Source organism: Mya arenaria, chromosome 3 (genome assembly GCF_026914265.1).
Source record: "Mya arenaria isolate MELC-2E11 chromosome 3, ASM2691426v1".
Classification (NCBI taxonomy): domain Eukaryota; kingdom Metazoa; phylum Mollusca; class Bivalvia; order Myida; family Myidae; genus Mya; species Mya arenaria.
Genome location: NC_069124.1, coordinates 3,453,652 through 3,597,830, shown reverse-complemented (window position 1 = coordinate 3,597,830; position 144,179 = coordinate 3,453,652). Strand labels below are relative to the sequence as shown.

General features: G+C 35.4%; 7 protein-coding genes across 11 annotated transcripts; 3 read left to right on the top strand and 4 right to left on the bottom strand.

Moving 5' to 3' along the window:
- The first annotated feature begins 8,747 nt into the window (after positions 1-8,747).
- On the top strand, positions 8,748-10,469 carry LOC128229061 (putative nuclease HARBI1). The gene is made up of 5 exons (XM_052940709.1): positions 8,748-9,125; positions 9,370-9,482; positions 9,646-9,757; positions 9,921-10,014; positions 10,172-10,469. Exons 1-5 carry the CDS (start codon positions 8,849-8,851, stop codon positions 10,452-10,454), a joined length of 879 nt encoding a protein of 292 aa, XP_052796669.1. The 5' UTR covers positions 8,748-8,848; the 3' UTR covers positions 10,455-10,469.
- Positions 10,470-37,095: 26,626 nt separating this feature from the next.
- Positions 37,096-39,010, bottom strand: LOC128228909 (uncharacterized). Its single transcript, XM_052940453.1, has 2 exons — positions 38,957-39,010; positions 37,096-38,253 (listed from the first exon to the last, which is right to left on the bottom strand). The coding sequence occupies exons 1-2, from the start codon at positions 38,957-38,959 to the stop codon at positions 37,249-37,251; spliced, it is 1,008 nt and encodes a 335-aa protein (XP_052796413.1). The 5' UTR covers positions 38,960-39,010; the 3' UTR covers positions 37,096-37,248.
- Positions 39,011-60,015: 21,005 nt separating this feature from the next.
- LOC128226897 (cell division cycle-associated 7-like protein) lies at positions 60,016-68,414 on the bottom strand. Of its 2 annotated transcripts, none has more exons than XM_052937008.1 (10): positions 68,360-68,414; positions 67,941-68,000; positions 67,024-67,080; positions 66,095-66,256; positions 65,795-65,863; positions 63,545-63,667; positions 63,119-63,205; positions 62,450-62,512; positions 61,778-61,914; positions 60,016-60,366 (listed from the first exon to the last, which is right to left on the bottom strand). In XM_052937008.1, the coding sequence occupies exons 1-10, from the start codon at positions 68,369-68,371 to the stop codon at positions 60,345-60,347; spliced, it is 792 nt and encodes a 263-aa protein (XP_052792968.1). In that variant the 5' UTR covers positions 68,372-68,414; the 3' UTR covers positions 60,016-60,344. The 2 variants fall into 2 exon arrangements, with proteins under 2 accessions (XP_052792968.1, XP_052792969.1); XM_052937009.1 differs by having other exon boundaries at positions 63,545-63,664.
- An 8,881-nt stretch (positions 68,415-77,295) lies between these two features.
- LOC128226705 (methyl-CpG-binding domain protein 2-like) lies at positions 77,296-85,998 on the top strand. Its single transcript, XM_052936689.1, has 6 exons — positions 77,296-77,434; positions 81,018-81,175; positions 81,810-81,952; positions 82,956-83,046; positions 83,895-84,049; positions 84,725-85,998. Exons 1-6 carry the CDS (start codon positions 77,328-77,330, stop codon positions 84,809-84,811), a joined length of 741 nt encoding a protein of 246 aa, XP_052792649.1. The 5' UTR covers positions 77,296-77,327; the 3' UTR covers positions 84,812-85,998.
- A 1,226-nt stretch (positions 85,999-87,224) lies between these two features.
- On the bottom strand, positions 87,225-90,233 carry LOC128228369 (uncharacterized). The gene is made up of 4 exons (XM_052939656.1): positions 90,111-90,233; positions 89,472-89,943; positions 88,889-89,035; positions 87,225-88,069 (listed from the first exon to the last, which is right to left on the bottom strand). The coding sequence occupies exons 2-4, from the start codon at positions 89,680-89,682 to the stop codon at positions 87,870-87,872; spliced, it is 558 nt and encodes a 185-aa protein (XP_052795616.1). The 5' UTR covers positions 89,683-89,943; positions 90,111-90,233; the 3' UTR covers positions 87,225-87,869.
- A 2,057-nt stretch (positions 90,234-92,290) lies between these two features.
- LOC128227608 (uncharacterized) lies at positions 92,291-120,186 on the bottom strand. 4 transcript variants are annotated; one of them, XM_052938306.1, is made up of 9 exons: positions 120,011-120,186; positions 118,306-118,427; positions 115,044-115,092; positions 106,599-106,707; positions 104,340-104,444; positions 100,295-101,107; positions 98,697-98,790; positions 97,834-97,953; positions 92,291-95,268 (listed from the first exon to the last, which is right to left on the bottom strand). In XM_052938306.1, the coding sequence occupies exons 1-9, from the start codon at positions 120,083-120,085 to the stop codon at positions 95,088-95,090; spliced, it is 1,668 nt and encodes a 555-aa protein (XP_052794266.1). In that variant the 5' UTR covers positions 120,086-120,186; the 3' UTR covers positions 92,291-95,087. The 4 variants fall into 4 exon arrangements, with proteins under 4 accessions (XP_052794266.1, XP_052794269.1, XP_052794270.1 ...); XM_052938309.1 differs by lacking the exons at positions 115,044-115,092; positions 118,306-118,427; positions 120,011-120,186 and adding an exon at positions 111,499-111,541; XM_052938310.1 differs by lacking the exons at positions 115,044-115,092; positions 118,306-118,427; positions 120,011-120,186 and adding an exon at positions 111,293-111,476.
- A 3,416-nt stretch (positions 120,187-123,602) lies between these two features.
- Positions 123,603-134,601, top strand: LOC128226615 (39S ribosomal protein L22, mitochondrial-like). Its single transcript, XM_052936577.1, has 8 exons — positions 123,603-123,622; positions 127,299-127,338; positions 128,384-128,491; positions 129,518-129,620; positions 130,078-130,143; positions 130,683-130,760; positions 132,481-132,550; positions 134,264-134,601. Exons 1-8 carry the CDS (start codon positions 123,610-123,612, stop codon positions 134,479-134,481), a joined length of 696 nt encoding a protein of 231 aa, XP_052792537.1. The 5' UTR covers positions 123,603-123,609; the 3' UTR covers positions 134,482-134,601.
- Positions 134,602-144,179: the final 9,578 nt, after the last annotated feature.

The window sequence follows — 144,179 nt, the reverse complement described above, 5'->3', positions numbered from 1 at the left end:
CACGGCGTGCCCTGGAACACCGGTAATTGAAGATCCGCTCGTCCCGTGCCAGGTGACGATGAGGGTAGGGCTTTAAGGGGGAAGGCGTCGTCTCCGACCATTTAGTAGTCCCGGTGTGTCCCGGTCGTCATTAGGCAGGGAATCCGGTTGGGGGAGTCCGATCGTTCCCTCACGAAGACCTGGCTCTAGCCGCGACCGGTTAAAGATGCCGGCATCGGAACACGACCCTGGTGACCCCACATCCACCCAGATGAACTTGTAGTTCGAGTCTACCACCGCAAGCATGACGATAGAAAAGAAGCCTTTATAGTTGTAGTAGAGTGAGCCACTCTTGGGGGGCTTCTTGATTGCGACGTGTTTCCCATCGATCACGCCACAACAGTGGGGGAAGTTCCACCTGTCTCCGAATCCCTCGGCCACCGGGCGCCATTCATCTTCTGTCTGGGGAGTGGCCCACATCTCATCCTCGTATACGTCGTAGATGGCCTGACACACCTCGAGGATGAAAAGGGCGATGGTGTTGTGTGGGACACAAAACGCAAACGCAAGATCGTGGTACCTGCTTCCGGTCGCCAAAAACCTCAAGGTGATTGCCAGCTTCAGCCCACGGTCCAAGGGGGTTTGATGCCTGCAACAGAAGAGGATGAAATATGATTAAACCTTAGCAAGAATATAATGTTTGGAGGGAATTTTGTTTGCAAAATACGGATTAACTTACGTTGTACTCTTGGTAATGCGGGGGCCAACTCGGTTAAGCAACTCATAGTACATCTGTGGCTCCATGCGAAGGAAGGCTTTGAAGTCGGCAGCGTGCTCGGCCTCGAGTTCCTTCATGAGAGTCTCGTACTGGCCGAAAAGGGGTCTGCGTAGGATCCACGCTCGCACCCACCAGCGTCTTTCTCTTCTGCGGGCCCTCTGTCGCTCCCTCTCGGCGGCTTCTAGTATTGCCGCCAGGACCAGGTTGTACTGGAACCTTGCTTGAGCCAGTTCGTGTTCGAGCAGTGCCATTCGAAGTCTCCTCGGTGCAGCCATAGTGATGAACTGACAATGTCAGGTAGGAAGAACGGAATAGCTCGGCACGCAAGTCCGTGTTACATCGGATGAGCATCGGCCGGTCATTGTTTAAAGCCCGTTAACAACCTGGCCGGCGATCGCACGGTGTCCTGTTACCTGCTCGGGTACCGGCCGTATTCCTTCCGATGTCCGGCCGACCTCCGGCCGGTATTTGCTGCCACATCGGCAGAAAAAACTCCCATTTTGAGACAGACTCTGTACGGTCACCGGCCGGTGTTCGGTCGGTCGCCTGAAGATGTCCGGACGGAGTCCGTTCACGTCACCGAGCTCTGCTTCCGATGAGGAGAGCTCGGTGGCACCAAAAAAATCCGCCGAGCTCTACCGATGCCGGACATCGGCCGGGCTATGTGACTGGGCCATAAGGACAAGAAAAGAACAGAAATTCCATTTAAATGTTTCTCTGTGATAACGGTAAAACAACCTCAGCATGGTCCGTGATTTCTTTCTAATGCATTCTGTAAGACCAGTCTTCCGATGTAGCATATTACAAGCAATATATGTGAAAAACATGAGCTTTTCAACAAGAATACGTCCGTGTATCTTATTAGAGGTGCATCATCACGTCATACCGGTCCGTAATTATCAACGTGCTAGCTCAATTATGCTCAAAATTAAGACGGTGAAATAAGAGTTGCACTGCTTGCAAGATACAGTCAAGTGTATTTTAACGAAAAAAAATATTTTCTACCAAAGACAAGAAGTCTTTATATCGTTAATCGATTTTCTTTGACAAACATAAACTCTTATCAAAATGTATGGACTGATAACACGGAATAAAAGTCTTTTACAGCTAATATCTCAAATGTCGCCTTCGTCGCGATAACTTAACACGTGCATCGTTTTCCTCTTCCTGTCATGGAAAAACTACTTTTGAAGCATAGTGGAGGGTGTGATCTTTGATTTGCCTATCAGAACAGTAACTAAGTAGGTGATTAAGCCATGCAATTGGTAACATGCGGATAAAATACAACATAATTCACTTAAACGCATGCTTCTTCTTAAAAGCTGCTCTTATATAATAATCCAATAAATTTGATAGTTGGTGCAGTTAATACCATCTGATCACTGTGTACTTCCGTTTGCTTTGAAGTATTTTCTTTAGCATTTGAATATCAAGCGCTATCTATACTACAAACATTACGAAACCACAAAGTTTTCTTTTTTAAAACCACTAGCAAAAACTGTCCGATATGAAATAGGCTAGAATATGTGACAATGTCACAGTTAAGGTTCGATTCTTTTTATTCTCGTGTTCATTAAGTGTCCATACACGAGCTTGTTTTTCCATCAAACAGTTGCAGCTAGCTTATGGTGCCATAGACTTTCGCAATGGACAACAACATGTATTCATGGAAATATCAATAATTTATTATCAAACTTTGCTAAGATTTGCTAAACAAAGTATTCATTTATAAATGAATGTAACACATAGAAGTGGTCAGTCTGTATTAGAAGTATGTCCAGTCTGCCTACCTGAATGAACGAAATGTATCAGCATTCTTTTATATTTATTTTTCGGTTCTTTCGCTGTTTTTACACAAATAGCACTTTTTGCAAAGTGGTTATTATTCCGTGTAACATTGTTTTCCTTTTAAATTCAGAGAAACTTATTTGGCGGGGCTTATCTCTTACTATAAACGACCGTCTTTTTAAAATACTTGTCCTATCCACTTTTGTCTCAAATCAGAATAAAAACGCAATAAAATTGGCCAATATGCATTAAGGAAAGCTTTATTGCACAGAGATAAATGAATGCAGAAATAAAAGGACTGATATCACCTGTCAAAATTGTTTCACGTTAGTTATAAAAAAAGGTAATAAAATGATCAGAAGAATATCCGGATAATCCAGATATTATCTCAAAGAAAGTCTATGGACTCCGGCTGCGACGCTGTTGCGTCGAAGTCTATGAACATAACTGGATTATTTTTCTTCGGGAAACAGTTGGCTTAATATGCAGTACAATTATATCATAAAATATTCACCTAGAAGAAAAGTGTTAGATTTAGACCTGTGTTTCAACAATACTTTGCACATTGCCAATTTTCCCTCACTTAGTTGCTAAATAACAGTTTCAGTTATTCGACGTGCTTTGACTCATGCTATATTATAGAAAATTTTGAATAGTATGGTACCTCCACTGTATCGAAATGGATGTACATTATGTATATTGTATACATACTTTAAACAAGTTGTTGTTTGCTTGTTTTTTGACCATAGTGTTCATCTTTTTTTTTATTATTACATACATGTAATATGCCTTAACTATAATACATTTTGACTTGGTAGAGTATACATTGAATGAATGAAAGCTATTTAAAACTCATTCATTCATGATCGGTTGAGCGGTTACAAAGAAGTCCAGCCTGAATGTACTATTTTAGAAGTATTTTTGTTTATTATGAAATGTATCTTGTAGCAATAGAACCAATCTAAACCTACCATTGATATGTTCCGTAGATTTATTCTGTAGAAATTGCACGCATTTCTTTGAAATAACCATTCAGATGAAAGTATCATAGCGTGTCAATGTGATGACCTAGATATTGTCATTCAATATTTAGCAAGACTAGTTCGCAGTTGAATCACAATCTTATAGAAGAGTTTGTTTTATCACCTTTTTAAATAATTTTATTAACGGATTAACGCCCAATTATTTAGAAAACTCGATAAAAGAAATACTGAAACCGTCTAGTCATCGGCCGACCACTAAATTGTTATCTGCTCGTTTGTATTGTATTGCTTTTTAAAACGTATTCGCGGCTTCCATGAATTATAAGGAAATGAAATTGAGTCTTAATTTTAAATTACCATTTTCTGTAAAGCTTTTTTTAAGTCGAATTGTTGACCACAATTATTGCCTCATTATCAGGTGGGGAAAATAGGATCAGTTTATGCGTTTACAAATGAAGAAATCCCATCGGAGCCTGGCAGGAGATATTCGATTACGGACACATAGGTTAGAGTACATTTATGTATCTACATCAACACAGTTACCATTGACTAATAGTACTATGCGAAATCTTGCCATGTCTAACCCCTTTTTACATAAATTCCCAATCACGGTATAAGACATAGCCTAATTGGATGCCGCACACCTGTGATAAGTATAGTAATTTAATTAGTTTCAACTATAATCGTGTCAACGTATTTCCATAGCAACAACGCTTATCAGAACTTCATTACCACTTTCAACTTCAAGATCTTAATTTTCTTCAGCACGCAACATTTTTAATCGTAAAGGGCTTAACATTACGCCGTTTTTAGGTTTTTAACAGCATCCAACACAAAAAAAATGTTCGTTAGCTAATACCTAATCTTTCACAGTAATTAATGTCATTAAACAACGCACTTATATTTATGGATCTGGGGCAGTATTCATAAAACTTCTTAAGTTATTTCCAAACTTAAGTCACTTTCCTTATTTAGGTATCTCTTTAGTCATATGATATAAAAAATAAAGAATTTCCAAAATACATTATTCTCAATGACATTATTAACAAAACATACATAAATGTTAAAAAACACTTACACATTTCTTTTGATTTGGCTATGAAAATGTTAAGAAATCGACTTAAGTTAGGAAATGACTTAAGAAGTTTTATGAATACCGCCCCTGTTTTTTAATTATCCCTTTTCCTTTGTAGAGGCAGTAAATATATTCATTTTATAATGCTTTAAAGGTCTACTGAAATGAAATTAGAAACATTCCGTTCTTTGTCATTAACAATTAAAATACCTGCAGTTTTGTGGAAATTACCAACCTATCAATACGAATGAAAGTCTGTCTTTCCTATCCTTTTTGTGATTACTGAATGTGGGTTTAAGAATATATCGGTCGGAACATAATGATTTCCACAACATATTATGTATTTTAAAAGAGTATTCAATAATAGTGCACATGTTTGGTTACCAAGACATTTGAACAACATTCATGAATTATGATATTTGAAGAAATGAGTTAAAAATTATAAAGAATGGCAGAACATATACAAATAAAATCAACTCTAAACGGAAAACATCCTTGTGCATCTGAACAAGTATAGAAATAATCACATATTGTGACACCATTGACATAGTGGATGATGTTTCAATTATAAATGCACGGAGCATTTTGAGTTCATTTGCAGCCTTTTCAAATCGTTGATTTCTCTTAAGAAAGAGTACAAATCTAGACTTTGCTTATTTAAAGGTGATGCTTGAATTCGGCATTTATGGGCATTAAACTTTCTGGTTTGATCTTCGGCTAGTTACATTTGCTAATTCTGATACTAAGCTTTGATTTGATAACAAAAGGTATGATGTAGATTAAAGCTGGAAGCAGCCGGTTGTATCAAGTGTTTTGGCCACAATAGATGTTTCATTTGAATTTGTATTGGACCTTCCACTGTAGTTGTACTTGAATTTGATTCTATTATTCAGGGCCTTTCGCCAAAAAGGACACACGCATTAGTTGATTGTTTTTTAAATAGACACCAGATTCCCAGAAGCAAAAATAATGTTATATGCAAATGTATACGCCTGGTGAGAAGATATCATGCTATTATTATTAATTGTTTTCCTTTGAACATTCAGTACATATAGGTTTAAAATATGATGCACATTTTAGCTTAGGATAATTCATCACATTATTTGGTCAAAGATATTATATTTTTATTTTCATCCGCATTTAGTCATGATAACACTAATGTTTAAGTACAACGCCAATAAACACGCCGACGACAGCAGTTAGTTTATTTATAATTTGCCTAAGTTGTGAGGTTTTGTAAAAGGTCGACAAGCATTTAATGGCGTGTTTTGACAACGTGACTGTGCATTAAGCCCAACCTTTTTAAGTCGATCCGTTGCTGTGCAATTTCGTCACGTCTTTACAATTGCACCATCCGCATTCCCCTTCTTATACTACAGTGCCAGTATATTTTTATTGTGTTAACACTATATCTGCAGAAACTATATATATTTGTCGCAGTTTGCTGCTTTTATAAGTAAGAATGTAAGACTCTAAATAAAGCATATTCTTATTTGGCGTCAGCAGCCTGAAATATGTTTACAATGCCAATAGGGATTTAAAGGGATACTCGTTTAGTGTATGAGGGGCCATAACTATGTGCCTTTAATCGGGTAAATCGATTCAATATCTGACTTCTTGGCTTGTCCCTGCATTTTCAATTATATAATTAAAAAGCCGCAGAATAAAACATACATTTCTCGATAGATAATGCTGTTATTAAAGAACTATAAAATAAAAGCACGACAGAACAGAGAAGATAACGCACATATTTCTTACCAAGAAGAACGAGTACAGATACTAATATTTGCAAGTAAATATGACATTCGGTGCTCCTTGACCATTTTTATTGAAAACAACCTCGGATGTTTGCCGGTACATAAGTAGAAGTAGTTCGAAAAATACATTATTAAATAAATGTAGTGTTTTAGCTTGTATTTGTAGATATAAGCTTCAATTGATTGCCAGAGAAGTGTATTATTGCAAACACAATGAAGATTTCAAAGAGTTAAGTCATTAAGTGTAACTGCTAAATTGAAATTACTACGCGATCTTCTTGCAGCGTAGTTAAAGTATACCCATTTAGGACCGTCCATATATATCCGATGTTTTCGAATGGCCGAAGAGTTCCGAACGATACATGTGGTTGTAATGCACGATGGCAATTCCATTTTGCACCGAAGAGAAGGTCAATTTGTTATTTTGAACAGTCAGTTTCAACTCATCCTCAGCAAAAAATTATTCGTTATCCACATTTGGTGAAGATTGGACAGCGAGTACTTGAAATGAGTGAAAGGATGTGAAGAACTGCACCATTTGATTCTTAAAACATAATTTGAGTCCATGTTCAGTTGGAAACCGTGGAATAATGGCATTTTTGGCCATGGCTGAATCGAGACAGTCTGATTAAATGAATGGTATCAGATTTCCAGAATATTTGACTTCATTTAAATACAAACTTGGAAGAAAATGGATATTCTTTATTGATGCAAACATAGTACTTATTCAATTTATATTCAATTGTCGTTTTCTCTTTTCTTTAGAATGATTAAATTCAATCCCAGTAGTAGACCACTTACATTATTGTAGTTTAATGGCTTCTTTTTCCAGAACAATGACAAAATAATCAAGAATTATATAAGAAAACGCACGCTCGCTTAAGCAATCAATCAATGCATTTGTTCGTTTTGAAAACACTGATTTCTGCTAGATATTTGCGGTGTTTGACAAGCACCAGGTATACACCAGTTGTGAATCAAAAATGTTTGTAGGGTCAACGTAAATGTCTCAAACGTTTTAAACCATTTTTCCTTTGTTTTTGTCTGTACACTCCCAGTATTGACCGAAAACCAAGTAGGTGGAGACTAATCGTGCAATAAGTCGCATTCAAATAAATAGCTTCGATTTTTACTTGTATGCTCGCTTCTTATTGAACGCTGTCCTTGACAACATGGTACAAAACTGCTACTACACCCACATACCCGCTGATTGAAATTATGCAAGTCACGCTCCGCGTTCGAGTTCAATTTGAATATCTCGAGTAATGGGTGCTGTTTCAATAATGAATTTTTCTTTAGTGACAGATGCTAATTATATCGTGTCCAGTATGTAAACTCTAAAGTGCCGATCCAAAGTTTATACCACATCCTACCACTTCGATGCAAATAAGGCATATATATAAAAGTTAAGTAATGTGTCTTGGGAAATTTATCTAAAAAGGCGTAGGAATTCGCCTTCGGTTTATCGGCCGAGTCAAATAAATTTTACATATCCATGCCACCAGCTCTATTCTGTTTATCCTGTCACATATTTGTTATTTTTCAAGAACGTCATTTCAACAAAACATATGACATTGTTTAAAAAAAAGTTTCTATTGTAAAACAAATTATCAAATTCATCATGTACAACGAAATAACAAACTAAATGTTAGATACAGCAGATATTCATAGATTCATGTCAATATACTGTTTTCCAGTACTGTCATAATAGCAAAAGTTTACGTTGAACTTAAAAAAAATAGAGAACATAACCTTATTAGAGTTCAACATTTTGCCAAATGAGAATTTAGTACTTATCAACTTTTCCAGTACTTTTATTTGAGTTAATCAACAGCCTTTATTGATTTAAAATCAGGTGAAGCGGTATATATATTATAGTGGCTGGACCATTGAGTAGGTAGTTTACACAATGAAATTTAAAGCACTAAAACGGTTAACGCTTGTTAGTATGTACTTATACAAAATGAATGGTTATGCTATTGTAGTACCATGTTTGTTTTTGTTTCCATAAACCATAAAATACGAGTGCTGGTTTTACATACAATGCTACATTTCAACAGACGCTCTGCAACAATGATAACGTCATTATGTAAATTATTGCCGACTTTGTCGTATCGTTATCGGGCCCCAGTATCACGAAAGAACTTAAGACAAATATCTGACTCAATCTCAAAGAATGAACTCAAAACAGGACTCATTTTAAGTCGAAACTCATTTCAGTGTTCACAAAAAAACTCAATCTCAAACTCAATCTCAAACTCAAAAAATCAAGCTTAACATTTGAGACAGCATTGTAGCACTCTCATTTTTTGTCTCAAACTCAAAAATGGCCGACAACTATGTAGATAGATTCCAGCGTCTGCAGAGAATCGCTTTGTATGGTCAACAGCGGGTTCCAAGAGTGTTTAAAGACAGGGCCAACCCGTTGGAGAGATTATCAAGAGTGGAAGTTCGGGAGAGATACCGATTTTATCCTGAAACAATCGTAATGATAGTGGGTGTTGTTTTTAATGAACTTGATGCTGTAACAAGACGAAGCTTGCCACTACCACCTCTGCTCTCTGTGCTTGTAACTCTTCAATTTTTCGCCACGGGAGCTCACCATTTATTAATTGCCGAGATTCATGGAATTTCCCGTCCATCTGTGGGGCGTGCCATAGACAGGGTTACCAACGCATTATGCAGGCACATTAACAGGTTTATAAGCATGCCTGTTGATGATGCAGAGATAAGAATAAAGAAGAAGGAATTTTACAGCATTGCGGGTATTAAACTTTTATATTAATTACCGTTTTGATTGGTTGCTAATGTAATTAATGTAAACTTCCGGAAATGCCGTTACCTAGTGAAGGTTAAGTTCAACTCTCTGCTGCATGCTAGTTTCGACAGTTACGCCCCTTGCCTTAAATAACTTGATGAATCATAACATTGCATTAATGTTCATTTAAAACCACATACATGCAATACTTGTTTACTGATAATTGCATTTTGTGCTATCTTACTTTTCAGGATTCCCGAACGTGTTGGGGTGCATAGACTGCACACATGTCCGCATCAGAGCACCAACACATAACGAAGCAGATTTCGTAAATCGAAAAGGGTTCCATTCAGTGAACGTTCAGGTTTAATAATTTTTCATTACCATATGATAAAAAAACGAATGAAATAAATGAATCATCAAATTAAAATGTTTTCATCCCCATCATATAGGTTGTCCAAACAGGTATGTTGGTGGTGTTGATTTTAAAAGTTACTTTATAATTTTCATATTTGTTCATGTGACAGATGGTATGCGATGCTCGTTTCATCATCATGGATGTCGTAGCCAAGTGGCCCGGGAGCGTACACGACAGCCGTATATTTAGGGAAAGCAGATTATGTGCACAGTTGGAGAATGGTATTTATGCCAAGTTATATATGAAAATCGTTTTGTTATTTCAATTATAAATGACGTACAACATGACCATTGTACTTCAAGCAAAGCACCGGCCCGTACTTATTTTGCATAACAATTAATGTACTGCACTACATACTCTTTGAAAGGGAACTGACTTTTGCAGGAATGGATGGAGTGTTGCTAGGAGATAGTGGCTATGCATGTAAGAAGTACTTGATGACGCCATACCTGAACCCCCAGACTCAGACACAGGAGAGGTATTGCCGGTCATGTTCAGTCGTGTTAGTTTTAATGATGTAATTTCGACATGACATAATTATGGAGCTTTCTAGTCAAAGATATTATAATTGTTATTTTATATAAAGATTTATGTTAAAAATACGTTCTTACCAACCAAATTCTGAATGATTTCAGATTTAACAGATCACTCTGTAAAACTAGAGTCATCATCGAGCAAACGTTTGGTGTTTTAAAGAGGAGGTTTGCAGTTATGTCGTACGGGATAAGGACATCCGAGATGAAGGCTTGCAGGACGACAATGGCGTGTGCCATCCTGCACAACATCGGGATTAAGCGGGGAGACTCATTTGGACGCTTTGTGGTCGAGTCCGACAATCACCCAGATGCACCGAACCAACCGGTTGATGTTGCAGGGAATGCCTTTAGGGACTTCGTCAGCACGACATATTTTTCGTAAAGTGTACTGAATCAGTAGAAGAGTAGTATATCTGCGTTAATTGATTGTAATTTCAAGCTGGCTGTATAAGTAATACGATACTAAGTGGTAAATATACAATGAACCAGTTTCATTTCGAACTGTACTTGCGTTTGTATTTATTTTTCAAAGTTTAAAGACGGAAAATACAGTCTAACAACATTATTTACAAATTTACTTTAATTTAGCAGGAGAAAAACCACCACTAAAACATCGATGATACAATAATATAACTACGTTTAACTCAATTATTTTGAACAAATATAAGCATATCATATTTTTACATCAAACTAATTCGAATCAGAATCGGTATTTTTTGGAGTGTATTGTTTAATGGTGTATATGCTTATACTTGACAATGACAGTTCGGTATGGCTATTGAACATGCACTAATTAATATGGAAATAGGGTTTACAATTGTCACAAACATCAATTTCTTCAAGTTTCTCAAAATGTACATGACATAAGTGCACAATATACATGAATAGTTTGAGCCCATAACCATTAAAATATCAGTTTTGAGGTACTAATAATAAACAATAAAATCTAATTGATTTACTCCAATGCCATTGATTTCCAAATATATGAACACAACTACATACAAAGAACTAATGACATATTGCAAATAATTTTGTTTAAATAATTGATATTCACAAATTCAGTAGACTTTTCAATTTTAGTTGTAAAAATAAGTGTATTGATACTATAATTAGATAAATTAGAACATAACCTACATTTACAGCCAATAAAACTGATGACAGGTAATCATTAATTCTATGCCTAATTATTAAAAAATTAATCTTTTGCAGTTGCTAAAAGCTGACAACACTGCCACCGACTCATCCACTACACAATTCCTGCGTCATTTTACTTTTAAAATGTCTCTAATAACGTGGTTATATTCTTAGTCAGTAATATGACTGGAATAAAAATCTTAATGATTAAGAGCGATCAGTCGGTCCACTACATCCATTCTTAAAACTTAAGATTTTAATTTATTTTATATGACTATAACATAGCTATAACAGTTTCAATGACTTACAATTGTTTTTACAGAAAATTGAATAAATAAAGGGTTTACAATTCATTAAATGGTATGATAGAACTATTGCTAAACACTTGTTCAAGGTTTTTTTCAAGTATTGCTTTTTTCAGTTCAAATAACTCATTCTCATGGGCTACTCGGTTCTCGGCCAACTGCAGTTCTACTCTAGCTCTCTTCTTTTCCAGCTCATACAGTTCGTCCACATCAGTTGATCGTTTTCGAGCTGTAAAAGATCCAAAGTAATGACCTTCAAAAGCCTGATAAACATAATAAATGAAAAGAACCATGGAAAAAGGATAGATAGAGTCAGTTATATAGTTTCAGCACATTATGAAGTGAAGGAGACTCATGAAAATAACTAGACTGTGGTTTTCTTCCTATAATTAAATACAAACTATGCCCAAAATGACATACATTTCCTCTGCATTTTTTTCTGCAAATACACATGGAACTTCATCTGAAAAATAAATAAACAACCTAATAAACGTAATAAACTGAGGAATAGACATGAACATTTAAATTTGTGTTCATATTGTTATCCTATTCTCAATACTAGTAATTTCCATATATTGCTTTAATAGATAAAATTGTCTTTAAAATATCAGATTATTAGATTATGCATGTTTAAACACTTAACTCATTCTGAAAAAATAGGGTTTTTAATATAAGCAATTATAGCCTATTAACTTTATGTATCAGTTAGGTAAATGCAGAGGACTAAAGTAATTGGGCAGACGCTTTTCAGTTTTCTATATTTTACAGTTACAGTGATCTTGAACTTGAACCAAACACAATCAAAAGCAATATCAAGATAGTTTCACTTATAAGCTACTAACATACCAATTTTCATTACTTTCCATCAATGCTACTTGACATTGTCGTGCCAAAACCAATCCCTAGCAATGACATCACATACCTGTTGACGAAGACATCAAAGCACTGCCACTTGCACAGGTACTTGTATTCTTTATACATTCCGCAGCTGAAAAAATTACAAAAGTTATGGATAATATACTTTTTTTCAAATATGTATTCAAGCAAAATAATGAAACAACATTGGACCACACCTCTATATTTTGCTTGTACTGATAAAACCGGAACAAGAACTTTCCTTGTATCATTTCATAACTTTTGCCAACCTGAATTTACACATGTTTAAATTGAATAACACTTACATGTAATGTTTTCATTGATCCTGCCACATGCACCAGTTCCAGGTTGAGAGCTGTCATGATCTACAACAAAGTAGACACAAGAAATCATAACAAGTATCATGCATGAGTGAAATATTGTGCCCAAAACAATGGACAGAACACAAAAGTTAATTTTTGTCAATTTCCAGAACAATATTTCACTAGTAAAATACCAAATTGCTGAAAATTGTCAATTATTAACAAGACATTAAAGCTGCACTCTCACAGATTGAATGTTTTGAAATCTCTGCACTCTCACAGATTGAATGTTTTGAAATCTCTGCACTCTCACAGATTGAATGTTTTGAAATCTCTGCACTCTCACAGATTGAATGTTTTGAAATCTTTTTTTTATTTTTTGTCTTGGAACTACCGAATTTTATCCAAAATACATGGAAAATAGTTATAAAGGACTGGTGACAAAAAATTAGATTGCAGATTTTCATATTAAAGTTCAAAATTTGATGTTTTAAGCATTTTTCTTAAACCGTTAAGAACTATTAAGCCTTAAAACATATATTTTCGAACGGAAATATGAAAATCTACAATCTGATTTTTTTTGTCAGCAATTTTATATTATCGGCTTGCAGATATTTATGCAAGAAGTTTGCTCCTTCCAAGATAAAAACATAAAAAGTTGTAAAAATGATATAACTATGAGAGTGCAGCTTTAAACAGAAAAGCAAATATTTAACTGTTTTTTTTTCCAATTTGCAAGATAAACATACTTCACATGAACATTGGTTTGGATACATCACTTATTCCTCAATATTGTGATAATTACCTTATATATAAAATGATTTAGTGTAATAGTGTTCCTTTATTAACATTTGTGTGAATACATGTTCTGATATTGTTTAAGTATACAAACTTAACATAACATGTTATAATCAAAGTAATATAGTCATGTAAATGTTAAATTAATTAATCCTATAAGTCAAACTTTTAATTTATACAAAAACAGTTATATACCGTTCTCAATGATGAATGAGTAGGACCCACTCTCAACCCCGCCAGCAATGCCAGTCAGAACATTTGTGTCCTTTAGTTTGTCTAAAAGCAAATTATCGCATGCTGAAAACTGCTCTCCAGGTCCACCCCCAGTCTTTTGGCTGCAAAAGAATTTCTCCTATGCTGAAAAAGTCAGTGGTCGAAATTAGCACAAGCCTGCAAGCCCTGCACTGGTAAAATGTCTTTCGGGCTTACTCAAATTCTGAATTTTATAAAGCAGGGCTTGTTCAAAAATTTGATGCCAAGAAATAGTATAATAATTCGGGCTTGTTGATCCCAAAGTCTGATTTCGATGACTGTAAAAAGTATGAAAATTTTCAATCAATTAAATTTAAATATCCCCGGCAAATTATGCACAATTCAAAGCAAATAAATTATTAATTTCACCTTGCAGTGATAAAATGGGAATCCAAGCCCCACAAAGAAACTAAAATCAACAAAATATTTCTAGAAGGAGATTCCAAAACCCATTTTCAATTACAAATGCTTGGGTTTAAACTGTGGGATAACATGTCCCACATAGATGCCAATTTATATGGCTTCACATGCAGGACCAACAGTATAGAACAAGCTAATTTCTGCATAACTGGTTATTTATTCCTTCACCGATTGCACCTATAAAACTGGAAAGTTTTACAGTTGAGAAAAGTTCATTATCATGGAAAACAAATAGAACTGATATAGTTTTTTTTTTAAACTTTATTTTTCAACTTTATTATTATATCCATAAACTTTACTGCATTATAGAGGATCTTAGGTATACAGATTTTACTGTTTTCAAGAACTAAATTCATATAACATTTTATCATAGAAAATGGCCTAAAGCTACATTGTTCTGTTAATTTTTTTATTTACCCCGTTGCTTTGAGTTCTGGTACATCTTCCGGACCTCTTCCACAGTTCTGCGTGTACCACCACAGCTGAAGTAGGAGTACAACATCATATACAAAAAATGAAACACATACTGAAAATCACATTATACAAATGTAGACCATTTAACACAATAATGTCAGGCATGCACTTTAGTTGTAACAAAATAGAGTGTAGTGAAATTAGACACAAATTTATATATCGTCCTGGGATACTGCTCTTGAATCTTAAAATTTACTGTGAACATAAAATATTTTAAAAGCATCAGAAAATATTAAAGCTGCACTCTCAAGTTCAAAAATTGATGTTTTATGCATTTTTCTTAAACTGTTAGTAACGGTTTAACCCATAAATCATTAATTTTCGAACGGAAATATAAAAATCTACGATTTGAATTTTTGTCAGCAATCTTATATCATTGGTTTGCAGATATTTACACATAAATATGCTCTTTCCCAGACAAAAAAATAAAAAGTTGTAAAAATGGTCAATCTGTGAGAGTGCAACTTTAAGCAATGGTACCACAAAATGGCTTTATATATTAAACGTATCAATACTAGGGAAAGTTTAACTTAGAAACAAAGTGAAAATAAACACCATGAATCATATGACACTTCTGACTTACGAATTTATTTCCATTACGATCTCATCCCATTTGGCCTCCTTGGCCTTATTTCCGAGAGTGGCCCCTTTGAACTTTCCAAAAAGTGAATCATGTTGATTCAGTATTGTTGACAGAGCGGAGTGCCGCTCTGAATCGGTCCAATTGTTCGAGCGCTTCTTCAACTCGTTCATTTTGCGTTGTTTTGGCCACAGACGACCGTAAAAATTAAATACAGTATGGATTTTGATAAACGACAGTGTGGATTTAGGCAGGTGCGTGTTTACACAATTACGTCATTGATATCTGTGTAAAACACATGAGTACACCACAGCGAACAAAATTGCTGGTTTGTAAAACCTTGGAAGAGGCTTTAAGGAAAATCCAGGAGCTGGAAATGCAAGATAATTTGTGCCTGACTCTAGTACGAAGAATTTTGGGAAGACGGTATTAAATATTTCCATAATTTTATGCATTATTTAACTATTGATGCTTGCAAATCATTTTTTTCAGCAAAGCACACAGTGATTTGGTGGGAATGAGCTGAATTTTGACCTTTACAAAATTTATTGACATTTAACCTAAACTAACCTAAACAAGTTAAACAAATGACAATTGGCTTTATAATGGTAGTCCTAGTTGGGCCTCATGTTCTACAGCACTGTAGTTTATCAAATGACCATATATCTTTATACAGGTGGTAATAGCTTTGGGACACGTTCTAAAGCACTGTAGTTTATCAAATGACCATAAATCTTTTAACAGGTAGTCATAGCTCGGGGACACGTTCTAAAGCACTGTAGTTTATCAAATGACCATATATCTTTATACAGGTAGTCATAGCTCGGGGACACGTTCTAAAGCACTGTAGTTTATCAAATGACCATATATCTTTATACTGGTAGTAATAGTATTGGGACACATTCTTTCGTGATACTGGGGCCGGATCTTTTGTATTCTATATCCTTTCTAAATTCAAACATATGTGTTGGCGTAAGAAGCAAATGTATAAAATACTACTTTTGTAGTTCGTTTCTATTCCCGTGTAAATGTTATCTTCGATAGGATGTTTTCGAGTTAGATATGAATGCATATTTAATGTAACTTTACGTTTCATTATGGTTCGAAAATGTACTTACAATTCGTGTGCATTCTTGGTAAGCACATGAGATAAACTTGTACATATGTATACCTGTTTCAATATGTTGCGAAATATGTTTATGTTTCAATTTGCCGGAGCTTTATTAAAGTGCTCTGTTTTGTCAACAACTTCGGATTCCATCAACATTTTTTGCACGTGCACTAAGTAACTATAATACACAGTTAAGGGTCCGTTGGCTGGAGGCAGTAAAAGCTTACACCATGAACCCGAATTTAAAATAGATGTGTAATCAGCTATTGAACGATTTTATTTGATATTTTGAAATATCCTCAAAGCCTCGACAATTTATCCTTGGCACGACACTCATTTACTAATTTAATTAAGCTCAAACGCATGGGCGATTTAAATTTCGCGCCAAAATAACACGTGACTACATCGAGGGCGGAGCTAGTGAGTCCACTAAGTGCAAACATCAAATTTATTAGTGTTCAATTTGGTGTTATTATTTTATTTTGTTTAATTACTATTTTCAATTTGATCTCATTTGACAAACGCATCATTTTGCCTGTGTTCTGTATAATGTTATTACTGATCAATGTTTACTTCTGTTTTGTCTAAATTGTTTCAAACGTGTTTCTTTGTCACCATCTCACACATATTATATGCAAGATGGTTTACAGTTCTCAGCCTCACACTTGTTCCAACATTTGTTAAACAGTGAGTTAGCCTGAACGCAGCCACCATCATCTTTAAGACAACTGAGATTGCCACATAGTTCGTATAAAAACGACATTGTTAAACCATTATTAGGCTTTATAACAACTAAAACATATGCATGTTAAAGTTATGATCACATTTGAAGTAACACATACTCTTTCTGGCTATGTGTGTCACGTCTCGGGTTGTTGAGAACAACTGACGAAGGAAATATTGAGACATAAACATCACCACCATCATATCATTAGAGTTTCATATTATTCTAAGTTAGTGGAACCAATTAGTCGTCCCTGATAATAAAATCCCACGTGTAGGGTCTTTGTCTGTGTTCATCACAAGTTCAAAATAAATAATGTGTTCGATTAAAATGCCCAATATACATACAAGTAATATATAATATTTAGGCAAAAATGGTTAGGCATTTTTATAACAATAAGCTAAATGGACTTGCCTTGAACGCTATACAGGATGGTGAAATGATATGGTAATCAGGAACTCACACAAAAGTTAAAATGATATGACAATAAGTATATTCAATTTAATGACTTTTCATGCCATTGCCCAATATTTGTTATAAAATGGGGTGTTAACAGTAATTTGTAGGTGTTCAGCGTCACACTTTTTCAAGACAATAAATGATTTATATACAAAAACAATAAAATAACATGTCTGAATAAGGAGACAATATACAAAATGTAACAATAGTAACAAAAAGTGTCATGTAGTCATGTATATGTGACAGTTAAACCTACTTGAAGTACGTGCAATTTCAAAGTCGATTCGGTTTACCCAGTATTTATTGCAGAATACATTAAACAATGTAAATAAGCATTTACGCAACAGAAATGCATAACATACATACAGAATACGGGGTGATGAAATGCATAAACAGCGAGTAAATCACATAATTGAGAATTAACCATAGTTGGTTTTACAAAGTCTCTCTTCTAAATTTGACCTCACTATTCCTTCTTATATTATCACATTACGCCCAGTACACAATCCAGTAATTGAAGCTTTATTATAGGACTGCATTATCTGACGAACTGTCTCTTGCTTTAGCCTTTAACGATTAATTGATGGGATAAACTCAAGAAGTTGCGATGGAAACGTTCATTCAATCGTGTTAGACTTGTCTTCGATGCCGTTTTTCCCTAATCAGTTCTTTTGGCGAGTGATATATGCATGTGTGTATGTCTAGTATTCCTTCAATTTGAGTGTTCATAAAGGCAGAAGTTGAAGGACGTATTCATGTTTGTACAAACAAATGTAATCAAAGCACTGAAAGTGCTGATGGACGGTGACATTGTTCGGTCTGCTGCAAGTATAGAACTAAGTCCTTTCTCTTATAAACACAGAAAATCATCGGAACCTAATCTTGAATATAGAAGCATAATTTGAACACTCTTAGGTGAGGACAATTAGACAATGCTTCAAACCAAATATCTAAGCTTGATATTTATTTTCCAAACATAATTATTCATCTTAATGCTGTAGCTTTGAAAAGTTGATGAAAAGGTCACCTGGCAATATCATCGTTAATGTTTGTTTGCAGAACTACTTCATAGTCAAAATTTCATTCCAGTTGCATAACAAATACGCCAAAAGGACACAATCAAGATAACTGAAGCATAACATTAACAGATGTTTTTTAAAACAGTATACATGGTCCAAAGTTCAATGTTGTACTCAAAATTAAAAACGTAGGCCTTAGCTGAAGCAACTGTGCACAAGATGATCAATCTGCAAGAAAAACAATTGTCGAAAAGCTGACATAAACTTGGTATTAATGTGTACAATTGAATCTTAGTAACTGAAGTACCACATAGTTTACAATTTATTTTAGCTAAGCAGTGATTTTGTATTTTTCCATTAAAAATATTACTGGGTATGTCTACGAAGGTATATAGCTTAAAAATACCACCCGTTTGGAGTAAGCCTTTGTAGCACAGCGGCTACAACACTGGACTGCTATTTTTTTACATTTTGGTCCTTTCTCTATAATTATGATTCAAAGCTTAACACATTCTATTAAATAATTGTCCTGAGTTGCGTTACAGGAAAAAAAAATGGTGCCAATCTGGTGTACAGTCCCTTTAAAGTAACCCGAGAACAACAATGATGAATTGTTTTCGAAACATAGCAACATTTTATTGCAGAGGCCACAAAAATAAAAAAAGTAAGTGAAAATGTCACAATCATGGTTAGCCAAACACAACATTCATAATTATTCTTAAAGCAGTACATTTTATGAAAGAGGGTCAAAAGGTCACAGTAAAGAAGATCTGAGGACAACATTGATAATTGTTTTGCAAAACTTACTGAACTTTCGTTGCAGTACCTTAGAATAGAAAAGATGGTCAAACGGTAATTATCAAGGTTATCCAAGTACAAAATTGATATTTGTTTTAAAAGTTATACACATGGTCTAAAAAAAATTGCTGTTGCTTCAAAAATAGAATGTATGTCAAAAATCATATTCTATGTCATCAAAGCACAACATTGCTTTTTGTTTTGAAAACTGTACTAAACACTTTCATTGAAGTAGCTTAAAAATAGGAAAGTATGTCGAAAGGACAACGTTATCAAAGCACAATTTTGATTTTTGAGTTCGAATCAATGGTCTTAATTTCATGGCTGAAGCTTCAAATTTTAATATGTGTCAAAAGGCCACAATCGAGGTCATCAAAAGACAACATTATGTTTTCAAAACTGTCTAAAATGCTATAGCTCTAAAAAATAATTAGGTCAAAAAGGTCCCAGTCAGGGTCATCCGAGAACGACATATATAAATATATGTTTGTTTTCAAAACAGTACTGATGTCAAGTTTTCATTGATGAAGCTTTAAAAAACATATTCAACAACTTCAGGAAATGTGTAAATAATTTGGCCTTTGTCGAACTTACTAACATATTTCCTTGACGAGTTGTATAATACAGTCTATTATATGATGACGAGTTTTAGTATCTTTTTATCAAAATATTCTTTAAGTAAAGACAACAAAAACAACTTACCTGTTTTACTTCTCTAGTAAACAAGAGCTGTCACAGAGACTGCGCGCTCGACTATTACGCCGCTGTTCAGTGTAAGGGTTAAAAAGTTTTGGCGAAACATGGATCATTGTAAAATTAGATTAGATTTCAATGCAATACATTATGTATTTGTTGAGATATTAACATGAATGTGGTTACATGGAAAATTTTAAGTCCAATACTTGAAACTTAAACAGTATTTCTAAGTTGCATAATAAAGGGGCAAAAAAGATAAAATATAAAAGATAGAGTTATCTTTCCTGATTATTTAAGAAGGTTGAATAGTTGGGAGCCTGTGTATAAAGTTTCAATGCAATACATGATGTATTTGAATTTATATGTCAAATAATAAAGCAAAACCTTAACCAGAATTTTTAAGTCGAATAATAAAGGGTCATCATTTGCATTAAATGCAAACTAGAGTTATCTTATTTGGTTAATTAGGAAGTTTGGATGGTTGAGTACTATTGTATAAAATCTTAATGCAATACATCAAGTAGTTGCTGAGATATCAACCTATGTGTGCTTACATGCAAAACCTTAACCAGAATTTCAAAGTCAAATAATAAAGGCCCATTTTTTGCATTAAATTCAAATAAATGCTATCTAACTTCATTAATTTAGTAGGTTAGATAGTTGGGAATACATATCTAAAGTTTCAATGCAATACATGATGTATTTGCTGAGATAATGACTTAAAGGTGCTTACATGCAAAACCTTAACCAAGGTGTGACGCCGACGCTTGGGTGAGTAGTATCGCTCTCCATATTCTTCGAATAGTCGAGATAAAAACAGGATACATGTACCATTAAAGCGATGCTATTCTCTGGACTACAAGCATGCATTGCAAAAATTTGTATTAGGAAAAATTTCAAACCAAAGAATCATACGATCATTCTCACACTGTTTGTAAGATGAATACATATAAAGGCGATATCAAGTACAGCAGAAAGGAATAACAACAAAAAACTAAACCCTTTTTAATTGTGACATCATAATGGTCACCGGTAAGATGAAGTCATAGATTACTATGTGTTCATGACGTCATTTCCTATTTAAACCAATATATAGTATCCCATTCAGTACCCAACCTGATTGAAAGTTTTTATCAGGAGATAAGATAAATATCACATTTTCCTCTTAAGAATTGGTTGGAAATTTAATTTTACATTTTTTTCATCGCAATGAATACAAAATGACAAATTGTCATTTGAAAAAAAAAACATTCTTGTCTATGAATTTGTTTAAAAACATGTGGAAGGATACTATAAGTTCCATGGTCAGTAGGTAATCCGCGATATGGGATATTCAATGTAAAGGAAACCATATTGCGGTGGAGTGAAGCTCGAACCTAAATATGGATTATTGCCCCCCATATTTTCAATACTATGTCACCTACTAACCCCGTAATGTAAGTATAACGTTGACAACCTGTTCTCCTGTTTAAATGTTTTATTTATTCATTGAAATATTCATCAAATCCGAATAAAGACGCCATTTTGTTGTAATTTAAATTTGGAAAATGGAAAAATGTGGTGTCACCGCGTGACCTGTCCTTGACCAACAGCGGTGTTTCATAAATATTGGGAGTCGGGACATTTTTTTGACCAATAGAAATAGACCAATGTTATATTGATATCCCCATGTGTATTTAGGAGAGAAAAAATGTGTGATGGCTGTATTTAACTGGATATAAAGTATACAAGTAAATAAAAAACACGAAAAAAAAATAATCTTTATGAATAAACATTTTTCAGAATGGGTGGAGTGATTGATGATAATGAGCTTAATCATTAAGCTAGTTACTTTAGGTCATTTAATTGACTTCGAAAACAACCTCATTGTCTAATTCATTGTCGACGTAAAATCTTATGCAGGGATTGTGCATCAGGTGAGTGACAGTAGGCTGAGGAAAAACCCAACTTGAAGAATGAAATTGTTAATGATTAAGGATAGCACTTCATTTATACCTTTCTGAAATTTCATTTGCTTAATTGTAGGTTTGTTCTATTTTTGTTGTTAAAGCTGCACTCACACAGATTGAAAGTATTGACAACTTCTTTATTTTTTGTTTCCTAACGAGCCATTTTTTTGCGAAAATCCATGGAAACCAGTAATATAAGACTGCTGACAAAAAATCAGATCATAGATTCTTATACTTAAGTTCAAAAATTGATGTTTTATGCATTTTTTCTTTAACCGTTAGTATCAGTTTAAGCCATTAAGCATCAATTTTTGAACATAAATATGAAAATCTAAGATCTGATATTTTATCAGATATCTTATTATTGGTTTGCACATATATATTTACGCAATAATTTGCTCTTTCCAAAACAAAAAATAAAAGAAGCTGTTAAAATAGTCAATCTGTGGGAGTGCAGCTTTAAGGGCTCATTATTTCTTAGTCTAAACAAGTTGATGTTCAAATTAAGAGTCTTCTTATCCATAAACATCTATTAAAACAAGTTTTTAAAAAAGAGGGTGTTTTGAAAATATCAAAATTGAATTAAGGAAAAGAATTTCATATTTATCAGGTTTGAACCGACATTTCCAAATGCTTTACCTTTTGGAACAAGCCATGTGGTAAATAAGAAATATGTCAAGTCCATGATATACGCATTAGAACAAAATTAATCAAGCACAATTTTGATCACAATTCACACACTGTGCAAGCATGTCAAAACATGGCCATGTTAAAATTGCAAAATTTCCTTCTGATTGAAAAAAAAATCACAGACTGTCAGACTAAATTACTGACACTCCTTTTCTATAAAAGTTCATGCTGTCTTCAGAAATAAATTGAAATAACGAATAAGGGTAATGTAACATTCTGCCAAAGGGGGAAGTGCATTCATAGTATGTGGATGTCCTGGATTAAATATGCAAATTAACATACCAGGTCTCTGTTTGGAGGGAGAATATATATATGTAGATAAAAGGGTTATGCATGATTTTCTCTGAAGGGATCTGTTGGCCTTGAACATTTCAGTAATATGGCTTGTTTTTATTGATCTTTTTTAGACATACATGTTTGATGCTTGATAGGCATACCAATGAAAATGATTTGCCCAAAATTGCAACAGAACAATTTCAGGGGCGTAGCCAGCGTTACACACTTACGCACATGCGTAACATCAATTTGAAAAATGAAAAAAAAATGGTCAAACATGGCATCAAAGTCGAGGGGTATGTTTTGACATCAGAATAAAACCTTAAAGGGTAGATCAGCTATAGAAAGCATTGTTTCTCTGTGCTAGATAGCTAACACAGCCTTAAAAATCACTTAAAAAAATTCCGTGGGGAGCAGCCCCCCCCCCCCCCTAACCTCCTACGGTTACAGGGATTCCCCATCCCATAGCCTCTCACACTTAGTACAGCCTGGCTACACCCTTGAATTTAATTAATTGCCAATAAATGTCAAAATCCTGTCTACATTCTAGTATTTTGATTTTTTTTTCATTGAGTAAGACCCTTTTGAGTTATTTAAACACTGTAAATATCCGTAAAGCTATATGCATGTATACAATATCGATATCCCCAGCATGCACAATTAAGTTATGCATTATCTTTTACCATTGTTAATTTTAACATACAAAAGATACTGTATTTTACACTTACCTAAAAAATGTGTAGACAATGATAGAGAATAATAAGTGGCAGATTTCAAATCAAGGCATTTAAGGCTCACCAGGGGCTTAGCACCATCCAGATAATACAGACAGGCTAGCTCCATGTCCTAATGCCAGGATCATTTATAGTAACTTTATCTTGTTGAAAAGTTTAATACTTGACTAGTCCAAATAAACAGCAACTTCAGAGTCTTGGACAAGTTTTGTTTTGGCGAGTCTTCATGTCCACATCCAACTTTTTCTCCTAGCTAAGAATGACATTTCAAGCACTAAGTTTATTTAGTTCAAATAATTGTACATTGAATGATTTTTTACCATTTTTGATATGGCACGTCACATAGTGAGCACATCTATAATTTTCGACTTGATGTATATTGAGCTTCAAGATGACGCGCATCAGCTAGATAGGTCCAAAATGGCAATGCTGTGTGATTAAACAATGATATTGGCTCAAGATAAATTATGTGAAACTTTCGTGTTCCTATTTTGCAATGCAATGTTTAATATAGAAGTGTTGTTACAGTTGAAGAAAATATTTTACTATGGTAGGACTCAGATCAACATGGCATAAAGGGAACCAAATTATGCACTGGTCAGTCAATTGTAACCACGCCCCCCCCCCCCCCAGATCTTGGGAATAGCGGTGACTTGGACTTTCAGTACAGCCAACACCGGCTAGATTCCATGCCATGCGGAGACGAACAGTTGGTAAAATCCCCACCAAAGTCCCTGCACCCCGGGGACTCTCGGCAAGGCCAATTACCCGCTGTATTTAAAACAGACAAAACCACCGCATTCACCCGGCAATGTGTAGTTGGACTAGGCAATGTGGGGCCACCTGACAAGCATAAACACGACCCATTTCATCCGCTATTCCCCGTATATCTCCGGACCTGGGTTGGCCGTGGTTACAATTGACTGGTGCATTAATATCACAATTTTAAAGAAAATCTGAAGTACCTACTGTACTGTAATGTATGTTTTATGCAGAAAGATGACAACTGTGACGCAGATGCAAGTTGTTTCGAGTTATTTATATTATCATTATTTTTCACATCAATATTTGCAACAATTATTGGCACGAAGCAAAACGACGTCATTGTTTTTTGGATTTTCACTAAGTTTGTATTTCCGTGTTTTACTGCAACATACTTTTTAGTCGTGGGTGACCTTTCACCAGATGTATTTCAGTCATTAATTGTATTGCGTTAAATTCAGCCAATTTGACCACAAGGTGATGATGTTATTCAATTAATTATTTTTAATTCTCCTTTTTAGCACTAACAATCCATTGTAAAACTCGAGTGTGATGCCTTAAATCCGATTTGACATCGGAAATATCACGGACATGTGTTGATTCATCCGCCATCTTGGATAAACCGGGTCATTTTGGGTCATGCCATTAACACATCATATTTTGATGATTCTACTTAAAGAGTCTACAGTATGATATATATTTCAAAATATTTCGATAGTTCAAAGTATTGAATTAATTATGTTTAGCAACAATGTACTTCAGTATTCAGTTCGAAACATTTACGGATTTATTTTTATCGATACAGTAAAATGGCCGAGGAGTTCCGAATGCATTTTTGTAGTAATGTAGTGGAACTATTTCCATGTAGTAGACAATATTGGCGAAATGATTTATCAATATAAAAAATTGATTTCAGTACCAATTGTCAATAAATTATACATGACCCACTTCTCTAACTATTCGCCCAGACATTTTAGAAAAAAACTATATAACAGCCACTTTAAATCAGCTGTGTATTCAAAACAATGATGAGAACTATTTACTGAGCGCACTGGCGTTCTTTAGCTTGTAGTTTGCTCGGCTGATGTGCCTACTTAGGACGGGCCCTGAGGGGCACCGTCCAAAAACGATGCCATTTAAAACAATAGATCAACAAAACTACCGTCTAAATTTATTCTTACTGAGAACATTATTAGAGGTATTGTCATAGAAGCTACACTTTCACGCACACTGAAAACAAAGAAATTAGAAAAGGAAAATTTGCATTGAAGTATTATATGACAAATGCTATTTATAACAGCTAAATTAAATGCCGAAAGGCAAGTAAAAGATTACTGTTAATAGTAAAACCTGTTATTTTCTGTTAATGTTGGCTCAGCATAGAATTTGTGGGTGTCCGATAGTTATCACCCTGTTTGTTCGTTCGTCCATCCGTTCAGATTTTGTTTGTTCTTTAAAATTACATAAAACATGTAATATATATATTTCAAAATATATGCAAACTTTATTCTTTTGATCACATAAGCAATACATTATTTTCTGACATTTCAACTAAACTCAAAACCTACATATTGGCAGATTAACTGATTTAATCCAAATTCAGCAAATCATATTAAGTAATAGTTGGATTACATGAAATAACATTTGAATGATTGGCATAGGCGAAGTGAGCGAAGTGAAAGCGCCCTTCTTAATTATTAATTTAAAAAGTATTTTTTCAGGTCATCTGTCTAAGAATACAATCTCTTTGGCTGACACACATGTTCAACAGAAAATGGGACGCAGGGAATGTGTATCGGATGAGTGACAGTAGGCGGACGTTTAAACACCCGCGGAAGTTAAAATTCTTAATGATTCAGCCTAGTACTTAATGATTGCCTATCTGCAATTTCATTGGCTGTAAATGTAAGTTGTATTTTAATTGTCATTACAATAAAAGATTTAGGAAGAAATTGAATACAACTTAATTATCTTTGTATCACCTTACGAAGCATTCATTGATAGCAATAACAACATCACACCTTTTAAGATAACTCTGTTACCTATTGCTCCCATATGTTTGTCTGAAAAGAGTTCATTCCAAGAATGGAAGTTGGAAATTTGTTGATGGTTAAGTGTTTTCCAATTTGTAGAACCATACCTCTATAATCCAAAGGTCACAATGTTATCCTGTTTAGATAATTATCATTTCTTGAGCAGAGTAATATTTCTGCTTACTTTATTCCAGTATTGTCAATGCTTTGAACAGATGACAATGAGGAGTTGCACACAGTACCTGAACCCTTAGACACTTAACATAACATAATGCATGCAATAGTCAATTGTATAAAAGTGGTTAAATCTTTGGTTTGGTCAAAGTAAGCCAAACTGTATATTGAATGGTTAACATTTATCCACAAATGACTTTCAAACATCAAATAGTTCTCATGTACAAACTAGCCCAAGTACATGTGGACAACTTATCAAAGGTTTTAAACTAACAATTATTGATGAAAACTAGAAGTTGATATAATCCTAGCGGTATGATATTCAACTCTAAGAAATTAAAAGCAATCACTATGCAACTTAATTAAGCGAAATATAAAAAGTACAAAATACTATTGGCAATCATTGAAAGCAGGCAGTACTTAGCAAAGATAAACAAAACATAAGTATGGACACATTTACATAACATTTCCATGCCATAAATGCACCCAGAGGTATATTTTATCAAGCTGACGACGATGGTATTTATTTTAATAATATTATGATGCAGAATGAATAAAATGGCATGTATAATGGGAAGATTGAACTTTCACATTTCTTGCTAAAATTGTTCAAAAATATGTTAAACTTTAGAACAAGATTAATGGACTGAATTCTTGAATTATAAAAAGATAGCTCCAATAATCCAAACAACTTAAGAGGCATAACACAGTTTAGTGTGTTTAGTGTCATTGGCAAAACTATTAACAAATTTTACTAATACAAGGTTATCAAATAGGGCAGAGAGCTATCATGGACTTCTGGTAGCACATATAAGGTGGGAACCACATACAATATGTTGGCCTTGCATGGATTGATGATAACTCATTTTTTTAATCAAAATAAGCTATTGTTCTGCACATTTATTGGTTTTACTTATACGTTTGACTTTATTGTAAAGGAAACCCTTTGGTTCAATATACATATATATGTGAAGTGTTAAGCTTCACTTCAAAATGACATAGATATTCTGAAGTCATCTAGGGTTAAGGCAGGGTGAATGCCTTTCTACAATTTTGTTATCTAATTTTAGTATTGACTTATAACATGTACTTGACCTGAAAGGGGCCAAAGGATTTGATACTGGGTCGTATGTTCGCAAACGATATTGTAAATTTGCCAATTCTGAGAATGGATTTTAAAGTAATGTTGATATATTATGCGACTAGTGTTAACAATGGAAGCTGAAGATCAATATAAATCAAACAAAAGTGTATATTTCAGACAAATCATAAAATGTTACCGCTATTAACATTGTAAATACATTTACGTACTTGGGAATAATTTTTTCAACCGATGGATCCTTAATGAGGGCTACGTAAACACAAGCTGGTCCAGCGCAAATAGAATACACAAATTAAGAAAATATTTAAATAAATTCCTGAGCATAAAATTGAACACTCTGATAAACTTATCAAGCCAAGTGTGAGGAATGGATCTCTATGAGAAAAACTGACATGGAAAGAATACATAAGCAATTAATTGAGTATATACTATATCTAAATATCAGTACACAAAATGATTTTATCCTAGTAGAGACGGGAATATTAGATCATGTCAAGGAAAGTACATTCAACATGATTAAGTACTGGCCATTTGTTCTACGGAACACAAATACATTTATCGTATTTACATACTTATTAAAGACGATTTTGAAATTTGAAAAACTCCTTTGAAAAAATAAACTAGTAAATTTTGTTGTAAGTTCATTGAGATTATATGATGTGCTGCTATCCCAATTAAAGAACGAAAGAAAGAAAGTTCAAAACGTTCATGGTACACTCAATGAGTCCTCTTGGGCATTGTTTTATAGAAATATATTTCAATTTGAGTTTAACTAGAAAGTGTTAATATTGAGAAGGAATGCTCTGAGGAAATTGAGATAATCATAGCTTATGCTTAATATTGAAACTGGTTAATGGAATATTACAGTTATTGTTAATGGGATTTGTCCATCTTTTAATATTTTCAATATATCCTTTGCGAAAATAGTCGTGTTTCGAAATAAAAAAAAAAGATGCATGCTTCAAAATTTTGTAGCTTTCCGAGCATGTTTAATTTGTTTTAGCTTTTTATGTCAAATAATGTTAATATAGTTAATACCTTGTTGTTTATGGTATATGGAGCTTTTAAAATAAGATTTTATAGTTTATAGATGGTGTTTTATTCCATATATTTTATTATTACGTTCTATTGCGTTTAATGTCTTCTGAAAACGTAATAACTATTGAAATGTTGAGGTCCATTTTACATTTTATTTCTCTTTGAATTTAATATTCTATAACTGATTCCATTACAATGTGCCATGTCGTGTGTTCAAATACTAAATCTTCTTTCATGTCATGTATTGACTCGCCGATCGACATGAATATATGAACACGTATTATTTCTTGTCATTGATCAAGGGTCATTTCGACCTATGTTATATAATCATGTTTGAACTGAAATAAGTTTATTTGTGTTCTGTTCATCAATTAGCCGCTGATGATTATCTTCCCTTAATGGTAAGTTTATTCCTTGTAAAAATACAAGTTTATTGAAAATGTGAACAACATGGCCTGTATTTACATGCATGGGCATTTCCCACTGTCCTCTCAAAATGTAACATTTGGTTCCCTAGTCACATCCTGTTATGGCTTAAGGTATACAAGTTGATACAAATTTGATAAAGCATTTATATTGAATGAAGTGTATCCTAGTTTTGCTTGAACAGGTTTGTGAACCAAAGTCTGCTTTTGCAATAAATATCTCAAATTAGAGGACTGATAGACGTCGGACAGCGAAACAACAACGTTGATGTTTTTTGATGTGATGTTTATTTAAAATATGAAGGGCGTCAGTTGCGTTACGACTAATGGGTATAACTAGTAACATGGTGTTTGTATGTGTATGTATTTCTTTAAAGCTTGCGGTCAAGGATAACCCGTGAAAGTGCAACCACTTATTTCCAACGGGGTCCTTTGTTTTTGCTGAAGAGACAGCACGCTGAAGAGACAGTGGTGGGATACAAGGAAGTCTGGGTGCGATACCCTAGCTCTTTTTCGTAGAGACCCATTGGTTCTTTTACGTGCTCGGTGTAAAGCACCGATACACGGGGTACAACTTTCCTGGGTTAAACCAGTACTGAGTACACCACTTTTCCAAGCACTACCCTTTAAATGCCGAGAGCCAGGCAAGGGAGCTACTTGTACCAACTTTTAACGTCTTTAAGTATGGCGCGCCCAAGGATCGAACCCACGGCCTCCGGCTCCGTAGGCGGACGCTTAACCACTAGGCCACGGAGGCGGTTACTACCACAGGGATCAATTGCGATACCACTCACAATTTCAATGTTTATCGGCAAATGGACATAAATCCTTTGGCATTAACATCGAAAACATATCAACTCGGCATGTGATTCCTTTTGTCAATAACAATGCAAACATATACACAAGGTAGCCAAGAAATCAAACATAAACAATGTATATCGTATCTACAAACCTATAAAGCCATAATTTAGAAAACAAAGAATACACACAATTCGATATAGAATGAATAGATATTCTTACAAATCTAATTTATCAAATTCAATAGCTTTTAGGATGCAGCTTAAACAAACAAGAGGGCCATGATGGCCATAAATCGCTCACCTGAGTAAAAGAGTTTAACCTTTGTAATCAATATAGCTTGATATTTGTTCTCAAAGAATGTTGAAAAACATACTGGTCAAACATGTTGCCTGAATAATCACTGACAGGACTTGTTACAGTTGCCTGCACACTGACAGGACTTGTCACAGTTTCCTGCACACTGACAGGACTTGGTGATTGTCTGCACACTGACAGGATGTTGTTCAGTTGCCTGCACACTGACAGGACTTGATGTTGACTGCACACTGACAGAATTTGATTCTCATACATGCACACTGACAGGACTTTGTTCAGTTGCCTGCACACTGACAGGACCTGATAATTGACTTCACACTGATAGCACTTGGTACAGATACCTGCACACTGACAGGACTTTTTTCAGTTGCCTGCACACTGACAGGATTTTGTTCAATTGCCTGCACACTGACAGGACTTCGTTCCATTGCCTGCACACTGACAAAACTATGTTAAATTGCTTGCACACTGAAAGAACCTTTAGTATAGATACACAAACAACAAACAGTGCACCATCCAATAAAATCAATTAACTGCCTTAAGCTCTAAAAATCTAATATCAGAACTCATTCAGCATCTTCCACTAATATTCTTCCATCTAGTTCAACATCAACTTCCTTCACATGTTCAAAATCAAATTTGTCTTTAAATACATTAAGGCTTATTCACTATCCACACAGAAGATAAGATTGTAGCTTAGAATAATGTACATCAAATTTACAATAATCTACAAGAAGTTCAATGGAAAGTCTGATTATTAAATTTATCATTAAGTAAAAATGAAATTTCTTCTGAAGAATAATAATTATTTGAATCTATGAACCTAAAAAAAGAACAATAATTACTTTAGAAGTGACTATGTTGAAGACTTAATAAAATTTAAAATCTATTCCCTTGTTACTAAAAATAGAAAGTAGTGGAATCTCCAACAAAAAGGGAGACCATATAGTAAGACTTGCTGCCCTTGTTTCAAGAGTTAACATAACTATCAGATTTTAGCATTTTGGCAATTTTGTTGTTTTGTTGTTGCTGTTGTTGTTATTGTTGATCAATCGTGACCCTTGTTGTATTTTTGTAGAGGGTCATCCAGGGAAGCTTCATGTAAAGTTTCATTGAATTTGTAGCGGTAGTTTCAGAGGAGATGTTTTTTTAAAGCAAAACAGGAAGTCAGCCATTTTGTTGTTGTTGCTGTTGTTGTTGATCAATCGTGACCCCTTGTTGTTATTTCGTAAAGGGTCACCTAAGGAAGCTTCCTGTAATGTTTCAATGAATTTGGATCGGTAGTTTCAGAGAAGATGTTTTTTAAAGCAAAACAGGAAGTCGGCCATTTTGTTGTTGTTGTTGATCAATCGTGACCCTTTGTTGTATTTTTGTAGATGGTCACCCAAGGAAGCTTCCTGTGAAGTTTCATTGAATTTGGCCAGGTAGTTTCAGAGGAGAAGTTTTTTAAGCAATTGTTGACGGACGGACTGACTGACTTTCGGACGGACGGACGGACTGACGGACAGACGCCGGACAAAGACCGATCACCATAGCTCACCTTGAGCACTTCGTGCTCTGGTGAGCTAAAAAATGCTTACACTAGATATTTTGAGCGTATTAATTTACAGTACAACTTGCGAATGTGTTTTTACTTATCTTAGGCCAAGTTGATCGTATGATATATGTTTGACCTATGTTATTGTATAACACACATTTTGGTGTCATCAATGCTGAAAAATACTAGACACCGATTTTAGTGGTGGATTTGTGGTCTAGTGATAAAATACTTGCACATCAAACAAGGGATCGAAGGTTCGAACCCAGCCTCACCACCAAAATTAAAAAACAAATCGTTTTCCACGGGGTTGGGGGTAAATGGGGTTCCCATGTGACTGTGCTATAGGCTGGTGCACAATAAAGAGCCAGGGAAGCTCGAACCAAGTAACTAGTCTGTGCACTTTACTCTTCAACCTAACACGACTGAAAATCACTCTGGGACCAACGCCAACAGATAGTTCGGCGGCCTGTTTGAATTAAGTATATATCCAGTATAAACTGTACAGAATTGACAGGATGGTTCGAAGAACAAATAGCAAATCTTTCATTTCTGTTTACTGGAAAATATGTTAAAAGACAATATTTGCTTCAAAGAGAAGCGATATTAATGATCATATCACGTAAATAGAAACGAGGAAAACGGAAATTGGATTTCAATGAAACACCGGATTCTTTCCGTCAATTCTTAAAATCAAAAGTGTCATAGTGACGTTCTGAAAGCTTTCAAGATTTACTTAAGCACAAACAATTTTACCAATACAGGTGGAATGGTCAGAGGTTAAGAAAAAAATAAAAGAAGTAACACAACATCATTCGATCATACAACTTAGGCATCGTATTGCCAAACACGTTTCACCGAGAATCAAGAAAGTGTATAACCATTTTTTGACGTGTTAAATTAATTCCTATAATGTAAATTTAATATGGTGCTAGTTCAAATAAGCTAAAAGAAACTGTAACAATTATGGTTAAAGTGACATCCGTATTGTCAAAGAATAACATATCATAAAATAGGATTTGTCCTGTTCTTTATGAAAGCATATTATTGAAAAAAAGTATTTGGATATTTTTGTCAGAAGATTTCAATCGGCATAATATCTGAAATAAAGAAGACTCGATCTGTCATTTAGAAAGTTTTTTCTCGTTTAATTTCTAAATGTGCTTGGACTCATACTAGATCTAATCTATGTCCACGAGACGGTAGGAGTCCGAGAAGACAAAACAATGGCTTGCCCTTTTAAACCTTTAGTGGTCTGTTTTTATCAAAGTGCGTTTTTATATTAGCATTGACCTGTTAATGCATGTGTGTCAAGTTTCTGTTTTGTTTCTAAATTTTCGATAATTCCGTGACGATTTTAGACATCTTAAAATAGCTAAACAGTTTTTCTTCTTCACTTGCCTGTCAATCATTGAATGGGTTTGTATTCAGTGAAAATAACGACGCCACTCGGTTGCAAATTGCAATTCTCGCTAGGGACTTTCTGAAACGAGACACATAATTGCAGTATTTAAGCACTATCGCTTTCCAGACGTGTCTGTCTATAATGTAACAATGAGACATCTCATTCTTTACAAACAATTCGTATTGCTTTCACTGTCTGTCGCGGTATCCCATTGCATCTTGAACCAAGTAGAATAATGCTGTCAAAATAATATATTTCGGCTGTCATTAAAGGTCTTTTATTGTTATAATGGTATATGAAGCTGATATATTAATATTCCATTCAAACATAGTTAGTATGAACACTTGTGTGAGGTCGGTGCAACTGGGAATTAACCTTAAAAATGAATTGGATGACAATAACTCAACGACCAGAAAAAGACATCAACTGAATATAAAACAGTCAAGCAGAGCTCCTCCTATGTCAGTTGCGTTTACTCGCGTGCGCTTACAGTGGTACTGTTACAACATCGGAAATCAGTAGTTGTAAAGATAACAGTTAAAAAAGAAAGAATTTGTATGATTAACTTTTATCATTCACAACATAGAAACCACTTTCCCTGCAAATGTTCTTTTATCAGACAACATAGAAGTGGTTGCGGTGTACCTTGGTATGCCCCCGTGTTTGAGATTGCCTCCAAATCCTCGTGTCCACGCTTTTGAAAGTCACAGACAACTACACGTCACAGACAACTACACATAGATATTAGGCAACCATAGTCGTGCTATCCTCAATAAATGACACTACCACAGCAAATATCTGATATAAGATAGTTTAAGTGCCTTTGAGTAACTAAATCTATATTTTGGTGGACTTATTCATTCTATGTATGTTTACTATAAAACAAAGTATATATTTAGCCATTAATTTGTTCTGATGTTATACAATATAATTGGCTAGTTTCTGTTCAACTTTGGATTTCAAAGTAAAATAATGCGTTACTAAACATAGCCGATGCTATATCAACATCATTGAATAAACCTAATTCTATACAACGGGCTGTCATTCAACGGATAATTATGTTAAATCATCACCGTTGGTTAAACTTTAATCTATACAATGGGCTGTTATTAAGCGGAAATGTGTACGACGATGGGCTATTTCTATGAGGCACACATTATGTCCCACTGTTCTTCATTTGCTTTCTCTACGCGTGTACAATCCATTAAGGTATTTGTGGTAATTAGTGTGTATAGTTTAATCGCTTTGAGATGATTTAAATCGAACAACGCGTAGATAGCGTCAGATAACGTGTCGATCAGTATTTTTTGCATCTATTTTGGCCATTCCTGGATTGCTGGATATGCTGTGTTGTGCGAAAACCGAGGGTGCAACAACGATTAGATTAATAGCTCAACTACTATTTTGATCAGACAAGTTCTTTTGAGGCAAATGTGAGTAATAAATATAATAAAACAAACAATGGAAACTACAGTGACAATGCAAGCTTCCAACAACACTTGAACAATGATTGTTTAAAGACAGTGGTTATACAATAACTCGCGTTCAACAAGTGCCACTCAATAACACAATTCAAAATACACGGATTACATTGATATCTATGAATGTTGGGGTTACCACCATCGAACAGTCAGTGAAAACAGGAATTCACAATTTACAATGAGGTCATACTATTAAGGCAAGACATAATGATAAAGCTACCAAATCTCACACACGCACCAGACGCTTGGCAACAAGCAATGTATGAGCATTTTCGCGATACAAACTCTGTCCCAGTTTATCCTAGATTTTTAATCCGAAAAGTCAAGAAAATCGTGCGCGGGTGCGTTTAATACCATAATTTCCAAGCATGAATGACTCAATGAATGGCTAACTTGTTACTCTTCATACCTACGCAATGACAACTGACTTGGTACTCCTTATATCTACGATGATGGCGACTCAGAGGGGCTTATATGCTATGAAATTCACTAAGTAACCAGTAATGGTAATTAATAAATATAAAATGCAGAGTAGGGCCGCCATCCTCGTAATACAATTTCCGTCATGTAATATCACCGTGTGCAAAATCATTGGCCAAATGGTAGAATTTCATATGGAGGAGTTTGAAAATCCGCAAATGCTGTGAGCGTCACATCAGACAAATGAAGTTAAACCAATCAGTTGTTTTCTAAAACAAGTATTCAGTGTATTTCGCTTGGTACACATGCGCGTGCGCTATACCGCAATATATGCTGTTTTAATGTATATCATTTCAGACAACAGAATATCACCATATTTTAAAACACCGCAATTTGACACATATTAATACCAATGTTATAGACTATTTTGCTTATGAAAAACTCGTTACACTTATGTTAAAATTGGCGTTAATTTTACACAAGTTATGGTGGGGGTTCTTTATGTAGAATTTATAGCAGCAACATCGGCATTACTTGGTCGTTATCAACACGGACTCTTTTAGTTTTTAGAAAAAGTAGAATCATATACTGTTTTTTATTCACCTTTTCTATAGCTAACTATAATGAATGTTACGTTTAAACAACTAGCAGATGCGAAAGCAAACGTTTTATTTACAAACAAATTCGGACCCAGCTTGTTTTCACGATACTATCAGAATAAAAAAATATCAAACAAAAGACACCATCTTTCCACTTCGTTAAACGGATTAATAATTTCAAACAAACACAATTTTAAATATACACGTTGTTGAGAAGAACTGTTTATGGAGTGTATATATCGGAACTAACGTTATTTTCCGAGAGTTGAATATTGCAATAATATTTTTCATTACACGACCAAGCCCTTATACCATATAGCAGTTCCACATTATATTTGATTTTATATTCAAACGACACAATATGCACTAATAATTGGACGTATTTAACTGACCCGGCATTTACAATAAGTGCACTTAACGAGAGTGATAGTGGTCTAGCGGTATAGGTGTCCACCACTTACCCAACAGGTTGTGAATTCGATCACCGCAAGGGGTACCTTCTTATGGCCACTGTAAATGGACACCATTACTGGTTTCTGCCCGAGCATGATCTTATTTGCTGTCAGCTTTCGTCACATTCATTAAAATAAATGAAATAGTATGAACTCCAGTAAGTGAAAATTTACAGGACGCCTACATATGATTACGGCATCTTATCGGAAGTTCTATGATTGTTTGCTATAAAAGTTAGATTACGTCTTATGTTATAATTGCCACCTTGTTTGTTTCAATTCTTCAACATGTCATCCTATGTTGTTTTTTTATGTTGCAAGCACGCCAGTGCCTTCAGTGCTTTGATTATATAAGTTTAAAAGTCAGTGTGTAATGCTATATTGAGCCAAAAAGTCCACTATCCTGTTTAATGGCACGCTATGCACAATGACTAAACGCCAAAAAGGTAACAAACACGCATAGTCATTTCTTCTGGTCCCTCTGGATAACTGATATAACTTTGGTAAATGGAATTCCGCATTGGTATAAAATGAACTTGACCGTGGCGCACGTTTCATTACCATCAATACAGTTTCAATAAATTCCTAATTGCTCTTCTGGATATACTTTGTGGATCTCTGCCTTGATGTATTTACATAAATATTAGTGCACTGTTTATCTATAATCCGTGAAGGACATTGTTCAGGTAGACTATGGATGCTGATCTTTTGTTTTAGATGATGCGTATCGAGTTTCTCAAACATGTTTGGAGACAATTCATTAAGTGCCTTATCTTAAAGCTATATCTTAAATCTTAGAGATTTCTTAAACGTATCATAAATGTGTAATACATGATAATATGGCTCTCTCTTTTCTTGTGGCGTTCAGAAGTAGTGAAAACCTGATTTTTCCAACGGTTTTATTTCAGCGTATAACTTACGTGAAAGGTGATCAACAAATCTCTATCGATTGAAAAAAACAGTTCAATGCAACTAGAATACGAACAATGCAAACATTTGATCACCATGGTACAAAGCAATGGTCAATAAGCACGGCTATTTACAGAGGGCGGCGAGAATCCTTCGAGGCGGTGTAAAAGATCGACGGCCGTGTAGGACCTGTCTATTGTCAACCATAACCACGTCACCTTTCTGCCATTTGAAGTCGATCGCTAATTCTTCAAACACGTTGTTAAGTGTTTCCATAGAGTCTTCTGGCATCGGTGTCCCGTCAGGAAACGTCACGGCTTTCTTCCGGTCGTTTCTGCTGTCGCTCCACCCGAGGTAAGCTGCAATAATAGAATTGAACCAGGTTTTGATTCCAGTGCGAGGGTCTACTCTCACAGCCGGAAGTACGGCGGTGCTTGTGCGGAGGCAGCCATTTGGGAGCCACTCGAAGACTGTGCCCTGCTCGTGGCATTTGTCCTCGACCTCCTTCCTGTCGGTAGTCTGGTATGTTGACTGCCAACCGCGGCCAATAGGGGAAGTAGGATCATCTCCATCAGGCAGAACCCGATGGTAGACAACGCCTTTCTCCTCAAGTGCTTCGACAAATAATTTGTCTCTTTTGCACATCTCGTTATAAACCTGATTAGATATCACGAGCGGCGTTTGTCCGCCCGTACTAGGTTCCGTGTCGCAGTAAAAGAACAGAGCGGATGGGAATGTAGGCACTTGAGCCATTTCGTGATGAAAAGGAATCAGCTGATCCGGTGGCGCCTCGTTCGCTGTGAACACATTTCCGGTGACAACCCTCCTCGGCGCCGCGCCGCCAACGTATGGAAGTGGTTCGTAATCGAACGATTTCACGAAAGCGTCGAAATCTTCGGCCGTATTTAATGAGTAGTCCCTAAAGAGAATTGCGCCGAAATTTAGAAGCAGCTCCTGAAGACTATCGCGGTTTGTGGCTACCCACTGCAGCGTACTGATCGTCGACGCGCATGTGCCGTCCTTGGGTCGCAGAACTAGGGGGAACGGGCGGTCGCAAAACGTTTTCTGTTCTGGAGCGTCCAGGACCATAGCCTCAGCATTGAGGTCTGTCGGAAGTTCGGCTAAGACTTTCTGTATAATGGAAAATCCTTTGATAAGTGTACTAAATATGTTAATGATGTAATGTAAAAACTATCTCGAAAATTCATTGAAAACGTTATAAAATTGATCGCTTAGCAACATCGCTGATATGGATTACTTTCTTTCTATTTACCTGAGTTTCATAAACTATAAGATAACTCGGTGTCTCAATAAATAGTGTGGTTTCCAGGAATAATTATATATAATGCTATATATAATTCCTCTCGTGGACCAACAAGTCATGTCTCTTGTTTTTTTACTATTAAGTGGAGGAGGGAGTTGTGCGGTAGTTAACAATATCTTTCCTAAAATAAAGATTCATCTTGATGTTGTATTTGTTTTGTTCTGTTTTAGATACCAAATGCATCAAGTGGTGAATGAGTTGTATATGTTTGCGACGTTGTTCAAATGGTTCAATATTTTCCCGTTTACCTATCTATTTTATATTTTATGTCAACCCGTATACCCACGAGACATTCAGTGTACTATGTCGATGTCTTTTTAAGTAATAAAAATGAATGTTTAAACTTAAAAATAATCTAATACAATAATGAAGAAGAATTTGTAACCTAACCTTTTCGGGCTTAATTTCGCCTTAACTAATGCCGAAATATTTTGCAATGCAACTGTCTTAAATCACAACATTGCTAAAAGTGCACATCATTACACATTCTCAAAAGTCTGAAAAGCTTACCATTGTATGTATATATAAATACTATCCAAAGAAATCTACCATGTGAAATTTAAGATATCAATAAATTTAGTTGAAGCAGCTGCTTTATAAATATATATCTATCCGTTATCTAAATTCACCGTGTGCAAAATCATTGGCCAATGGCTGAGGGAGTCCTTTCTGTTCTAGAACAAGTATTTAAAGTGACACTCGTATTTAAAATCAGTACATTCTACACATAATAACAAACATATATTTTGAATAATAAACCTTTGAGTACTTACTATATAGTGCCTTTCTGGAAAATATTAATTATAGATAACAATATCGTAAACGTGTATTTAATAGCTGAAAACGCACAAATAGTAAATGACTGGTGAGTGCTAAAAGAGTATCAGTAATCAACTATGGTCTCATAAGGTACAAACACCGTGCTTTCTGCACCTTTCTTCCAAATTAAACACCGCATAATTCATAAGAACCACTATTTTCCATATTTATTTATCCTTTTCGGTAAATCAAAACAATTGATCAATTGTGCTACATCTTATTTGGGAGTGCATCTTTAAAGGTATTTTGTTCGTCAAGGCTGTTTTATATACCGCATTATTCCGGTTTTGCGATATCATGTTGGACGATATAATATCACGATATTTAAAATACAGGTATTTGACAGGCAACACATATAGAAAAACTATTAATTTCGTTAATCTTTTCTGTAAATTATTACTGAAAACGATAATTATTATCAAACACATTGTTGTAGAGACGACAGTAAACGTTTTATTAGCAATTACATTCGGCCCCATTTAGGCTTGCTGTTTTCCACGATACTGTCAGAATCAAAAAAGTTAAACAAAGGACATATTGTTTTCACTTCGATATGCGGACTTATAATGTCAAAATTTAGCAATTTCAAATGATACAAATCGGTGTAATAAAAAACGATTTTTTGCTTATAGAGTGTAAGTCTCGGAATTGATGTCATATTAATTGAAAATGTATGTTTATACAACGTTTCCGAGTTGTTAAACTACAGTCACACCGACGCCGGACACAACACGGTAAACCCCGGAATAGCACGGAACACCCCGGATCAAGAGATATTTTGATCCTAGGTGATTCTGGGTGAAATTATCTTGACGGTCTCTCGGACCCAACACGCACCACAACGGATGAACACGGAGCAAACACGAAGCCAGCACGGATAATCACGATGCCACCAAGGCGGCGCCACGGACCTTCCCGGATTGACTCGGGCTAACACGGTGTCAACACGGATGGCACTGTACCATCCCGCGACCGTCCTGGATCAGCATTCGTGCTTGGTCAGTCGGGCAAAACCATGTATGGTCCGAGTCGCTCCGGAGTGATCCGTGTCCAACACGACATGTCAGATAGCCCAGGATCAACACGGTGCCACTACGGACCTCCCCGGAGCCAACACGGTCGCTACATGGACTGACCACGGCCATTTAAAACGTTTAGAATTGCCGGGGTGGTGTCCCGGACCATGACGGACCATCCCGGATAATACAATTGCAGGATAAGCCCGGACCCAACGCGAATCCAACACGGATTTGACCCCTGCTCGGCCAAATTTCAGGCCGAGACACTCCGGGACGTCGGTGTGACCCGGGCTTTGTAAGACATAGCCAAATTATCCGACACGTTATGGACGCAACTTGGCCGTTAAGGGATATAATTACATAAGTGCAACGTGTCTGAGTTGTGCGTTGTAAGCAAAACTTATCCGACGGGATATGGGATCAACTGGTCCAGTAGCGTATATATGATTCAGCAACGCTTCTGGGTAGTGTCCAGTGTATTTAATTCATTTAAGTTAAGGACTTTTTTGCGTTAAAAATGTGTTTGGCAATATGATTTTATAAACACAACAACAGTTAATGTCGTATGTTAATTAATTTGTTTTAAATAACATTATTATTTGAGTGAATACTGTTATAGGTAAACAATGTATTAGTTGAATGTTTTTAACAGTAAACAATTATATATTCTGCCAGCGGTTATTCCATAAGTAACTAGTCTGATTAGCATGTTTTGCGTAATCGCCCGTTTAAGTCGGTGACATATGTTATCAAAGACTGCTCTCGATCGTTCGAGATGTATGAGATATCAACCTGTACAAACCAGCACGCGGACAAGTGTAAAGTATAAGGAGATACTATTAATAGTTATGGAACGTAAACAGTCTCCTTAAAGCTGAACAAAGGTTTGGGCAGGGAGATAATTGCCAAAGTTAAGGAGGGTAGAGGAGAGTGAAGGAGAGTGAAGGAGAGTTGTTTGTACGGTCAACTCCGATATCCGCGGAGATAGCTGGGCCTGTGTCTAGCTCAGATAAACGAATATGGAGCGCCATGTCCTGTTCTTGTCCATCATCAAATACGAATTTTCAAGATATGCAAATCACATGTTTTATCAATTTTATGACACTGGACGAATTTTGAACGGCAATGCATCAATACTTTGATATGGATTATTGCTAGTTTATGTTCATTCAGGAAACGTTTGTATAGTTAAAAGTATCGCTGATCATAACGAATATAATATACGTACGTATATGCATTGTTAATCTCAGCGAAAACATCAACTGTGCAATGTATACGGTTCGCGACCGAAGAAGATGCCATTGTACAATATCAATAAAATCTAAAATCGTATTTATTCTTTTCTTTAAGTCACAGAGACATTTCCGAACATATGTTTAATGTACATGTATTGATATCGTAAGAACTTTATTCAGTGCGGACTAATATTTTTTATTATTATTTTTATATTGTTTTCAGGGGCGGTCCAGGATTCGACGTTAGAGGGGGACGTAATTTACGGGCATGAACTTTAGACTTGTGCCCTTTTCTCACAACCGAAATTTATCTTGTTTAATGTGTTGGCACGGGGATTTTGGGGTACTCCCCCCATAAAAATGTTAAGACTTTCTTGTTCTTGTGTTGTATTACTTTTCCTCTCATTTATTGAATTAAAAGTAAACATGGACATTTTTGATCAGCTTTGGGTTTTTATTATTATCTCAGTTAAGATTGATATTGCTCATACTTCATCAATGTTTACCATCCAAGCCAATAATTTAAAGAACAATCTACATGTAGTGGAAATCACATTTCTTCCCTGAAATGTCAATGGATCACAGTGACTACAAGATGTTCCATGCAAAATTTATAAAACCAGTTTTCTCTCCATCAAACTATCAACGATGTCACGAAAATCCTGACTTAAAATAATATCTGCCTTTTTAAAATTGTAATCTTTAAAGGGATATCGTCATAAGTTAAGAGTTTTTGCTTTGCAGGGTATTAAAATACTTGATTGTGGATGAGTTATGCTTAAAATAAACGTTTTGTTCACATATTAGAGAGGTTGCCAACCACGACGTGTACGAGTACTTGTATATGTAACAACACGCTTATGTACAAGCTGCATTGCAGCTTAAAGGCCTAGTTTAAGGAAGTTTGGCATGATAATCCCCTGCTGTGCATCTCCTGCTAATTGCACTAGTGTCACAATAGAGGCCAATTTCCTGTGTATTTGTTTATTGAATCAGTGCCATTTATGATCCATTTTTATAATAAAACCTCAGAAACTGCACAGCAGGATACTCAGATCGGAGATCTCCTAAGAGGGATCTAGGCAAAGAGGTTAAAATCAATACACAGAGGTTGTGTAATGTACACAGACTGGGGGTCACTTGTAGAAGGCTTAAACTAGGCATTTAACATTGTTAACGACCTTTAATTTGTACACTCGCAGACAATCGCAAAAAGCACTCGTTCCAAACCTGTAAAATTTACACATAAGTGGATGACGTAGTGCACACAAAGTAGCAAACAATATGCACGTACCCATACACTAATTATCTATGTAGTATTATCCTTATTATTATACAGTCTGCGTAAAGATGATTGCGACAAACCGGAGTAACAGGACAAAACCCACTTTTCCGACATGGTGACCACATACCAAACTCACATCCATCAAGACCGGGAACTGGACCCGGGTCGCCTACACGAGAAGCGAGCACGCTAACTACTGCGCTTTCCGGACAACAAGACTATTATAATGTGACCTGGAGCCAGGTCGCCTAGACGAAAGCGAGCACGCTAACTACTGCGCTAACCGGACAACAAGACTATACTTATGTGCCTGGACCCGGGTCGCCTAGACGAAAGCGAGCACGCTAACTACTGCGCTTTCCGGACAACAAGACTATTATAATGTGACCTGGAGCCAGGTCGCCTAGACGAAAGCGAGCACGCTAACTACTGCGCTAACCGGACAACAAGACTATACTTATGTGCCTGGACCCGGGTCGCCTAGACGAAAGCGAGCACGCTAACTACTGCGCTAGCCGGACAACAAGACTATTATTATGTGACCGGGACCCGGGTCGTCTACACGAGAAGCGAGCACGCTAACTACTGCTCTAACCGGACAACAAGACTATACTTATATGCCTGGACCCGGGTCGCCTACACGAGAAGCGAGCACGCTAACTACTGCGCTAGCCGGACAACAAGACTATTATTATGTGACCTGGACCCGTGTCGCCTACACGAGAAGCGAGCACGCTAACTACTGTGCTAACCGGAAAACAAGACTATTATTATGTGACCTGGACCCGTGTCGCCTACACGAGAAGCGAGCACGCTAACTACTGCGCTAACCGGACAACAAGACTAGTACTATGTATATATTTAGATAATGTTATGCATCTCATTTTCGAACAGAGATTAAAAAAACTTTTTCATTGAATTGTAACATTTAAGACATCTACACATCGTAGACGAAACATAATGATTACAAATATACAGGTCGTATACTCTGAGTTAAATCATACCCGCAATCAGAAATCTATCGTTGGTTGAGTTTCAAGGCCAAACACTTCGTCATATAAATAATTCGTCTGTAAAAAAAATCATACTTTTACCACTAACATCGCTTTAAAATTATTGAGATAAATTATTTAAACAGAATTTCATTCGCATTCGTTCAAGCGTTAAATGTGGATAATTATGTACTATAAATTCTAAACAGAGGGGCGTTTTGTCACGTCGTTGAACTTAATTCTCATGAAACACACAATTTATTAAATACATATTATCTAGAACAAAAACCAGAACATAATAAAGTCAACATCTCCTGGATATAATCACTTTGTCAGTGTTATCGGAAATCACTTACATAGGCGGATCCAGGGGGGGGGGGGCGGACCCGGCGCGCGCCCCCCTAAAATTTTCCAAATATATGTATAAATTATTAATATCGTTCCATCATTGTAGATAGCTTTTAAGGTTATGATTTGCTCCACACAAAAAAAATAGATCTCGATTTACCGTGGTTGTATCGAACATCTATTTGGCCACATTGGACTCTTACGAAACATAATTGGTCCGAGACGTTGTGGAACGCTCTTATCGATTAAATTATCTATTATGACGAGTTCAGTAGAATGTGTTAGCGTTTGGCTATCATCCGTTTTTACGGCTATACGCAGGAAGTAAAACGCCGTTCAATCGGACACATGCGTAGTTTTGTAGTGAATATCGGACGGCTGAAATACATGCGGGGAATATCGGACACAACAGTTATTTTAATGTTCTGGTTTTATTCGACATTGTGTTGAATGTATTAACCCTGAGAAGTCAGTGAAACAGACGTTTGCTCGTCTGTTTCACTTTTCGGATCGTTCGTCATAATGACTAAACACAATGTACAGAATAGCACCCAGCAGACTACGTTCTGTGCAAACATTTTTTTTTATTTGTCTTCACATTTCTATGACTTTAGAAGTATTTTAAAGTTTATTACTATAAGCGACTGGCTTATGCTAAACAAATCTGTTCGAAAGATTGATATGGCGGGAGTGTCAAACAGCTTTGAATCATATCAGACGCCGAGTAGCTTGTCATCTTATATGGATCCAAGCTGTTTCCATATTAATTATATCATCAGCCGGAAAGTAGTTAATATTTCACCTTCTCTGAATATATTCGCAGAAGTCAGTATAAAGCGACTTAAAACAATAAACTAGAAATGAATGGCAGTAAATTTAGAATAAGATCAGACGCTGCTTTGGATGTACGGCATATGATCTGACTCTGCACTGTTAACAACTCAAAATAACCACAGATCAGACGACACGTAACGTAGAATACTTAATCGGACAAAAACATTGTCCTATTGTAGTACAATGCTAACATCATCATCATCATCATCATCCTCATTAATCGCCAAGTAAGATATCAATTTTACCGAGCGCAAAAGTCAGAGGTGTCTTTAGATCATAAGACATAAATAAAAGTCTCCACGACAGTTCATGCAAATCTATGTGGATTGCTTGAATTAATGCATTAAATGAGGAGAGTTTCAAACTACCCTTAACATATTTGCCGAGCGTCTAAAACAGGACTTTTAAATTTTAAACTTTATAAATATAGCGTATATCTGGATCTACAACCTTTTATAATTATTTAAATGAATATAAGATTTCTAAATGATTTAATAACATGTGTGTTTTCTTATTTACCGACTGCCACCGCCCAAACTTACTTTGCGAGAGGTAGCATCGTTAAAAACTCAATCGACCGCACGGAGAAATTGCTAAAATGAATTACCTTGCAAGCTTTTAATTCACTTTCTGCTCACCGGTCAAATTATTTTGCCGAGGTGTTCCAAATGGTAAAAAAATATGGCTGATCCTCCAAGTCCAAAGCGCGGAAAATTTCAAATAAGAGGGCAAAGAACAGTTACCAGTTTTTTCACAAGGAGGACTCCGGATATTGAACAAAAAATGTAATCTAGTAATTTACAGTGTAATATAATAGACGTTCTCGAATTCATATTTGGGCGAAACTATTTTTCTATATATAGCATTTGCATAACGCATTTCGCAAGAAGCATTGAGCCCCGGCGTTCCATAGTAAACACATGCAATAGTTTAAGAGCTTGAGGCCGTCGCGAAGGCCTCCGACCCCCTGAATTACCATGAAAACACATGGGGGCCATAGCGGCTAACAGAAGTCAATTTCAGAAGTTACGCCCCCCCCCCCCCCCCCCTAACTGAGAAACCTGGATCCGCCACTGACTTATGACAACTTCCAGTACTATGAATGTCATTAAATACACAAAACACCATATATTCGGTAACATTTCAATTGGAGTACATGGCATGGCTCTTTGAATAACTCAATACATGTACTACACAAACGACAAGTCTACTAAGCTGCCGGCCAACTTGGTGGTTATGGCATGCGTTTTCTACGTTAATTAAAACATTTAATATTTAATAGAACGTATGTACGAAAACAATGTTTAACGCAAGTATAGATCATTGTTCAAAATCCCATTTTTTTTTCTTTAACTGATAGCAAATCGAACATATGGATATGTGTGTCTAACGGTTGAAACAACAAATATGCTCAACTAGGCTAAACCATGCCCTTATATATGTCAAACGGCTCAACGTAAAACTCAAGGCAATTATTCCAAATTATGATAGCCACGCGGTTGAATTGTTCCCTGTATGTTCTGTGGTTCTTTCAACTTCTTCCCTGAATTGCCGTTTTCTCCTCGTCCCTGTACCAGCGCGATGATAAGACACATGCAAATCTGGACCAGTGGATGAAGGTCCCAAAGTGACGGCTACTGCAAAATATAGTACACCGCGCGAAGGCAGTCGTTCTAATAATCTTAGGCTGCAACAAAGCTATTAGAAGGGTTGGGATGATGGTTTTGCAATGTCCAAAAAAGTATTCTAATGTAATATTTCATAACAAGTCAAAGTTAAAGATTGGTCGATAACAAAACACGTGGCATAAGCCAACCTTCATATTCGCTTGAAGCGATAGAAAAGACCCCGGCAGTGGTAAGCGGGGGATGTGCGTGGAGTTAGCTGTGCTGCTGGCAGCTAGCTGCTGCGTTTTGACTATGAATATAATATATATATTTACTATAATACAATAGTATATAATTGTTTTTTATTTCAGCTGTTTATAGGAATACAAATAGGAGTAAGAAAAAAAGATTTTACTGATTTAGCTTATTTGGTAAAATTTTGATTACGGCAGGGTTTTTTTTTCATGAGCGGCCCACCAATGCAAACATTTAGTTGAGAAAGGCCATAAATGATAACAATGTTAATAAGGATATCAATGATTCGGCGTTACTTTTGGCTTTGTGAACTAGTGCATGTTAAGAAAGTATGCTCATATATTGACAATTATAGTTAACTAGTGTGTGCTTCAAAAGGCAATGCCTGTTTTGCATTTAAAATAACCACAACCAAACCAACTAGACATCTCTTATTTCTTATCAGAGATATGCATACAACAATGAATCCATATTTCATTTTATTTTAGCAGGGACCGACTACTCCCAAATTTGACATATACATGAAAAGACCCTTTGTAATGGAAACACTTCGAGAATTAACTACGATCTTTGTTCTTCTTCTTCTACTAAATAATATTGGTATATTATATCAATAGCCGAACGTGACAATTAAACGTAAAATGGGAATTAATAAAGAACCAACTTTTAACATCTTAATTTAACTTCAGTCATTTGAACGATAAAACTGTGTCTGCACTTAAACAGCGACTCGCAGTTATGTCAGCTAATACCACAAGCTGGTCAAATGCTCGTGCCGCTAAGACAGTGTGGCTCGGGCTCGGTGAAGCTACACTCCTAAACCGGGGTGCACGGTCGCATACTAGGAGGAATCTGCACCGTGTGACTTTGCATCTGCAGATGTTCTTCTTGAAAAAAATCCTTTCTTGTTTTATTAAATAAGTGCCCTACTGATTTAATTTACACTTGTATGACCATATTATAATTTTTAAACTTTTTCATGAAAACACATTAACTATAATTGATAGGCAAAAATCATTAAATGCTTGAGACACAGTAATATTTCTTATCATCACAGTACAAAGTAAAATAATACCAATCATATTTACGAATAGCAATTCAACAAGTCACACTATACAGAACCGATGAATAAACGCAAACACACTTACACGCACGCACGCACACACACACACATAAGCAGATACACGAACATATTAATACAAAGTCATTACGAAAGTAGTTTTTAAGTGAACCCTTTATCTTAATTGCCTTGTCCTGCTTAGCAGTTCTCCGATCTGGGAATCCAGCTGTGCAGTTATAGAGGTTTTATTATAGAACTGGACTTTTCATCTGTTGTTGTTGTTGCTTTCAAACGATAATAACAGTTTTAATACAATGCCTTTGAATAAGAACAAGGGTTATGTTATATATAATAGCCCTACAATATAATTTAACAAGAATGCTTCACAATTTGGATATAACAATGGTGATCATGCATTTAAAATGGATTTAAATATAAATGCTGTATCACTGTTTAAAAACTTATCAATCATATTATTTTGGTTTATTCAATTAATACATTAATAGCTGTGTATATTGTTTATATGTATTAGTAGGACAATGAGACAATCTACACGAAAAGTGTCAACCTAAAAGGCCCTGAGCCAATTAACAAATACACAGGAAATGGCCCCTACTGTGACACCAGTGCAATATTGAGGAGATGCACGGCAGTGGATTATCATGGCAAATATTCCTTAAACTAGGCAGAAGTCAATACAATGAACACTCAAGGTCAATATAATTGTTGTTGTTTTTCGGAACTACACGGGACAATATTGTGCGAGTGTTCTTTATATTGACTTTGACACAATTAACTGTTTACATTCACTCTGACAGGGTTTTAAAATAAATATTTAAAATATCAAAATCAAGTTCCATTTCTAGAAATACATATTTGATATTAAAAAGTAAATACGGGATAATCGCCAAATAATAACCAATCAAGCTTAGTTACTTATGAAAATCCCTTAAACAATAAAGGTGTTAATCATAAGTATTTTCCTCTCATTGTCCTCTCGAATGTCTTAAACGATTGAGCAGAATTACGTAAATCTTTTTCGCCAAAAATGGCCGAGGAGCTCCGAATGTCTCTCGGCTATATAGGACTAACTTTAACGGATTGAAGATGTTACACTGCGGAAAATGGTTTAATATACGGGAATGTACTAAAACCCGTACATCCAAATTGTACGGTCAGTGTACGGGATGTTGCGTATACGGGTATAACATAAAAACAATGAATTCTGTAACCAATTTGGGTCTTTGGGGGTTTAATTTGATAGCATATATAATATGAAAGTCATTTATACCATTGACTTAAGAATATCACTGTTTCGTAGAAAAACAGGATGGTGTCAGTAAAAATTACCTTTGTAGAATATTTAATGCTTTAATGGGTTTCGATAGCTTTTGATGAAATTTAAAAGAAGTCTGAATGATAAAAATAAATAATTCGGACAATACTGAGTTGATTGACTAACGACTAGTACTTATATTATTTTGATAGATGTACGGTACATCTCCGTATATCTTGAGAGTACGGGCATGTACGGTCTCCGTACAAATCACAACAGTAGTGACCTGGTCCGCCCGGGAATCAAACCCGGGTTGTCCGATTCAGAGTTCTACACTCTACCGATTGAGCTAACCGGGCGGACATACTCACTACTGAATAGGTGTGTAAGCTTATTTATATTCGCACTCGGGCCTTGCCCATTCGGCGAGTGCTCCATTAAGATTGTTAGTCATTTTAGGTTTTTGGAGCATAGTGCAAAGACAGAATGTAACCCTGAATGTTAAAGCTACCCTGGTTCTTTAACGTGCATCAGTGTATCATTGTGTGGGAATGGACACCGGATATAGCTAAAGAAATGATCAATCGATAAGCGTTTGATTTTGACACATGGTCAGTTTTCTATTTTGATAGATGTACGGTACATCTCCGTATATCTTGAGAGTACGGGCATGTACGGTCTCCGTACATGTTGAAAATACGGGAATTTATGCTATTCCGTACACCTTGAGAGTATGAGATCATACTATTCCCGTACACGATGAATAAACGGGCTTGTACAATTTCCGTATTATATGGATGTTCGGAAATAAACGCGTTCCCGTACACACTGAGTGTACGGAAAAGTAACAATTCCCGTACATTATGGGTATACTGTAATGTATTCTTTCCCGTACACCCATGTTATAAAGGTTTTGAATTTTGTAATCAAGTCAGGTAATTTGGTGTTTTATTTGACAGCATACATGATATGAACAACATTTATATCATACACTTGCATACACTTTTCCGTGTTACGCAGGGAAACCGCAATGAGTTAGTAAGGGTCACGTTTTGTAGGAAATGTTATGCTGTTGGTGGATTTTAACAACCTTTGTTGAAATTAAAGCGACATTTTTATAATTATAAATAATAATAATCGACAATGCTGGTAGGGTTGATGTACGGCTGGTACTAACAAAATTTTGATGAATGTACATCTCCGTATATCTTGAGCGGACGGACACTCCGTCCATGTTCCGTACACGTTGAGCGTACGGGTTTATACCATTCCTGTACACGAAAAATATACGGGCGTGTACATTCCCCGCATATTACGGATGTACGGACATATACAAGTTCCCGTACACGCTGAGTGTACGGAAAAGTTACAATTCCCGTACCCTATGGATATACGGAAATGCACTCTTTCTCGTACACCAATGTTATAAAATAACTTTGAATTTTGTAAGTAAGTAAGGTTAATTCTTGTTTCATTTAACAGCATATATGACATGAACAACATTTATACCATTGACTTGTATACATTTTACCGTGTTACGCCGAGAAACAGGAATGCGTAAGTAAGAGTCACGTTTTTTAGAAATTATAAATGCTTTTTGGGGTTTTAACAGCCTATGATGAAATTAAAGCGACATCTTTATGATAAAAAAATATAAGATTTGACAATGCTGAGTGGTGTTACATTGGACAGCATATATGATATGATCAGCATTTATTACATATACCATCATTGACGAGCGAGCGAGAGAGCGAGTGAGTGAGTGAGTGAATTAATGAATTAATGAATTAATGTATGAATGAATGAATTAATTAATTAATTAATTAACAAATAATATATTCAAACAATATTATATAAATTGTAACACCTGCTTTGATGAATGCTGATAAAATAAAATCATATCTAAGATTAAAGACCGATTGATAATTAAAACAGATTATTGAAATTGGAATTAATTTATGGCTGAAGTGTTTTTAATTGGATGTTATTATTTTTAAGAAGCCAGATTTGTTTGTATCTTAATTTTATTTAAAATGGCTCTAATTGTTTGTTTTACTTTCTTCATAATTTGATTCCTTTTATGAACTTCCTTTTCATTGAACGCAGTTTACCGTTATTCTTACATTGGTATGAGGGAGTTGAAATAAAGATGCTCTTTATAAATGCTCCCTCAAAGAGACAATTTTAACATTCTTAAAAGTTTTGTCTTATCTGCTGTTTATTTTATTACCATTTTACAATTATCATCCATGTTGGACTATCTAGACTTAAACGTGTCGCCCCTGGTCCAGTGTATGCTCTATTCACGTATATAATTATAATACGCTACTGAAGATGTATGTAGTTTGTACTCCGGGCCCCGGCGTGAGCACATTGAAGGGTCCCAGAGTGACAGTTCAACCACCGCTCACCTATTTTGGGCAGACTTTTTGGCGGTTAACCAGTACTAGGTGCCTTCACCTCTGCGAAGGAACTGACAACTTCTGTACATGTCAGGGGCAGTGGTACAGTGCGAATGATCGTATAAAGGATTTCATAACCAATCACAACAGAAGTGACCCGGTCCGCCCGGGAATCGAGCCCAGGTTGTCCAATTCACTGTCCAACGCTCTATCGATTGAGCTCACTCACTACTGAAGGTGGTGGTGTTAGTAGTTTATACTCCGGGTCCCGGCGTGAGCACATTTAAGGGTCCCAGAGTGACAGTTTAACCCCGCACAACAATCCTGGGCAGAACCAGTACTAGGTGCCTTCACCTCTGCAAGGAACTGACAACTTCTGTACATGTCAGGGGCAGTGGTACAGTGCGAATGGTCTTAGAAAGGATTTCATAACAAATCACAACAGTAGTGACCTGGTCCGCCCGGGAATCAAACCCGGGTTGTCCGATTCAGAGTTCTACACTCTACCGATTGAGCTAACCGGGCGGACATACTCACTACTGAATAGGTGTGTAAGCTTATTTATATTCGCACTCGGGCCTTGCCCATTCGGCGAGTGCTCCATTAAGATTGTTAGTCATTTTAGGTTTTTGGAGCATAGTGCAAAGACAGAATGTAACCCTGAATGTTAAAGCTACCCTGGTTCTTTAACGTGCATCAGTGTATCATTGTGTGGGAATGGACACCGGATATAGCTAAAGAAATGATCAATCGATAAGCGTTTGATTTTGACACATGGTCAGTTTTCTATCATTTTTTGTATTTTATGTTGATATATTTAACAAAATCGAAGAGTTTTGAATTACTTGATACTGTGCAATATACGACTATGATGGAAATATGTCTCCTCTTTTGTATAATAGCCCAATTCACCCCGAAAGTTGCATGATCGCTCACAAAATTTTAATGTTAATTTATGTGGTACGATTTCAAACATAAATCAACAAATTGAAAATAAGAATATAAACTGAATCGAGCGATTTCATTGTAATTACATAATCTAGTAATGTGTAAAATATCAATATGATATATGTTTTTGTTACGGAGATTTTCATGCCTTTTGATGCCCTGGCAGTGTACTGGGGATAGATGAAGCAAATAAATAGCTGCACAGGGGATAGCTATTAAGTGGACTGAGGATAGTAACGATGTATTTAAAATAACGATACTGTGATAATGATTACGGCTATTTATCTATACTCGAGCTAGAGGGAAATTGTTCGAACCTATTCATTGGCACCACAACGTTCAGAAAATCGAGCATAGTGCAGCAAGTATAACAAATAAAGTTCTAAAATTTGTAACGCGGCAACCTTTTGTCAATAAAAAAGCCACACACATGTAAAGAAAATGCTTAAACCTAAGGTACGAGAACAATTCTCACGAAAATCCAGATTTTTTACGTTGTCAACACTAACGTCTAGCAAGTTATGCAAGTTCTAAACGATCAGATATTAAATTTTATTCAGAACTTTTACATTTAGAACAACTCATGGCCATTCCTATATGGAACTACATTCTCCAATTTTTTAAATTTACTCGAATACACCTCTAAAAATGAAAAATAAGAAACCATACTCACTGTGTACATCCATTTTCACTCATTGGCAATATAACGGAAGACGCGTTGGAGCATTTTCAACACATAACAAAATGTTATGGCTCCAATGATTACCCGGCGTGGCTAGGGCTCGAGGAGGAGTATGTGTTACAGGTTCTCAAGTCAAATTACTACAACAATTCGCTACCAAGGAATATCAAACCACATGCACCAGCAAATAGTACAGGAAAGGGCTATTATCACTCAGGTTTAAATAACGTAAGTTATAAAGTAAGTTTCCCTGGGCCAGATGTGTTTTGTTAAAACCCACGTAAAGCTTTCTTCGACGCAAAAGGTGGTCGCTCCGACAATGATTGGATGGACTCGGAACTTTCAGAAGGAAATCTGTATTCCGTCTACTATTATGAGCGATAAACGAAACGGCTGGTTAAGATTTTTGTTAGTCGCATATCATAAATCACCATATGGTTTATGCCTAGCGTCTATTAGCGCACAACCCGCTGTAAATGCAGCCATACGATCTCCGACTTTTAAACTATCTAAAGGATGCGTAACAAAAAACATTAAGATAGTTTTGGTACCGCAACTTTTACCAGAAACTATTAAAGAAGACGCTGTGTGCCTTTGCCATAGTATATGAGTTCATAGACGCCATGCTATATATCTCCTTCGCCGAAAGGGATCCTTCCCGCTTATTCCGCTGATGACTCACTCTACTATCGCTTCTTCCGATTTAGCGGTGAAGAATGGTGATCTATTCTTGGATACAAGGCTGCTGTCGATTTGATATATATTTTATTGCCTTTTTTCTTTCAACATGATCATGCTGTCGATGGCCTTCTTAAACTTCTGTTGCAAAGTCGGATGGAGAGAGGACTTCAAAAAGGGCTTAAAAGATAGCTGCAAATGTACAAACAGCCAAATTTCGAGAGCTTATTAAAAAACAACAGAAAGATAAAGAGTAAATGAGAATAATCTGACAAGGACAGAAAACTAACTAAAGAAATAAAGGGGCAAAACCCATATTCAAAGGAGGGCAATCCGAAAGAAAACAGAAGGAGCAACAACAGATGATAGAGAACAATTAAAATACAAGCTTACCACATATACTTTTTTATATATATAAATAACCGAAAATAGCTCTGAATGACAGCGCTTCAGGGACTTCATGGTGATAATATGACACTGTCTCATTATCACTCCAAGATGCTTCGTGAATCATGAAATCCATTTTCATTAAATCACAAAAAAATGTCCTCGTTATTCTCTACCTGTCTACGTAGCAAAGACATCACATTCTAAAGATGAATACTTGAATTATTGTACGACTGTTATATCGTTGTTATTTAATGCTGCAGTCGTATTAATGTTATTAAGATTTTTCCATGGGACTTTAGACGATCAAAGAATACATTCTATTATCAATTATGATTGTATTTTAATGTAAAATAAACTGTAAATATTGAATACCTTCTACCCTGATTGAAATCCAAGGTAATGTTACATGTGTTACCTTAATATTCAAAATATGTTTTGAAATAAAATAATGAAAGATGTTTCTTTTATGTTTTTTTAATCTTAAACTAAAATCAAAAACATTCTCTGTTTATGTCATGCTTTTTTTATGAAATATGGAGTTTTATAAGAGATATAACAACAGCAAAAATAATTTCACTGCAAATTAAGGAGTGAAAATATCAAATGTAAGAACTACTTTTAAAATCAAGGGTAGCAAGGGTAGTCATTTTGAACTAGTAAATGTTGCCAACAATAATAAATATAAAAAAGGTTGCATATGTTTAAATAATAAAGTTGTTTTACCGTTTATAAGAACAAAAATGGTTTTCCTGCTTTTCAAACGTTTTCTTGAATTTGAAGCTGAATGTTCGAACATTTGCTTTCGTACAAAACAAATAACAGAAAACAACTGCTCGAACATAAATTCGATTTTATATGAGCTACCGGACATCTTTTTAAATGGTAATACTTCAAAGTACGAACTGCCCGTAAAATTTACACAACAATTTACTTTTTTTAACCCAATCCGCCTTCGGTAATGTATTCATACCCTGTTAAATCTGAAAATAGTTCCGTGCGTTACACAGATGCACTAAAACATACATCACTAAAACCTAAGTAAATCATGATCTATAAAAAGAAAACGCTTCGATAACTATTTCTGCACGAGTCGGACATAAAAAGCGGCGTAACAGACACTCATTCAAAACAAGAAATATTTATAAGAAATATATTAAATACCAATAAAACTACGATTATAAGCATAAAAGAAACAGTAACTTTGTTGATTACAGTGGAATATCGTATTTAATTTGACACTTGATAAAATACAAACTAGATTGTCTATACATCTTGCACTGAAATCAAATATAATTTCCTATGTTTGAGTAAAACGAATTAGAAGATTTTTTTCCCTCGTTTATAATGAAATAACCGCCAGGTGGCGATTGATAAGCAAGAGGAATTCGTGCGAATATGAATGTAAAGGCGTTCAGCTTTATGGAACCGATCCGTTCATATCGATTCAATTGATTGTTAATTTTACAAGATAATGTTTATTTTAAAAGTGTTCTATTACTATGCAATTTGATCATATGAATGATAAATATGTTTTTTCATTTGTCTTCAAAGAACATAATCATGTAATATATATTTGTATAACTTGATACAGTACGTATACATGAATCATGAAAATGATGTTTTCTATTCATCTTTGTTAAGGAGCTTATCGGTGATGAGGCCCGACATCTAGTGGTACGAGACAAATCCTGTAAATCTGAATGACAAACGGGCTGAGGTTTTCCCCAGAAGGAGGTTTTATCTCGGTTTTTCCTCGGCCAGTCGACCACGTCTGTAAGCTCCATTTTTGTCAGGCATGTTGTTACCAAGACATATATTGCTCATGTTGCTAGTTCATGCTGTATGTGTTAATCGGTTTCCCACGTGCTTCATTGAGACTTTCAAAATAATATCATTGAGAAGAACTGATTTTGTTGTTTTCTATAAGAGGTTATTGAATGGTATTTAGGGAACAAATATTCTCTAAAAAAGTCAAGCTTTTCGATGAAATATGGAGTTTATCAGTGAAATAACAACAGTGAAAATATCAATTTGAATCTGCAAAAAAAATATTTTGAGTCGAATACAATCTCCCGTATCAAAAACGCATAAATAATTACCCTGTTATATTCAAATGGTAGTATACTATCATATACTTTTTTCTATGTGCATACAATAGAGCTACCTCCTTTTATTTTCCATTTATTCAATGCGTTAATTTTATGATGTTCTTGTACAAAAATCGGTCGAAACATATTGTAAGTAAATCACCATAATGAAGAGCCAGGGTTCGTAATACGATGATGGACTTTAATACTCCGTTGGAATGCTGTTAAATCAATGTTCCATTCTCGTCTCAATTTCAATACAAAACATGTCTAATAGGATTTATTTCAGAAAAATATCAATGAGACTTCGAACTTCCATGCTTACATTAATTTCCGACAGCACCAGTCATAAATCAGGAGCTAATGGTTTTAAATGTTACAATGTCGAGCAAGTCCTGCGATAATGTTCGCCGCTAATGCCGTACACAATATGATGGGCGAGAAATCCATTCAATTCGTCGAAATACGCTTATGCTTGACGAACGTTACTAAGATTGATAAATGAGACTTCTGCTTAATTAAAACTTACAGATACAGTTTGTATGGTTTCTAACAGGACAAATCTAGTATTTTAAGTTAATTTGACTCCCTGTTGACTGAATAGAGGGAACACATGTGATTTGTTCTTACCCCGCGGGAATGCCATTTATAACGAGGACATTCATCTTGAACCTCGTCCTTGCCACATCACTCGCGTGTGACAAATAGTTGTGCCATGACATTGTTAACTTGTTTGGTCACTAGATGAATGCCAATTTGTTTTTAATTTGTCAACAATATATTGACACAAGAAAAAGATACATTAATAAATGTTATTATTCTCGACCACGAATGTTTAAATTCTGAAAATACTAAATGTCTAAGAAATCTAGCTTTATATTGCAAACATGCCTTTAACTAAGACATAACCTTTTGAAAAATAATGCTTAACTTTATTTATTTTTAACTTGTCTTCAGTTTTTTCGATATGAATATTGCACTCCCGCATTTACTTGTTATTGCCATGTGATCATGTTTTTGTAAAAGCGTTGAACTGTATATGTTCACTTTAAAAATAAATATTTTGTTCTGTTTTGTTAACTACACTGTACTGTACTACACTGCTATTTCACAATAGTTTCTGGTTTTGATATTGGAACTTATCGTTTAATACGCGACATAAGATCTGACTGTTATAATGGTTTGCGCCAAGTCATGATAAATTTGGTCGCTCGCTGCTGATGTTACATAGCGGACAAAAACTGTGACTGGACGGACGGAATCGAGCTGATGATTTTACATGTCAATTACCCAAAAATGAATGCTTGGTCAAATTTGATTCATATGTGAAAACACGGAGCAAATAATTCTCTACAATAACGTAAAGCCATCGAGCACGAGGATAATAACGACCTTGTTGGACCCTTGTTTCGATATCCTGAGCATTCAAAGTGCTTCTGCTTATTAATAAGATGAATGTGGCGAACTCGAACGGTGCTCGTAACCTCTCGTGCATTGCTGAAAGCGTATAATGAACTCACCGAATATGCCCGGAAAAAACATTTATTTTCAGCTTCAACATTTTACATGTATTCAATCTTCAACTAGCCCTTCGATGCTCGTAGCTGCCTATACGCGAGTACGCGGCTGTATCCACATGATTCTGACAAAAAGAAATAAAAAACAGCCAAAGTTGCAGTATGCTACTTGACTACATGACCCTAAAGCTGTCCATTTTCCAGTTCTAAATAAAGCACCTCAGCGCGCTAAGAATGAACCAAATTCCACCATGGTTTTCAAAATTTTCCGAGGGGGCATGCCCCCGAACCCCCTAGCACAATTATGAATCCACATGAATAGAGGGCTAGCTACGCCCCTGCCTAACAAGGAAATCGACGCCATATATGCTCTTGTCAGGCCGTTTTGTTTCCAAACAGGAGAAACATTAAATATTTTATTTTAGGCGCGACTTACACTAAAATCAACATTCGTTTAAAATTCAGTATTGAGACCAAAATAATTTCCTTAAATTGTAAGAATATGCGTGTATTACACTATTTTTATTGCAGATACGTGAAGGCTGAGCGCAATTTGTCTGAACAGTCTTAATTTACGCAGATTGCAAAGCCATTACAAAATCCCTAACCAGACAAGTAGTTGCAGTGAAGTGAAATAGCTTTAATTATTGCGACTGCACGTCGACAACATCGGGATGAAATAGAAACGCAAATTGAACCTATGAAAACAAATCGCACTTGCTTCCACAAAACATTATGCGTTCAGTGATGACCAAGACCAGTAAGTACTGGTCAGATTTGGCTCAAAATCGAACTCGCTGAAATATTTTGGTTATTTATTTTCGATTTCAATATAATCAGGATTGGTGAAGAAAGGAAAGTGGAAAATGTCATTGTTTGCTAAGACAAATGTGCAATTTGGCCCATAATCGTATTTGGTTAAGATGTTATGTTCGTACATTTTCTGTTTAAATATGATTAGGGTTAGTGGTGAAATGACGGCGATAGACTGGTTACTATGTTAAAAGGCATTATTTTATAAAACAATGCAATAACTTTATAATAAACTGGCCCAAAATGTGGATTCTATAGGGATAACAAACTTATCGTGAACGATGGACAAAAGGCGACCACAAACGCTCCCCTTCAACCACTATGTGGTGAGCAAAAAATCTACTCACATTGGACCTAGTTATGACTGGGTATCAAACATACTCGATTTTATTTTGAAAATGGTTTAGTTTGTTCTTTTTTAATCCGTTTTCTGACAAGGAACCAGAACTGGTATCCAATTACATAGGTCATGAGGAGATACCCCTAATGGGGATCGAACCCCCAACCTCTTGCTTGAAAATGGCGGACACCCATACCTACAAAATATGAAAATAAATGCGTCAGTTGCTCCTACGACTGAACCAAGTTTTTAAACCAAGTCGTTCCACTTTAAAGTCGTACCAGATTGGGTTCGGCGCACGTGTTAGGTGGTCACCAAGCCGGACACGCTGGTTTTCTTCGGTGCGTTGCATCGTGCCAACGGGTGACTTAGCACTAGTCAAAAGAACTTAATTCGCAATCGTTTTAAAATAATAAAATTTAATCTTAACGTGACTCATTTACAAGCTTGAACTCGGCTTTGTAACCATCTTTTTAGCCACATATAACTTATTTTTCTTCAAAAAAAAAAACAAGATGAAAATCCTGATTCTATGGAGTTTTGATCCGGCATTACTCGTATTCAAACGTAGAGGCTATTAATCTAGCAGAAGTTGCATGAAGATCTGATAAGAACTACAGCTGTAGTTCACATTTGAACAAAGAAAAAAACACCTGCAAAACATTTGCAAGTGATTCCGGCCCGAAAAAGGTTAAGGGGCTTAGACCAAACCTATTTATATTCACATAAGGTACTTATTTCTATTTTAGAATATAAGCAAATGTTCAGCACAAAACAAACTTAACACATGAACACATTCATGATCCTCTGAAATTGGAAGCGCTTAATCATAATTTCAGAACCATCAGTTAATGTTATCCTCCCCGCCATAAGCGAATGTTGACAGACGCAGAGGGATGCTCTGCTCAAACTGCTCAGCTGCGAGAGAGGATAAGGTATATTTTGATAGCTCAATCCATAACATATTAAAAAAAAATCAACTAAACCAAGATTTTTTTTATTTACAACTAAAACTTAAAAACGTTATAATACATTTTCAAGTAAACTCTGCATGCTTTATGTATTCAGACATTATTTTGGCACTGGTCTATTAACATACTGTATAACTTGAAGGAAAATGGAAGTGATATATATTTATACATATATACATTTTAAAACGTAAACTATATGAATACAATTGTCAGTGTAAAATATATGATTAGATTTAACAAAAAAGCAATTTTTCTTGCAGATCATGTTGTTGAAATTCATTGCTTCATTCCTCTTTAACGGTCACTCTGATAGCTGTCCACAGGTCACTCGCTGTACAGCTCAAGATGTCTTCTGTTTCAAGCTAAATGAAAGAAAATTAACAATGTTGTTAACTGGATCGTTAAATTTCAAATATTTCAAACTCTAAAGGTTTCATGTGATCAGCGGTACTTTTCACAAATGTTGTGATAACCTATTCATAGAAATAGTTTAAGCCTGGTAACAGATTTTACTGGCACGACCTTAATACCAGTAACCTTGTTTATATAAACTTAATGCTTATAATAACACTTTGTTCTACCAATAATCTTAACAAGGCAGCAAACATAAGGCCAGACCAATCTGATGTTTTGGTCATCGAATTTACCACACAAATTATTTCTAGCAGTTATTTCAAAATTATTTCTAGCAGTTATTTCAAATTTAAAACAATAAAAAAAACACACAAAAAACTTGGAATGTATCCATAGGACACAGATGCCTTCAATTTTTGCCTTTGTCACCAAAGCAAGGGGGATTATTCCATCGGTAGTTGATAAATGTGACTCCAGGTTGACAACTTTACATGCAGAATTACATCACATCAGACAAATATCTCTGTGGAGGTTTATAACTCTTCACTCAAGTTGTGTAACATTAAATTCCATGCTCTGTGTGCCTCATTTTAACTAAAACTACCTGGTAAGTCAGGAGCCATACCTCTGCTGGGCACTGCCACAAATTCTCAAGTGATTATGCATCATACCTTACTGATAAAAAAATGACTTTTGTTTATTTGAGTTTATCAAGGTCTGCCCGCGCCCATTGGCTGGATTATGGCCGTGACGACATCATGACATCAATTCGCAGTCAAATCCAGACATTGGAAGATTTGAAGTAACAGAGTGAGATACAAGAGATCCAAGTGCGATACCTTAGCTCTTTGCAAAGAGACCTCTTTGTTCTTAAACGTGCTCGGTGTAAAGCACCGAAACACAGGATACAACTCCTGGATTGAACCGGAACTGAATACACCACTTTTCCAAGCACTACCCTTTAAATGCCAAGCGCCAAGCAAGGGAGCTACTTGTACCAACTTTTAACGTCTTACAATCTATAACTTAAATAAGGGCCATAACTCTAGGTGCACAACTACACATGCTGCTTAAAATTCCTAGACTGTAGACTTCTGAAGATATGCGAGACACAAGCTTGCATACTGTGAATTCGACAGCCATAACTCTCAGTGATTTTTTGGAATTATTTTCACCGCATGTGCCTTGCAAATTGGAAAACAGTTGATTTTGATAAAAATACAAAATCAGGCCAAAAAAGCTGATAAAATTGCAAATATGCATGTATTATAAATGTTTGCTTGCCTGCTCCAAACCTTTAAAGAAGAAATGTGATGAACAACGTGACATTAATTGTGTGAGGCCTTAAAGAGACAGGTGCTTGGCCTTACTTTCACTTGCCTAACACATTTTCAAGATTTAGTAGGAATTTAGTACTACCTCTGTAGATATTCATTGACATTTGAAAAGCCCTGTTCACGTGCAATGTGCACGAGAATTCCCGTGCATGACTTGCCCCTCCGCTTGCGACAAAAACTGCAGTTACAGATGTCTCTGCACGGCGGACACTGCCATTCCTGAAACAAAATTATGCACAAGTCAATTGCCCATTTAGTTTTCTTCAAATACTAAATTATATGCAAAGCATTTAACCACATGATTACAATCTCTTTGACCATAATTTTCTTTTAACTTAACAAGTTATCCTTGTTTTATTCCTGGCCTGGGTGTATGTTAGTTCCATTTGAAGTTACCAAGTCGGGCAAGTTGTTTTTTTCCGGGTACTAGTGGGTTTTCCCTAGAAACTAGTGGGATTCCACTACCTACTAGAGGGTTTTCTTCAGTTTAATACTTGTGGTTTATCTCAGGGTAATCCCCACAACAGAAGACCACTCTCTTATGCAACATCATGCCAGGGATAGTGACTTTTAATTAGTTTTAAAATATGTTCAGTAAAACTAATCTCTTTGCTTATATAAATATTACTGACTGCAAATAAACTAAGCAAAATGTGCTTGCAGTGATTGTTTCTACTTTTATGGGAATAGTGGCGGGCCCTTTGATAGAAAAATAGCTTTGTTTTGGCAAAAAGGGGATAGGATCTGTACTTACAGGATCTTTGAGCACCTCACGCACGTCTTCCCCATATCTGTTCCTCAAGCACGGACCACAGAACTGGAATAATAAACAGCTATAATACTTAATAGAACAATCTTCTGAACTGGTCCAAGTAATATTACATATAATAAACTGACCTTGTAATACTTCAGATAATTACAAACTATATTATAATTACTAATGCATGATCGGAATGAAACATACATATATATGAAAGTGACACTCTTATTTAAAATCAATACAATGCACATGTATAACAAGCATGAAGTTTGAGTGATAAGCCTCAAACTACTTTATACTAAATAATGCATTTATGGAAAATATTAATTACTGACGACAAGGCTGTAACCCTGTATTTAATAACTGAATACGCACAAATATTAAATGATTGGTGAGTGCTTAAAGATTTACTGTGATCTAATATCTTCTCATATGGTAGATATACTGTGTTTCCTGCACATTTGATTTCTTTCGAAAAAAACCTCTTTATACTTCATAAATACCATTACTTTTGATATTTATTCACCCTTTTTGGTATATTAAAACAAATGTTATAATTGTGGTAAATCTTATTTGGGAAGTAGGAGTGCATCTTTATTATAATTGACCGTAGTTTGTGAGGAAAGACTCAAACAAATCTGTACTGTCATAAACAAAACCCACCTGTCCTCTGACACCAAAGCATTTTTCCGATCGACAGATGGTCTTCATATCATCAGTTTTCTGTCTGCACTGATGGCAGGTTGTTCCCTAAATTATGAATAATTACAGAGAAGTAACATTTGAAGTTCTTACAAACCACACACACCGATTCACAAGAACCAACTCTAACTCTCATCTGTTTATGGGTATTTAACCAAACAAGTGGTAAACCTTGCCATTATCTTAGCCATAGTTAGTATGGGCAATTATTTAAGTGTCCACATTATATCAGGCAACATGTATACCATGTTTCTTTATATATCTTTAACAGTTTTTGAGTTGAGCTAAGGTTAAAAAAGCTGCACAACGAAGCAAAAAACATCAAGGCTATCACTATTTTCCTGGACTTTTTCTTTTTCAGTGAAAATAACATGAAACCCTTCTTACATATATGCTGTCATATCTCTTGTCCGCCACACTGACAGCCACACGGACAAGGTCGTCCTCGGTGATTTCCTCTGCAGCCTTTTTGTCCTCCTCAGTGTAACGACGTATCGGGCGAACAACCTTCTGTGATCAATACATGAATATAAGCCTTGTGTTAGACATTATAAAGTTTTATTTGAAAACAGTTAGAAGATGCGTACCTATCAATTTTTCACAAATTAACTTTCAAATAATAACAGAGTAATCAACAAGAGAATCACACCCCAATCTAAACACGTTTTTTTTCTTGGTTAAAATTTGGCATAACTCAGAAGTAATGGATTTGAACCTGAATGGCTTACTATAAACTTGTTATCCCATGTCTCATTAATTTTAAAATGAATATAAAGTTATTATGAAATTACCATAGAGCGTGTATACAACGTCATAAATTATATCATATATGCTACATCGGAAGGCAACATTTTGCATAAAATAAAGACTCAAAACCAACATAAAAATACTTTTGTTTTTCTTCATCATTTTAAATTAGGGATGGCAACGAGTACCCGAGTACTCGATCGAACGTCCGAGTACTCGAGTACCAAATCATTACTCGAGTACTCGGGGGAAAAAATCAAAAAAATCAATTAAAATCACCAAATACACGATTTACAGACAACATATCAGATCTGGTTAGTTGCCAAGAGGACAATTTACGGTCCCTCTAATCCCCGCTGTGTACACAATTGACCTCAATCAATTAGTTGACAGTTGTTGTGATAGTTGCAAACTGTCAACAAAGGACCCCTATTTCAAATTAGCGCTGATGTCAATTAGCGAAGTTTTGATAGCGGTACTTTCACCTACACAATTCTACTGTATACCAATGAGAGACCTTTCATTAAACAATGGACGCTAACCAGCGAAAGAGTTTCGACCGTTACGAGAATTGATTTCTTAATGGGCGTATTTTAACTATTTTTGCAATAATTATCACAATTGATTGGTTGATATTTTAAACAAGAATTATGAATATTAATGAGGTAAACAACAATTACACAGTACGAAAAACAAACATTTAAAAATAAAAATTTGCGGAGAAAACAACTGAACTCCGTATTGAATTTCGTTCACTATTTTTATGTATGCTTTTAATTATCGCTCATTGTAATTCTGATTGTTGTTCATTTCTGCAGTGCATACTTGTATAAAATAAAACGAATAAGACAAATTAAAAGCCTGAAACAACATTTGTTTTCTTTTTATATCATTTTTTGTTAAAATACGTAATGAAATGTTCCTTTAAAGGTGAAAATGACCAATAATACGACCAACGCACAATATTCGTCATTAACGATACATGTAAACACCTGCTTGTCTTTGCGAACACATATTCAATTTTTCCGAGTAATCGAGTACCCGAGTACTCGATCGAACGATCGTCCGAGTACTCGAGTATTAATTTTACTACTCGTTGCCATCCCTATTTTAAATGAAACAAAGGGCAGTCTATGCCGTTTAAATAGCCCCACCTTAGTTTAATTACCGGAGTTTGATTAGGTTATTAGTTTACTCAAACACTTCAGAAGAACCTGTTTCCAAACTAATGTTTTGACAGTGCTCCATCAGGCGGCGATTTTGTGAAAAGGTTTGTAGAAACTTCTCTCAATCAAACTCTGGTGAAAGACCGAAGACGGGGCTATGTAAGTGGTGTAGACAGCACTATGTTTCATTTAAAATAGTGAAAAAAATTGTCAAGTTATCTTCGTTTAAAGTTTTCATTCAGAGAATAATATTGCCATCAGACGTAGCAATAATAACGCAATTTATCAAGGGGTATACACACACTGTCAGAATGATAATGTATTTGTTAAATTATTTTTCAATATGCAAAAATCTAAAAATATATATTTTAATAAAAAGGAAACAGTTAATCATATGACATTATAATAAAGCCAGAAAAAATTGATCACTTTTTTGTTGATTTTATTCACTCCTGGCACAATTGCAGACATAACCAGTGTAAATAATAAATGTTAAGTATAATAAAATAAATATCAGATGCCATGGAGGATGATAGCTGAAGCATATATTTTCAACCCTCAAAACGCCTTAGTTGACATTTACATTCTCTGGATAACATTATATGCTATCACCCTTAATGGCATCTGATATCTTTATATTCTCTTTAATGTCAGGATTTATTCATAAACATGCACTAAATAAGCAGTTTCAAATAGTGAAAAAAGTGAAAGAAAAAACACGAACGTAATCCATGTCCTCATCCTCTTCAGTATCAGCAGGACGACAGCTAAATCCAAACTTGACCACCATTCTCTGAAGATGAAATTAAACAACATTAAAGTTTCAAAAAAGCACTACAGATTTTGCTGTACAAATTGAAAAAGCAATATTTTAATGAACCGGTGTATCAATTTGCACTACAGCAACAGTCTAAATAGTGAATTTCTATCTTCCTGTTCTTTCAACCCTTATTCCTGCTAGAACTTGGTCAAAGTTGCAACTGTCAAATCCTTGGAAACATATCAATCATAACTGTAACATTACATCAGAGGAGGTGGAGTCCGACGAGGTAGAGGAAATGTCAGAGGCGAGGGACAGGCGCCGAGACCGAGTTCTTGGAGGGGAGAATCGTGCCACACGCGAAGGGTTTCTTCTTTCTTCCACAGGGAGGGAAAGACGCTTCGTGTTTTTCTTTGTCTGTAGCCTCTAGACAGTGATACATAAGACGTTTGATAAGAGAACTTTCTTAAGTTGCTGGAACATCTTTAACACTCACCAAATAAAGAAATAATCAAAGTATATTCAGGGCTTTTTCTATAGTACCCACGGGTCCGACTATCGGACCCATTCCCAAAGCAAAAATTTTTTTTTTTTTTTTTTAGAAATTATTTTTACCTGTACTGGTTCATTTTCAACATCCTAATAAATTATGTCATGTGAAGTTTTTTTGGTAATTGAACTCAGAAATCATTGATTTTCATCACATTCAGAAATCGGAAATATGAAATATTATCTGTCATGATTTATTGCAATAGATATTTACACCCCAATGATTGATATTTCAGCCATTGTGGGTCTTTTAAAAGGGAAAACAACTAATATTAAATCATTACCTAATTCGCAGGAGACTAGACAGCTTTTTCTTTTAACTGTAAAATTTCCCAATTTTGGCATTTTCACGACGCAAAATTTCCCAAAATGTCTAGGGTCTTTTTCCCAAAATGGGCAGAAAAAGCCCTGATATTTTTGTTCAGTGATAGCTTCTATACTTCATCTAAAATTATTTCATAAATGAAACTGGTTGTTTTACAACATTTCATACTTAGATTTATAAAGCAACATCTTAGATAATGTTTGTCTAGTTCAGAATTTTGAGTCAAACATTAATATTTCCAATTTTTTAATATAAATATGCATGCGCTTGAAGTATGACTGCTGGTGTTATCACTAATATAGTTATTTCAGATGTTCACCTTCGCTTTAGGTTTCAGTGGAATAATCTTCTGAAGATCAGCTTTAATCTGCTGCAACTGCAAAAATAAAACACAACCCTTTAATTTAACAGATAAACTATGATAATTGGCACTGATTGAACTTCTTTTACACAGAACAATCATATTAACAAAGAACCAACAAACATTCCCTGTGATTAGTTCATTGTTTGTAGTTTCACGCTTAAAAAATAAGCCTTGTAATTTAGCTCTTGGCATACTATTGGATTTATTACATACTATTAGTTTGTTATAAATATGGTGTTAGGAAGATATGTTCCACCCCAATAAAACTAGGACTTTACAATTTAGATGCTTCTATAAAGACAACATGACCCAGATGGAAAGACTATACAGTACCACCCAGATTTAACGACTGCACAGCAGTGTAAATTACATCAGTACATTAGACATTTTGTCTGACATCTACATTATATGGCCTATGCAGGACACTTTGATGCTAAGCTGGACAAAATATAGTTATCTCATCAGTGAGATAACTATTTTATTTTATGTTTTGCGGCCTTCATACATTAAGTTTGTCATACAGTATGTGCATGAAGAGATTTAAGAGTATGAAATGTTGTATAATAAAGTCACAGAGACCATCCAATATATTAAGAGTTGATACACCAGGCAAATTTGACTGGTGTAGTTTGCGTTTATGTTCTGTTGTCTGATGTATTTTGAATAAAAAATAAGTTCAGCCCAAATTTTAAGCATTTATGGCACAGACTGTTGAAGATTACGGGCCAGATCGGAGTTTCTGATATGGCCCAGATTGGCTGATGAGAAACATCCCATTTGATGTCCATAGATCAGTAGACTAATTATGGTCTTTCGATGGGGGCATTGTCCGCCTATCTCATTTAGAGCATAAACAATGGATGATACATTACTATTTTTTCATTATCAGCCAAATTCCTCTTTCTCAGCTCTGCAAGGTCAATGTCTTCAAACTAAAAGGAAAATATACCATCAAATGTTAAACATGCATTAATATTCTCTTTCAATTTAAATAGTTGATCTATTTCACAATCTATATACCTGGATTGTGATTTTATCATATACAACATAAAAACATGTTATCCTTGCATTAAAATCATGTAAAAAGCAAGGTAAGATAGTTTGTTGTTGATCGCATTCGAAATGCAAGGGTCTAAAAAAATACTGAAAACGGTGAGACGAAACAATGATTTAACACAGACGAACTGCAGTCCAATGAATATAAATATTTAATAATATGATCTCAAATGGAAGGGACTTTATTCTTTATTTAATAACTAAGTTATGCTAGTGTTAAAGTTATGGATCTTACAAAATCTGCCATTTCGCAGTGCCTTGACTCTCCCGCGGTTTTTGTCAGAGATGGCCGAAATTCGCGGTACGTGATGAAACAGAAATTTGGTGAATTACTGTAATAACACAATCGTAACTTGAGAAGGTACGTCGAAGCAACCAATACTGACCTTTATTCCACGGGGTGGGGGGGGGGGGTGAGGGGGGGGGGGGTTCCGCAGATCATTTTAAAACACTTTTGAAGTTGTCTATAGAGTATTAAATTAACGGAGTTTATTCGACTTTAACACAGTTCTTTGGAAGAAAGAGTGGGTTTTTTTTAATTGTCACTTTTTGCATGGATGGGTTAAGATCACTTGCTATTGACAATTGTCGAACCTTTGTTGTTCACTGAGTTTCGACAATTTTCTTATGTATAAATTATTCGTATTATTTAGCCTTGATCGTCCTACTTAGTCTTAGCCTTTTACAAATAGTCTTCGATAGTGATGGCTGACCAGAACGTGCCCTTTCACCACATTGTACAGTAACGTCAACCGCTGGTGGCATCGTCTTTACTGTAATATGGCGCCAGTTCCAGGCCCCTCAGCAAATCTGTTACAAAACCAGCATTTCCATTATTTTTGTCGATGAAGCGCGCAGTAGATCGCTTAGTTATGCACTCTAGCTTGTCAATGTCATTTTGCTGATATGGATCCCAGAACGTACACCAATATGCTTACTCTTACTTCGAGCGGATCATCCCTAATTAAGTAGGCGTTTTTTTCCGGCAGATAGTAGGACACTGTCTGAGGATTCCTTCTAAGAAGCGTTATGTTGAGTTGGCACGTTTTCAATGTTCTATTCTTACTTCAGCTTTCCTGATGGTTGAAGTGTAACGGTCTCATGTAGGCGACAAAGGTCTACAGCGGCGGAGGTGCGTTCATAATAATATTCCGTATAAACGGAAGTACGTTCATACCGGATGTAAACTTGGTAGGTAATATGCAAATTAGCAAAGCCCGGGCTATGTGAGAATAGAGAAGTTAGTGTATATAAAGACCAGTGGACCCCTTCAGGGTTGAGCATGCTTTTCTCTGAAGGGATCTGCGGGTGTTTGTTTGACGTCGCACGTTACAGTATCATGTGTATTATGAATTCACCGAAATATCTGGAGCATCAATAATTATTGTTCAAAACGTTGAGCCATCCTAAACAGATGCTATTTTAGCTATTCTCAGAATGTCCAATTGACACCTGCCGGTAACCAAGATCAAAGCTCATATGATTTTATGCATTTTCATTTATTTCCACTCAGTAGCTAAGCCATAATTGCTTATTTACTGCAATTTAAATTACAACATGTGTCAAGACCTTAAAATTCGAAGAAAACAACCTCATGCAATGACAAGTAATGTCAGTTCTTTGATTAAAAATGGTCAGTTTTTCTAAGAATGTTCACATCCAGGCACATGGCACATACACTAAGTACGGTGAACTTGAACGCTTCGCATCTCCTGAAGCGATGCATAAAACAGTCCAGCGACAATAGGTCAGAGAAAAACAAGGTCAAGGTTTGTCTTCCAGTATAGCAGATCAAAGTATTCTGCTTGTCAATGTTATTTGTCCGTTCCTTGATAAGAAATAGTGGCAAACCACCTTAATTGTATAATCGTGAACTCTGGTGAGCAAATATCGAACATAAAAAAGTATGTTCTGGTCTGGTCAAACTGTATTGGGGGTCGACAAAACGTTTATCACGGTAAGATGCATGTCACAGTCACTTGGTGTAAGAACATGTCAATTGTTTTCCATACTGCATAGGTGCTTACAATTCTCGTCGAACCCAAATTAATTTATGATTATAATGATTACGAAACAACTACATGTAGTCCCAATTTAACATATCTGTTTCACGTGTTCAAAAAAGATTACTGGATGTCCATGCATATATTAACTGTTTATATTGCACACGCCGATAATTTCAAGCCCATCATAGATGACGGTTGCACGTCAATTTCTAGGGCAGTGTCCGGTGTTGGGTGTGCACGCGCCGAGAATTACTACTCAAGCCAAGCAACGGCGGCAGTGCATTTCCACACGAAATAACATATTGTAAATGAAATAAAAAAAATCCGGCTTTTTTATTCATTTAAATATTATGAAAACGCCATGAAAAAGCCTCCACGTGGTATGGCCTGGGTGTGTATGGATAATATGTATCTCTAAAATTAAGTATTGTATTTTTGCTACAAAACAAAATTAACAATAAAGCAAACACAACAGAACGCCCTCAAATTTATAAATTGATTTTTGCATCGCTATACTGGATTTCCCGGCCATTTCCCGATAATAATTAAGCTTCGCCAATTCTTGAACAATTTGATTGATATTTGAACTGGATACCCATATCAAAGCATATTCCAATATCAAAGCAATAAAACGCTATTTGTTATAAATAAATAAACAAGTTATAAATGGAGTCCTAGCTGTAACCTGAATCTGGCTTTCCATATATATACATATCCAACTTCGTCATTTTTTAATTAATTACATTAGATTTGATTTATTACATTAAATTTGAAATAAAACTCCTTGTGAGGCATATTTCGATGTGCATACAATTAAAATCACCAGATGTAAAAAAAAAAATCATGAGATATAAATGTATTCCTGTAATGAAATTGGATTCCGGTTGTATTACAGAAATCCACTGGAATTTTGTTTCGTCATGTACTCAAGCAATAGTAAAAACGGCGAGGCCAATTTGGTGCGTCAAATACAGCCCTGAGACAGTGCAAATGTATAATAATCACAGTTGAATTAAAAATAATATTCTTAAACAATCCAGAGGGCGTATAATTAACGTTACTTTTAGATATGCCATAGCTCTGCCTGATGAACCAATTTCTAGAAATGCATGAATTAGACCAGTAATAATGTCGAAATATGTAAAATGAATATTATATGGATCAAATTTTCATTGCAGTCAAAATAACAATGACAAGTTAAAACAGGATGATATCTGGCAAAAAAGCAATAGCATGTTACATACTTTTTCCTCATTCCTTCGACTTGAATTGGAAATTTCTATACTTACTTGAAGTTACGAGGATGCTATACAGTATAATTAAGATAAAGAAAGAGAATGTATATATATATAAGACTGTGATAGATAGATAGATAGACGGACGGACGGACGGACGGACGGACGGACGGACGGACATATATATATATTAGGGATGCAAACGAATGGCAAAATCGATATTCGAATATTCGGTAATTCTTTCGATCGAATATTCGAATATTCGATAAAAATTGAATCTTTAAAAAGTTATAGTTATCTATTAATTTTAGTTATAAACCACGATACCCTTTTCTTTATCTGTCGAATGTTTCTAGTGTTATCGTAATACAATACAATACATAGCAGCGTGTCGAATATTATTACATCGACATATGAAATACATATCTAGCACATAACAAGCACATACAATTCAATGAAATCACTCATCAATAAAATCATCACATATGATGGCCTTGTTCTTATTCAGAAATATTATCTTATCAACAAGATCACATGACAGTCTGTTTCTAAGTTTGTTAACAATGAGTCCGGCGCAGGAGAAAATTATTTCTGATGGCACAGACGTCGCAGGTATCCCAAGCAGTTGGCGAGCAACATGTGCAACGCGAGGAAAGCGTCCCTCGTTCTTTTTCCATCATCCAAGTGGAGTGGCCTCCTCGTCGGAAGGTTCGTGCCGGTACCGACGCAGCTCGTCGTTAGCCGTCTTGGTCGTCTTTGGAACCATGAAGCTAAGACGGGGTCGTTTGGAGGGTGTTGACGCACTCTCGTCGGGGTTGGCAACCGAAATGGAACATCGTCCAATCTACTCTCGAGTGCGTCTTCCGTTTAGCGCCGCTGTTCCGTTGACAGGAAGTCCAGGTCTTTGTAGCGGGGGTCCAATAGAGCGGCAAGGACTAGGGTGGATGTGGCGGTGGCATCGTTCAAAGGTCGGAAGCGGCGACGAAGCTCAGCAGCAATAACACCCTTCACTTCCTTGATGACATGGGAATCAGCCTCGCATGCACGGAGTGTGTTGTCCAAAAGACTTGTCACGATGAGATAAACTTCACTGCATGACACGTTCTTCTCCGTTGACATATACGAAGTCGTCTCAGTCAAATGACTGAGTACGTCACTCAGCTCGGAGACGACGGTCCACTCGCCGTCCTTCAACGACAGGTGCTGGTCGGCCTTCCGGGTAACCCGAGTGTCCAGCATGAGGTCGGACAGGTCGGTTCCATCGAATTGTAACATCCTGCACCAGCTCGTGTTTGGGCACCTTTAGAGTAGCTTGGCGCTTGCGCATTTCGGCCGTCAATGTAGTCGAGTGTTTGATGTGCCCGACCAGCTTACGACATCTGGAGACGACCCTGTTGACATCCGGGAGAGCAAATGCCGGCTTGATGGCCAGCTGCAGTGTTTGCCCAAAGCACCCAGAACACAAATCATGTTTAAGACCAGAAACGGTAAACTTTTTCATTGATTGCTGTTTACTGCTTTCACTTTGAGAACTCGGATGCTTAGCCTTCACGTGATTCCAGAGATTAGTCGTCGTGCCCATGTACGACAACCTCACACTGCATAGTTTGCACGTGACAGATTTCTTGTCAACAGAGCGCGTGAAATAAGTCCATACTTCAGATGTGGCTGGCATCTTTTACGTTGTTAAGAAATACAAATCTAATATATAATAATAATAATAATAAGTTTAACTTATAATGTTTTGCGAACATATATTCTGAAGGAATGAAGTGGTATCTACTTTCAGCGTATAATATCAATCACCGATTTGAGCAATATTGCTCAGCTTAATTGGCAGGCAAACTGACAAGAGGGTGTGAAGGCCGCTTCCTTAAATTCTTAATTGGCATGGTCATGTAAAAGAACTGAAAATCAATTAAACTTGTTTGATGTCACTTCCTAATAGCCAGTTATTTTACAATTATGGACACTGTTTATAGTACCCTACGATCGATCCCTAATTGACACATGACGCACACTCGATTGTCATCTCGTTAACGCCTCAGGCACAAGATGCGTATTGTTGTAAAAACAAGACAATAAAATTTTAAACACAACAACTGCCCTAAAGACTCAAGGTTTATATCATTATTTTTTGAAAAAAATAATCGAATATTCGAATACCGATTTTAACATTCGAATACTAAACGTTCGTTCGAATATTCGAATATTCGTTTGCATCCCTAATATATATATATATATATATGTCATAGTAACAAACCAAATATCTCATAAAGTTATAACACAGACTGATTAACAAAGTATTAGTGATGATATCTATACTAAAGCACAACATCATTAGAATGCTTTGGATACATACGTGCGTTAATAAAGATTTAATTCAATGTGACAAATATATAACACAGGATAACCCATTAAAGTTATTCAACTTATTTCCAATGGGGTCCTTATGACAACTGTAATTATTTGCCCAGATTTCAGTTGTAAGCTTTTTAAATTAGGTTTTCTTATACAAAAATAACATGCATGAACTCTTGACCAGTTAAAGAATGATTAAATGTTTGAGATCGAACTTTTACAGTTATAATGCAACCGATTGTTAAAACCATATGACACTTTAAAAGCATAATATGACAAAAATCTTAGAACTGATATGCAATATTAAATGAATAACAATTAATAAAATAGGAAATCTTCCATTTCTGCACATTTCATACCAACAATGAGATGTGATTTCACTTCTTTTTTAAAAGTATTCTATTTTTCAATTCTTTTAACTTTATTGGAAGACTGTTCCAGTCCTGGATTGCTTGATAAAAGAAAGTATTTAATATAAAACTGTTAGCCTGTGGCACTTTAAAATTTCCAGCACTATGTCTACTGTTGTAAGAATGTGTGGATGAGACTAAAGTAAAATGTTCATGTAAGTATGATGAGCATTTGCTATTAAAGATTTTATGTACATGGTTTAGTCGTAGTTGCTTTATCCTGTTTTCTATATTAAGCCATCCAATATCATTGAAAGCTGAGACTTTCAGGGAAGTCCTACACTCATAGCCATAAATAAATCTGACAACTTTGTTCCGAGAGACCTGTAATCTGTTCTTGAATTGTTTAGATATACCACTGTACCAAGATGTAGATGCATAGTCAAAATGACATAGTATTAAGGAGTTACGTAACAATCTTCTTAGTTTCATATCTAAAAAAACGATTTTGTCTATATAAATTTTTTAACCTAGAATTAAATTTACTGACAATATTGTTAACAATAGATGCAGCACTGAGATCATTGTCCAGTATACTTCCAAGATATTTAACGGATTGTTTAGGTTTTATGATATGGCCATTGCAGTTTACATTAAAGCTATCAACTTTTGTTAGTTTCCTTTTAGACCCAAATAAAATACATTCTGTTTTTCCAAGATGCAAAGACAGTTTGTTGTCAACTAACCACTTACTACAGTTTCAAGTTCCTTGCCGAGTACATTAATAATAACAGACGGATCTTTGTGAGAGAAAAGGATAGCACTATCATCTGCATATAATATTAATTTACATTTTTCAATTATGCTTATACTCATATCATTGACATAGCATAAAAACAGCAACGGTCCAAGTATGCTTCCTTGAGGAACGCCACAAGAGATGTTCATGAATTGAGACGTTGTATTATTTACATTGACAACTTGTTTACGACCAGATAAATATGATTGAAACCACTCAATTGAATCCACACCAATTTCTTTTAACTTCTGACATAGAATTTTGTGATCTACGGTATCAAACGCCTTTTGAAGATCCAGCATAATCATTCCTGTATATCTATATAGACCTTTGGAATTTTGATCTTTGATATGGTCGGTCAAATGAATTAGGCAGGAGTCAGTTGAATAGTTACATCTAAAACCACTTTGAAGTTCGTATAATAATCCATGTTTAACAAGAAAAGATTCTAGTTGGTTGTATACAACTCTTTCTAAGATTGTTGAGACTATACATAGTATGCTTACAGGTCGATAGTTTGAAACATCAGATCTATTGTTTTTCTTAAACAATGGTTTAACTTTAGCATTTTTGAGTTCAGATGGTACAATGCTACTTGTGATAGAGCTGTTTATCAGAAATGTTACTGGTATCTTTAAAAATGGTGCAGCATCTTTTAAAAATCGTGCAGGAATGTTATCTAACCCTGTGCTTTTTGAACAATTTAGTTTACATAGTTCCTTGTAAATGTATTCTTCACTAACAGTGTGAAGTTTAAAGTTAACAGAGTCAGGATTTCTATCTTTATAAAATCGTTTAAAACAGTCAGACTCATAGTTAAACAACTTGAAGGGCAAAGGTAGTTTTTTTTTTTTACTAAAGTTGAGGCTACAGTAGTAAAAAAAAAGTATTAAAGTGATTTGCAATCTGACATGGTTCAAAACAATTTTCATCATCAATGTTCAAAACAATATTTGGAGAAGATTTACTTTTACTACTATATCCAAGATTTTTTAAATCTAACCACAGCTTTTTTGGATCATTTTTATTTTCTTCCAGCTTGTTCGACATATATTCTGATTTGGCCTTAATTACTTCTTTCTGAACAAGGTTTCTGTAAAAACGATATTTATCTAACATTTCCTTCTGTTTGTATTTTTTAAATTTGAAATAAAAAGCATCTCTTTGACTGATGAGTTACAGAATGTTAGAATCTAACCATGTTTCACTTCTTTGTTTTAGTCTGACTTCCTTAGCAGGAGCAACAGTGTTCAAAACTGACAGAAATGTTTCTTTAAAAGATAGCCATGAATCTTCTACACTCTTTGCAATAAACATGTTTGACCAATCGCAGAGTTTAAGTTTGTGAATAAAATGATCTACATTGTAATGTTTCAAAGATCTTATAACAACATTCTTATGCTTATTATACGTCCCTTTCTGTGTTTTACGCGTGCAAAATACAGGCAAATGATCACTGAGACCTATCAGAAGAGTACCAGACTGAACAATCTTGTCTTGATGGCTACATGAAATGTGATCTAACACAGAAGAGGAGGACTCTGAGATTATGGTAGGGTCATTTATTATCTGTTTTAGATTAAAGATATTTAGAACTTGTTCAAACCTTTTAAAAAGAGCTGATTTCTTTGCAAAAAAACAAATGTTAAAATCACCAAGGATGTACCATTCTGTGTCAGATCTAACCATAGATAAAACATTTTCAAAAATATCAACAAAATCTGTCTGTTTAGGTGGTCTATAACATGACCCTATTAAAATAGGTTTGGTTTTTGGTAATAAAATATCAGCCCAAACTGCTTCAATATTGTCCTTTTCTAGGTCCCGTCTTTCGGTGAACGCCAGATCTTCATTAACGTATAAGCAAACTCCACCACCTTGTCTGTTCCGGTCCTTTCTGATCACATTGTATCCATGGATTTGTATTTCCGAGTCCATAACTGAACTGTCCAGCCAGGTCTCTGAAAACGCTATGGCTGCAAATCTATATTTTGAAATTAAATGTCTCACTTCGGGCAACTTTGGTAAAAGAGATCGTATGTTGAAATGAATAAAATGAAGTCCTTTAAGTTCAAAGCAGTTAAAATTACTACACGATTCAGCAAAACTATTGTCATGTAAATCTGGCAGAATTCTATCATAAATATCGTTTAAATCATCACAAAGATAAAAAGGTAATAATTTAAAAGTACATATCTGACAAGTGAAATAGAAAGATAATTTCATCAAGAAAACACCCCCGATTTATCCCAAACATTTTTGGGCTTATTGCTGCTTGCTGAAATCATTTCTGGATTCATTCATATTTTATTTTTTTAAATATATTTACTTGCCAACATGGGAGATCACTGTATTTTTAAGATTGGTAACGATGCCGTACGCACCGCACTGAAGGCCGTTATAACTGTTAACGAAAACAATTGATACAAGCGTCTTCTAACCAAAAACAAAGATGGACAAAAGAAGGGAAGTTCCCGGTTTACCACCGGGCTGGACGCGTGAAGAGTGCGTCCGTCAGTGCGGACTGTCTGCAGGCAGGACAGACGTTTACTACATAAGGTAAACATAGCTGATGTTCTGAAAAATATGACTGAAACTGTGTTTAGTTACTTAGATTGCTCTTCAATGTCTTGTAGACGCTTGATTCGGGGAACTATATTTAACGAAAATCCGGGATCATTCCGATAGCTAGTCTAAAATTAATAGACGTGTTATACGGGATTCTTCCAATCCCTAACATCTAAACGGGTTTGTGCTAAAAACAACAAATATTGAAATTGTAGTAAACGAAGTATTTTATGGTTTAAATTGATCATTTCTGGTTGAGAAGCAGTTTCCGACAGTTTTTATACGTTTTTATTGAATTATTTATATGTGTTTAAATACCTACTAAAATTGTTGACATTTTAGATAACTATAGCTCAAGCTGCCATTGTTGATATATTTTCACATGTGTGATGTCACATATAGTGTAACTAATAGGGGCGCAAAGAGGGTACTTACATTGTTCTGATTAGCTTGTGATCAAAAGCAGTTTCCAACAAATCGAATGTGTGGCATATAAAAGGTGCCTATTGTGTGTTTTTATAATCGGTTTATTTAATATAACTAAATATAAGACTGTAATAAGAGAAATATTATTTAATTTTTCAGCATTTACGAAAAATTTAATCCTTAAAATTTACGACAGTCAATTCATACTCGAAATGAGGCAGACACTGAATATCAATGATATTTTGATTTATTTTTGATGGAAACTTGTGTTTGTATGCATTTAAGTGAATGTGGGTGCGAAACAAGCATGACACCAGTGTTCACAAATATGTACACAATGATCATCATCTGTATAAGTCAATTTAGGAAAACCTTGTAGCTATTCATAGATATGCAAGTTAGGTTCACACGCATGTGCAATACGCTGGGCTTGCCGATCCCCCACGTGCAAGTTTGTGTACAAAATGAAAAATAAACATTAAACATTAAATAATGATAAAAGTTACTTACGTGTCTCGGTAAGAATTTCAACTTTTGATTGCCTAGTTACCATATAGTTGAATTGCAGTACCTTCTTTATGAAGATCTAAAGAAAGTACGCGAAAAAACGATTTGTCGGACACTGCTTTCCGTCGGAAACTGCTTCTCAACCAGTAATTTTTATATTCATATTTTACCATGTAAGTGAAAAGATATTTTGCACAAAACAAGCATTTAATACATTAAAACACATTATTTACCTTTCCAATAAAAACGAAAGTTGACTGAGACAGACAATAATTATGCCAAGCGGAACAACTCGACCCAATCGTAATAACTCGGCCACCTCCGACAAGCTTCGAGATAGACCTCGTAAATATAATCGTAACAACTCGGCCATGGCAGAAATGTTCCGATTGTTTAAAAATTGTGTACTGAAGCCTTGCAGGTGCCCTTCATGTATATATCACTATGTTTGGACAGCAAGAAATGAAAAAAACACGTCAAACTCATATTCATTCGTAGGATATGACATTTTTATGTATGGAACTGATATAAAATAACATATTTCTTGTTTTTATGATATTGTTTAGATGTTAAATGCTTTAACCCGGAATCCTGATCGGAAAAACTACTCACTTTTGATACTGAACAATTTGTACGTGAAGGATTTGCCATATCAAAAAACGTAAAAAAATCCTTAAACGTACAATTATTTGGATTATCCGATAGCTACCGCTCAGTGGTTGATTGTTTGCCTTTGAATGCGGAAAGTCAGGGGTTCAAACATTGGCCACATTAAACTGAAAGACATTAAAATATGGTACCAGTAACTCATTTGTCTAGCGTACGTCATTTAAAGGGTAGTACTTGGACAATATATTATGGTGTACTCAGTAATTGTTCAACCCAGGTAACTTGTATCCAGTGTATCAGTGCTTTACAGCGAGCATGATTAAGAACTAAAATATATCTTCATAAAAAGCTAGGTTACTGCACTCAGATCTCTTGTATCTGACACTCTTTTTCTTCAAGTCTTCCAATGTCTGGATTAGACTGTGAAATGCTGTCACTTCTATTTCATGTCACTCATGTCATTTAAAAAACAATTTAAGTTGTGATGGCATCACGGCAGATTCGGGCAGATCTTGATAAACTCAAATAAAGAAAACAACCGCAGTGCCTGATATCTTCCGGCCTGCTCAAATTCAGAATTTTATATAGCAGGGCTTGTTAAATATTTGATGCCAAGCAATAGAATAAAAAATTCGGGCTTGTTCATCCAAAAGTCTAATTTCAATGACTGATATAATAAAACATATAATAAAACATATAAAAGTATATGCTAATCATATTACTAATTACGGTAATACACAAAATACAATGACAATGGGCAGTGATCGGCATATATCAACGAAGTCTTCGCGGTCTAATACATAAAACATTCTAAGACATATTAATAACAAACTTACCAGGCACGTCTAAATAATAATTACATAAATAGAACTACAATGTTTCTGCTCAAAAGAGCGAGTATGCTTATGTTATAAATCAATAAGTCACAAATGTTATAGTCGATGACTATTGTTGAAGATTCAGAGTAGAATGATTGATATGTATATGTTAATAAGGGCATGTGCAATGAAGCGGGAAAAGGAGAGAAGGGCATTATTAACCAATCAATCACTCTCATAAATATAGATCAACCCGCAAAACCAGTATTTACTCTCTGACGCACTCGTACATCGACGGACAGTAACACATTTAGGACAATAACCACGTAACACAACGAGACAACAAATACACAAACAATACAAGACAATATTCAATACAGAACCATACCAAACACACAAACAGATAAAATACAGAAATATGCACCTTGCTACATATATGTACAGTAGATATTAAATAAAGGGCTCCTGTGTATTATGTTTCAAGTCAAACAATTCTCTAAGTAAACTTTGTCTTTTTTGAGCATTTACAGTCCACAAATTACAAAAAATCATTTGGGGCACGTAAATATTTTTTCTGGTATGTAAATTTCCAAAAAGATAGGTTGCCCGAATAGCTGGTTAATTAAAAAAGTAAATAACAAATACTCTTATTGGTAGTAAACCATGTTCACTTCCAAGCTTCACAAGAGTAATCTGCCATATTAAACATTGGTTGAGTTTACAAATTTACCATACTGACTGAGCTAAGTCTTATCTTATTTAGCTGATCAGCCCTTTTAGTGTGGCTCTAGTGCCAGAGCAGGGTGTATTTGTTACATGTATTGTAGTACATGTAGTTTGCAGTAAGTCTCTCAACCCAAGTTGTTGAAATTATTTAATGACAACTCAAAAAGTAATAATAATAATAATTGACAAACGTTTCTTGAACTTGTTGAATAAAATTGTGTTTTATATGACCAATCAAGACAGATCCTATATTTTCATGATGATGTTTATAATATATTATACAATGATATTGATCTCATCTGATAAGGGCTATAACAGCAGGGGTCAGAAAACATCTGGTGCAATACCTGGGATTGGGATGGGGGTCACTTTTAGAAGGGTAAACAAAGCCTTGAAATGTGATTACTTTTGCTCTATATGCAATGTTTATGAAAACTAATTAACGATAATCAATTCATGCTAAATGCCATTCTCTTATGTTTTTTCAGCCCTGACGGTGTCAAAATCAGAAGTAAACCTCACCTAGCAAAATACCTTGGAGAAAATTTTGACTTAAGTGCTTTTGATTTCCGTGCTGGAAAGATTATTAGTAGCTCTCTGAGAAAAACAAAGAGACAGAGAGGATCTTCATATGATTATGCCAGAGGTAAGCATGAAACAGATAACTTGATGCATGTGTGATTATGCTAGAGGTAAGCATGAAGCAGATAACTTGATGCATATAAGTGTGATTATGCTAGAGGTAAGCTTGAAAGTTTCTTCATAATGTTATGCTAGAGGCAAGTGTGAATCAGGTTGCTTCATATTAAAATGCTAGAGGTAAGCGTGAATCAGTTTGCTACATATTACTATGTAAGAGGCAAACATGAAGCTGATCAGATTATTTTATTATGCTAGAATTAAGCATGAAACACATACCCTGTTAACTTCATATAACTATGCTATAGGTAAGCATGAAGCAGATTACTTCATATCATTATGCTAGAGGTAGGCGTGAAGCAAATCATTATATCATTGTGCTAGTGTTAAGTGCAATTTTTGTGCTATTTTCACTGAAATTAATGATTTCTGCTTTCAAATTGCCATATCTGGAGTTTAATCATGTTACCATACAAAGTAAGTTGTACAGATCGTTGGAATTGTTGTACTGCTTACCTTTTCTTGTATTTCACATCTTGAGCACTATGTTTTCAACTCTCTAAAAGTCTTTGCAGGCAATCCAGTCTTTCAATTACATTAATGTGTATTACTCCATTGTTATTCTTTCTTTATGAACTAAGGTATGCGACATGATACCAACCTTGCCTTGCCGATTCGGCAGACAGCTTCAATATTTAAGCAGCCTGTGACAGTGATCAGGAATCACAATGACAGTGTGACAAAGACAGACCTGAAACACGGACCACAGGAGCCTCCTAAACAGGTACATAAGAAAATAATATTTTAATTTTAGCAGAGCTATTCCTTTTTAGTAAAAATCGACCAAGTGTGGTCATATTGCTAATGTCAGTGGACATAGTCACTCTTAACTTAGACTTAAGCCTTTGGCCATTACTCTGACAAGAAAAATTCAAGATATTTGCATAAAACTTTATAATTGTGACCAGTGATAATATGCATCTTTCTATGTAGCATGGCCCATACCTCTGACATTTCTATGTAGCATGGCCCATAACTCTGACATTTCTATGTAGATGGCCCATAACTCTGACATTTCTATGTAGCATGGCCCATAACTCTGACATTTCTATATAGCATGGCCCATACCTCTGACATTTCTATGTAGCATGGCCCATAACTCTGACATTTCTATGTATTATGGCCCATAACTCTGACATTTCTATGTAGCATGGCCCATAACTCTGACATTTCTATGTAGCATGGCCCATAACTCTGACATTTCTATGTATAATGGCCCATAACTCTGACATTTCTATGTAGCATGGCCCATAACTCTGACATTTCTATGTAGCAAGGCCCATAACTCTGACATTTCTATGTAGCATGGCCCATAACTCTGACATTTCTATGTAGCATGGCCCATAACTCTGACATTTCTATGTAGCATGGCCCATAACTCTGACATTTCTATGTAGCAAGGCCCATAACTCTGACATTTCTATGTAGCATGGCCCATAACTCTGACATTTCTATGTAGCATGGCCCATAACTCTGACATTAATTGTTGTTAATTTATGCCCTTTATTGACAAAGGCAAAAGCATCTGGCAAGTGTTGGCTTTTGGTGCTCATGTAAATATCATGAAACAATAATATATAATACATGTTACTGAAAAAATAAAATGCGTAAGTGGGTCAATTTAATATTTCAACCAAATTCACTTTGATATTCCCTTTTGAAAGGAATTGTTTGATTGATTGAATGAATTGCATACACATAGTTATGTTATGTTGTTGTTTATATAGCTGTTCTGGGAGAAGCGCTTGCAGGGTTGGAAGGCCAGTGACAGCACTATGGAGATATTCCGCTCCCTTGACCTGCCAAAAAATATACAAGGTATAATATTTTAAATGGGACAAGGTTATTCTGGTACCAGTGTCCCAGGTGATAGAGTTGGATAAGGTCCATTTAACTGATAATGATCAAAAAGATGATGAACAAATATATATTATTTTGACCATGAAAGGGACTAGACACCAGATGTTTCCAAATTTGGCAAACACAATATTTCCTAGAATTATGTATACAAACTAGTGTGAGGCGGTTAATATATCAAATTGCTTCTGTAAGGGGGTGGTATAATTTAAAAGTGCCTTCCCCCCGGGGGTTATATGTTTAAATGTAATAGACAAAAGTTTACCCATTTAAAAACAGCTTATAATGGTTTCCCAGTTAATAGTGTGTATATTTAGTACGTGAAAGTCATGTGAGAGAACAGATACGTATACTGATGCAATTTGAAATTTACTGGGATTTACGTGGTAGACAAATCCAGTATATTTTGAATTGGAAAAATCTTAAAAAACTGCGAAAGGTACATGTGTTGTAAGCAATTTGATACATCAGTAAGTAAGATTCAACGTGTTGTACATGACTATATCAATTTTATGTACGGTAAGTTTTTTACAATTTCCTATCTTTATTGCAATGGTATAATCTGGTGTCTAGTCTTTTTAAATGTTGATGAAACATTTATATATAGTAAAAACTCCTACATTTTCATAGATGCAATCATTGAAAATCTTTTAACAGTCTGACTTGTATCATAATAAATGAAGTTTAAGCCATTTTAGCATTTTACCAATGCCATGTAGCTCCTAAGCCTCCTATGTTTAAAAACATATCACTATTTTGACTGGACATACAGCGTAAATTATATAAGCTTTGAATTTTGTATTCTGCAGGAGTTGGTCCTGAACTGAGCACAGAGAACATTCTCCAGAGCATCTCTGCGTCCCTCCACCTGAGTACAGGCCCTGTGGTCGGCCAGCAGGGGCACAAAAACAGTGTACATAAGAACCCCGGGGTACACATGGATGTCTCACAACCACACATACAGGTATAACTGTGGTGTCTTCAAACTTAATACTTGAAATAGGCATGTACATGTCATCATTTTTGCAAGCAGTACACTTCAGTCTGTCTTTTTCAATACTATTTTAGTTTGTCTGTATCTCAATGAGAATTGTTTAGGCACCAGGGTACTTAAAACGCTATGTTATATGTAAATATCATGCAAACCACAATACATGCAAGAAATAAGCTTATTTCGAACCTCACAATATATGCCCCATGAACACAGTAGCATTTCTGTATGCCTTCAAACAATTGTCTAAAACTGAATAGTCTGCTCTTGTAATATCACCATCGCCTTAGTCTAAAAATTCTGAAACAGAAAAAAAGCAGCTTCGGCATTTTGAAGTGAGGCCATCTATATAACTTTTCCATAACTAAATTAATTTCTACTTAAGTTCTATATCAGCATGTTCCAATAGGGTGTTAGTAAAATGTTGCATTAATTATAACATGACTTTTTGAAGTGTCCATGTTTTGCCATAGCACAGTGGTGTCATTTCAATCGTCAGCAATACTTTTGGGTATAACTCAAAAACTGTTCAAGATATTCCATTGAAAATTCCCAAGAAAGACACAATTTTGTAAGCAATGAAAAATTCATGTGTTGCAATGCCTATATCACTGATTTAGATCATTGATGAGTTTTGTGTATTTGTAGCAACTGTTGGTGTCAGAAGAGGATGTGAACAGTCAGGAGGCTCGAGTGAATGAGGCTCGACAGCGGCTTCAGGAGTGGCTCAGATAATCTGCCCCTTGACACGCCCATCTGGACACCCCTATCTAGATACGCCCACTGACACATCAACACTTGCAGTCATTGAAATTAAGAGTCTTTGATGTATAAGCTTAACTTCTTACATTACTACATGTACTAGGCTAATTTGTTAAAATATCACCATTGTTAGGGTTGCAGGGTTGTGTTAATTTTGACCACTGCATTTGGGGCTCTATACGCTACAGGGATCAGTATCTTAAAAAAAAAATCCTTTGCATTGCATAAAGCAAGTCATTGAAATACTTGACATTTGGATGAACATGCCTGAACTCATACAAAAATGCTTGGCATTGAAATTTTCATCAAGCCCTGCTATATGAAATCAAGATTTTCAGCAAGGATGAGATCAGTTGACCAGTGCAGAGGTTGCAGGCTTATGCTTATTTCCACTACTCTAAAGCTATTGGGTATCTGTTTCAAATTTTATGTTTACTGCCTACTGATTTCTGGCAAGAAAATGTGTTCTTAGTGTCGAAGTCTCAATTGCATAATTTTTTTAAATGTTCTGTGTATCTGTCATGCATGACCTAAAAATCAGATCAGAAAAAAGTACTGTTTCATAGAATTATTTATAATTGGTCCCTTAACTTACCCTTCAGAAGAAAGCATGCTAGTTTTCTGTTTGCACTCCAGACTATGATGTTAGATCACTGATTCGTGGATCAGTAAAGCTGAAAGTACACTGAGTTGTCAGAGAGTGAGGGTTATTGTTAGTAAGATGGAAGGTTTTGGAGTGTTGTGTATATGAAGAAAAACAAATGTTGACAAGTGGGATGTATTTGAAAGTAAGATGAACGGTGTATTTCTAAGGTGAATGTTGTTAAAGTGATATGTTACTACTAAATTGCCATGAATCTTTGTTGTCAATTAAAAATTGCCATTTGTATTTATAGATAATTGACTTTGTGTTTTTTTGTATATGACTTATGACTATAATGTGAAAATCAGCTTAGTATTTTGTATTTTATTGGATTGTCATTATAAGAAAATATTTTCCATTATTTTAGTGACAAAAACTTAATGTTAGTTAAGTCATATTGATTGTGTATAAGGTAAATTTTAGTTTTCTTCTTTTTTTATTGGAATATTGACTCAGTATCTTTTCCGTGGCAGTTGTGAAATTTAAATTATTGTAAATAAAACATCTTGATAACTTGTTCTCTTTTCATTTTGTTTGTTTGATTACCGAGTGTTGGCTTCGTTGTCGTTGGTGATGTCGGCTGTCCGGTCATGGGTAACTCTTCATGGAGGACAGAAGTCGAAGATATTCACATGGCACATGTCAGTACGAATATCATTATATTACGAGATCTGGCTAGATTAGTACCAGTAGTGGCCCTTTGTCTACTGAGAGAAACAACAAACGTATTAACATCATGGTTATTTTGAAAAAGTTACGTAAGAATATTTTTTCAGCTTGCTTTTTTGAAGAAAAAGCCAAGAGGTATTGTCGGAGCATACGTGTCGATATTGGCAGAGAGCAAAAACTGTTTTTAGACATTCATGGACACTTGGCACAGAAATAATACACACATATATGGCATACCAAAATATCCCTTAATTCCCTTTTTCGACTGAGAGAAGAAAAAGAGCGTTTGCGATCTGATTTCCCGGCAGAAATCTTTTTAAATATTTCGTTTAGTTTCTACCCACATAATTGGGACATTCTTGCTTTGATTTAATGAAGTTAAATTGTCCTCTCTTCCGTATTTATTTCTACTCCGGTGTTGCAAGTCTTTGGAATCATATATATATTAGGAAATACAAAAAAGGCGCAATATTCACGTCCTACGTAGAAACGTTCATGGTAACAGTTGGGCCAATCATTCTATGAGCTGGCATAAACGCTCGTTGTTTATCAAGCCTATCATGAGAAATGAAAGGGTAATTTCACTGGATATAGACATGCCACACTTAAATCTTCTAGAAATCGTATTTACAACAGGTCAACTTTATCAGAACCGAGTTCCACTCTAAGTCAATGACACGGCTGTTTCATGACCGAGGTGAGACCTTCCTCAGAGATATTACAAAAATCAACATAATTTGGCAAAGGCGACGATTCACATGCAATACTAAGATTGAGCATTACTGAACAGAACAGCGGTTAATTATGACGTGTATAACGTTCATCGTCCTTAATATATACATTAATTATATATAAACATGGTACAGATCCTAAGCCAAGCTTAGATTTGCCAACCATAAGTAGTACATTCAATGCCATGATTCAAACACTGCCCTGTTGAGGGAATTGTACAGGGAATTTTCCTGCAACTAAGACAAACTCATTTCGCAGGTCAATATAAACATTAGAGAGCCAAACGGTTCTCTGTGCATACATGGGGCCATGTGTTAATAACACTAACCCAAGACTCGAAACTAGAAATATTCTTTTATTTTAACATTGCTCTATAAGGAACATTAATAACATGTCCAGCAAGTATTTACACATATTTTGGTCAAACATAGCTATACTGAATCATTTAAGAGCGAGTCCAAGGCTTCGGGTCTTGAAAAACGCATTTTTCTAGATGATTTGATATAATTAATAGTATGAAATGACCATATTACATACAACCTGAAATGGTTCGATTAAACATGCAGACAGTTGAACTGGTCGTTATTGTGTCGGTGAATAAAAGGAGCTACGCTCTTGGCCGCTTCCGCCACACGTTGGCGGACGACAGAAAAAAGGTTATTCATAGGGGAAAAATCTAAAAGTTTAGCCGAGTCCACGAATGAAAAAAAAAATGAAATAGAAATACAGTCGTAAAGTTTCTGCCTGTGCATATGTTAATATTTCGAGAGAATAGGAATACATTTTTAAACAGCGAAAAATCAACTTTCAATTAGTTGAAGTAATGGACCGGAGTTTTATATCAATCATATTATATAAGGCGTCATCAATCAATATTGAAATTTAGTAACAAGATTATCTGTGTTTAAGACACATTCTTTATAAATCATGAACATTCCAAAAGCGTTTCCAAGACAACTTCAGGCACTACATGTCAGTCCGCTCCCCTCAGTAATACCGTCCTCCTTGTGGGCCGGCTCGGTTGCGCCTTGGGGATGCGCTGTTGTCGAGCACATCTGGTATGAGAAGCAGCCCGGCGATGGCCGCCAGGATGGAACCAAGGACTACCAGTCCCATGGACCAAGACGATTCGTATGGATCTTGAACGTACACCAGCCATACAATCATACAGATGAAACCCAGCAACCCTGAAATAATATACAGTTAAAGATACAGTCATTTCTAAAAGTAGTAAATCATAAACAATCAACCACAAGGATGGTTAGCCCATATATGGACTAGAAAGCATCGTACGGATTGTTTCTTACAGCAGCCATTCCACCAGGTAGAGCTGAGATAGGGTATGTGGTCACTGTACTAAAAAGGGCAAGATCAGAAATCCATGCTTTGCTGAATATTTATTGTTAGGATGAAGACACATGGTGTACAACTCCTGTAAGCGCGTTGTAACATGTGTACTGTAGCCTGTGGGTTAGGTTACGGCAATGATCGTATTTAACAGGATCAGTAAGACGTTTTATTACAAGTATACCTATCGTTACTGATATCACGTGCTCGTTTATTTGTCATGTTTATTTGATGTGTATGGAAACGTTGTATTTGCACCTTTTTAGGTGGCGGATAATCATTGGTGGCTGTGCGTCATAATGTGATACTCATCATGGTCTGCCCTGCTTCTAGTGTCTGCATAATGGCCTGACCCCGCAAGGCGCAATCACGACTTAAATTGTGTTTAATTGTGTTTGGTGGGGCACCAGCACACAAACAAGCCAGAACGACAAAATTATTAAAGGGCGCCGTGAAAACAAATAGTTTTTGTCGTGTTGGCGGAACACATCACCAAACGACAAAATAAGGCGTCAACCCTTGTATGCAATTGTCGTATTTGCGCCCTTATTAGTTCGCGCGTTAGTAGGGCGCCAAGCCGCCTGAACGACACATATATGGGATGAAAGACGATACCGGGCAGTGAAAAAAGATGCCTAGTTGTAGTGGTGCCTTTTTACCTGTGGTAAGACAGAACGAGGCGGCGGTGATGGCGATACACTTCCCACGCGCCCCTGAGACAAACGTGTACACACCCACCGCTACCGCCGACAGCAGGAACATGATGAACGCGAAGATCGCAAACACCTGCGCCGCCTTGAACGTATCTGAAACGGGTGCGGTGATATTTACAGTGTGTGTATACCACATTTTGCTTCGAATGATGACTTAAAACAAAGATAACTTTTCCGTTTTTCTTCACCAATTTTAAATGAAATAAAGGGCAGTCTATGCCGCTCAAAGAGCCTCGCCTTTATTTTATTACCGAAGTTTGATACTGATTTTCCTATGAAAAAAACAACCCCAGGAAAATATAAGACATGCTACCTTAAACGTAACTACATTTTTATGAACAAACGTAATTGTACGCCTTTAAATCTATTTACTGGAAACGGTTACCATAAAGCCCTGTTTGTAAATTCGATTTTTTTAAACATTTTTTTGTCATTCTCATTTGATGTGAATTTGTTTTACTAATTTTGTCCGTGACAAGAGATTATCTCTGCTTTAAGTAAACATATTTCCAAAGTTGAGGAAACTGACCATTTGTCAAGGCAGAGTTGACCGCTTCGTCTGTACATGCGTTGTTGGAGCATGAGCGCATCCGCCAGAGGCCCACCCTGATACTGCTGGTCGTGATTTGGTACACCATCCAAGAGGGCGTGGCGAATCCCACAATAAACAGGATCAGTCCGATCACTATGGCAACAAACGCCAGCTTCGCCCAAATGGAGGCTGTCCCGCAGAACGCCATGACACTAGTAAGCCACGGGCGAAAGTTTCTTTCCTTGCTTGTAAGGAGGCGTGCTGCCTCTCCCTGTTTGTATCCTTCAAACCGGAGATAACTATGCTTACTTTTTCTTCTACAAAATTCGTTTACAAGAACGTGATTTTCGTAAAATGGTCTTTACATTGTTTATTTTTTTAATCATTCCCCTACTTGTCTTATTGTCACAATACACCGTCCATATATCAGTTACACTAGTATGTTGTCCATGTGTCACACTTTATTGTCCTTTAAAGTAAGATTAAAAAATAATTTGGCAGAATAAGAAGAAATTGGTGTACCACTATAATGCTTATTATTTAAAATTTGACCGATTCAACATTTTGATTACATTTCACTTTGTATCAACAACTTAAATATACACATAGCAAATATCCCAAGTCAAATTCTATTACCTATTATCCCATTCAGTACCGCCTCTTCTTAACCCGTTCGAAGTGAATATTTTGATGTAAGTAAATGGAAGACATTGATGTAATAAAACCCGCTTTCAAATCAATCATCAGATCTTTATCAATTTAGTTTTTTTGTCAATATGTTAAGATCGAATGAAGCTATTTAATGCCATTGAAAAGACAATTTATTCAGCCCAGTGAATCTTTAGCAAATTTCCCCACGGTAGAGTCATCAACATACGTGAGGTTTAAACTGTCACTGTTTACAAACAACATCACAATAATGTTCTGCGACATGCGCAAACAAGGACAATGCCGCGGGCAGATGCCACAATTTCGGGCTTAAAACACCAAATTATAATTTTATGATTTGGGAATAGTTATTTTTTTAAGTGTAAGATCGTCATATACTTCCCCTTTATCTTTTTATAATATGCGTTAAAGAATTATCAAAATACATTTTCAAAACTGCACATTAATTACAAAAACGCGTCAAACTGTTCGCGAACGTGACGACGTTTCGGAAATGACGTAGTTGATAGTGTGAACTGTGCGCTCCGATAATTGAGTTAGCTAGTAGAACGGACAGTGAAACATATCAAATTGATAGTTTTATTGTTTGAAACAGGGTTATTTCATTTTTATTACATTGATAAATCTCTATATCAACTATCAGAAATCATGCAAAAAGCGCATATTAATAATGTTAGTACGTGCACGACAACGGCGACACCAATCTCCACTGTTATGGTCATTCTGTTTATTTTAGATCAGGTAGATAAAGTATGGGCATACATTCATGCATTCGTTCATTCTTTCGTTCGTTCGTTCATTCATTAATTCTTTCGTTCGTTCATTCATTCGTTCGGTATTCATTCAATCATTCATTCGTTCGTTCGTTATTTAATTAATTAATTTATTCGTTCATTCGTTGGTGTTTTTCAATATTTGTATTCGATCTATGCAGTTTATAAGACGCGACCTTTGGACTTATGTTGCTTCACGACGTAAATAAAGGTACATCCTGACGCATGAAGGCCTCAAACTTTTTCTCACATCGATGCGATAAATGTTTATGAGTACTTTTTGTATGTAATTTTACAGGTAACACATTGATGATCATTTGCTACGATGTATTAATGTCGACTGATCAATACCTACATTCAATGGAAATCGTTCATGAAAAGAAATGACATTAAAAGACGATGCAGGTAGTTATCAAGATATTGAAAGGCTTAAAAGTACAGCAATTCATGAACCTTAGAAAACAGAGGACAAATGCCATCAATTTTTGTAATGCTCAAATATCGAATACGTAAATAAATAAACAAAAGTATTTTGACGCTTGCTCTAGTTTTACAGTTCAAAGACAACATCTCAAATTCACAACTGAAATTACTTAAGCCAGAGTTATGTACCTTGCTAGTCTCTATACATACGAGTATGTACCTTGCTAGTCTCTAGAGTATGTACCTTGCTAGTCTCTATACATACGAGTATGTACCTTGGTAGTCTCTATACATACGAGTATGTACCTTGGTAGTCTCTATACATACGAGTATGTACCTTGCTAGTCTCTATACATACGAGTATGTACCTTGCTAGTCTCTATACATACGAGTATGTACCTTGCTAGTCTCTATACATACCAGTATGTACCTTGCTAGTCTCTAGAGTATGTACCTTGCTAGTCTCTATACATATGAGTATGTACCTTGCTAGTCTCTATACATACGAGTATGTACCTTGCTAGTCTCTATTCATACGAGTATGTACCTTGCTAGTCTCTATACATACGAGTATGTACCTTGCTAGTCTCTATACATACGAGTATGTACCTTGCTAGTCTCTATACATACGAGTATGGACCTTGCTAGTCTCTATACATACGAGTATGGACCTTGCTAGTCTCTATACATACGAGTATGTACCTTGCTAGTCTCTATACATACCAGTATGTACCTTGCTAGTCTCTATACATATGAGTATTGTCAAAGGTCAACCTCACAGACAAAGGTTCATGTTTTGGCGCGACATTTCCAACAAGGAAACCGGTACAAGATTAAAGACAATACCCATGAAAAGGGGAACAGTGATGCTTCTTGAATGTTAATATATATTTTAATTTCTTGGCAACCTAACATAATACATTTTGAATTACGGATAAATAAAGACAGATATGGCATTTAATATTTTATTTAACAGAATATAATTAGTAATCAACAATTAAAATAAAGAGTAAAGATAGAGTATATTTACCTGAAGAGGATATACATTCACATGTATTGAACGGATGGTACTTATAATACATGTACAAGTAAAAAGATAAGTAAGCAAACATTTAAACAAGGAACAAGAAAGAACTCTTACTTCAATTAATTTTAGTCTGTCTTGTGATTTTTATAAGATAATACACATATATACTAGTAAAAAGATAGACACGCAAACACATATAAACAAGGAGCAAGAACATGCTCTAATCTATATATATTAAAGTACTAAGGAGTAAATTATGCAGAATAATACATAAAATATAACACTTATAAATGCTTTTTAACATTTAAAACAAGAACGCATAAGCCAACATAACTAAACTTTTTATAGGTTTCTATAGTAAAACATGAACATGAAAAAACATCTATTTCAAGTGGTATAATGTCAAAAAAACATATCTCCGCAGCTGAACTTAGTGGGTTTAAACATCAATGTTGAAAAAAAAAGCAGCTACAATAAAGCCTTAGTTAAACCAGAGAGATTATTGGTTTAGAGCTGACTGGTTCAACGGCAACGAAAATACAGTCCTGCACTACAATCACTGATGTCTAAAAGTATCACTAACATATCTGAAACCAATCAGTGGACTTCATATACATGAAATACTGACAAAGAACACAATTAACTATTCTCTACATACTACAAAGGGATACATTGAAAACTGAAAAAACACTTGAACATACATTGTCATTAAAACAAATTTAAAGCATTTATTGTTATATAAAATCTAAAAAATATGTATTAACAGTGCTATGAAATCATTAAAAGCATACACATAATGTCATATTAGTAATTATCTAGACTATACAGTTATGTAAGTATCATTATTTCTACAAATATCACAATTATTTGGCGTTCTTTCTACACTAATACACTGGGTCAATACACAGTATTTTCAACGAACAGGTCATCATCGTTTGCTGTCCAATCCAGAAATGCAATCATTTGTATTTTGCAAGGAGCTGAAAGGCTTCTACAGAAAAAATGGCATGGCAAACAATATGTTGCAATAATAGATGAACTCCACCAATTTTTCCGAAATTGACAAAAAAATATATATAAATAGCGATCACCCTTATTTTTCACAGAAGTAACAATACTAAACAGCAACATCACATTTAATGAAGCCATCTTGCAACAAACATCTCAAAACATGAAATATATGACATTGGTTTCGCCTTAAAAATACAATTTGAAAAATGGATTTTTTTCGCCTACTTGCAATTTTTCTTCGCCAAAATCTGACGAACAAAAATTAAATTGATGTAGCTTAATCATAATATAACTTATAAGATATTTTTCATGAACTTGTATAACTTTCATTGTGTCGACATTATTTATATATATATATATATATATGCATAAGTTGTTCTTTTATCCTCTCGCGTGCTATAGGCCTGTTATAGGCAAAGGTTGAGAAAACTGATATTTAAAGGAGTAAGCTGGACATATGATGTGTTATCTATCAACACTTTAAGGATACTTGTGTATAAGTAATGTGTCTATTATTTTTCCATGCTAATTTTGTCAACAAAATGTTATTTTGTAGTGTTGTTTAAAAATGCCAATTGCTCAATTCATGGCCTTGGGAGCAGTTGAAAAAAGTGACATGGAATTCTACTGAACCAAGTAAATAATAATAATTTTGACGATTAAACATCTAACATCTAACTTTTTGCCAACTATTTTCTTTGGCATGCTGAGTATTATAAACATAATTTACAAAAGAAAAATAATTATCAAACAGATGGTTTGTTGAAATGATGTATTTCATATGAAGCATATATGTCACAGGATAAATAGAATTTCTATGCCTTGCCCGATAAACTTCCCCATCCAGGTCACTTGCCTATTATTCACTCTATACATTCATGGAGTATTTAAGCTATAGCTTCATTGGTTACATCATTAGTAATGGTAGTCACAAGACAAAAATATACACACTTTATGACTTCACTTGCATATGATGTCAAAAAAACACCATTGTTCTCATCTTGTCCATTTCTTTAAATGCATGTACTAGCTTGTGTGTGTATGTATGCCTAAATGTTGGTCTATGAGAGGTATGTTTCTTAACGTTCTAAAATATGGACTGTTTCAAATGCAAACACTCATTCAGATAACTAAGTAAATGCAACTGTTGACATAAAAAACATATAAACACATTTATTAACTATGACATTTCCTGCATATTGTATCATTGGTCCCAGTCAAATATTACAACAATATAATTTTATGACACATCAAAAACGACAGCACTTAGGAAAACAGGCACAATAAATTGTTAAAATGACATTTGGTATGTAATTATGCTCTACATAATAAATCTGCATGTTTTACCCTCTAAGTCAGTTTGGCTTGTGTGATTTGTGTTGGCAATTTAAATGCCATTAAAATGCTATCACGTTACCAGGTAATAAATCTGAAAGGCAGTACAGTTTGAAATCTGCAGTATACATATTTTCTATAAAGTACGCTTAATTTCTTTACAACTTAAACATTTTTATAACAAAAAATTACTTGCCACAGTCCAGCTGCATATAAAATTCAAAAGTTAAATCATCAATTTACCCAAAATTCATGCTTTTAACTGTAAGTTTTTATGTTTTGAGGGAGTTTAATGTAGCCAACAAAACAACAGTTCAGGACAATTGTTTATACATGAAGGTTTGAAAAGTTGTGCATAGTTAAATAAACATGTAGCTAGCTGGGGATAGGGTAGAGAAGGCAGATTCTCTGGGCATTCTGCACAGGAAGCTCGTGTCTAGTGTAGTAGTCGACCATCTCCGGTATGGTTTTGAATGGAGGGCTGTGCTCCCCAAGTATATATGTGCCATCAATCTGCCGTGTTATCTTCATGTGCATCGGAATACTGTTCCAGCCCCTGTCAAGTAGAGTTTAGAGAGTTATTAGTCTCTTTTATAACCTCTCAAAATGCACAACAGCCCAAATTTTTCAAAACAACTGCTGTCACAATCACAGTACCAATGAATCTGATTGGGCCTTGATTGACGGATGGCTATAATTAGAGCACAAGAAACATAATATGCTCCCCTAATGACAGCCTACTAGTCATTTTACATTTAATGTATGTGGGGTTATTTAAGTTTATGATCAACATCCCTCCAAGTTTGACCTACATACATCAAAATCCATATGGGACATCTGCTGATCATAACCTCCCTGCCAAGTTTGAGGACCTTAGGCCCAAGTGTAATCTAAATTTGAGTCGGACAAGGTAATGACCGTCATGTGCAAAGCAATATAATCCTGCTTCTCCAAAGGGGGGGGGGGGGGGGGGGAATAATTAAAGCATTGAGAATCTCATTTCATGTAGCCAAGTTACAAGTTTAAAAGTGGTTTTCAAAGTAAAAATAGTATTTAAAAGTCCCTAAACTCTTTAAAAGGAGAACATTATACAATTTAAAGCAAGACATAAATAGTGTACTGAGCTTGTTCCTTTCATAAACAAAATGCCTACTCCTAAGTCAACATTCACCGCATCATGCGGGGGATGAAGTCATCACACACACTCTTACAGTATTTACATGAGGCGATGGAAGGGGTTTTAAATTTCCTGCAACAGACAACAGTAGGTATCAATTTGTTGGTACTATTTTTAGTGAAGAAAAGTGTTGAACACAATTATTTATCAGAAATCATTTTAGTTGAAGATCAATTTAAGATGTAGTACCAGCAGTATTAACAAAAAATAACTTTTCAAATAAAAAGGTCAGAAATTCTTTCATCGCGAGGGAGGTAACTCAATTTAAATTGCATCATTTAATTTAATAAGTTGTTGCTCTTTGTAATTCTCGAGTGTTGAACAAAGGTGGGTCCGTAATTGATACAGGCAATGTATTATTGGGTGTTTTTAATACAGTTCTTTGCACTTGAAAATATTCGGAACACCTTCTTACTTTTGAATTAGAATAACACTTCATCTTTTTTCAAAGCCTACCTGCCTTTAAGCAGTTTTCTAAACAACTTTCTTACATCAGAAGTTATTTATGGAAATGCTAACCAGTGTATTGTTTTATTATTGCATATGACAGTGAGTGTTCATGATAAAACGCAATTTTTTTATGAATCATAGATTTGAGACAATTTAGAAGTTTCCATATTTATTGGATATTTATGTTTGATGTGCAAGAGGAAAATATATTTTACATCAAATTTTGAATTATTATGACTATTCTATTTTTTCCATGTCATATATCATTAAAGGTGAGGTCAATAGGACCATATTCTCAGCGAACGTATGAATTCAGTTGAATATTAAGCAACGTCCGAAATTTAAATGAAAAAAACACAAACAATTTAATTCTGAAAAGTAGAGTAAGATTCCAAGCCAGGTTATTTGTTTAAAAAAGACTCGCCATTAAAAGCAGGAATGAAATATTTGAACTACAAATGTGTCCATAGGACACAAATGCCCCCATATTCTGCATTTGCCATAATGGAAAAGGCCATTATTTTGTCCATTCTCCATAAATGTGCATCAAAATTATGAGTTTCACAACTTTAGAACATCAAATACCTTCCTGAAAGATCTCATGAGTGTATGACTAATAATTTTGAAGTTATGAGAGACACAAGTTAAACAAGTAAAAAAAAGGGCCAATTTTCGCATATTCAATGGCCATAATTCTGGATATACTAAGCTTATACAACTTAATCACCCCTATAACATTCCACAAAAGTTTCATGGCTCTAGGTAATATAGTTTTGGTGTTTTGAGTGAGATAAACCTGGTTTTACTAAGTGCAACAGGAAACGAAACCCTGGTGCAAAACTTTATTCCCCCATTAACAATCCCCTAACATTTCAAGACTCTAGATCATCTAGTTTTGGTGTTTTGAGTGACATAAGTCTAGAAATGAAAATTTTGGTTAATGAAGTGTGATAACCCTGGTTTACTTAGTACAGCAGGAAACAAAATCAAGGTGCACAAATTCATCACCACAATAACATTCCCCTAAACTGTCATGACTCTAGGTAATACAGTTTTGGAGTTTTGAGTCACAGCTCGGTTTTACTATTTGCAACAGGAAACGAAACCCCAGGTGCAAAACTTCCTCACCTAAAAGACATTTAACCAAGGTCATTTGACTGTAGATGTAATAGTTTGGGAATTTTGAGTGACACAAGCTTGCGTAAGACTTATGGATGGAAGGCACAAACGGACGCATGGATGGACAAGGGCAAATATCTTATCTATATGCCTAATCTTTATTGATAAATGGCAGCATTACAGCATTATCCTTGGAACAATTTCTTTACATTGAAACTGTTAAATACAAACAAAGTTTTGAAAAGATATTTTCTAAAATTCTCACATTATATATGTACATTAAATAAAGGGTCAGTCAGCATATATAAAATACTGGCATCTTTATTTATGGAGAACTATGTGTATCTTGAGAGGGAGTGAGTAACATGTACATACTTGAGTGTGAGTGAGTAGTCGTTGCGACTCGTCTCACTACATCTAACGAGGTAGCTCCCTTCCTTAAAAACGTTCAACATACGCTCTGCCTCGCTGCGCTTCAGTCGACCATGGTAAAATCTACAAAAGAAATTGTTTCTGCTAATGTATTTTATATCATGTTAGGATAAAATTTTATTGAATTTACTCAAATACAAAACATTTTTCTAGAAAGCTGTACAGATATGAAACCAAAACCACTTTTAGTTTGAAATATAAAGCGGACGTCTGATCACCGAAGAAACTGCCGGACTAAAAATGGAAAACTGCAGCTTTATTAGAATTAACAAGTTAAGATATCTGACACTCCCCTAGTATTCAACTGATATTTTGTTGTATAACTTGGAGAAGACCACAGGGGTTTCTCTAAATGTTTTACTCTATATATTATTTATATGATAATAGATTACATAATTCATCACTTATACAAAATCATAGGCTTGACGAGTAAATAAACACAAACAAATATGCAAAAGGCAAGATATAGTGGTATATATATCTTAATTTTTTGCCTTGCCTTTTTCTGCCCTGTTACAATTCATCACAAAAAAACACAGTTCAAAATGTAATGGAAAAACTGTGAGTACGAGTATGTGTAATTTCTTTAAGTCAGCAGCATACAAATGCAACGGCAGAAACTTCCCTCCCCCTACAAAATCACCCACCCCCCCTTACCCTCACCTGTACCCCTCACCTACACTCCTACCTTCACTTATCCATTCCCTCCCCTACCCCTCCCTTACACCCTTACCCAAGCCAGGGAAAAGCTGTATTCAACAAAGAATTGTGCTCAATAATGAATTAACATTTATTATCTAACTTACACTTGTTCCTTAAGTGGAATGTACATGTCCACCTTCTCAGCCAGAGCGTACATGGCTTGGCAACTGTCCACCCTGCGCATCTCTGTGGGCGGGACTGGAGATAATACAAAACATGGATAGAGAAATGTAATGGCTACAAGGTAACTGTAAATCAAGATACATTGTTTGTATTCATTTTAAGTAACATTTTGACCATAGCTCAAAATTCAATATCGGCATTTGCCTTTGTCTTTTGTAAAGAGAAAACTTGACGTTCATATTGTAAAACTCGCAAGGTTAAGAAGTCATTAGTTTATTTCAAAATAAAATTCTTCTATGCAAACGTATGTTGTTGATAACCCTTTTTAAACAATAAATACACAAATACACTTTAACTTATTTTCAATCATAATTATTTAGGATTGATCTCATATTTTCATTCGTTCATTTGGTATTCTTGCAGGAGTGCGTGCTACTGTGCTTCATGGAATTTGCCCGTGTGACCTTCTGCACACATACAGCATGAACATATGTTTTGGTACATAAAAGTACATTTTAGAGCAGTGATTTCCTTCTAAAAATCTCAAAATTGTGCCAAGGTAAAAGGTGGAAACTATCTCTGAAAACTTTGACATCTTGGGAACAAAAACTTGACAATACTTCCATTTGTTATGGTTTTAACTCAACTTTGCAACTCATTTCATATACTTATATATTTTTAACTTTATACAGTATATACACTGCTACATGTATTACAATTAATATGCACAAACAGGGGGCTGGTTGCCCTCACATTTCCATTTCAGGGGGTTTCTGTAAAGTATTGTATTATTCATTCGTGGACATGCAAATCCTATGAAAACTAGACTAGAACATATATGCCCTGTTTGTTCAGACCTTTACTGGTATCCAGCTATATTACGTCTTCATGAATAAACTATGCTTGTTCTGACCATTACTGGTAACCAGCTGTCATACCCCTTTGTGAATACACTATGCTTGTTCTAACCTTTACTGGTAGCCAGCTGTCATACCCCTTAATGAATACACTATGCTTGTTCTGACCATTAATGGTAGCCAGCTGTCATACCTCTTTATGAATACACTATGCTAGTTCTGACCTTTACCGGTAACCAGCTGTCACACCCCTTGTGAAAATTCTTATCCTACAGCTATCCGACATCTTTCAAGTTTGTAAACACACTACACTGGTTCTGACCTTTACTGGTATTAACCAGCTAGAATAAATTGTCTCTGTATTATTTACCGTAAATGCATTCTAAATCTCCGACGAAAATTGATTTCACTATTTACTAAATAAGGTACCCGGTATGCTTTGTTTGGTAGCAGAAACAGATCATGACAAACCCCTCAGTTTGAAAGCCCTGTCACATAATTAAAATCTTAAGTTCAAGTTCAAAGTACTTAAGTACAAAGTTCAGACTCACAGTCTCGAACAAAGTTCATTTCTTTTAACTTAACGCAGAGTTGTTACAAAGTTATAAGTATATTGTTACTGAAAGTGTTTGGAAATAAAAATAGACATTGATAAGTCTAGCACTTCTATAAACTTCCAAATATATCCACAACTCTATACAGCAAAATCTGTGGCTACTCACGCGTTGGAGATGTGACCTTGCTTGAAGATGGTTTTCTAATACCTGCCCCAGATTTTCGTGAAAACCGGCTCTCATTCCCAGCCCCCTCCTCCTTGGTATCCTGTACATGTATCTGGCCTTCTGATTCACGTTTCTTTCTCGCCAGCTGGAGTTTAGCCTCAAATTCCTTCTGCTTCTCGGGAAGGTCCCACGCATCCTCATAGTTGGACGGAAGAGTGCCCGGGGGTAGGGATGGGCGGATAGTGGGTTTCACCTCGCTTTGGCTAGCACTGACACTGGATTGTCCCTGGTTTTGTCCTGCTGACATGCCGACCCATGCAGTTTCATACACATTTCCTTCAGCATGTCTACTCCTTTGGTTTCTGTCTGAAACTGTGGGTGGTGGTCTAGTTGGCGGAGTTCTTTTCGGTGCACTTTCATTTCTAGTATCCATATTTGTTTGTTGTTTAAGCACTTGACTGGGAGCAGAAGATTCATTTGATTGTCGTCTCTCATGCTGCTTTTCTGCTCTACCAACTATCCTATGAAATCGTTTCTGACCTATTTCAGAGTCCCAAGGCTCCTCATAATTCGGAGGAATATGGGGAGGTCCTGGCGATGTGAAGACATCATCAGCCCCACTTGACCCCGTCCGGGCCTGGGGCTTGGATCCTTGGCCTGGAGACCCCGGGGTTACCTGTGCTGTGCTGTTGTGTGACCAGGAATTAAGGTGGTCATAACTCTCCGACATGTGTGTACTAGAGGTGATATTAACTCCCTGCATTTGCCCCATCAATTGGCCCAGCTTGTTATACTGACCATCGCCATAGCACCCTGAAACAAACATAAGACTAAGTTATTTAACTTAAAGTCATTCGCTTATTTAACAAATTGAACATTTATGAGCCTATAAATACCAATTCCAACCATTTTACCTGAAACTCGAAGGAACTATAACATAATCTCAACATTTCAAAGTCTAGAAATAGTTGGTAACATTTTAAATCCTTGTCAAAAGACTTCCTTATTGTACAGTAACTTTCATGATTGTTCACATTTCTTCAAGGTATCTGTTAAACATTTATTGTACCAAATCATAAAGCCATTCAAAATATCTGAATTACAAAATCGTGGGACTAATGTCTAACAGAAAATAACAGTACTTGAAAAAAACAGGAAGATTTCTTGCAAAATTCTTTCCACTAAATGCATCAGATTGATTGTTCAATTCAACACACTACTTCAGTGCCTATATTTTGAATACCAAAAAACACTGACTGAAGAATTTAAAAAGGGCATAAACAGGAAACCTATATTTACACTTAATTACAGTACACAGGAAACTGGGAACAAAACAAAGGCGTTCACACTGATACCAATTGTTTTATTTTGAAATCAGTGTCTTTTCATCAGTGTATTTACAATTAAGTTTGTACATTCATATCCTGACGTAATTAACAGCCTTTTATCAGGCATTTATTGTATAAGGACAAATATATTTTGAATATTACAATTAACTAAATTCTTGAATTATAATTAAGTAATTAAAAAAATACTTTTGTCATAAAAATAATATCAACATCTTTACATTTCATTCTAGTAAGCTCAATACCTAAGTTTTAACCCATTTTTAACCATGTCGATCATGACAATGTGACAAAACCACTTGATGTATTTAAATAATACATGTAGCTAGTAGTTACTGATGTTCTGAAGATCAAATATACATAATCCATTACTAATTGATGAGCGCCAAACATCTGACAAAATTAGCACTAAAACAGCAATGGTCAATTATCACAAAACTTTTCAAATATGATTGTCCAATTTCATTCATTGATGATAAAATGTACAACATTTGACATATTATTATGGTTTTAGCTAAAGACATCTGGAAGGGAGAAGCACCCTGTCCTTATTTGTTTTGGTAGAACCTTTAGGACCTTATTATGACCAGCATGTGTACCCTTCTGCCTTCAGGGAAAGAAATGCTTAGATTATTAAATATTTCCTTTGTTTTGTTTTACGGTAAACTTATATATAAATAATATGAGTTAGTGATGTTCCGATAATCGATTATAATACAAAATGATTGGTTGGGCCTGAAATTTGTGACAATCAATTGGACTTGGTCTAAATTGACCATCTATTCTACCAGCGAGATGTTTTTCTTCTTTCCTCTTGTTATTTGCATCTGGTCAATTGCTGCCAATCTTCTTCATTAAGTTCATTTATACATTAGGAAGTGTTCAGTTACTATAATTAACAATATGCCTGAAATCAAAAACAGCACTAAATAACCTCAAAACTACATATCACATAAGCATAGTTAAGGATTACATTTTATTGTACAAGAATAAAACATACAATAAAGGTATTGTAAAAATCTGATGGTACGATTGATAATCGGTTACTTTAATGGAGCCGATTATCCATAGTCAAACTGGAACCGATTCCCAACAGGGTCTGTCAAATTCAAAATGTTCCAAATTCCATTCAGCCTGATATAATGTACCCTTTCCTTAGCAACCTATGCCCTTTTTCTTAGCAACCTGTGCCCTTTACTTAGAAACCTGTGCCCTTTCCTTAACAACCTGTACCTGTGCCCTTTCCTTAGCAACCTGTGCCCTTTTCTAAGCAACCTGTGCCCTATCCTTAGAAACCTGTTATGAGGTTAGACCCTATGGGATATATGGGGCACAGAAAACCATATCAGGTGTGAGCTGCTTACTAGCCCTGCAATGTTTTTATCATGTCATTTACAATCTGTTAACATTATTAGCGACGGGAAATGTTTCATTGGAAATTGACCCTATTTTCGATCAATATAAAGATTAGTGACAAAATATCGAAAAAAATGTGGTCACTGTGTGACCAGTACCGGACCAATGGCGTTGCTTCATTCTTGTTAGAGGTGTGAGATTTATCAGTGACATTCTATTTTGCTATTTCAAACAGTCAAATAACAATTTGATATTTTTCATTGCACAATAAGAATATGAAAGTGGAAAGTGAGAGTAGTATAGTGGTATAAATATCTGTATCTCCCAAAGAAGTTGGTGGTTTTGAACGCCACCACATCCACTTTCTTGTGGCAAAAGGACATCAGTTACTGTATTGTTTTCAATAAACATATTTAAATGTGACTCATATTAGCTATTGGCTATCAGAAGTCATTTCCAGTCAGTTTAACCTTTTGTCAATGTATTGCCTGATATGGGATCAAAATGACCTTTTTCCATATATCTTAGCAAAATTGTCATTTGCTTAAGGTTATAATATAGTCTACATACAATGTAAGATCACAGTTGTATACTAGAAAGATAGGTCTTACAGTTCAGATTTTATTTTAATTCCCAATACTTGAGATCATGTGGTCAAACATATGCTCCTTTTCTGAAATCATTCAGTAGCAATATTAGCAATACCAAACTGCTCCATCACCTGATCCGGAAGCACTGAATGGCTGTATTCACTGCTTGATTTGTTTTGCTTCTCAATTAGGAAATAAGTGCTTTCTTTTGAGAGTTCTCAAGAATGAGGAAATTTTAAAGAAAAAACAAATGGTAGGATTTTAAATCTATCTTTCCAGTACAGAACAATATCCTTCTGCACATGATGTTTTGTTAGCAAATAGGCTGGGAAATCTCGCAATCAAGAATAAGTAATGAGTCATGCACTTTTATTGGTTGCGAAAGGTACAAGTGCGGAAATATGCACAAACACTTATACTAATGCTATTTTCAAAAAGTATTCTTGTGAAAGCCTGACTTGAACTCGTTCTACAATGACGCTACAATTTTTAAACAGTTGCTTTGACCACTCGCCTGTGGATACAACTGAAAATTCAGGGTTATTGAAGAGTATATAATTTTAACCTTGACACATGACAATTTTTAGGGAAAATGGGCGTATCCCGATTTGGCAATAAATTAAATTAAGTTTCCCGACTGGGAAACACTTATTTCTTGATCTTGCTATTTCCTCCACTGGCTATCTACAAACAAAACATGATATTTTTTTGTTAAAACTACAACAATAATTACAGTATTATCAGTTGATATACCTGCAGTGTTTTGTTGCTCATGTGGATCATGAACATTCTTTGCCAGCTCATAAATATCTTCTACAGGCAATTTTGGTGCCTGTGCTTCCCGCTTCACCAATCCCCCTGAAATGCCAATAAAACATGACTTCACCACACCCTATCTAACGTAAAATAAAACTAGATAGAAATACTTCCCTCTTCACCACACCTGCTGCAATCTGACAATAATGCCAGAAAAAACATGCTTCCCACTTCACTTCTCCCCTTGCAACATGACAATAATGCCAGAAAGACATGCTTACCTCTTCACCACTGCCCTTGCAATATGACAATAATGCCAGAAAGACATACTTCCCCATTCACTACAACTCTTGCAATCTGACAATAATGCCAGAAAGACATGCTTCCCACTTCACCAATACCCCTTGCAATCTGACAATAATGCCAGGAAGACATACTTCCCCCTTCACAACAACCATTGCAATCTGACAATAAAGCCAAAAAGACATGCTTCCCACTTCATCACTCCCTTTGTAACATGAAAATAATTCCAAGAAGACATGCTTCCCACTTAACCTCTTCTCTGCAAAAGGAAAATTATAAGAGTAAAACATGCTTCTCACTTCACCATTCCCCTGCAACATTAAAATAATTAGAGTAATACATTTTCTCACTTCACAACTCCCCTGCAACATTAAAATAATTAGAGTAATACATTTTCTCGCTTCACAACTCCCCTGCAACATTAAAATAATTAGAGTAATACATTTTCTCACTTCACAACTCCCCTGCAACATTAAAATAATTAGAGTAATACATTTTCTCGCTTCACAACTCCCCTGCAACATTAAAATAATTAGAGTAAAACATTTTCTCGCTTCACAACTCCACTGCAACATTAAAATAATTAGAGTAAAACATTTTCTCGCTTCACAACTCCCCTGCAACATTAAAATAATTAGAGTAAAACATGCTTTCCGCTTTGTCACACACCTGCAACATACAAATTATGCAAATAAGACATTCATTTTGATCCACTTGGCCTCCTGCAACAGAAATATAATCCCAGTAAGACATTCTTCTTGCTTCACCACTCCTCTTGCAAACATGAAAACGAAAGCAATCATAGTTGCCCATGGACACAGGTGTGGTTAAATGTCAAGTAGTTGAATAAAGGAGTGATATGTGAGAGAAATCACAGACGCTCAATTTCTCATGCTCATCAACATTCCTGTAAATTGAGCTACATGGAACACATTATTTTCTGACCATTTTTACTAAAAACGGGCCATAACTTTTTTCAACCAAAGTGAAATATGACAGAAATGTCAGGTGCACAATGTCACATGCTGCCATACATTCATATGAAGTTTAATGAGTGTATATGCGATACTTCTGGTGCTTTATGCAACACAATAATTTTCAGACCAATTTTAGCTAAGTCAAGGGCCACCACTTGTTAGCCCAAGTGGAACGTGACAAAAATAACTTAATATAAATGGTCAGACAATGGTGTGTTGCATGTAGCTCCATTCACAGGAATGTTGGTCAACAGCCTATGAAGTTTCATGTGTGTAGATGAAATATTTTTGAGTAACATAAGACAGATTTTTGAGACATGTCGTGAAGCGGCAAACGCAGCTCCTATATCTTGCTGGAAGTATAATGCAAGTTAGATATGGCCCTGCGCCATAACTGCATATAACTGAAGACATTCTTGCCCCACATGAAACAATGCCAGTAAGAAATTCCTCCCGATTCAGCACTCTCCCTGCAACATGACATAATGCCAGTAAGACATTCTTCCCGAATCACCACTCACCCTGCGACATGCCATAATGCTAGTAAGATGTGCCTCCCAATTTACCACTCTCCCTGCAACATGATATAATGCCAGAAAGACATTCTTCCCACTTTACCATTCCCTCTCCAACATGACATAATGCTAGTAAGACATTCTTCCCACTTTACCAGTCCCCCTGCAACATGACATAATGCTAGTAAAACATTCCCTCGCTTTACCAGCCCCCCTGCAACATGACATAATGCCAGTAAAACATTCCTCCCGAATCACAACTCACCCTGCAACATGCCATAATGCTAGTAAGACATTCTTCCCACTTTACCAGTCCCCCTGCAACATGACATAATGCCAGTAAGACATTCTTCCTGCTTTACCAGTTCCCCTACAACATGGCATAATGAAAGAAAAAAATGCCAGTAAGACAAATGAAGCATGAAAGGAATCAAGAAACTTTGTCTGTTTAAAATACTGACCTTGTGTATGGTAGGGCTCTGTGTAGTCTTGAGATGAGTTTCGAGTCTGGGGAGGCCTAGACAGGCGATCTGAGGGCTGGGAGTACTCCTCCTCAAGTGAAACTGCCCTCTGAAAGATATGAACATAATATCCATCTTTTAAATTATTAACTTTCATTTGTATAGACTATTACATGGTGTCCTTAAGTTGCAGTAATGAGTATTAAGTTATTAATAATGAAATTTTTAAGAATAAGTATAAAAGTCATTTTACAACAAAATACAAAAAAATAAGATTTTTTATATATTTTTTAGTAAAATTTGCAAACAAAACATAATATGAACATATATCCTTAACATTTTGTGTATTCAAACTCATACCAGGAAAATAAATAATCAGCAAACATAGAATAGAAGAAACATGAACATTAAAAAATAATGAAAATATCTGTACTTCCAATTTCAGTTGTAAACTTACAAATCTGTGAATGGCCTGTTTCATCATTTTTAGCCATGGAAAATGCTACCAATATTTGTTAATTTCCAAGCATTTGATGCACATGTTGTGATTATTTTTTGTTTTGGGAAAAAAAGTTTATATCCTTGTTCTCTTGACATTGTTGACTAATGAAACATGTGTATAAAACTTCCTGGTGTATAGTTAGGCCAGAGTTTTTATATCTTTAGATTTACGGGAGCGCCGTACCTAAATATTGCAAAACCCAAATAAAAATAAAATTCATTTTCGTAGTTTTATTTTTATTTTTTCCGACGAACGTTGCTCCAATGTGGAGAAAATATGGAAAATAAAATAAAATTAGTGTTCTATAACCCATATCTCAGAACCAACTGGGGTACCAATTGTCATTCATTATCGGTCTTTTTACTGCACAAACCACGTAAACCAGTCGGAAATACGCGGGGAAACAGAACAGGTACCCGTTACCATAACAACGTCCTGTCAAAAGTGAAAGTACTTTTTGTCATACCCCTTATTTCTCACAAATTCTGCAGCTATATAGAAATGTTTTACTACAAAAACATTCCGATGTTTATGTTTCATTATTTAAATCAAACCGTGGTGAACTTAGAGCGTGTTTATTGTGTTTTTTTTTTTTGTAGATTCAGTATGTTGTTCGCGTTTCGTGGAATAATTGCGAAACTTCCGGTCAAAATAAGGAGACAAAAATTCGTGGGTTGTATTGTCTATTAAAAGTCGTTGGCGCACGTCGTATATTAACAAAGATGAATTGGATTACAGCGCAAAAATGTATAGCTTCTGACAAACACAAACTGCAAAATGATATCGTGTTCATCATAGTCAAAATGGATATTTTTTCTGAATTTGACTCTGGGGAGCATTGAACACACTGCTTCACGATGACATATTTGAAGAGAAAAACACAAGGTATCGTGATATTCGTAGTTGTTAATTAGTTTAATAATGATTTAGAATTTAAATCGTTATAGAATACTGAAAATGATGTAAAAATAACATACTGTGTGTTTCCGATAAAACAGAAAACAATCTGAACATAAGATATCTGGCAGTCAGTGCAAGAAGTCAAACTTATCCGTTGCTTATTGCGAACCGGCATAGCTTCCTGGAATTAGAAGGATGTTTTTCAGGACTGATTCTAAAATCAGTTCTTAGACCTGGTTTTTTGAAACATATAACACTTGTAAAATTTATCTTAATGCTCCCGAATTTTCTTTGGTAAAGTACATAAATGTAGATTTTGACTGTCTGTGTATCCGTAAGCCCTGTCAAACTTTGAAGTGAAGAGGAATTTCCATCGGGGCTTCCACTTTTTTTGGTTATATTTGCTATATAAAAACCACATCACAGTAAATAATTTACAATTTAAAATTGTCACGGTGCTATTTCGTTAAAGACAGAAAAACACATTTGACCTCCTTATTATACCGTGTCTGAAACTGTGTTCAATGTTTGATTACTTCACAATGGAAAGGATATGCTTATATTGTGGGCAAAAGGTTAGAATTGGCCATTTAAACTTCTTTATTACACTGACATGTTTCATAAAATCCATGGGTTGATAATATATGCACCTCATATGCATAGATGCATTCGAACAAATATATACAATTAATTTCAATGAGCGCTTGAACTCGCAGTGTTGAGGTCAATATTTTCAGTCATCAAAAGGATCTTTTAATTATGCTTTTGAAACTTTATGGTGATCTATCACCCTTTTTTCAGCCTATGAAATAGCTGACACAAGTAAGGTGTGTTTTGTCTTCATGATATAAGAAGATTTAAAAAATTAAAAAAAATCGGAGAAAAATCCGTTTTATTTTTATTTATTTCTCCTTTGGGACATTTTATGCATTTTATTTTTATTTTTATTTCCTCCTCCTTACACAACTTTTTGAAAAATCTCCCGTAAATCTAAAGATAAAAAAACTCTGGCCTTATAGAAGAATATTACAAAGGACATTAGTTAAAAATCATTAAGTTTAACATTGTGTTTTAAACACACATACTTCATTTTACAATATATTCACTAATGAAAATACAATTATAATTATATATAGATATTTATATAATATATAAGTGATAAATACCTTATTCTGTTATATTTCTCTTTCCTAAATTACTAGTTTACATTTTTCACACATAATATTCTTTGACCAGTCCAACTCAGACCAGTCCAACTCAGACAAGTCTGACTCTGACCAGTCCGACTCCGACCAGTACAAGTCCGACCATTCCAACTCCGACCAGTCCAACTCTGACCAGTCCAACTCAGACCAGTCCAACTCTGACTAAGCTCACTCAGACAAGTCCCACTCAGACCAGTACAACTCAGACCAGTCAAACTCCCATCAGTCAAACTCCCACCAGTCAAACTCCCACCAGTCCAACTCCCACCAGTTCCACTCAGACCAGTCCGACTCGGACCAGTCCAACTCCGACCAGTCCATCTCCAACCAGTCCCACTCAGACCAGTCCCACTCCAGCCAATTCAACTCCAACCAGTCCAACTTAGACCAGTCCAACTCAGACCAGTCCCACTCAGACCAGTCCAACTCAGACCAGTCCCACTCAGACCAGTCTAACTCCAGGCAGTCCAACTCTGACCAGTCCTATTCAGACCAGTCCAACTCCAGCCAGTCCAACTCCAACCAGTCCCACTCAGACCAGTCCCACTCAGACCAGACCAATTCAGACCAGACCCACTCAGACCAGTCCCACTCAGACCAGACCAATTCAGACCAGACCCACTCAGACCAGTCAAACTCTGGCCAGTCCCAATCTGACCAGTCCAACTCAGACCAGTCAAACTCAGACAAGTCCAACTCTGGCCAGTCCCACTCAGACCAATCCAACTCAGTCAGACCAGTCCCACTCAGACCAGACCCACTCAGACCAGACCCACTCAGACCAGTCCCACTCAGACCAGTCAAACTCAGACCAGACCCACTCAGACCAGTCAAACTCTGGACAGTCCCAATCCACCAGTCCAACTCAGACAAGTCCAACTCTGGCCAGTCCCACTCAGACCAGTCCAACTCAGACCAGTCCAACTCAGACCAGACCCACTCAGACCAGTCCAACTCAGATTAGTCCAAATCAGACCAGACCCACTCAGACCAGTCCAACTCCGACCAGTCCAACTTCGACCAGTCCAACTCAGACTAGTTCCACTCAGACAAGTCCCACTTAGACCAGTACAACTCAGACCAGTCAAACTCCCACCAGTCAAACTCCCACCAGTCCAACTCAGATTTTACCGGTCTAGACAGGTGGATCAGACATGTTTTGCAAGTTGGCTTTATTTATTTTAACTTCATTAAAATGGAAAAGAATGATTTTAATAATTTGTATTACAAATAAGTTATATCCATTTTCATGGGAGTTAACTCATGCATCAAGTTTAACGACAGTTGTTGCAAGATTATACAAATTGTCAACTAAGGGCCAAAACTTGCACTGATGTCAAATAGCAAATTTGCGATAGCGTTACATACCCCACATAATCCTATTGTTTACCAACCAATTAAGAGATTTTTCACCAAATAATACACATATATCTATTTTATGTACCATTGGAATAATTATGAACTTTGATTTGATAATGGGCATATTTTTGCAATGATCATCACTATTGATTGGAGGATGTCTTTAATTGATAAATATCAATATTAATGAAATAAAGAAAAATCATACAGTATGAAGGAAATTTGTACTTGGATAGTATTTCATAGAGTCAAGCCAATATATCAGTTGACAGCAAGACATGAAAATGTACACTATGTGGTGTAGAGTCAACCTTTAATGGTGACACTACAAGCATGCTCAACCATCTGTTGAAACATGAATCTGAAACAACTCAAACGAAGCCCCAGAGGAGCCCGAGCAAAAGATGAAAGTGTTTTTTATAAGACTGAAGCTTCCATCGAGCATGATTTTTGCTCAGTTTATTATCATCGAGAGTTGGTCATATGCTGATTCCACAACATTATATTTTTTTACATGTATATTATTTATTATTACACATGATCTATATAAGTAGTGTGAGATATTTATTTATAAAAAGCAATAGGAAGGACAAACCTTCAAATTAAAAGAATGAAACAATATTTTGTTTTTCAATATATTGATATTTCTGATGTAGTACATAAGTCAATACTTATTTAAGGATGAAAAACACAGATGAAAATGGCCAATATTACAATGACCGACTTACAGGGTACATGAACATGTCTTTTCTGAAATTTATCTGAGTACTCGCGTACCGATTTTTGTCATTGTTGCCATTGGTACAATTAATAAATCCAATGATACATAAATAGATATATGCACTTATCACAGTATGTTTATATATAAACTGTAGAAAAATATGATAAAAAAAATATCAGTATAATCATTGATTTAAGTTGTCTATGAAAACACTTTTGATAAGTCCTCCATTTGTTCCAAATCAGAATAAAACCCCTTCCCGCAAAGTTGACTCACAGATTGAGAAACTTTAGAGGCACTTGATTCTTAAAAGGACACTCCTACCATGATATAGGACATTCATATTATGGTTAAGTATTAAAACAATTGCTATTGAAAGTTTTAAGTGCTTACTTTGTATTTCATCAGAATATTCACATGATCTTGTTAAATTTAATAAAACACCTGCATACAGTTTCAGGGTAATATGCAAACACAGTTAACATTCCTATATAGGGTAAGAACTTCCACCCATGGCAAGAACTCATTTCATTTTGAAGCTGCCCAGGTGTGGAACAACCTACAAGAAGTATTTAGACATGCAGACAAATTTAAAGATCTCATAACACCTGGTCAGGACCAAAATGCAAGTGTTCCGTGTGTTGTTTTAAATAACACTTACATAGTTCAATAAGCTACTATTGCTTTACATTGCTGCTAATCTTAACTCTTCAATGTAACCTGTTATCATTAATTAGGGATGGCAACAAGTAGTAAAACTGGTACTCGAGTACTCGGACAATCTTTTGATCGAGTACTCGGATAACTTGATTTGGTTTTCGGGAAAGACAACTTCGTGTATGCATGTATCGGTCATGTACATTGTGCATTGGTCGTAATATTGACCAATTTCATCTTTAAATAAGACTTTCATTATGAACCTTAACAGAGAAATCAATAAAAAGAAAACAAATATTGCTTCATGCTTTTAATTTGTCGTTTTCATTTCATATTATACCTAAATACGTTCTACAATATAAATGGAAAGTAAACTCGAATCATATTTGAGCGTCTAGATGATCGAGACTACACTCAATAATGAACAACATTCAGAATTATGATAAATGAAAATTATTTATAAATTGTTCTGTTGTTAACTCTATGAAATACTATTCAAAATGACAGTTTTTTATACTGAAATATTGTTCCTTTCCTCATTTATATTCATTTTTTCAAGAAAAGATATCCACCAATCAAATGTGATAATCATTGCAGAAAATACGCCCATGCAGGAAACATTGTACGTAACGGTCATTACTAATTCGCTCGCTAACGTCCATTGTTTAGTGAAAATACATTTATTGGTAAACATAACAATTCTGTAGAAGATGTACCGCTATCAAAACTTCGCTATTTGACATCAGTGCTATTTGCAAATTAGGGCCCTTTGTTGACAGTTTGCAACATAACAACAACTGTCAAATAATTTATTAGGATCAATTGTGTACACAGCGGGGATTAGAGGGGCCGTAAATTGTCGGCTTGGAACACGAAATATCTGATACTGACGCCTGTTAATTGTGAATTTGGTGAATTTTATAAAAAAATAATAATTTTTTCCAGTACTGGAGTAGTGATTTGATACTCAGGTACACTCGGATGATTGATCAAGTACTCGGGTACTAGTTGCCATTCCTAGTTATAATGCTGCACTCTCACAGTTTGAATGTTTTGACAACCTTTTTATTTTTTGTCTTGAAACGAGCCAATCTTTTAGAAAATCCATGGAAACCAGTTATATAAGACTGCTGACAAAAATTAGATCGCAGATTTTTACATTTTAGTTCAAAAATTGATGTTTTATGCATTTTTCTTAAACCGTTAGTAATGGTTTAAGCCATAAAACATAAATTTTCGAACGGAATTATGAAAATCTACGATCTGATTTTTTATCAGCAATCTTATATCATTGGTTTGCAGATATTTACGCAAAAAGTTGCTCTTTCCAAGACAAAACATAAAAAAGTTGTAAAAATGGTATAGCTGTGAGAGTGCAGCTTTAAATTAATGTTCTTTTGTTTTGGTAGTGTTGCATACTAGTATGTGTAAATGTCTTAGTTATAGAATATGCTTAGTAGTTACTTAATATGATGGTTTAGCATATGATGGGTTGGACACCCATAAATGATGCTTTAGGACACCCTTATGATGTTTTAGGACACCAATGTGATGCTTTAGGACACCCATATGAAGCTTACGGACACTCATAAGATATTTAGGAAAAAAGGACACACATAATATGATAAAAGACACTTATAAGATGCTAAAGTACACTCATATGATGCTTTAGGACCCCCCAATGATGCTTTAGGACACCCACACGATGCTCCAGGACACCCATAATAAGCTAAAGGACACTCATATGATGCTTTAGGACACCAATATGATGCTTTAGGACACCCATAAAATGCTAAAGGACACTCATTTGATGCTTAAGGACACACAAATCATGCTTAAGGACACTCATATGGCGCTTTAGGACACTCCTGTAATACTTTAGGATACTCATATGATGCTTAAGGAGACTCATTTGATGCTTAAGGACACTCATATGGCGCTTTAGGACACTCCTGTAATGCTTTAGGATACTCATATGATGCTTAAGGACACTCATTTGATGCTTAAGGACACACAAATCATGCTTAAGGACATTCATATGGCACTTTAGGACACTCCTGTAATGCTTTTGGATACTCATATGATGCTTAAGGACACTCATTTGATGCTTAAGGACACTCATATGGCGCTTAAGGACACTCCTGTAATGCTTTAGGATACTCATATGATGCTTAAGGACACTCATTTGATGCTTAAGGACACTCATATGGCGCTTTAGGACACTCCTGTAATGCTTTAGGATACTCATATGATGCTTAAGGAGACTCATTTGATGCTTAAGGACACTCATATGGCGCTTGAGGACACTCCTGTCATGCTTTAGGATACTCATATGATGCTTAAAGAGACTCATTTGATGCTTAAGGACACTCATATGGCGCTTAAGGACACTCCTGTAATGCTTTAGGATACTCATATGATGCTTAAGGACACTCATTTGATGCTTAAGGACACTCATATGGCGCTTTAGGACACTCCTGTAATGCTTTAGGATACTCATATGATGCTTAAGGACACTCATTTGATGCTTAAGAACACACAAATCATGCTTAAGGACATTCATATGGCGCTTTAGGACACTCCTGTAATGCTTTAGGATACTCATATGATGCTTAAGGACACTCATTTGATGCTTAAGGACATTCATATGGCGCTTTAGGACACTCCTGTAATGCTTTAGGATACTCATATGATGCTTAAGGACACTCATTTGATGCTTAATGGCACTCATACATATAATGCTTAAGGACACCCATATGATGCTTAATGGCACTCATATGATGCTTTAGGATACTCATATAATGCTTAAGGACACCCATTTGATGCTTAATGGCACTCATATGATGCTTTAGGATACTCATATAATGCTTAAGGACACCCATATGATGGTTAATGGCACTCATATGATGCTTTAGGATACTCATATAATGCTTAAGGACACCCATTTGATGCTTTAAGACACTCATTTGATGCTTAAGAACATTCATATTGCGCTTCATGGCACTGATTTTAATACTTGAGGACACTTATATGACACTTTAGGCCACTCATATGATGCTTAAGGTCACCCATATGATGCTTTAAGTTCCAAAAGTACAAACCTGAACATGTGGTCGTCTCTGAACTTTTTCTGTGCCAGCTGGATGACCCCTGAAATTACATGCTCAAAGTTAGAACACTGAATAATACTTTGTACAGCAAACTATTCTTGATACAGTTTTTTTTAATACCAAATATTAGGGATGCAAACGAATGGCAAAACTGATATTCGAATATTCGGTAATTCTTTCGGTCGAATATTTGATTACCGATGTAGTAAACTACTACTATTATTCGCTAAAGTAATAGCCGGGGCATTTTAACCTTACTTTGTCGTAGCCAGTACGCGGCGCAGACCCTGATTTTCCCAAAATGAGTCTTTGAAATTCTCCATTTTCAGGAAGAAAAAGGCAACACTATAAACAGACAAGCAACAAATCGAATGATTCAATTCCGCTGCCTTTTGTAAGCAATGTGAAATTAGCTGGATTCCTAGTCAAACAGTGTTTGGCGCCATTAGAGGGTCTTTCCGTAAGATGATCAGTCTCTATTTGATATTGACAACTTCTGTACATGCCAGGGGCAGTGGCGTAGTGCGAATGGTCGTAGAAAGGATTTCATAACCAATTACAACAGAAGTGACCTGGTCCGTCCGGGAATCGAACCTGGGTTGTCCGATTCCGAGTCCTACGCTCTACCAATTGAGCTCACCGGGCGGTCTTGCTAGTTATTGTAAAAGTAGGGGGACTTTTTTATAGTACCCGGCGATATGTCCCTAAATGACTCACGATGCGTGTTTAGTCATCACATTCACACCTCTGGCATTAGCTGCCAATCGTTGTAAAAACAAGATAAACAAACTTTATAAACAACATCAGTGTTGTTTTATTCTCTTTATTGAACTTTTTTTTTTTAATATTCGTAAACATTTTGACATTCTAATACCAAACGTTTGATCGAATATTGGAATATTCGTTTGCATCCCTACCAAATATCATTAATAACAAGAGATGTTTGTTAAACATTATGCACCTTAAATCAGAAGGGGTCATCTACAGGTCAGACACAACTCCAAGTCAAGTTTGAGGGCCATGGGTGAAGGCATTGTCAAGTTATCACTCAAAACATTTTCGCATTCAAGGTCACAGTTAACTTGACCTTTGTCCCGATGACTTTTTTGCGTTAAAGGTTACTTTGACCTTGACCTTGGCCCGATGACCCCCAAAGTCAAGAGGGGTCATCTACTGGTAGCCCAACCTTCATGTAAAGTTTGATGACCATAGGTCCAGGAATTGTCGAGTTTGCTTTCAAGGTCACTGTGACCTTGACCCCTAAAATCAATAGGGGTCATCTACTGGTCAGGCCCAACCTCCAAGTCAAGTTTGAGGGCCATGGATGCAGGCATTGTTGAGTTATCACTCGGACAACCTTTTATCATTAAAGGTCACTGTGACCTTGACCTTTGGCCCAATGACCCTTAAAATCAATAGGGGCCATCTACAAGTCAGGCGCAACCTTCATGTCAAGTTTGATGACCATAGGTCCAGGAATTGTTGAGTTTGCTTTCAAGGTCACTGTGACCTTGATCTTTGACCCCTTAAATCAATACGGGTCATTTACTGGTCAGGCCCAACCTCCAAGTCAAGTTTGAGGGCCATAGGTGCAGGCATTGTTGAGTTATCACTCGGACAACCTTTTATCATTCACGGTCACTGTGACATTTACCTTTGGCCCAATGACCCCTAAAATCAATAGGGGCCATCTACTGGTCAGGCCCAACCTCCATGTCAAGTTTGAGGGCCATTGGTGCAGGCATTGTCGAGTTATCACTCGGACAACCTTTTACAATTCAAGGTCACTGTGACCTTGACCTTTGGCCCGATGACCCCCAAAAACAATAGGGTTTATCTACTGGTCAGGGCCAACCCCAAAATTCAGTTTGAGAGCCATGAGTGCAGGCATTGTCGAGTTATCACACAGACCACCTTTTACCATTCAAGGTCACTTTGACCTTGACCTTTGGCAAGATGACCCCCAACAAGGGCAAATCCTTTTCAAAAATTAGATCGGATAAGATATTTTTTAAGTATTGTTGGGAAATAAAGGGCCCTAACTCCTAAATGATTAAAGCGATTTCCATGGCTATCGAACTTGATCAAGGTATTATGGTCACAAACATGTGTTAAAAGTTTGGTGAGGATTGGACAAACAGTTTTCAAGAATTAGATCGGAAACAATCTTCGGGACGTATTTTTCAAGTCTTTTTTTGCAAATAAAGGGCCGTAACTCCTAAATGACAAAAGCGATTTCCATGGCTATCGAACTTGATCAAGATATTATGGTCACAATCATGTATGTAAAGTTTGGTGAGGATTGGACACATACTTTTCAAGAATTAGATTGGAAACATATATTTTTGAAGTATTTTTGGCAAAAAAGGGCCGTAACTCCTAAATGACTAAAGTGATTTCCATGACTATCGAACTTGATCAAGATATTATGGTCACAAACATGTGTTTAAAGTTTGGTGAGGATTGGACTAACGGTTTTCAAGAATTAGATCGGAAACAATCTTCGGGACATACGTACGTACAGACAGACAGACGTACGTACAGACAAGGGCAACCCTATATGCCGCCACTTTGTGGGGGCATAAAAACAATAGGGGTCATCTATTGGTCAGGCCCAACCTCCAAGTCAAGTACATGTATGAGGGCCATGGGTGCAGGCATTGTAGAGTTATCACTCGGACAACCTTTTACCATTCAAGGTCACTTTGACCTTGACCTTTGGCGTGATGACCCCTTAAAACAATAGGGGTCATCTATTGGCCAGGCCCAACCTCCAAGTCAAGTATGAGGGTCATGGGTGCAGGCATTGTAGAGTTATCACTCGGACAACCTTTTACCATTCAAGGTCACTGTGACCCTGACCTTTGACCCGATGAGGCCTAAAATCAATAGGGGTCATCTACTGGTCATGCCCAACCTTCATGTCAAGTTTGAAGACCATACGTCTAGGAATTGTTGAGTTATCACTGGGACAAGCTTTGGTCTACCGACCTACCGACCGACTGACCGACCCACCAACATGTGCAAAGCAATATATCCCTCTTCTTCGAAGGGGGGCATAATTATGTCAGTATACGATTGTACATTTCAAAAACAATTGACTTTTTATACTAAAGTTCATAATACATAATTATGATAAGTGTATTTTTTTTTTACTTTATCTTCTGTTTAATGAATTTGTGAAGGAAATAAATCTGATTGAACATACATATTAAGGGTGTAACCAATAGTCAAAAACATCTTTTCAACTTACTGAAATTGGTCATCAAAGTCAATGTATTGGGCAGCCTCTGGGTCGTTATACTCCGCCTCATCATCGCCACACTCTAGGTTGTGTCTCCCTCCCCCTCCTGGTCCCAGCATACCAGGTTGGTGCTGTGTACAACAGAATATAATAGATTAATGTACTGTTACTGTTGCTATTGTGTTGCATTATGATTTACAAAGAACTATACTTCATACGCAGACCAAGATAAAGTTCATGCAATTGTTTCAATACTTTAATAAAAAAAAACCAGGCACCTGTTTCTTAAGCCCAGGTCACACCAAAATTAAGAAATGCTGTGATCCTTTAAACATTTTAATGAGAATTTTCGCCAAAACAAAAATATATATGAGGTAATGGTGACATAATACCTAACCCTAACCCTAACCCATTTTTTTATGAAAAACTCTTTCAATTTTAAGTCCATCATACATAAGTACACCCAAAACTAGCTCTATCTGATAGTCTGTGTCAGGTTTAATTCTTTGAGGTTTTTCAACTGAACAGTGGACTCAAATGGCATTTTTTTGAGCAATAAATTTCTCTTCATTAAATACATACTGTACATACAGTATATGAATAAATTAAATAATTTGCACTTACCAATTTATGTTTTATGCATTTTTCTTAAACCGTTAGTAATGGTTTAAGCCATAAAACATAAATTTTCGAACGGAAATGTAATAATATATGACCTGATATTTTGTCAGCAATTTTCTATCATTGGTTTGCAGATATTTATGCAAAAATTTGCTCTTTCCAAGACAAAAAATAAAAAAGTTGTAAAATATGGTTATATCTGTGAGAGTGCAGCTTTAACAAACCGATCAACATATTCATGAATGGCACAATATTGCTACAATTGTAAAATGTTAAGAAGTCAATGGTCCTCCAGAAAACAACTTTCTCATGCGAACTCGTAGGGCCAAATTTCTGCCGCCAAAAAGGAAAAAAACAACACTAAAAGTAAAATGGAAATGTGTAAAACTGCAGGGACTAAAATACGGCTTTGATATAGCAAATAGATAAAGACGACATTAGCAGAATTTGTTTTAAACAGAAACAGAGAGGAATAAATTCAGAACCAGGAAGATGTTCGACATAACCAGACAATGATTTTCGAGATATCAGAGATCAACACCGAATTTCAACTGTAGTGAAAAATTGTTGATGTAAAATTTGTAGATACTTAAGATATTGCTAAAATACACAGACAGGTTGTTTTATAAATGATGACATACAGTATTGTAAACACAAAGGCAAATGATTGGTGCACAGTTTGAAACCACATTGCAACCCATCGGAAATCAGTCAGTCAGGGTTTCAACACTGATCAAGATAAGTCACCATAATACTCTTGTCCTGGTGAAACTACTTCCTGAACAGAGAAAACCAATCTACGGTTAAAATAAAACTGCTTGGTACCAGCAGAGGACCATCAAAATCTCAGACTCCAAGCTGCCAATCATTTAAAAATGTTGAGACCGATTTGAATTCCAACCGTTACAAAAAGTGACTTCAGCAATACAGTATATAAGAATTTAATATTAAAATTTAATGCCTCATAATTCGTAGAATGTCTCCTTGCGTCTGTATAAATACATATATATGGGGCGATATATATGGACTAGTGAAAAAATAGATGTGTTTTGATTAAAAACGATGACATTGACAACGAGATTCTAGTTTCTACCTCCGGATCTGAGTAAGGCGCATCATCTATATCGTCGGAAAAATGGTCGAAAGCTCTTGAGTAAATAGCACTCATAGTATAATATCAATTCTATTGTTTGACAGAGCACATTTCAAAACAATTGACAATTACAATAACAATTTCACTTCCTGCTTTATTTTTTAGGTTAGAGACTACTAATTCACTTTTCCATAGCCTAATTTCACGGTTGATCTCTAAACAAATATATACGCTCCCTAGTCAAATAGCCCCCAAGTTAAATAGCCCCCATTTTGGTCAAATAGCCCCCACTAACATTACATTGGTCAAATAGCCCCCCCCCCCCCCCAAAAAAAAAACGCCCCCACTTTTTAATTTCTTTATATATGTATGCATACCTATTTTATTCTAAAACATTTTTAAACCTTTATTTTTGCAAAATGCAGTGCAATTAACATTATTTGTATATTAATAAATCTGACAATTTTACCAATTTAAACCATTTTAACTTTACTTTATATATGTACAAAATAAGTTTTTTTACAGCATTTTTAAAATAGTAAACCTCGAAGCCAGAAGGGAAAAATAGAGTAACAAACGCATTTTATGTACATTTACATTCAATTAATTTTACTTGACTGTTGTTTTTTTTTAAATCAAATAAGATATTTTATGCATTATTTCTAACGTTAAAGGACACGATTTTGTACATTATCAGATACCATTTATGTCACGAGTCGTCATATAATACACAATTTATTCAACGAGTCAAGAAAATTTGTTAGTAAGTGATTTTTTGGCGAGCTTACCTACATATTAACCGGACGAGTTGAATAAAGTTGTGTAATTATCTGATGGCGAGTGTCAGATCGTTTTTATCACATGCCTTTAAAATAACGTTTAAAACGTTGACTTTTTTCGTTATGCCACAACGTTGTCACAACGTTATTGCAATATAGTTTACACAACGTTATGAGTGTGATGGTTTTCTAAACATTATGCCAATGACAACCAATACACAACCTTTATACAACGGTGTTACAACGTTATTTGGCATGGGCTGTCTAAACGTTGTGTATTGGTTGCCAAAATAACGTTGGGACAACTTTAGTTTGGGAAACCTTCACATTCATTTAAGGAATGAGTTGCGGGTTTGATGTCATTATCGGGGTATGAACGCTATTGGGCTGGTCAAAGTGTGTGTTCGGACTCCACGCGTACTTTGACCAGACCAAATGCGTTCATATCCCCGATAATGACACCAAGCCCGCAATTCATTACTTATATTTACACCATTAGTTTATTATTTAATTAAAGGAGTGTTAAAAACACACTTCATTTCATTTAAGAAACCTTTCAGTCAGCCTTTCTTACTCATTCTGTAAATAGAACGACCCGACTGTAACCGGAAACGTTTTATCAAATGACGTCACAGTAACGCTGGAAAAGATCAGCCACTCGAAATCACTTTTAAACGTTGAAATTGAGACACGCAAATGCAACAATACATTAAAAATATCATAAATGAACACTTTCTAAAATGTTGATTTATATTTCACGGGACCTGCTGACACAATACAAACAATGACAGGATCAACAATGTTCATGTATATCGTCCATGCGATCCGAACATATCCGAAGATGTTGCGTTCATCGGATAATAAACGCAATTGCCGAAAGGAAGTTCATTTAAGGAATGGAAGTTGAGGTGTAAAATATAACGTTGTGACAACGTTGTGGAGCAACGTTAAGATAACGTGAGCGGTTTTATAAATACATAGAGGATATTTGTTGAATTCAGTGTAAGATCGTATTTTATTTCACGAGTGGTCACAGAAAAAATATTTTCACGAGTGGCGTAGCATATATCGTGTTTTTCAGTATATTTCCCCGCTAAAGTAAATTTCTGTGGCCTCTATCATTCTTAACATTTATTGAGGCACAAAACAAGTAATTAAACAAAACCATTTCGGAAATAAAAGAAACGTAACGCGTAGAAATACAATTCAATTTCAGCATTTGACATTTTTGTACATTCAAAAACAATTTCAACAGATTTAAATTAACAAAGATGGACTTATAAAGTGTGAATTCGTTAAAGCAACGGAAGTCTGTGTTTAGTGTTTTTCGTAATGTATATCTATTCACTGTCGCTCTCAGACTCTGCATGGACCTTACGGTATATTCTCGGGGTGAATTCATGCTCAGTGCATCCGAAGGATGTTTTGTTGTTGAGACAGCGAATTAGTTTTATATTTCAATCTGCTTACATTGTTCAGGTTTTTATGGCCGATGATCTGAGCTATTTGATAAGGCTGGACTCCTTTATCGTTCAGCTTTTGGACAAGCCTTTTCTGAGCAGTATTTTTAAAAAGAACTTGTTGAACTGATGAAGGTAAACTGGAATTTGTCAAATTCAAAATGCTTGTGCATACATGTACGCGGTTAGAGTTTGTATGAAGAAATAATCTATCAACTCTAATACTAGCACATGTGGCCAGGTAAATATTCAACCGATACCTACCAAGCGGGTTAATTGTAACTGTATGTTCCATAATATAGTTCGTACATAAATTGGTAAGTTTGTTCTTTTTTTAATAGTTATAATCAACCGCAAAAAATGTTTGTTTTATTAAAACTATTGCATAATTTTGATTTTGACAATTCTATACGATTAGGTCAATGTGTATATTTATACTGCACTACAGACGACAACATGTACTTGTTACAAACATATATTTTTTTCAAGTCAAGGGAAGCAAATCTTATAAAAGATGAAAAAAATAGTGCCGAGTTGTCTGTACAGAGTGGAATGATCAAGTGTTATCATTTCACTCGAGCCAGAGTGAAATGATCAAGTTATTATTCACCAATATTTTTCATTCTTGCACCGATATGCATGAAATAAAACGCTGTCACAGCGTTATCACAACGTTGTGTGTTTGCTGGGAGGTAGCTAATGCATTGCCAGGCAATCCGGATTTTCTTTGGGAAAATGTTGATATTAAGCTAGAACTTAATTTGCGCTTGGATGCGAGCTGTCCACATAGTTGGAGTCAACAGGAGCAGTCTAGTTGGAGTCAACAGGAGCAGTCAGTGTTTTCGTAAACATTCATTATTGACAAGCATCACCGTACGATATATTTAGAACTAGGCAAATCATAAGTAAGATCAACCTATAGTCGTTTTCACATTTCTACATTCTGCCCCTTCCCGCCCCTCCCCTTAAATTTAGAAAAAAAAATTGCACATGAAAACAATAACCAAATGTTCTTGATTTACTGTTATGCGAAAAATAGTGTTCCAACATTCCTATGTAATTTTTAGTATATAGAATATACACCGAATTGTTGACTCTTTCAAACAATAATTCACATAATTAATATTACATAATAAACATAGTAATGTTTATTATAAACATCTAATCATACGAACAATCACACAGCATATTTCAATCTAAAACAATTTTTACTTATGATTTCTGACGCAAATTGACCATTTAAATTCTTATCACATCCCTTCTGTAGCCGAACCGGGTTTTATCCCTGAGTCTGGGTCGAAATAGGGGAATAAAACCTAATCGTCTCAAAAATTGTAAAACTGTTGTCTGCTTCCAGAAAATGGCGTCGGCATGTATGACTTTCAGAGATTTATGTCATTTATCTTAAACTCATATATCTGCTCCCCTCAACTGTACTGCATCAAGATTGATTTATTATTCTTTTTTTGTTTAAATATTATAGTGCTCGTGCGTATTACAAAGTTTTATAATTAATGTACTGTAACTTGCATGTAATGTTTGGGCAATTCTATTATAAAAGTAAACCTGGGTTGTGCTGTCTGGGTCAAAGTGATTTCCTTACAACATTAGCAATCTGAACACATTCTGCTTCTATCCATAAAAACAGGCTATTCATAGGGGTTTTGTTCTGACCAATTTGTGGATGAAATTTGTCCTCTTTCCTAATTAGTCCATATAATTAATAACAGCCCCTTCGGAGTCTTTGACGATTTTTGTTTTGGCAACTCTACGCTCTCATATCCCACTTGTTGTTTTCCTAGCCAAGAATGACAGATCCCAGCGCTAAGTATATTGAGCGGAAAGATAACGGGCACCTGCTAGATAGTTAAAAAATGGCGATGCTTTCTTGACGGATCGATCTGAATTTGTGTTTCATAAAACACTTAAGTGTAATAAGAGAAAGGTGTTGGCTAAAAATAATTTATGTTTAACTTTTGTGTTTTTATTTAACCCATTTCATTCGGGATACACCTTTTGGTGTAGTTACCCTTTACATGCGGGATACACCAAAAGGTGTAGTTTTTGACGTACTGAACTTTCACTTTATTTACTTTCGTTTTGACTGTATTGTTTCCGGTTTATACGTTTTCCGGAATGACCAGATGTTATGCGCAGATAGATGCGCAGAAAATTTTAATGAAGAAATAATTTTAAAACTCCAAAATCGAGTTAAATTTAAGCTTTTTATTGCGATTTTGATGCAAATTTTGGTTGAAATGGATAGGACTCTCGACCACAGTGACGATAGTGATATTGGGATGGTTATAATGACGAACTTTATGTGAATTTGTTTGATACAAACAGAAGACATATTAAAACATCGATAGAAATCACAAACTATGGCATTTGCATTATTTGGTGGAGTTTTTATGACGATCTTGAGGAGTTCTAGAATGATTAAATGACAAAGAGGATCACCCCAAGGTTTCCAAGTGGGAATACAAAGAATGGTGGTCCTAAAGAACAATATGACCCAAGAAAGCCAGGATATTGCATTAATGTCATTTATCAATAAAACTGTTATGGTGGCAAGACTTCTGGACCTTACTGGTCGAGGATTCAAACTGCTATTCCAACCAACATCGCGATGAACATCCACCCGCCCGATTTGCTCCGGCAAAGTGGACATGGGATGATATAAACTGTTATAACTTTTTATAGATTTGAAATATATGCATAATTCTTTCTGCATTTTAAAGACAGATTAATTTAGAAACTTTCATACATTGGATTATGCGACATTTGAAAAGAATTATGTGTGCTTTTTTTGCTTTCAATTTGTGCATATTTATTTTTTGGTGTTTTTTTTTTCATCATCACCTGGTTAACTTGCAAAAAATAATTTATTTAAAATCATTTGCTAATAAAACTTACATAAACATGTGCATATTTTTATTTCCTTTCCAAATATGTAATCTTTATTGGGTCTTGTACCAATAATAAAGAAGTTATTAGTGTTTATACAACACAATGGTCATAAAAAGGCAGATGGCTTATCAGTTATTGGAAAATGCCCAGATATTCAAGGTATCATATCTAACTGGGTCTCAGAATGAAATGGGTTAACAATGCAGTGTTAAATATTGTGGAGTTACAGTTGAAGAATATAATTTACATTGGTATGAGTCAGTCGACTTGTGGTGTTTAGGGAACAAAATGAATATCCAACTGTTAAAAAAAGTTCCCTATATCCACATTGTGGCTATTTCCAAATGTTCCTAAATTGGCCTAAGCATATGCTGTTCTTCCGGGAGCAGTTTAATTAAATAATTGTTGGAAATATAAAAAAATTAAACTTACTGCTGAGTTCTGTGCTATATTTAGCACCTCTCACATTACATGTAAAACATTTCAATAATAACATGAACTTATGAAAAAATTGTCATAGTTTAATGTGACCGATAACTGCAATCTTTGATCGCTTATATATATATCGCTGCTGGATTAACCTACAGTTACAACTATTAACTTAATGTGCTGAGTTCAAACATCACTGAATTTGATTAGGTTGGAAAAAATGTCTATTGCTTATAAAGTGAATTAGTTAAAATGTTAAAGAGTAAGAAAACATATTAACCCTATCCTTTCACAGTGGTTTGATAGGAAAGAGCTCCTGCTTTGGTGTCATATGATCTGTACAAAATTTAGTGACATTGAACCTAAAATATTTATTTTTTTCTTCAGATTTAACATAGGGGTCACTCCTTCCCACAATTTAGCATAAATAACTCAGAATTATTTCAGTTTAACAATATCAGAAAATCTGGAAATGCCTAAATATCGGAAATAATAAGATAAAATTTATATCACTGTATTTGAAATTTAATTCTCTACAAACTTTACATTATTTACTTATTGGTTAACCTAAAAGAAATACCAGGAAACTACGTTTGTAATGCATAAGGGTCAATTATTCAATAATTACAAATTATGTCCTATGAAGTGGGGATACTGATATGTACTGATAAGCCATACACTGGAAGGCCTAATATGGCTTGGGTTGTTGATAGCTTTGATGAGAGATGTTGCTTTTCTAAGTGGTGGATTTTAATGGCTTAATAGGCCCTTTTGAGATTCTCTCTATCAGTGTTACTATCAAAGGCTTTGGCTATTGTACTTAATAAAAATAAATATTGGTAGAACCTAACCTAAGAAAAAATCGAGCAGCAGTGTTCTTGTCAAATTTTTATTGGGTCAAACGAAGAAGGTAAGGCATACGTAAATGAACGTTTTGTAAATATTCGAAAAAATGGTGAAGGTAATGATTGTTTGTGAGTTTTTACAAGGAAGTCAATACAAAGTACAAAGATTTTAATTTATTTTGTCAAAAATTTATCAAAATATCTTTCATTACTGATTGGTCGAAAAAAAAAAAAAAAATATGCGAAGTATGCCTTTGACCTGGCAATGTAAACATCATTATGATAATACTGCGAAGCCGGCAGTGACTGGACTTCAGCAGGAATGAGACTTCAGGGAAATCTAGGGGTATACATAAAAAACATTTTCCAATATATGAAAAAATCCAAATTCAATGGATGATTATAAAACCTGGAATCTATATTGGAAAAAGCCACTGTGTGTTGCTTTATTGGATTGGTTCGGAGGTTTCTGTTGCAGTTTGATACCAGATTATGTATGGTCTTATCGATAGGACTGGTATCATTGCATCATCCTTTACTTCATTGTTTTTATGTTACCATTATAAGCAACTGGTAGATATAAAAAGAAATAGATTTCTGAAATAGGTTCAGTCGGGTAACTGTAACACCAACATTATTTTTGGTTTGGCCTCAATGTGACTTATGTGATGAAAATACCCTCAGGAAGGAATTGACAATAGTCCATCCTGAACATGAAAACAAAAACAAATCAGGAAAATTACTGCTTTTGTGAAAAACAATATTAAATTGTGGATGGTGGCTGGAGCCCATTTTCAGCCAAATTTTAGATAGAGAAAAAAAAACTGTTAAACATTGTTTTACCTTTTGTTCAACTTTTTTTCAGGTTTGACAATGCAAAGGCATTTAACCAGGCTTCTTAAAAGGTAATGTAACTTTGTATTGCTGTGTAGATGCTTTGATAATTTGTTTTATATTATAATTTCCAAAGGATGGGATTTTTCAAATGTCAAAAAAATCTGATAAGAAGAGTATAGATTTCCCCCCTGTTTTTCTGCCTGTAATTTTATGCTTTTCCTGGCTTCCATGGCTCTCTTATGGATAGCCTTTTTATTTATTTTTTGGCAGTCTGTACAGTCGATTTTGGTTAACTGCTTTTTTAAAACCTACATGATATCCCCTGTATAAACTTGTAAATGAAAGGGATAATGATAATGGTGGATTTTGACATCAAGTTAAAATTTGTTAAAACCATTAGGTTAAGTTTGTTTTTTAAAGCAACACTACAGTATATAGTATGCTTAGAGTGAAGTTGACCTAATTGACTTGTATGAAAGCTATTTCTAATGAAGATAAATAAAGTTTGTTATCACATTAAAAAGGAGAGAATTAGCTGTATCAACTTACCATTTTTCAAAAATTACATCACAGAAAAAAAGAAATTGAATTGATATGTGTAAAATCACAGTGGTATAGGTATACACTCCTACGTTTGGAGTACAGAAGGTTGAAAAATCAGCTCTTGATAGGCTTATCAAATATTGCTCTTCCTTCTGAACACTCTGCACCAGAGTGTAAACTAATATTTACTCTTTTTTTTTTAATCTTGCCTTGAAATATATTCGATTTTATAAAACAGACATACAGACTTTGAACTTGTATCTCGGATTTCTGTTATATGAGTTGAAACCTTTTTCAAAACTAAACAGTTCATTTCAAGGCAATCAGGGCTTTTACAATATTTTTAACAAGAGTGGTTCTTAATTACCCATGTTACCTAAGTCTACACCACTAGCTAATGAAATGGACCTTGAGCTACTGAATGAATTGGATTTAATGCATCGTTACACATATATTTACAAATAAATTATGCCCTGTTCACGCAACTAATTAAAGTCAGATTGACAGTAAATACCCGTATGTTTTTTGAACATTGCAAATACACTTGTACAATGCAATACATTATTGCAGATTGCCGGCCGGATGCCAAGGACAGGTGTATCAGGGTTTGCATACATCTTCGGTATCGCTGGACAGAGATAGGAGTAGTGAGGATACAAAGGACTTTATGGGCAAGATGTATGGCTGGTGTTTTACTGTTGATCAATTATTATAAATAAAATGATAAGAAGGTCAACATCACTGACTATTATTACATATTGATTATCAGAACTTTTCCAAAAAGCTGCACTCTCACAGATTGACAGTTTTGACTTTTCTTTGAATGTTTGTCTCAGAATAAGCTGATTTTGGCATTGATGCCTTCAATTCAGTCATATAAGATAACCCACAATAGAACAGATCACAATTGTTTTGAAAACAGCAAAGAAATTCAATTCTTCTTAAAGCATTAGTCAAGCTTAAGCCATAAAACATCAATTTTTGATCGTAAATATAAAACTTTGCAAACTGATCTTTTGTCAGCAGTCTTGAATCACCGGTTTCCAGACCTTTTCACAAAAATAGCTCATACTAAGACAAAGAAATAAAAAAAGCTGACAAAACGGTCAATTTGTGACAGTGCAGCTTTAAAATGTAGTTGTTGTACAGTTTTTAGACTGTTTCAGTCCCATTCCTCTTTTGAAAGGATATTCTTTCCTCCCAAGTTTTAACCAAAATGATACCCTGTTTTAAATATTTTCATCTGTAATTTATGTAGTCAATTAAGGTGCGATGAATGAAAATAGCAGACAAGTTAAAAATTGCATAATGAATCTTTGTGATAAAGTAAGCAAAATTTTAAATTGGAATTGTTTTACATGAATTACAATGTAGAATATTCAGCGATTTATAGATCATTGAACCATTTTTAAACTCCAGCCCCAATTTCTTGAGACATCATCATAACAGGATAAAGCCAAGCTCTTTAGTTTTGTTTCAGTATTATTAGTGTAATTCTTAATAGTTTTAGGACTCTAAAAGGGAATTATATTTATTAATCAGGATAAACTAATTTTTATTTAGCAATATCAAGATTAAATAAGAAATTTGCTTAATGAAATAAATTACCTAATTGAGCTTTTATTTTGCTTAAGAACTTTCAAAAAATTGGTGCATGATAATCAATTATAGATAATTAAACTTTGGTTTGATTCCAACCACTAGGAATGGCTTGGATGAGTATACATACAAAGGGCAGAGCAGGTTTGTAGACTACAACCAGATTGTGTACGAACCAAGAAAGGAGGGAGAAGATCCAAGGCCTGCAGTAAGATTATCATTATTGTTCTTTAATATTAATACTATTACCATATTCATTAACACATATATATGGAAGAATTAATGAAGAAACTTTGAAACAAGCATGTTTACACAATATAAAGATTAAAGAATGTTTACACAACCATGACAATGCATGAAAAGGTAAGAACATATTATTTTCCCTGTCTGACCTTTTAGTTTATGATTGTAATGTTCTAAAATACTTGTTTCACAATCACTGTAAATTTAATGATTAAAGAAAATGATTGTACAATGTATGGTCTTAACTCGTTTGATCTCTTCCTCAAAAGTCTAGCAGCAGTATGTGTTTGTGTTGCGCACTAACATTTTCTCAACAAGGGATAGCATTAATTATGTGTATTAACAGGAAGTCCCATTAATGTAGTCATGTTTACCTTCTGCTGCTTTAAGTCGAATGATAAAATATGTTATGATCATTTCAGGAAATATGCCACAAGAAAGTCATGATTGCTGTTACCCCCAAGAAGATGTGGTATCCAGCTTTCATGGTAAGATATTATCGGTGATTTCTGAGAGGACATGTTCATTACACAACTAAAATTCATTTTTAACTTTTAATGCCCAGAAAGGCAGCATATAGTAATCAGACCATCTGACTGTCCCTAAAGTTTCTGATCAATAACTTGTGAATGTTTAGGTCAGAGACCTAAGTTGGTCATGACCAGCAGATGAACTCTAAAAAAGGTCAGTGGGTCAAATTCAAGGTCGTGGCAGGCAGGCGGTGGGCATTCCTCCAGTGTCAAACCTTTGGTATCAAATAATTCTAGTTCGTTTTGACATTTAGTGAGTAAACTTGGTATGTAGGAAGAGTTTGTGAAAGACCTTTCATGGGATTGTGTTTGGAGCCCCTAGGGTCAAGGTCAAGGTCGCTGTTACTAAAAACAGAGGAAAACATTTGTTACTGCAAAACTTTAGTTAAAAAAAATCTCTTAAGATCATAATTATTAAGATCTGAATTCCATTGTAAATGAGATTCTAAAACGATCTCTCAGCAATTAAACTTTTTTCACATATATGTTCTTTCCAGGTGCGAGGGTTATCCATAGATGAAGCAATCACCCAATGTGAATTCAGCAAAAAAGCAGCACCAAAAATTATTAAAGATGTGAGTAGGTTTTCTATGTGGCCTGCATAGCATTGCAGGCATATAGGGATAATGTTGTCCGACAGCAGCATTGTTACCTGCATCACAATTTAATGTCTGCTTCCTAACTTAAGCATTCATCATCAAATCTTTATCAAACTTAGATACAATGCTTACATGTTTTGGCATAGAATGTGATAAACAACCAGATTGTACTATTCTCTCTACGTAAAGTTATGGCCCTTGAATTAGCCAGAATTAACCATATTCACCCTTACTTTAGCATTTCGAAAACAATCTACCAAAAATTAATTGGCATGATAATTATCTTGATCAAGTCTGATCAATAGCCATATTTTATTTTTCATTCGGGAGAAAAGGCAATTTTTTTTTTTTTAAAATGACCATATTTGCACTGTATGCTTGCTAGCATTTAATCTTTTAGGGACATTATATCTCAACCGAGTATGAACAGCCAGATGGTACTATTAACTCTAGCTAGAGTTAAGCTCTCAAATTATCCATGCTTGACGTGATTTACATTGTATGCTTTTTAACTTGAGCAATTCTTATCCAAATTTCAAACAACAGCCAGATTACGTTTTTCCTTTTGGTGCTATCTCCCTTGAATTTTCAAAATTTGACAAAATTGAATATTTACAATTTGGCGTTTTTTTCTGAAAGAGTTCAATTACTGTCATTTTTTACACAATTTTATAAAATGGGACATATTATAGTTTTACCTGCAGCGAAATGGGTGGACGGGCTTTGTCCAGTGAGATGTCCCCTTAAGAACTTTATTGTCTTTGTTCAATCATCACCAAATTTGGTAAGAATGTGTATTGGCATAATATTTGGGACAAGTTTGCTAAGAAGCCATATTACTATAGTCACTCTAGTCAACCTTTTTTTTTTATAGGAATTACCTAAAATCGGTCTTGTCCTATTAATGACTTTTGAAACCTTTGTCCAATCATCACCAAATTTAGTCAGTTGTGTATGAGCAGAATTACCTGGTCAGGTTCGATAACCATCCATGTAGCCTCTGTATTTAGATTGTCCCTATCTAAATTTCGCTTAACTTACAAGCACTTGTCACAAAACTTTGTGTTCTAAGACTAGGACGGGCGTATTTTGTGACATTTGCTGCTCGTGTCATTATTTGTAGTCAAAAAATAAACAGAAAAATTGTTAATCTCAGTGTAGGATCCCTATAGATTTCACCTTGTGTACACTAGAAGTAAATATTTCGCTTGAAGCCATTCGTGAAATGTAGCTTTTGCTCAATCGGTAAAATTTACCTAAAACAAACAATAATCTTCTATATACCTCTTGTTTGACCAGAAAGTCAGATGAGCATTAGTGATTCGCTACGCAGCATTCTTGTTCATATTCGGGTACCACAGTTTTGGGGGAGTATATCTCAACAAAGAAAGATAACCATTCAGATTACATAAACGTTGTTCTCCAGATTTAGTGCCCTTGAATTGTTCCTGTATGACCACAATCCGATTTTACGATGTCTGTCTCGCATTTTCTGTTAAAAAAAGATGACTTTATGAGCAGGCACCATATGCAATTTGCAGTATTAACAGAGCTACTGTTTAATCAATGGCTAGGTATTTAACACAAATACAGTCATACCCAAGTTAAGTTGTATTATGGAAGACAAATATGAAGAGTGGTAGTTTATACAAATTGTCGGATGAGTAATGCTGCTTTATTGTGTTTTTGTTTTCAGGTTTTGATAGAGGCCCAGGAAAGAGCTATCAAATTTTTCAATGTAGAATACAAGTCTAACCTCTGGATTGGTAAGTAGATTTTGTAATTTCAAATTTAGTTTGCCCCATTAGTTCATCTTAGCTCGATCAAACATGCTGTTAAAGATTGTTGCCTTGAAATAATTTTGGCTTTTTTACTTTGCAATCCCTATGCCATATTTCTATATTCAAAAATGCATCTGTGTCCATTGTTTGAAATACACTCCATTCATTGATGATGGCGAATAACCACTGATGATTTCCGTTCATCACAGAGGTGGCAAAACTAAATTTGCTTTCTCACTCGCTCACTCACTCACATGCTCACACACACACTCACCAAAAATTCCAACCACCCACCCAAAGCACAGGTGATGATGATCAGACTATTGTGAAAATTTAAAATCACACAATCCTTCATTCCATGTATCCGCTCTATTTCTTGTGTCTGGATTGTAACTTTCTCTTGTACATACAGTCTTTGAAATAACTTGCCACATATGTTCAACATACCAAGATGAAGTGTAGCATGCATGATTCTACCTCAAGGTTTCACTTAGGGTTTGTTAACTATGGAATGCTGCATATAAGGACATAAGAGTATAGGTGTTGAACAGGTTTTAAAAAAAACTGGTAACATGCGTTTTACAAACCAAGACAACTCGTTGCTTGCAAGACCCATGTCCCTACCTGTAAGGTCGAGGTCACACTTAGTATTTGTTTTCTTTGGAATGCTGCATTCTTATTAGGACATAGAGTATAGGTGGCCATGTCTGGGCTGTAACTTTCTCTTTTATGGACAGTTTTAAAATAACTTGTCACATGTCTTCGACCTATCAAGAAGACATGTCCATTGCAAAACCCGTGTCCCTACTTCTAAGGTCAAGGTTATACTTTGTGTTCATTTATAATGGAAAGCTGCATATAAGGACATAGAGAATAGGTTGTCGTATCTGGGCTGTAAATTTCTCTTGTATTGACAGATATTAAAATAACTTGCCAAATTTGTTTGACATAATTATCAAGATCAAGTTTTTCGTGGAAGACACATAAACCTTTTTCTTAGTCAAAGGTCACACCTGCTGTCTGTTTATAATGGATTGCTGCATATAAGGACATAAGGTATATGAAGTCAAGGCTGAAACATTCTCTTGTTTGGACACATTTTAATATACCTTCATACACATATTTGACATATCAAGACAATGTGTCGCATTTCTTTCTTTATCCACGCATTTTATGGCTATTTTTTCTCCTTCAAAATGATCTTTGCATTACACTTGAGTACCACTTCGGGGGCTTTTGTCACTTACAGTGACAGCTCATGTTTACAATATATGCTAACCATTAGATATAAAATATTCAACTTTTCAAAGATTTAAACGAAATAATAAATTACTGCATTGATATGAAATTAATAAAAATAAATTTAAAGGTTTCCAGCTTCCAAGGGTTAGGCTATTGACAATTTACATGATAGTGTTCTTTTGATATGATCATATGGATGGTTAAACCTGTACATTCCATACATACCTTAATGGTGCACTTAAAATAAAATCCATTATCTTCCTCCTCGCTAATTAACATCAGGCTATTTGTCAGTCAGCCATTTAACTGACCACTTAAGAGATTATATTTGTTGTAAAATCCAATGGATTAATTTGACCTCCTCTTACCAACAACTGTCGACACCTGACCATGCTGAGCGTTACTCTTATAAGCATTATGTAATTTACCTTGCCAGTCCCTTTAATTCTTTTTCAGCTGACTCATTTGTAGAACGATGCGATTATATGGAATCATTGGTACGACGTTCCAGGGGAGGTATTCGTAAAATAAAGTATGAATACTCTAACTACTACGTGAGATTAAGAGAGGGACAGCCGCCCAAACATTACTATGCCCCACGTTTGACGGGCAATGAACAACTAGAGGAATATATCAAAGAGCAAAGGAATAGACGAATATATAACGGGCTGTAGAAGATTGATACATATTTGTGTTTTCTTTAAAGACGTACCAGAATAAATATATATATGTTATTTTTGAATGCTTGGATAGTTATCATATTCTGAAATAAAGGAAACTGATATGACAAGTCAGCAGCACTTTTTAGCTCACCTGAGCATTATGTGGTCTTTGGGTTGTCCCACTTCTGTAATCAACAATTGTTTCTATCGACATCTCCTTTATCGCTGAGTCAAATTTCACTAAACTTCTCTGGAATGATCCTTTGGTGGTACTTTTTAAAACTGTTAAAGATAAATAAATCCATTGAGAAATATTACTTGGCACAGAGCTTAGATATTTGGCATGTTGCATTGTCTAGTGGTCCTAGATAGTTTAAATGATACCTGTTGGGACAAAATTAGCTCCAACCCTTGTCTGAAGCTTAAAGGCCTAGAGCTAAGATATTCAGTGTGTAACATTGTCTAGTGGTAACCTCTTGTTATAACATTGTCTAGTGGTAACCTCTTGTTATTTTATCTCAAACAAACATATACAGCAGTTCTGTTTCTTTTAAAAACAGCCAGATCTGCTTATTGAGTAGATAATGGTCCTTGATTTTGTGTAGCCTAATCAAAGTAAATATCAAAGGGAGACAATTGTTACAGATGGTTGTGTATTATTGTATGTTTTTTCTCCCTTTGCCCTTTGGAACATGGTTCCCTTTGAATGTACGTTCAGTATATTGCATGTTACTACATTTTTTAGCTCAACTATTCGAGGAATAGGTGGGCTATACTACTCGCCGACGCCAACCTACTCGCCCCCGCGTTGACGTCGGCGTCCGGTTAAAGTTTAAGGGCAAGTTGGGATTTTCACTTATAAGTCCAATACCCTACATTCAATTGACTTAATACTTCACACAGTTGTTCAGGGCCATCACATGATGAGGTTAGATAACTCCATATTATTCTTTACACAGATTATGGCCCCTGATTTTCTATGGAACTTGGGTTAAAGTTTTAGGGCAAGTTGGAATATTTATTAATAACTTCTATATCCTTTGTTCAATTGACTTAATACTTCACACAGTTGTTCAGGACCAACCCACAATGAGGTTACATAACTCCATATTATTCTAAATATAAGTTATTGCCCCTGATTGACTAAGGTTAAAGTTTTAGGGCAGGTTAAAGTTTTAGGGCAAGTTGGGATTTTCACTTAAAACTTCAATACCATTCATTCAATTGACTTAATACTTTACACAGATGTTCAGAGCCATCACATAATGAGGTTAGATAACTCCATATTATCCTTTATACAAATTATGGCCCCTGATTGACTATGGAACTTAGGTTAAAGTTTAAGGGCAGGTTGGGATATTGTTTAATAACTTCTATACCCTTCATTCAATTGACTTAATACTTCACACAATTGTTCAGGACCATTACCCAATGAGGTTACATAACTCCATATCCTTAAAACAAGTTATGGCCCCTGATTGACTTAGGTTAAAGTTTTAGGCAAGTAAAAGTTAAGGGCAAGTTGGGATTTTAATTAAAAAAACTTCTATACCGTTCATTAAATGCACTTAATAAAATAAAAATTATTTATGACCATTTTACAACAAGAAACATAACTCCGTTTTAAGCCTTAATACAAGTTATGGCCCTTGATTTTTTTATTTTTTAATTTTTTTAATTTCCTTTGAAAGGCATATTTGTATATTCTTAACCACATTTTCATAATGGAAAATCAAGTTATTTAAATGACTTGCGTCATTGTTTGGGCGGGCTGGTGGGAGGGCAGCATCAAAGTCACCATATGTATCAAATAATTTTAGTTAGGTTTGACATAAAGAGACCAAACTTGGTATTATTACATCGTTATTGTATTCTAAGTCAAAGCGGCGTAGTCGATTGCGCTGTCTTACGACGGCTCTTGTTGTAGTATGTACATGATTTGGATATGAAGTACTGTCACTGGCACAAATAAGAATTGTTCACCAAACTTAACTGCTTGCTACATTTTCTGTCCACACATGTTGAACATCAGCTAACCCAAACACAAAATGTTCAAAGTGAACTATAAGTTTGTTGCCTATTACCCAAACATACTAGCTCTGCATGAAAATGACCACACACACCTTGACTGTAGAGCATAGGCCCTCATGGTCCTATTGTTTGAATGTAGCATTGCCGTTGTGGTCAGAATTGGCACTGCCCTGGGGTTCACTTATATAAAATTATATAGGGAAAATTATTTAGATAGCAGGTTTATGTTTGTGCAGACCATAATTTTAGTATTATTATAAAAATATTGATGTAAGTGAGTGACAGTGTTTATGGGCATCATATCTTGGTCAAGTTCAATCATAGGGTTAATTTCCTCTGTAAGTTCAGAGTTATGTTTATTTCTTGTGCAGCCAATAACTTTTAACAGTATCTTTTATCTTTTTGTTATTCATTAAATGATGTTATAATAATAAAGTAAGCCTAACCAACACATGCCGTTACGTCGCGAACCAACAGATGCCGTTACGTCGCGAACCAACACATGCCGTTACGTCGCGAACCAGCAGATGCAGGGTGTGTGTTGCTACGAACTATGCTAAGGTCTGCTACGACAAAGAACATAGTTGGAAGCTACACATAATAGCGGCGTACCTAGCGTTACGCAAATGCTAAAGCGCGTACTACTGAAAAAATAACTGACAAAATAAACGTTTTAATTGCGAAATTTGATGTAAAAACCCAACCAGTACCCGGGCAAGGCACAATGGACCCATACTGGTAACGTGTAAAGCAAATGTTATAGTTCAGTACAAGACGTGATGGTTGAAAAAAGGCCGGAATGTTTCATCTTTGTTTCAATTTTACGTATGATTTGTGTAAAATATTACGGTTTTTAAGGCACAAAAGGCCATGAAATATACGCCAAATTTCACCGTAAAAAAATCAAATACACAGGGGAGGATGCCCCCGGACCCCCTAGAAACTGGTTGCGAGTACATGCTAGATATCTCTAGGAACGCCCCTGCGTAACCTTACAAGGCTGAAGAGAAGAACAAATGTTTTAAGCAGGCTGATTTATTGGTGTCCTGAATGAGCCTACACTGATACTAGGACATCTGGGTAAGCAGCACAGAAGCTCAGTTCACTAGTGCTGCCCGTTTAGTTAAATATTGGTAAAGAGATAGATTTGTTCCGTATTGTGGCAGCAGATCCAGATCGGTGACAGAAACATCTTGACAATCCAATCCAAACTTGTGCCATATTTGCGTATTTGGCCTTGAATACCATTTTGGTATGTCCACTTAACTGCAGTTACAAAACTTACTGGTACTGCATCATCTTCTATACGAACATTGGGATTATTATTACTACTAAACTACGTCATTGGTATACTCTTTCAAAAACGTGTGAAACAAATTAGATAAGTTTCCAAATACGCTAGTTCACCTTTATCATCAATAGAGTCACCTTTATCAACAATAGTGTTACCTTTATCAACAATAGTGTTATCTTTATCAACAATAGTCTTACCTTTATCATAACCAATAGTGTAACGGCCCCCATTAGTCAAATGTTTTAAGTTTAACAACCAATAAAAGGGACTATGCACTTTTAACGGCTTTTTAATAAAGAAAAATGTGGCAAATCATAAGGAGTATTTAAACTACGACAAGACGGCTTGAAATACTCGACAAATGTTGACATATGCTCATATCTTGACTTTGAAGTCCGCCATTTTGATATTTTGCGCCTTTTTAACAGGGGAATTTGTGGCCAAGTAACTATTAACATTAGTAAAGGCTACTGTTTTTTATTTGTACCTTAATCATATGTTTATTTTTATTTTTCACATAACGACTCAATTAAACATGATAATGCATTAAAATTAAAAAAAATATAATTTAGGATATATTGGTTTTAGCCTCTCGCAGACACCCATAACCTCATACCTGTTGGACATTACCAATCATGGAGTTGCCGACCAACGCAAGTACCCATCCTTGACATTACCTATATACGTGACGACCATCGCAGTTGATTAGCACCATCTACGTTTGTTGGACAATACAAATCCTGGTGCGATCGACCAAAGCACGTTACCGACCTTTGTGCTGACTTTGAATTGTACTCTTAGTTGAACTTTTAGTACAATTTACCATAACCAGATGTGAAACATCTTTCAATCCTCTCGTTACGGATAATGGCAGAATCTACCAACCCATCATTCGATCAATCATACGGAACACTAGAACTGTCGAAACCGTTTACCGGGTTATGATATAACAAAGTACTTATATATAGAAAAAAATACAGGCCCATAGCTGTGATATTTGGTTTGTAACATTAGCTAGTTGTCCTCTACCATGACTGTTACACTGAAGCCCCTGAGGTCAAAATTGGCTACGCCCCTGGGTCGTTTGTATTACATAGTTTTATTGGGAACACTTTGAAAAAATTCTCGTTTGCAAGCGATGTGTCTAGAACTGTGATAATTGGTGTGACCACAAAACTTAATCACGCCCTGGTCGTCGTTCAAAACCATAAGGTATTTAATGTGAGGCATTTTCTAGTGTTCATATACCAAGTTAGTTCAAAATATGCCCTTGAGATGAATTACATGGTTTAACTTGAAGATAAGAAACACTGCTTCCGCAACCACTGGCAACCTTAGCAATCAATGACCTCCTACCAACTACCTTCATCCATAGCATCCAATGAATTCTTTAGGAACAAATGACTTCATTAGAAACCAATGCCTTTCTAAGCAAACACTTATTACCTAAGCAACTACCTTCATCCATAGGAACCAATTAACCAATGGTTTCCTTAGCTATCACTAACTAACTTGACTTCCTAAGCAAACAATAACTTCCTCAGCAACCCATTTTCTTCCTTAATTAATTTCCTAAATAGCAACCAATAACTTCCTTAGTAAGTAGCAACATCTTACTAACCACTGACTAGTTGGTAATGAATATCAGGTGAACAATACAGGGCAATGTTGACCCTCTTTTGTTTAACATCGCTTGACGAGACAGTCACCAGTTGAACACATCCTTTTGTATGTTCAATTAGGTTCCAAACAACGAAATATATATGTCTATAGTTAATTGATCAATTTGTACGCGTAGTGACACTAATTTGTAGATTTTCTTGACCCCAACACATCATATGTGGGAAGTGCGTTCCACTTGTGTACTGAACATTTAACACTTTTAGAAAAGAAACTTGCGTTTTTCATAAGAAGAAAAAGTGGTTGAACATACATAAAGTGCAACGGATCCGAAATAAAAGTGTATTTATCACGACGAGAATGTAAACAAAATGGTAGACCAAGTAGTTTTTGTGCAACTGTTAATTATTGTCAAATATAGCCTTATTTAGGTTCAACCCTAATTATAGTCGACGAGTGCATCTGAGTATACCCTTGATTAAACTTCACAAATTCCTCCAGTATTAACGTAGCATTTATAGACTCTGAAACAATGTAGACAAACGAACGGAAATGACTAGTGGGCTAAAACGCAAACGCAAATTGTAAAGTTTTGGCAACCGAGGTTAGAAAGTGCGAATAAAAACATCGCTTTATCACCGCAATTTCTGATACCATTTTCCGATGTTAAAAACGCGAGAAGTCTTGAACTGAAAACGTTGCTTGATTTGTGAGTCGCGTGAAGTTAGGTACCTCGCAAACAGCTTCAAAAGGTATGGAATCTCGTAATTTAAAATAACTATCAAAGTACCGCCTAATGAACGATTACTGATATTTAGAGTGGAGAAAAGGACAAAGAAACATGTGATTTGTTTCGACAGTATTCCTGACAATGTCTTTATTTCCTCGCATGAAAAAAGCAAGCCAACATAACGTCAGTGCACGAGACTATGTACAAAAGAACGGAAACTTGCGTATTTCAGAATAAATGGAGGTTTGAAAAGTGATTTGTTCGTTGATTAATTCTTACGACAACTCTTTTCGCTCCCCGCATTTAACTAAGCGCGTTTTTTCCCGGCAGCACGGTAATACTTTCAGATCATAGGCAAAGGATTCAACTACCAACAGAGAATCAGACGAACAATCATGTTACGACTTCAAATACTCAGCAACTAAAGAAAGCATACTTTTTTTGATTTTTTCGATGTGTTTTTTTTTTCAAATGGTATTAAGGTAATTTTGGAAATGAAACATTTCATTGTGCATCGTAATGTATAAAGTATTTAGACATAAATACGATAATTATTAAGCGCTTTCTCACGTCACGCTTTTCTTATAATTCTTAGGTGATAGGTTGCGCTGTTTTTACCGCTAATGTCATTGTTAAGCGTGCCGCCAGCCGAGCGGTTATTGTTTAAGTGTAAATTTAATTCTAGGATAATTAGCCTTATATTGTCTTAAATACGTATTGATTATGCCGAAAAAGTAATCTTTGCGTCAATGTTTAATCAGTTTGTCTAGTTCGTTAAACAAATTGATGCTTACAGCCGCCAAATGCATTGCCCACGAATGTTCTATAGAGAAAACCGGACAGTTTGTATGAACCGGTCGGCGTTACGACTTCATTGTTTTCTTCATTTGACCAATGGTGAACGATGTTTAAAAATCGGGCATTCCCTTTCACTGACGTAATTTGTCGATAATACATTTCTGTCATAAGTATTACTTTTAGAAGATGGTATCTCATATTAAAAACAACTCGTGGAAACAGAGAATAATGTAATATAAGGATTGTTTCTTAGCTTTCGTAAGTTCATGCAGTATGATCGCTCGGACGCGAAACTGGAAATCCATGAAGCACGCTTCCTAGTTAAAATTAGTTTGTTCTGCAGTTGGAAAATATTGTGTAAATTCACCTTGTAAATCTCGGTTCATTGAAATAAAAGATTAGACACTAGATCGACGACAAAAATCAACAAAGTGAGTTATTTTCCGGATTTATTTTTCAGTTTGAAATAAATTGCCAAACCTTTATATAAAATGATTAGCACGATGAAAATTTGCCGGTAATAATTATCATTATAATGTTATTAATTAGGTGATTTCATACTGGCCAAGTTATTTGTCCGAGATTATCTGTATTTGCCTGAGCCCAAAGGCCCGTAATTTGATAAACTGTTTCCGTTTACGGTCCGGTCGTTATATTCAAAGAATAAGTGAACATATAAGGTTTTTTCTTCAATGGAAAGAAGCATTCTTTTAACAATTATTAAATGAAATAATGAAATATTAGTGTAAATATAAGTAATGTATTGCGTGCCTGATGTCATTATCGGGCATACCCCGTTCATTTTTCGCCAGTCTTGAAGTCTTCATCTCCTATTTACTTTTGTTTGTAGTTAGCTTGTTTTACGACCGTGAAAGATAAATAAATTTTCTAAACATGAAATAAATAGAAAACTCTAAAACATTCTAAACAACATAAAGTTTAATTTTACGAATCTTTGTCATCATGCAGATCAAACAAGATTATTAAGCCAAGAAGAACTGAATTTAAAATACATATACATGTAACAACCATAATCAATAGACACTGAAATAATCGTTATCTTTGATTTTCACAAATGCACTCATGAAAACACTGGAAGCTAAATATTATCCTCTTTTGTTACTTTTCCCTGTTTGAACAAATCGCACACGATGTTACAATAATATATTATGCATTGTCATCCTTATATATATATTATAATCTGATGATATAGGAATGGCAACAAGTAGTAAAATCGGTACCAGGAAACTGTTCTTAAGAGACACGTTCATATGTACGTAATAATAAAAATGTGTCGATCTAATGGCTCAATGTCCGACCGAACGAGTCAATCCTTGCGTCAGGTTTCTATGAATTATTTGTATTTATGAAACTTTCTTTTTAAGCAGGTGAGTGCTGTTATTTCTTTCGTATCTGTCATTTATGCTTCACTAGTCTGCGGTCACGTATCTTTTATTATTAACATTTATTTTTTCTGCAGAAAAAGGTCACAGTAAAAACGTATTGAAAGGCTATGATTTAATATGACGGCAGAGTTTCAAAGCTCGTTGAAACAGTTTTACTACACAGTTAACCGATTGTTCAGAACTTTGTTACAGTAAACAACATTGTTAACGTCATCGTTGTCAACTTACAACTCGTTACTGGTATCGAAGATTAATGGATACACTTGTGAAATGTTGTATATTAACAAGATTTGAGACAACTAGTTCAGCTGTAATTCTCTTTATTAAATTATATGAGAATTTTTACCCATGTATATGGATGAACACATGGGTGTATACTATCATACTATATATGTATTATTATTTATTATTTTTATGTCTGATATTTTCCCCATGTATAAGGAAACACACATGGATCTTTATTATGTCAGGGATATGTATTTAGAACGAATGATAGTGTTATATTTATTCAAGCAACATTTCATGCGCTGTAACGACGCATAACAGCATCACCGCATAAACGAAATCGACCACGTTTATGCGGTGATTTTCAACGCATAAGCAGGACTTTCTTATGTGGCAAAAAGGCACACTTTCGCCGCATAAAAAAAACAATATAAAACACATACAAGTACAATAGTGGTTGATTAAGTTTCATCAAGATCGGACTTAGTATTTTGTGTCCACTTAACCAAGCTTTGAACTAGACCTTTAGAGACGTAAATTCTGACAAAGATTTAGTACGATCGGTTTAAATGAGAACCAAACCAATTGATCTTTCTGCGAAAACGTTTGAAATGACGTTTGGCCCGACTAATGGCGGGAATATATGTAACGACAACGCACAACACCGTCGTTTGGGACAATCAGAAAATTGAATCGTCGTATGACGTAACATATATCCTCGCCTTTTTGTCACACTGACGGGCATGTGCCCTTGACAATGCGCACTTTCAACGTCATTTCAAACGTTTCTAGAAAAGTCAACAGAAATCCAACAATCCCACAGCTCCACATGTGCTCTTTGTGCTCAGATGAGCTAAGAATTATTTCCTTGTCAAGAACAACTGGTAATAATAATCATAATTTGGAAATAGCAAATTTTTGCGTAAATATCAGCAAACCAGTGATGAAAGACTGTTGACAAAAGATCAGATCGAAGATTTTCATACTTCCATTCCAAATTTAATGTTTTATGGCTTAAACCGTTACTAACGGTTTAAGAAAAATGCATAAAACATCAATTTTGGAGAGGAAATCTGCGATCTTATCTTTTGTCATCAGTCTTTTATCACTGATTTTCAGATACTAACCCAAACAACTGCTCGTTCCAAGACAAAAAATAATAAAAAAAGTTGTCAAAACGTTCAATCTGTGAGAGTGCAGCTTTAAGTTACATAAGTATCTTCTTTACAATGTGGTCTTCAATGGATTCTACAAACGTATTAGTATACATTTCTCATTCAAACAATAACAAACACGACGACATTCAAACACAAGATATACTTAGTACAATGTTTAAAATTATAAAAGACAAGAATAAATCGCATTAAACAAACAATTTTAACAGACAGTCATTCACTATAGTCATTGTTTTGTCCTGTTTTAAATGCAAATAAAGATGACGATTCGCGAATAAAAAGCGGTATTGAATTCCATACAGATTTAGCAAAATAAGGTAATTACTTTTTGCCATAGTTTGTCTTATAGCAAAGGGAACTTAAATCATTAAATGGTGGCAGACCGCAATGAGTAGTTTGTATTATTGGTAAATGAAATTACTTCACCTAAG

Excerpts from the sequence above, each read along its gene's own strand:
- LOC128229061 (XM_052940709.1), top strand. The coding sequence starts at position 8,849 with ATGATAGTGGGTGTTGTTTTTAATGAACTTGATGCTGTAACAAGACGA. Across the intron at positions 9,126-9,369 it reads GGAATTTTACAGCATTGCGG|GATTCCCGAACGTGTTGGGG; the intron begins GTATTAAACTTT and ends CTTACTTTTCAG. Across the intron at positions 9,758-9,920 it reads ATGTGCACAGTTGGAGAATG|GAATGGATGGAGTGTTGCTA; the intron begins GTATTTATGCCA and ends TGACTTTTGCAG.
- LOC128226897 (XM_052937008.1), bottom strand. Across the intron at positions 66,257-67,023 it reads CACTGAAACCTAAAGCGAAG|AGGCTACAGACAAAGAAAAA; the intron begins GTGAACATCTGA and ends ATCACTGTCTAG. Across the intron at positions 62,513-63,118 it reads GCTTTGGTGTCAGAGGACAG|TTCTGTGGTCCGTGCTTGAG; the intron begins GTGGGTTTTGTT and ends TTATTATTCCAG.
- LOC128226705 (XM_052936689.1), top strand. The coding sequence starts at position 77,328 with ATGGACAAAAGAAGGGAAGTTCCCGGTTTACCACCGGGCTGGACGCGT. Across the intron at positions 77,435-81,017 it reads ACAGACGTTTACTACATAAG|CCCTGACGGTGTCAAAATCA; the intron begins GTAAACATAGCT and ends ATGTTTTTTCAG. Across the intron at positions 84,050-84,724 it reads TCTCACAACCACACATACAG|CAACTGTTGGTGTCAGAAGA; the intron begins GTATAACTGTGG and ends GTGTATTTGTAG.
- LOC128228369 (XM_052939656.1), bottom strand. The coding sequence starts at position 89,682 with ATGGCGTTCTGCGGGACAGCCTCCATTTGGGCGAAGCTGGCGTTTGTT. Across the intron at positions 89,036-89,471 it reads CAACTCTGCCTTGACAAATG|ATACGTTCAAGGCGGCGCAG; the intron begins GTCAGTTTCCTC and ends CACCCGTTTCAG. Across the intron at positions 88,070-88,888 it reads CTCGTTCTGTCTTACCACAG|GGTTGCTGGGTTTCATCTGT; the intron begins GTAAAAAGGCAC and ends ATATTATTTCAG.
- LOC128227608 (XM_052938306.1), bottom strand. The coding sequence starts at position 120,085 with ATGAGTGCTATTTACTCAAGAGCTTTCGACCATTTTTCCGACGATATA. Across the intron at positions 104,445-106,598 it reads AGAGCCCTACCATACACAAG|GGGGATTGGTGAAGCGGGAA; the intron begins GTCAGTATTTTA and ends TTGGCATTTCAG. Across the intron at positions 95,269-97,833 it reads GACTACTCACTCACACTCAA|GGGCTGGAACAGTATTCCGA; the intron begins GTATGTACATGT and ends TCTACTTGACAG.
- LOC128226615 (XM_052936577.1), top strand. Across the intron at positions 128,492-129,517 it reads AAGGACTTTATGGGCAAGAT|GAATGGCTTGGATGAGTATA; the intron begins GTATGGCTGGTG and ends TCCAACCACTAG. Across the intron at positions 130,761-132,480 it reads CACCAAAAATTATTAAAGAT|GTTTTGATAGAGGCCCAGGA; the intron begins GTGAGTAGGTTT and ends TTTTGTTTTCAG.